This window comes from Nicotiana tabacum, chromosome 18 (genome assembly GCF_000715075.1).
Source record: "Nicotiana tabacum cultivar K326 chromosome 18, ASM71507v2, whole genome shotgun sequence".
Classification (NCBI taxonomy): domain Eukaryota; kingdom Viridiplantae; phylum Streptophyta; class Magnoliopsida; order Solanales; family Solanaceae; genus Nicotiana; species Nicotiana tabacum.
In genome coordinates this window covers 4,973,716-5,117,894 of record NC_134097.1, presented here as the reverse complement: position 1 = coordinate 5,117,894, position 144,179 = coordinate 4,973,716, and the positions used below count along the sequence as shown (strand labels likewise).

The following is a 144,179-nucleotide window of genomic DNA, read 5'->3' as shown; positions in this document are numbered from 1 at the left end:
ATGTGATAATTTTAATGTGATGAAAGTCGTGTACAAGAGGTGACGAGTGTGTACACGGGCTAAATGTGGAAGATTATGTCTTTTAATTTTTGTAGATCACTATTTCAAATTAAATAAATTATTTTATCTTGTATATTGTTCATCATTGATCTAATTTTTATACTTTAAACTTGCTTGACCTTTTCCTGCTAATTGTTTTACCTGTTTAGTTGAAACTTGATTTTTTTTATTCTGTGCATTATTTGAAGGTTGAATTTCTTAAATTTAAATATTATCAAAATGATGTATTTGATATTCTAAATTTGGTATGGAGGCAACGTATTAAAAATTTTGAAATACTATTTTTGTTGAGTTATTTATTCCCTAATATTTTTGTGAGACTGTTGTACTCATTATGATTGAGCCGTGAGCACCCTGTTGTGGAAAATATTATTGATATTATTTATTTTAGCAAATTCAAATATTTGAGCACTTGAGGTACAGATTGTGATATATTATGATATTGATACGCATGCGGTGGTATAAGGTCTGGGTATTGAAACATGTGCGGTGAGATAAGGGTGGCTTGATACTCGATGGCTAGTAGGAGCACTATTAGAAGTCATGCGGTGTGATAAGGGTGGCTAAAACGCGAAATGCTATTTCGGGAAAAATATTTTCTTTAAAATTAAATGTGAAGGCTCCCGCGGTGATATAAGAAAATGAGTTATTGTGAATTTATTTATGATTGGGACTACGAGAAAGTACCTCGGGAGTGCCCTTGTTGATATTTATTTATGGCCGCAGTTGCCTTTGATTATTGTCATGATTTTTCTTAAAGTTGTAAATTTCTGTTTCCATTGCACGAAATATTATTTGCCCTTATTCTGTGCAATTTAATGGTGACATATTACTTACTTGATTCACTTCCATTTTTATTTATTGTTATTATATTGTTAAACATGTTATCATGTTTATTTTTTATTATTCCAGTAGGGCCTGAACTGACCTCGTCACTACTCTACCGAGGATAGGCTTTACACTTACTGGGTACCGTTGTGGTGTACTCATACTACGCTTCTGCATATATTTGGTGCAGATCCAGGTACATCCTACCAGTCCAGACATCAGTGAGCTACCTGTGTACGGAGATTTCGAGATATATCTGCCAGCGTCCGCATACTCCGGAGTCCCTTTCTATCATTATTATGTTGCTTCCTTATTTTTCTTAGACCCTAATATATAGATACATTGAGGATAAATTCTTAGAAGCTTGTGACTTATTTCTACCGGGTTTTGGGAGTTATAATTATGTGAGTTTGCAAATTTATTTATTTCATATTTCTATTATTATTCTGCATTGATAGGCTTACCTAATCTTAGAGACTAAGTGCCATCATGACATCATATGGAGGGAAATTTAGGGTTGTGACAAGTTGGTATCGGAGCTCTAGGTTCATAGGTGTTATGAGTCACAAGCAGGTTTAGTAGAGTCTCGCAGATCGGTACGGAGGCATCTGTACTTATCTTCGGGAAGCTATGGAATTGTTAGGAAAATATTCGCTTCTTTGATTACTTATCGTGCGCATTTATTGACTTCAAAAATTTAAACCATTGTATTTCTATTCTCTCACAGATGGTGAGGGCACACACAATCGGATCTGATGATCAGACACCCGTGCCCCCTGCTAGAGCCGCAAGAGACCGGGGTCGGGGCATAGGCCGAGCCAGAGACCGAGGAAGACCACGTGGTGCAGCCAGAGCACCCGCACAAACTTCTGCAGAGGAACAACAAGTAGCTCCAGTTGGAGAACATGCACTCGAGATGCCTGTTACTACTCCTGCACTTCAGGAGACTCTTGCCCAGGTTTTGAGCATGTTTGGCACTCTAGCTTATGCAGCGTTAATTCCACTTGCTCCTGCCACATCTCAGGCTGGGGGAGGAGCACAGACTCCCGTCACCCGTACCCTAGAGCCATGGGCCCAAGTTAACCATGCCCTAGAGGTTATACCAGTGCAGCCAATTGTCCAAGTTCGGCCCGAGGTTAGGGCAGCAGTTTCAGAGGGGGAGCAGCTCAGGCTCGAGAGGTACAAAAAGTACCACCCTCCTACATTCAGCGATTCATCTTCAGATGATGCTCAGGGTTTTCTTGAGGAATGTCATTGTATCCTCTGTACCATGGGTATTGTGGATTCCATTGAGGTTTCTTTCACGGCATTCCAGCTTAGACGAACGGCCTACCAGTGGTGGCGGGCATATGAGTTGGATAGTCCGGCTGAGGCAGCTTCACTCACTTGGACTCAATTTTCAGATATATTCTTGAGGGAGTATGTTCCTCAGAGTCTTAGAGATGCATGGCGTGCAGAGTTTGAGTAGCTGCGCCAGGGTTCTATGACCGTGTCAGAATATGCGGTCTGATTCAGTGATTTGGCTATGAACCAACCTTAGTTGCTACTGTTCGAGAGCGGGTTCGCAAATTTATTGAGGGTCTCCACCCTAGTATCGGATTCAGTATGGCCCGAGAGCTAGAAATGGACATCACATACCAACAGGTGGTGTCAATTGCTAGGAGATTGGAAGGTATGCAGACTCGGGAGAGAGAAGAGAGGGAAGCTAAGAGACCCCGAGACTCTGGCAAGTATAATAATTCTTGTGCTCTAGCTGCAGCCCATCATGGTAGAGGTTATGTGAGCCGTCCTACTCATTCAGCACTTTCAACTTCCAGTGATATTCCGGCTACTCGCAGACCTCAAGTTCCATATTATGTACCGCCAGTGTCTTCTGTACCTCCTGTACAGGGTGCCTTCAGCGGGCAGTCTAGTCGATCAGGCCTGAGCCAGTCCAAGCAGCCACGTCCTCCGAGAGCTTGTTTTGAGTGTGGTGACACTTATCATATCATGAGGGATTGCCCCAAACTTAGGAGGGGTGCACCTCCATAGATTTCTCAGGCCCCACCTATTTCACAGGACCCTCAGGCTTCTCATGCCATGATTACTGCACCAGTTTCCACTCCACCTGCACAGCCATCTAGAGATGGAGGTCGGGCAGGTAGAAGTTGCCCTAGAGGGGGAGGCCAAGCTAGATATTATGCCCTTCCTGCTAGGACAGAGCTTATTGAATCGGATTATGTTATATCACAGGTATTATTCCGGTCAGTCATAGAGATGCATCAGTCTTATTTGATCTAGGCTCCACTTATTCTTATGTGTCATCTTATTTTTCCCCGTATTTAGGCGTATCCCGTGATTCCTTGAGTTATTATGTTTATGTATCTACACTCTTGGGTGAATCTATTATTGTGGACCGCGTGTATCGGTCGTGTTTAATTGTTATCAGTGGTTTTGGGACCAGAGCTGATTTATTATTGCTCAGTATGGTGGATTTAGATATTATTTTGGGTATGGACTGGTTGTCGCCCTATCACGCTATTCTTGATTGTTATACCAAGATGGTGACATTGGCTATTCCAGGTCTACCGCAGCTAGAGTGGATAGGTACCTCGGATTATGTTCCTAGCAGGGTTGTTTCAGTTCTTAAGGCTCAACTGATGGTTGAGAAGGGGTCTGATGCATATCTGGCCTATGTGAGAGATATTAGTGTTGATACTCCTACCGTGGAGTCAGTTCCTATAGTAAGGGATTTTCCTAATGTATTTCCAGTGGATCTACCGGGTATGCCACCCGACAGGGATATTGACTTTGGCATTGATTTTTTACCGGGCACTCAGCCTATTTCTATTCCACCATATCGTATGGCCCCAGTAGAGTTGAAAGAATTAAAAGAACAGTTACAGGAGTTGCTTGATAAGGGCTTCATTCGGTCCAATGTATCGCCTTGGGGTGCTCCTGTCTTATTTGTGAAGAAGAAGAAGGATAGTTCTATTCGGATGTACATTAATTACCGCCAGCTGAACAAGGTTACAGTGAAGAACAAGTATCCATTGCCACGTATTGATGATCTATTTGATTAGCTTCAGGGTGCCAGAGTGTTCTCTAAGATCTACTTGCATTCAGGCTATCATCAGTTGAAGATTCGGGAGCCAGATATCTCGAAGACTACTTTTAGGACTCGGTATGGTCATTATGAGTTTCTTGTAATGTCATTTAGGCTGACAAATGACCCAGCAGTATTTATGCATTTGATGTACAATGTATTTCAACCCTATCTTGACTCCTTCGTCATTGTATTTATTGACGACATTCTGGTGTATTCCCGGAGTCAGGAGGATCATGAGCAGCACTTGAGAACTGTGCTTCAGACTTTGAGAGAAAAGAAGTTATATGCAAAATTTTCTGAGTGTGAATTCTGGTTTGATTCAGTGGGATTTTTGGGTCATATAGTTTCGTGCGAGGGGATCAAGGTAGATCCGAAGAAGATTGAGGCAGTGCAGAGTTGGTCCAGACCATCCTCAGCTACAGAGATCCGGAGTTTCCTTGGTTTGGCAGGGTATTATCACCGATTTGTAGAGGGTTTCTCTTCTATTGCTGCACCTATGACCAACTTGACCCAGAAGTGTGCTCCGTTCAGGTGGACCGAGGAATGTGAGGAGAGCTTCCAAAAGCTCAAGACAGCTTTAACTACAGCCCCAGTGTTGGTATTACCTATGGATTCAGGGTCTTATACTGTGTATTGTGATGCGTCGCGTATTGGTCTCGGTGCAGTGTTGATGCAAGACGGTAGGGTGATTGACTACGCGTCCAGACAGTTAAAGGTACATGAGAAGAATTATCCGGTCCACGACCTTGAGTTAGCAGCTATTGTTCATGCCTTGAAGATTTGGCGGCATTATTTGTACGGTGTCCATTGTGAGGTCTACACCGATTACCGGAGTCTACAACATCTGTTTAAACAGAAAGATCTTAATTTGCGGTAACGGAGATGGTTGGAGTTGCTTAAGGATTATGATATCACCATTCTCTATTATTCCGAAAAGGCCAATATAGTGGTCGATGTCTTGAGTCGTAAGGTGGAGAGTTTGGGCAGCTCAGCATATCTACCAGTAGCATAGAGGCCTTTAGCCTTGGATGTTCAGGCCTTGGCCAACTAGTTTGTCAGATTGGATATTTTCGAGCCGAGCCGAGTTTTGGCTTGTGTGGTTTCTCAGTCTTCTCTATATGGTCGTATCAGAGAGCGTCAGTACGATGACCCTCATCTGCTTGTCCTTAAGGACACAATTCAGCACGGTGATGCCAAGGAAGTCACTATTGGAGATGACGGTGTATTACGGATGTAGGGCAGGCTATGTGTGCCTAATATAGATGGTTTACGTGAGTTGATTCTCCAAGAGGCTCACAGATTGCGGTACTCCATTCATCCGGATGCTGCAAAGATGTATCAGGACTTGAGACAACACTATTGGTAGAGGTGAATGAAGAAAGACATAGTGGAGTATGTAGCTCGGTGCCTAAATTGCCAGCAGGTGAAATATGAGCATCAGCGACCAAGTGGGTTACTTCAGAAGTTAGAGATTCCGGAGTGAAAATGGGAGCGAATCACTACAAATTTTGTTGTGGGACACCCACGGACTCAGCGGAGGTTTGATGTAGTCTGGGTGATTGTGGATAGATTGACCAAGTTAGCTCATTTCATTCCTGTAGTTACTACTTACTCTTCAGAATGGCTGGCTCAAGTCTATATTCGAGAGATTGTCAGGCTTCATGGCGTACCGGTATTTATCATCTCTGATCGGGGTACGCAGTTTACATCACGGTTCTGGAGGGCAGTACAACGTGAGTTGGGTACTCGGGTAGAGTTGAGTACAGCATTTCACCCTCAGATGGACGGGCAGTCCGAACGTACTATTTAGATATTGGAGGATATGCTTCATGCGTGTGTGATAGAGTTTGGGGGTGCTTGAGATCGATTCTTACCACTTGCGGAGTTTGCTTACAACAACAGCTACCAGTCGAGCATTCAGATGGCTCTGTGTGAGGCCTTATTGTCACGACTCGAAATTCCCACCTTCGGACCGTGATAGCGCCTAACATTTCACTTGCTAGGCAAGCCAACGTTAGAATAATATTATCCATTTAAAACAATTTTTAAACTTATTAATAACAAAGGAACAAATACGGAAGTAAGGTCTGAAATATAGTGAATAATCCATAAGAATAACAGTGTCTAAATACCATCCCAGAATTGGTGTCACAAGTGCACGACCTTATAGAATAATACAAATAAGGGCCTGAATAAAATAAAGCTATCTACAAATAAGCACACAACTAAAGTAAAGTAGACGGGGACTTCAGAACTGCGGACGTCATGCAGTTATACCTCAAGTCTCCTCTGAGTAGCTGAAATCCGAGCAAGTCTAGGGTGCGCCGCTGGGACCAACTCCGAAATCTACACAAGAAGTGCAGAGTGTAGTATCCGTACAACCGACCCCATGTACTGGTAAGTGTTGAGCCTAACCTCGACGAAGTAGTGACGAGGCTAAGGCGGGTCACTTACATTAAGTTGTACGCCATATTAGTAACAACAAATAATAGAAATAAATCGGGTAACTCATTGATAATAATTGAAGCCAATTCAACAGTCATAACCAATTATCATTTCCATCAATTCTGTTGCAGCGTGCAACCCGCTCTCACAATATATTCACATTCAATTCTGTTGCAGCGTACAACCCGCTCTCACAATATATTCACATTCAATTCTGTTGCAGCGTGCAACCCGCTCTCACAATATATTCATTTTCAATCCTCTCATATAATTATTTTTAATCAAGTATATATATTGACTTTTAAATAAGTCTATTGCGGCGTGCAATCCGATCCCCCAAATATTAACTTTTAATAAGTCTGTTGCGGCGTGCAACCCGATCCTCCAATATGGACTTTTTAATAAGTCTGTGGCGGCGTGCAACTCGATCCTCCAATATGGACTTTTAATAAGTCTGTTGCGGCGTGCAACCCGATCCTCCAATATATCCATTTTAATCAATTCTGTTTCAGCGTGCAACCCGATCCTCCTATATATCCATTTACCAATTCTTATAGAAGAAATTTCCCCAATAAATGCAATAATTAATATAAAATTATAAGACAAAAAACATACAATAATTATGATTTAATTATGAAACAAACAATGACAAATAGCAAATTATTATGAAAATCAGGGAGAAAATAGGCAGTTTAATATTTAATATGCTAAATGTCAAATAATAATTAAGACACATAATTCAAATAGCATGTAACAATTAATGCAAGAATTCAAGAATTAATATTTGACAAAGAATATGAGAGAAATAATTATTATAATAATTAATTCATGATTTAAAACGATTTATGATTTTTCAAGTAATTATGCAAATAATTAATTTGACAACGTATAGACACTCGTCACCTTGCCTATACGTCGTTCACATGCATTTCTCATTAAAAATAGTTTAAGGGTTCTATTTCCTCAAGTCAAGGTTAACCACGACACTTACCTCGCTTTACAAATTCCAATCAATTACTCGACCACAGCCTTTCCTTTTAAATTTGTCTCCAAAAGCTTCAAATCTATTCATAAACAATTCAATATACTCAATACGAATCATAGGAATTAATTCCATATGAATTTACTAATTTTCCGGATAAAAATCCGAAATTCGTTTAAATATTTGACAGTGGGACTCACGTCTCAAATCTCGGAAAAACTTATGAAATTCGAACATCCGTTCAGATACGAGTCCAACCATACAAAATTTATCAAATTCCGATGTCAAATGGACCTTCAAATCTTAAATTTTCGATTTTGGAAGATTTTATAAAAATCTGATTTTTCTTCCATAAATTCATGGATTCATGATATAAATGAGTATGAAATCATAAAATATAATCAATATAGGATAACGAATACTTACCTCAATGTTTTCCCGGGAAAATCGCCCAAGAATCACCTTACCCGAGCTCAAAAATTGGAAATGGTTGAAAATGGGTCGAAACACCATTTCTAGAACTTAAGTTCTGTTTTTCAGATTTTTATTCATTGCGATCGCGAAAATTCGTTCGCGATCTCGTAAAACAAAATTTGCCCAGGTTTGTTTAACACTACGCGATCGCGTATAAGGCCATGCGATCGCAGAGAACAATTTCTCAGCCTTACGCGATCGCGTAAAGGTTTATGCAATTGCGTAGCACAATTTCGGTGCTTCAGCTTCTGCCTCATTCCTTCTTTGCTATCGCAGCTTTGAGCTCGCGTTCGCAGTGCACTGGGAGCTAGCCTTTCACGTTCGAGTGTCTATCTTTGCGAACGCGAAGAGTAAAACTCACGGCTTAAAATTTTCTCTTCGCGATCGTGAAGCACAATGCACCAGATGATAGTAGAAGCTCAAAAACCAGATTTTCTAAGTTTAAAATCATCCCGTAGCATATCCGAAACTCACCCGAACCCTCGGGGCTCCAAATCAAACATGCACCCAAGTCCTAAATCATCATACGAACTTGTTCACACGATCAAATCGCCAAAATAACACCTAGAACTATGAATCAGATATCAAATCAAAGAAAGTTATTAAGAAAACTTTAAAACTTATATTTTCACAACCGGACGTTCGAATCACGTCAAATCAACTCCGATTCTCACCAAATTTGGCAGACAAGTCATAAATATTATAGTGGACCTATACTGGGCTCCAGAATCAAAATACGAACCCGGGGTAAATAAATCCAACATCAGTAATTTCTTAAAAATCATTAAGCTTTCAAGCTTTTAATGTTTCATCAAAATTCCATATCTCGAGCTAGGGACCTCAGAATTCGATTCCGGGTATGCGCTCAAGTCCCAAATCATGATACAGACCTACCGAAATTGTTAAAATACTGATCCGGGTCCGTTTGCTCAAAATATTGACCAAAGTCAACTCAGTGAAGTTTTAAAGCTCTATTTCACATTTTAATCCATTTTTCACATAAAAACTTTTTGAAAAATTATATGGACTGTGCACGCAAGTCGAGGAATGATAAATGGTGTTTTTCGAGGTCTTAGAACACAGAATTACTTATCAAATTTAAAGATGACATTTTGGGTCATCACATTCTCCACCTCTAAAACAAACGTTCGCCCTCGAACGGAGTTAGAAAAAGTACTTGAGCTGGTGGATATTTACTCCGCATGTCTGACTCGGACTCCCAGGTAGATGCCTCTACCGGCTGACCTCTCCATTGCACCCGAACTGAAGGATAACTCTTAGACCTCAACTGTCGGACCTGCCGGGCTAGGCACATGGAACACCTCGTAAGTCAAATCGTTGTCCAATTGGACTGAGCTGAAATCTAACACATGGGACGGATCACCATGATATTTCTGGAGCATAGACATATGGAACACCGGATGAATCGCTGATAAACTAGGTGGTAATGCAAGCATGTAGGCCACTTCACCCACTCTTTCAAGAATTTCAAAGGGTCCGATATACCTAGGGCTCAACTTGCCCTTCTTACCGAACCTCATTACACCTTTCATAGGTGAAACTCGGAGCAATATTCTTTCTCCAACCATGAATGCAATATCACGAACTTTACGGTTGGCATAACTCTTTTGCCTAGACTGAGCTGTGCGAAGTCGATCCTGAATAATCTTGACCTTATCCAAGGCATCTTGTACCAAATCGGTACCCAATAACCGAGCCTCTCCCGGTTCAAACTGGCCAATTAGCGAACGGCATCGCCTTCCGTATAATGCCTCATATAGAGCCATATGAATGCTCAATTGGTAGCTATTATTATAAGCAAACTCCGCAAGTGGCAATAAATTATCCCAAGAACCTCCAAAGTCTATAACACAAGCGCGAAGCATATCTTCCAATATCTGAATAGTGCGCTCTGACTGTCCGTCTGTCTGTGGATGAAATATTGTACTCAACTCCACCCGCGTGCCTAACTCACGTTGTACAGCTCTCCAGAAATGTGAGGTAAACTACATACCTCAATCTGAAATAATAGACACGGGCACACCGTGAAGGCGGACAATCTCACGAATGTAAATTTCAGCTAACCTTTCTGAAGAATAGGTAACTGCCACTGGAATGAAATGTGCTGATTTGGTTAACCTGTCCACAATGACCCAAACTGCGTCAAATTTTCTCTGAGTCCGTGGGAGTCCACTACTAAAAAATCAGGTTTTAGCGACGGACAAATTTTGTAGCTAAACAGAAAAATCCATCACTAATCTCATTTAGCGACGGATTAGCAACGGATTATCAAGAAATTTTGCTAGCTACGAGCGTTTTAGCGACAGATTAGCGACGATGCTCGTAACTAATTCCATTTTTTTTTTGTAGTGGTCCAACAACAAAATTCATAGTGATACGCTCCCATTTCCATTCGGAAATTTCTAACTTCTGAAGCAAACCACCAGGTCTCTGATGCTCGTACTTAACTTGCTGAAAATTCAGACACCGAGCTACATATGCAACTATATCCTTTTTCATTCTCCTCCACAAATAATATTGCCGCAAATATTGATACATTTTGGCGGTACCTGGATGAATAGAATACTTGGAACCGTGTGCCTCTTCAAGAATTAATTCATGAAGCCCATCCACATTAGGCACACAAATACGACCCTGCATTCGCATAACTCCATCTTCCCCCACAGCAACCTGTTTGGCATCACCGTGTCGCACCGTGTCCTTAAGGACAAGTAAATGAGGATCATCATACTGCCTCTCTCTGATGCGCTCATATAATGAAGACCGAGCGACTGTGCAAGCTAGAACCCGACTGGGTTCTGAAACATCTAACCTCACGAACTGATTAGCCAAAGTCTGAACATCTGCAGCTAATGGCCTCTCACCAACCGAAATATACGCAAGACTGCCCATACTCACAGCCTTTCTACTCAAAGCATCGGCCACCACATTGGCCTTTCCGAGGTGATACAAAATGGTGATATCATAGTCCTTCAACAACTCCAACCATATTCTCTGCCTCGAATTAAGATCTTTTTGTTTGAACAGGTACTGAAGGCTACGATGATTAGTAAACACCTCACACGAGACACCGTAGAGGTAATGACTCCAAATCTTTAGCGCATAAACAATGGCTGCCAGTTCTAAGTCATGAACAAGATAATTCTTCTCATGAACCTTCAACTGCCGCGACGCATATGCAATTACCCTGCCATCTTGCATTAATACTGCACCAAGCCCAATGTGAGATGCATCACAATATACTGTATACGATTCTGAACCTGTGGGTAATACCAACATTGGCACCGTAGTCAAAGCAGTCTTGAGTTTCTGAAAACTCAACTCACACTCGTCTGACCATCTTAATAGGACACCTTTCTGGGTCAGTCTAGTCAATGGGCTTGCTATAGATGAAAATCCTTCCACGAACCGACGATAATAACCTGCTAAACCTAGGAAACTCCGGATTTTTGTAACTGAAGTAGGTCTAGGCCAATTCTGAACAGCCTCAATCTTCTTAGGATCCATATTTATGCCTTCTGCCGATACAACATACCCCAAAAAGGCAACTGAGTCTAACCAAAACTCATATTTTGAAAACTTGGCATATAACTGATTATTCTTCAAAGTGTGAAGCACACTTCGAAGATGTTACTCATGCTCCTCACGACTGCTGGAGTAAATCAAGATATCATCAATGAATATAACCACAAAAGAATCCAAATAAGGCTTGAACACCTGATTCATCAAATCCATAAATGTTGTTGGGGCATTTGTCAACCCAAATGACATCACTAGGAATTCGTAATGCCCATACCGAGTCCGAAAAGCTGTTTTAGGGACATCAGATGCCCTAATCTTCAACTGATGGTAACCAGACCTCAAATCGATCTTCGAAAATACCTTGGCACCCTGAAACTGATCAAATAACTCATCAATTCTTGGTAGCGGATATTTGTTTTTGATAGTGGCCTTGTTCAACTGCCGATAATCTATACACATCTGCATAGAGACATCTTTCTTCTTTACAAATAATACTGGTGCACCCCAGGGCGAGACACTGGGTCTAATGAATCCCTGATCAAGTAAGTCTTGTAACTGCTCTTTAAATTCTTTCAACTATGGCGGGGCCATACGGTATGGTGGAATAGAAATGGGCTGAGTGCACGGAGCCAAATCAATACAAAAGTCATTATCTCTATCGGGTGGCATCCCCGGTAAATCTACAGGAAATACTTTTGGAAATTCACGAACAACTGGTACTGAGTCCGTAGAAGGAACATCCGCACTGGGATCGCGAATATAAGCCAAATAGGCTAGACACCCTTTCTTTACCATACGCCGAGCTTTCATATAAGAAATAACCCTACTGACAGAATGACCAGGAGTTCCTTTCCACTCTAACCGAGGTAACCCCGACATAGTTAGGGCCACTGTCTTGGCATGGCAATCCAATATAGCATGATAAGGGAACAACCAATCCATACCCAAGATGACATTAAAATCTACCATATTAAGAAGTAGAAGATCCACACTAGTTTCAAGATTAATAATAGTAACCACACACGAACTATAGACATGATCTACTACAACAGAGTCTCCCACCGGTGTAGATACATATACAGAAGCACTCAGAGAATCATAAGGCACAACCAAATATGAAGCAAAATAGGAGGACACATAGGAATAAGTAGGTCCTGTATCAAATAGAACTGAAGCATCTCTATGACAAACTGGAATAATACCTGTGATCACAGCATCAGATGACTCGGCCTCATGCCTAGCTGGAAAAGCATAAAATTGGGGCTGGGCCCCACCACTCTGAACTGTGTCCCTGGGACGGCCTCTAACTAGTTGGCCTCCACCTCTAACGGTCTAACCTCCACCTCTAATGGCCTGATCAGACTTTAGATGGCCAAGGAGACCGGAAGTGAGATTTCTTTTCAGGTGACTGCTAATGTCGCAAGGAGGATCAAGATGGTTCTTGCACAGGAGAGAGGGTAGAGGTCTGATAAGAGGCCTCGTCAGTTCGGTGGTTTCAGTGGTGCCTCGTCTGGAGGCAGGGGTAATTTTGGTAGGGGTCATCCTCTCAGACCGTTTTATTCAGCACTTCATGCATCTCCCGGTGCTTCAGGGAGTCAAGGTCCTATTATGCCTTACTATGGACAACCAACATTTAGTGCACATTCAGCTCCTATCAGTGCACCGCCACTCCAGAGTTACTACAGCGGTTATCCGGCCCATTTGGGTTAGCTTCAGCTTTAGCAGCCACGACATTAGGATGTGTGTTTTGGGAACATTGAGTCCCTCAATAAACCTCCTCACTCTCTCTTCCTCCGTAGGTAGTAAAAGGAGAGCATGATGGTCCAAATCCACAAAACGGGACTCATACTAAGTAACAGTCATACTGCCCTGCTATAGACGCTCAAATTGCTTGCGGAATTCCTCTCTCAGTGTGATAGGGAGGAACTTCTCCAGAAATTGCTGAGAGAACTGCTCCCAGGTAAGTGCAGCCGATCCGACTGGTTGGGTCAATGTATAATCTCTCCACCACCTATTGGCAGAACCCGTCATCTGAAATACAACAAAATCAACCCTATTGGTCTCAACTATACCCATGTTCCGCAGCACCTCGTGGCAGCGTTCAAGATAATCCTGTGGGTCCTCAGAAGGTGTACCACTGAAGTGAACTGGAAAGAGCTTAGTAAACTTATCCAGTATCAATAAGGACTCAAAAGACATGGCGGGCCTATCATCGGTCTGTGCCGTAACAACTGGCTGAACTACCCCAACTGGCGGTGCTACTTGAGCCAGATTCTGGGGAGCCATCTGCTCCAGAGCAGGAGTAGTAGGAGTTTGTGCTCCTACCCCAGCCTGTGAGACGACTGGTGCCACTGGAAATGTATCATTCTGGGCCACACCCTCCATAAGACTTACCAAACGGACTAGAGCGTCATGAAGTACTGGAGTGGCTATGAATCCTTCCGGGACCTGAACTGGTCCAACTGGTACATTCTGAATTGGAACTTCCTCCTGAAGATCCACTTGAGGTTCTATAACAGGTGCATCTGCTCGACCTCTGGACCGAGCTCTACCATTGCCTCTGCCTCGGCCTCTAGCACGACCTCGGCCTCGACCTCGACCCCTGGCCATAGTTGCCACCGGGGGCTCTGGTCCTTGTCCATCGGTAGAGGTATTATGTGTTCTCACCATCTGCGAGAGAATAAGAGTAGAATGATTCAATCATCGATGATAGAATAAATTCGCACGACAGAATAAGAAAGAAGTGATATTATTCCTAAACTTTATAGCCTCTTAGAGATAAGTACAGACGTCTCCGTACCAATCCTTCAGACTCTACTAATCTTGCTCATGACTCGTGAGACCTATGTAACCTAGTGCTCTGATACCAACTATCACGACCCAAAATTACCACCTTCGGACCGTGATGGCACCTACATTTCACTTGCTAGGAAAGCCAACGTTAGAATAATATTATCCATTTTAAAATAATTTTTAAATTTATTAATAACAAAGGAACAAATGCGGAAGTAAAGTCTGAAATATAGTAAATAATCCAAAAGAACAACAGTGTCTAAATACCATCCCAGAATTGGTGTCACAAGTGCACGAGCTTCTAGAATAATACAAATAAGAGCCTGAATAAAATAAAGTTGTCTGAAAATAAACACACAGTTAAAGTAAAGTAGACGGGGACTTCAGAACTGCGGACGTCGTGCAGTTATACCTCAAGTCTCCTCTGAGTAGCTGAAATCCGAGCAAGTCTATGGTGCACCGATGGGACCAACTCCAAAATTTGTACAAGAAGTGCAGAGTGTAGTATTAGTACAACCGACCCCATGTACTGGTAAGTACTGAGCCTAACCTCGACGAAGTAGTGACGAGGCTAAGGCGGGTCACTTACATTAACCTGTATGCCATATTAGTAAAAACAAATAATAGAAATAAATCGGGTAACTCATTTATAATAATTGAAGCCAATTCAACAGTCATAACCAATTATCATTTCCATCAATTCTGTTGCAGCGTGCAACCCGCTCTCACAATATATTCACATTCAATTCTGTTGCAGCATGCAACCCGCTCTCACAATATATTCACATTCAATTCTGTTGCAGCGTGCAACCCGCTCTCACAATATATTCATTTTCAATCCTCTCATATAATTATTTTTAATCAAGTATATATATTGACTTTTAAATAAGTCTATTACGGCGTGAAATCTGATCCCCCAAATATTGACTTTTAATAAGTCTGTTGCGGCGTGCAACCCGATCCCCCAATATGGACTTTTTAATAAGTATGTTGCGGCGTGCAACCCGATCCCTACAACCCGATCCTCCAATATATCCATTTCAATCAATTCTGCTGCGGCGTGCAACCCGATTCTCCAATATATCCATTTACCAATTCTTATAGAAGAAATTTCCCCAATAAATGCAACAATTAATATAAAAGTATAAGACAACAAGCATACAATAATTATGATTTAATTATGAAACAAACAATGACAAATAGCAAATTATTATGGAAATCAGGGAGAAAATAGGCAGTTTAATATTTAATATGTTAAATGTCAAATAACAATTAAGACACATAATTCAAATAGCATGTAATAATTAATGAAGGAATTCAAGTATTAATATTTGACAAAGAATAGGAGAGAAACAATTATTATAATAATTAATTCATGATTTAAAACGATTTATGATTTTTCAAGTAATTATGCAAACAATTAATTTGACGATGTATAGACACTCGTCACCTCGCCTATACGTCGTTCACATGCATTTCACATTACAAATAGTTTAAGGGTTCTATTCCCTCAAGTCAAGGTTAACCACGACACTTACCTCGCTTTGCAAATTCCAATCAATTACTCGAACACGTCCTTTCCTTTTAAATTTGTCTTCAAAAGTTTCAAGTCTATTTATAAACAATTCAATATACTCAATACGATTCATAGGAATTAATTCCATATGAATTTACTAATTTTCCGGAAAAATTTGAAATTCATTTAAATATTTGACAGTGGGACCCATGTCTCAAATCTCGAAAAAACTTACGAAATCTGAACACCCGTTCCGATACGAGTCCAACCATACAAAATTTATCAAATTCTGATGTCAAATGGACCTTCCAATCTTAAATTTTCGTTTTGGAAGATTTTATAAAAATCTAATTTTTCTTCCATAAATTCACGGATTCATGATATAAATGAGTATGAAATCATGAAATATAATAAATATAGGATAAGGAGCACTTACTCCAATGATTTTCCGTAAAAATCGTCCAAGAATCGCCTTACCCGAGCTCAAAAATTGGAAATGGTTGAAAATGGGTCGAACCCTCATTTCCAGAACTTATATTCTATTTTTCAAATTTTTATTCATCGAGATTGCGGAAATTCGTTCGTGATCGCGTAAAACAAAATTTGCCCAGGTTTGTTTAACACTGCGCGATCGCGTATAAGGCCATGCGATCGCAGAGAATAATTTCTCAGCCTTGCGCGATCGCGTACAGGTTGATACAATCGCGTAGCACAATTTCGGTGCTTCAGCTTCTGCCTCATTCCTTCTTCGCTATCGCAGCTTTGAGCTTCCGTTTGCAGTGCACTGGGAGCTAGCCTTTCACATTCGCATGCCTATCTTTGCGAACGCGAAGAGTAAAACTCACGGCTTAAAATTTTCTCTTCACGATCGCGAAGCACAATGCACCAGATGATAGTAGAAGCTCAAAAACCAGATTTTCTAAGTTCAAAATCATCCCGTAGCATATCTGAAACTCACCCGAGCCATCGGGTCTCCAAACCAAACATGCACCCAAGTCCTAAATTATCATACGAACTTGCTTGCGCGATAAAATCGCCAAAATAACACCTAGAACTACGAATCGGACATCAAATCAAAGGAAGTTTTCAAGAAAACTTTAAAACTTATATTTTCACAACCGGACGTCCGAATCATGTCAAATCAACTCCGATTCTCACCAAATTTGGCAGACAAGTCATAAATATTATAGTGGACCTATACCAGGCTCCAGAACCAAAATACGGACCCGGGGTCAATAAATCAAACATCAGTAATTTCTTAAAAATCATTAAGCTTTCAAGCTTTTAATGTTTCATCAAAATTTCATATCTCGGGATAGGGACCTCAGAATTCGATTCCGAGCATATGCCCAAGTCCCAAATCATGATACGGACCTACCGGAATTGTCAAAACACTGATTCAAGTCCATTTGCTCAAAATATTGACCAAAGTCAACTCAGTTGAGTTTTAAAGCTCTATTTCACATTTTAATCCATGTTTTACATAAAAACTTTCTGGAAAATTGTACGGGCTGCGCACGCAAGTCGAGAAATGATAAATTATATTTTTTGAGGTCTTAGAACACAGAATTACTTATCAAATTTAAAGATGACATTTTGGGTCATCACACTTATATGGTAGGCGGTGCTTGTCTCTAGTGGGGTGGTCCTAACCGGGCGAGGCTAGGCTCTTGGGTACAGACTTGGTTGAGGATGCCTTGGAAAAGGTTAAATTGATTCAGGATCGAATTTGTACATCCCAATCTATCAGAAGAGTTATGCGGATTGGAAGGTTCGTGATGTTGCATTCATGGTTGGTGAGCGGGTCTTGCTCCGGGTTTCGCCTATGAAGGGTGTGATGAGGTTCAGGAAGAATGGCAAGTTGAGCCCTAGGTATATTAGGCCTTTTGAGATTCTTGAGAGAGTTGGAGAGGTGGCTTACAGACTTGTACTACCACCTAGTCTCTCTGCAGTTCATCTAGTGTTCCATATTTTCATGCTCAGGAAGTATTACGGCGATCCGTCTCATATGTTAGACTTCAGTTCAGTTCAGTTGGACAAGGATCTATCTTATGTTGAGGAACCAGTAGCTGTTTTGGACAGGCAGGTTCAAAAGCTAAGGTCAAAGAACATTGCTTCCGTGAAGGTTCAGTGGAGGAGTCATCCGATCGAGGAGGCGACTTGGGAGACCAAGCAGGATATGCGCAGCCGTTATCCTCATCTTTTCACCACTTCAGGTATGTCTCTATGCTCGTTCGAGGACGAACGATTATTTTAAGAGGGGGAGGATGTAACGACCCTGCCAGTTGTTTTAAAATTTATAGCCACATTCCCTTATTTACTGCTTATTTTGTGCTTTATAACTGTTATGTGACTTTCCGGGGTAGTCGGTTCAGGTCCGGTGAGATTTTAGAATGAATTGGAACGCTTAGTTCCAAAGTTTTAAAGTTTAAGTTCAAATAGTGACCGGATATCGACTTATGTGTAAACAACCCCTGAAATAGAATTTTGATGATTCCAACAGCTCCGTATGGTGATTTTGGACTTAGGAGCGTGATCGAAATTTTATTTGGAAGTCCGTAGTGAAATTAGGATTGAAATGGCTAAAATAATAATTTAAGTTTAGAAGTTTGATCGGGGAGTTGACTTTTTGATATCGGGGTTAGAGTCTAGTTTTGAAAATTTTTATAGCTCTGTTATGTCATTTATGACTTGTGTGCAAAATTTGAGGTCAATCGGACTTGATTTGTTAGGTTTCGGCATCGAATGTAGAAGTTAAAAATTCTTAAGTTTCATTAAGCTTGAATTCGGGTGTGATTTGTGATTTTAGCATTATTGGATGTGATTTGAGGCTTCAACTAAGTCCATATGATGTTTTAGGACTTGTTGGTGTATTTGGTTGAGGTCCTGAGGGCCTCAGGTGAGTTTCGGATGGTTAACGGATCAAAAATTGGACTAAACCAGCTGCTGCAATTTTCTTCTGCTGGAAATTCGAGTGGCAAAAATCGAGCCGAGGATCGAAGCCCAGAAATCGAGCCCAGGATCGAAGACCAGAAATCGAGCCCCAGGATCGAGGGCCAGGGTCGAGGGCCAGGATCGAAGCCAGGGTCGAGGGCCAGGATCGAAGCCATGATCGAGGGCCAGGATCGAAGCCATGATCGAGGGCCAGGATTGAAGCCATGATCGAGGTCCAGGATCGAGGTAGGGCCGAGGGCTGCCTGAGCAGAATTATAAAGCAGGGGACTTCGACCCATTTGCCATTTTTGACAAATTGGAGCTTGAGGAGAGGCGATTTTTGATAGATTTTCAAGGAAAAACATTGGGGTAAGTGATTCTATCTCGGATTTAGTCAGTATACACGAATATATCATTGTTTTCACCATTTAATTAGTGTTTTGAAATTGAAATTTGGAAAAAAAATTAGAAATCTCATAGAAACAATTTTTTGAGATTTCGATATCGATTCAGAGTCGGATTTGAGTGAAACTGGTATGGTTGGACTCGTAATTGAATGGGTTGTCAAATTTTGTGAGTTTCGCCGGATTCCGAGATGTGGGCCCCACGGGCGATTTTTGAGTTAATTTCAGATTTTATTGAAAAATATAGTATTTTCTTATGAAATTGATTCCTATAATTTTTGTTGACTATATCGAATTATTTTGTCTAGATTCGAGTCATTCAGAGTTGAATAATCGAAGAAAAGGCATACTAGTGGATTAAATCGGAGCAAGTCGAGGTAAGTGACTTGTCTAACCTTGTGTGGGGAAATTTCTCCTAGGATTGATATAGATGTGATAATTGTAATGTGATAAAAGTCGTGTAAACGAGGTGATGAGTATGTACACGGGCTAAATGTGAAAGATTATGTCTTTAAAATTTTGTGGATCACCGTTTCAAATTAATTAAATTATTTTATCTTGTATATTTTTCATCATTGATCTAATTTTTATACTTTAAACTTTCTTGACCTTTTCCTGCTAATTGTTTTACCTATTTAGTTGAAACTTGATTTTTTTTATTCTGTGCATTATTTGAAGGTTGAATTTCTTAAATTTAAATATTATTAATATGATATATTTGGTATTCTAAATTTGGTATGGAGGCAACTTATTAACAATTTTACAATATTATTTTTGTTGAGTTATTTATTCCTGAATATTTTTGTGAGATTGTTGTACTCATTGTGATTGAGTCGTGAGCTCTCTGTTGTGGAAAATATTGTTGATATTTTTTATTTTGGCAAATTAAAATATTTGAGCACTTGAGGTGCAGATTATGATATATTGTGATATTGATACGCATGCAATGGTATAAGGTCTGGGTGTTGAAACGCGTGCGGTGAGATAAGGGTGGCTTGATACGCGTAGCTAGTAGGGGCACAACTAGAAGTCATGCGGTGTGATAAGGGTGGCTAAAACGCGGGATGCTATTTCGGAAAAAATATTTTCTTTAAAATTAAATGTGAAGGCTCCCGCGGTGATATAAGAAAATGAGTTATTGTGAATTTATTTATGATTTGGGACTACGAGGCAGTACCTCGGGAGTGTCCTTGTTGATATTTATTTATGGCCGCAGTTGCCTTTGATTATTGTCGTGATTTTTCTTAAAGTTGTAAATTTCTATTTTCATTCCACGAGATATTATTTGCCCTTATTCTGTGCAATTTAATGGTGACATACTACTTACTTGATTCACTTCCATTGTCATTTATTGTTATTGTATTGTTAAACATGTCACCATACTTTTTTATTATTATTCCAGTAGGGCCTGACCTGACCTCGTCGCTACTCTACCGAGGTTAGGCTTGGCACTTACTGGGTACCGCTGTGGTGTACTCATATTATGCTTCTGCACATCTTTTGTGCAGATCCGGGTACATCCTACCAGTCCAGACATCAGTGAGCTACCTGTGTACGGAGACTTCGATGTATATCTGCCAGCGTCCGCAAACTCCGGAGTCCCCTTCTATCATTATTATGTTACTTTCTTATTTTTCTTAGACCCTGATATATAGATACATTGAGGATAAATTCTTAAAAATTTGTGACTTATTTCTACCGGATTTTGGGAGTTATAATTATGTGAGTTTGCAAATTTATTTATTTCATATTTCTATTATTATTCCGCATTGATAGACTTACCTAGTCTTAGAGACTAGGTGCCATCACGACATCCTACGGAAAAAAATTTGGGGTCGTGACAGAATCCCAAACGGATATCGATAACATCAAAATTTACTTCAACCCAAACTTAGGAAATTCTTAAACTTTAAAAATGCCAACCTTCAGTAATAGGCGTCGAAATACTCCAGGGCCACCCGATACTCGACCCAAATATACGCCTAAGTTCGAAATCATCATACGGACCTATTGGAATCTTCAAATCCCGATTCCGAAGTCGTTTAATAAAAGTCCAAACCTTAGTCAATTCTTCCAACTTAAAGCTTCTGAATTTAGAAATTTCTACCCAAATTAACTCCAAACCTCCCGAAATTCGATTTCGACCACACGTATAAGTCATAATACCTGAAGTGAAGATGCTCATGGCCTCAAACTGCCGAACAACGCGCTAGAGCTCAAAACGACCGGTCGGGTCGTTACAACTATAAACTGATTAAAAATAGATAACATATCTGATTTGCGAAACAAAGGGCAACACCACGTATAACCAAAATCAAACCTCTCTGTAACAGTCCAATCGTCTGTTCCGATATTGTTTTGCTGTTATAATGAAGTGTTGTTATAAAGAATATATATTTCAATATAACATAAAAAATTAGTTCCAAATAAAACTTGGTTGTTATAGTGAATTGATATCATAAAGGATAACTGTCATAGAGAGGTCTCCCTATATAAGTTTTAAGTGGTATTATAAGAACACTGACATGCTTTTAAGTATACTATTTTAGTAATTTTGTTTTTTTGGTATACTATTAAATTTTAATTGGAATACAATCAGGATTATTTAGCTGAAGGTTTTCTTTTCAGTTTTCATAAAAATAAAATTGAAGAAGAAACATAAAAAAATAAATCTGTAATTCGACAGGAAAAAAATGGCAGACATGGCTAAGTTCCACATTAAACGGGATTTCTAATTTTAGAGACTTTCCCCTTCCCCTTACACTATTCTTCTTTTCCTTTTCTCCCGTTCTTTTCTTACTCATTTCTTCCTTTGATTCTCTCGTTCTTATTGGACCCCTTATTATTGTACTCCAGATATTTAAAATTTGTTATTCATTCTAAAATAATCAAATATATTCTTCTTTTTTCTCCTGCTAATTTTTCGTAAAATCTAAAAGATACATTTCTTTCTTCAAATAGTTTTCGCTTTCTATTTTATACTCTCTTCATTATTTCATATATAGTCATCTTTGCTCCCATCAATTCTCGCCAATAATGACCTCCTTTGTTTTAATTGTAGAACCCAGCAAGTAAAAGATATTGTGAATCAGAATCCATAAGTTAAAAATTCAGGCACTATATCTCAATACAAACAAAACAAAATTTTGTTGGATAAATATTATACAAATAGTAGTTTTTTATAAAATTGCACTATGAATTACGAATATGTATAAGTAAGAGGTCAGAATATGCATGATAAAATGTACTTCAGATTCATTATGTACTACAAAGAATGAGAAACGTTTCTTCAAAAAGGCACAACCAAATTGACCAAATTTCATAGCAATGAAATTGTTCAAACAAAAATTATCCTAAACTACGCCTTGCATAAAATTTTATTTTATAGAGACAGATACTTCATCCACTATTTGAAAACCAAAGGAGAAAGAGAAGGAAAAAGGGGGGAAAGGAGGAGATAGTTGAAAAAAGTTTTTTATACTTAAATCCTTATGTAGTTTAGGTGTAAATAAGAGAATTAATAAAAACAAAATCATAAAAATATAAAACTAATTGACCTTCATTTCTTTTTCACACAAAATTAAATTTGTAGGCGAAGACTTTATTTTGATCAACCAAAACTTCAGACAAAAGATAATGATGCATTAATTACTATTCTCATGATAGACTTGAAATCCTCTAAATCGCAATTGTTCCAGAAAATGCACATTAGACAACGATTTAGCAATGTCCTTAAAAATTACAAAATTATCTAAATGCAGCAACTAAACACAATAGTATTAATCAACTTGCAGAAAACACAAAACTAAAATCAATAAAATTAAAAAGGAGAAAGAAAACATTACAAGCAAAAGGAAATAAAGCATCAATTACCACTCCTCATGATAGACTTAAACGTCCTCTGAATTGCCAGTGTAAATGCTGCAGAAAATACAATTTAAAAAATGACTTAACTATATCCCTGAAACAAAATAATCCAAATGCAGCAACTACACACAATATTAATCAACCTACAAAAAAATACAAACACAAAATCAATAAAATTAAAAAAGGAGAAAGAAAACATCAGGATCTTATAATACAGTAAACACAATAATATTCCAATTTTCTTCAATTAAAGCAGGAAAAGTCTTCAAACATAGTTCAAAATCACAATTATTTTCAACTAAAAATTAAGAAAAGTAGAAGAAATAAAAAAGCAAAGATGAATAGTAACAATTAAGATTACAAATTTCAACCTTTTCGACTGAAAAGGTGTAAAAGATACACACAAAAGAACAACTTATAATTCTTCTGCAATGGAAAAAGTAGGAAAGAAGAAGGAAAAAGGGTAAGAAATTAAGAAGGAAGAGGAGGAATTGTAGGAGAAGAAATAAATAGTAGTAGTAATGAGGAAAGATATAAATAAGTTCATTATGTTAGTAACGGTAGTGACTGAAGACATGGGAGAAAGAAGAGTGAAAACACTTAATGTTTGGATTTTTTAATTAAGTGACTGTTGGAATTTGTTAAAGAAGAATACGATTTTTTAAATAGCACATAAATAGGAAAAAAAGGATAAAAGCCAAAAAAATGGAGAAAATAGATAAATAGGATTCTTGGTCAAAGGGAGGTGCCAAGTCATCCCTATTTTCCCTACTTTATATATTTATATATATAGATAGATAGATATATTTTAATGCATGTGCATAGTCGCATAAGTGTAAAAAGATTATTGAAAATCTAGCTTATTCTTAAAGGAATTTCAGTACCTTCTGCTAATAAATTCAAAATAAATAGTAGTAGAATGATCATAGGAGCTGCAAATTGACCGTTACTTAAGAGTGCTAGAAATAACGCATGCAAGTAAAAATAATCATGTGCTTTGCTGCATAGTTAATGTGGAAGCGCATTCACATCATTTTCTCTCTTCTTCTTCTTCATCTTTTTTTTTTTAATCTTCTATTTAATCAGTATTTTAATATTAATTTTGTATTCGTTTTCTTCATTTTAATTTTAATCAGTATTTTCTAGTATGTGTTATTACTCGTTGTATTACTTGCTTCATTATCTTATTACCTTGTTGTTGCTATAGTGTTTTTTGGTCGAACGAACCACATTTTATTAATACTCCAACAAAAACCTCCAATTACAACTTTAGTTCAAACATCCTACAAAAAAACATTCCAAGAAATTAAATAAAGAAATAAAAACAAATTAGTGTCTATATTCTACTATCCTCTTTGTATCTATACACCCTATACCTCATTTCCTTCTAATAGCTAGCTGATCTATCCAATTTCTTTCTTTCTTTCCCCTCCTGTTCTGCATGAACTCGTTCATTCTGTATTTAATCTCCGTCTTTATTATTTGGTGCACTGTTTGTGGCCTTAAGGGAGTGATAAGTAATGACCCTTTAAGTAAAATTTCCTTTCGAAACTTGATTAATGCAAAAAAATTTCTTAGCCAAACAAGTACACCAAACTAAGGGCAAATCGTCAAATGAGTAAAAAATCTAGTGATGAATCTTCTAAAATTTGAGTCCGGACCGAAACTCGATTGTATCTCGTGAGGCCGTTGGGACTTTCTGATTCCATAATGCATATCATTTCTTGCTAACCATATGTGGTAGATTGCTGTTGCTATCACTGCCCAGATTATGTACGTACGTACCTGCTCATATTTCCTTTTGCTCTTCTCGCTACTCTTGTCCAGATACTTTCTATATCTAAATGTTGTAATTTAATCTTCATCCATAGCAGCACTGATGTGAGGCATGTTTTTGAGAATGCACATTCAAAGAATAGGTGTTTCATAGTTTCTCTATGCTCTCCACATATATAGTAGACATGTCTCGTCATGACATATCCCCATTGTTGCCAGCCTCTCCCTAGTCAGCAGGCTATTGTGCATTGCCAACCAACACATAGAACTATGTTTTGGTACATTCTCACTCTATTCCACACCCCCCTCCAGTATCTCCAGTCTTCTCCATTTCCTCTTCTCCAAAAATAACCACTCTTAGTAGTATTGTTTCTCTATTGCTTCATTTTTATTGTTCTTGAGCTGAGGATTTTTTGAAAATATCCTCAAAGATAAGGTCTGCGTACACGCTATCCTCCCCAGACCCTACTTGTGAGATTTTACTGGGTTTGTTGCTGTTGTTGTTTTCTTCGGAAGATTGTCTCGAATAATGATTGAAGAAGTCAGTTAATAGAAAGAGCAAACTCAGCGGAGAGCTAGGATCTCTCCCCGGATATATTCAACATAAGTACGTAACTACTTACCCGAAAAACACATGATAGTTAACTATGGTTTTGTAGTAATCAGGGGCGGATTTAGGAGGCGGAAGAAAAATTCCTTTATAATTCTCTTGATATTCTGTTTATATATATATATATATATATATATATATATATTTGTATACAGTCGAAATGGATTTCAGCCTTGGCATGTCCGGTACGGTTCGATGGGTGGTATATCGAAGTAAGATCCCGAAGGGGGGAACGAACTAACCTAGAGCCCGGGGAGGCCGGTCCGTGTTGAGATCGATATTCGAGGGCTCGAACCAGGATCGGGCTCGAACCAAGATCACGAGTTCGAGCCGAAATCAAGCTCGAACGAAAATCGAGGATTCTAAGCAAGATCGAGCTCGCATACAAAAGCCGTTGTAATCCCACTAGAGGGAATCTTGGCAGAAATTATGGAAAAGCTGATTTATCATGGGTCTCCCACTAAATGTTTATTTTATTATACTTGTAGCCAAACCCCTTCACTATAAAAGGGCTTGTTTTATCATTCTTGGAGCGATCCTTTTTTTTTTTTGAGACGGAGACTATCAAAAACTGTATTATTTCCTCTATAAGCAAAGAGTGATCTTTCTAGTTTCTTAGATTGATTCTATTTTGTAAAATCCTAAATTCACTGTTCATAATTGATTTGCCTGGATTACGTTTCCTCCAACCTATATTCATCCTTTAATTTATCCTAGCATTCTGTATTAAGTTGTACCACATATCTTCGGAACTGCGTATAAATTCAACTCTATCCATTTTTCGAGAAAACAGTTTGGCGCCCACCGTGGGGCCGAGGATAACAGTGGTCACTTATTTCCGAAAACACCTTCAATTCAGGTTCGGCTACGAATAGCCACCGACTGAATGGCTTCACCGACCGATTACGAAGCTGGCCTTTAAGATGAAACCAACAACTTGGCACTACCCGAGATTCGAGCCGAAACACCACTAGATGTCAATTCACAAATTGCTTTGGAAGCAAACCAGCATTCCGAACCGGAAAGAAGCATTCAGGGCGGTGCTCGATCCGTAGCCCAAGACACCCAAAACCCAGAGGAGATCGGGGCCAGCTTACGCATGATCTTCGATATGTTGCAAGCCCAACAATTAGCGATAGCTCGGCTACAGAGCCAAACTCAAGCACAAAGCAGGCCAGTTTCCAATCCACTTCGAGAGGTCCGGCAAGGGTTACTTCGAGAGGTCACCCCCAGAACAGAGCTTGCCATAGTAAAATCTAACGAGCAGGGATCGGGGACTACTCCCGGAATTACTAAATTGCTCGAGGAACACACAAAACGAGTCAAAGCCAACGACAAGAGGGTGGAAACGTATAATGCCAGGGTCGATCAAATCCCGGGGGCTCCACCAATGGTAAAAGGGCTTGATTCAAAAGAATTCATACTAAAGCCTTTTCCATCGAATGCGGTACCGAAGCCAATCCCCAAAAAGTTCCGTATGCCCGAAATTCCCAAATATAACTGTACGACCGATCCTAATGAACATGTCACCTCTTACACGTGTGCCATAAAAGGCAACGATTTGGAAGATGATGAGATCGAATCCGTGCTATTGAAAAAGTTCGGGGAGACCCTCTCGAAAGGAGCTATGATTTGGTACCACAATTTACCACTAAATTCCATCGATTCTTTTGCCATGTTAGCAGATTCGTTCGTAAAAGCGCATTCTAGAGCCATAAAGGTTGCAACGAGAAAATCAGAGCTCTTCAAAGTAAAGCAAAGGCAGGGAGAGATGCTGAGGGAATTCGTATCCCGATTTCAAATGGAACGCATGGAATTACCCCCGATCACCGACGACTGGGCCATACAAGCTTTCACCCAAGGGTTGAACGAGCTAAGTTCGACAGCATCACATCGGCTGAAGCAAAATTTGATCGAGTATCCGGCGGTAACTTGGGCAGATGTGGACAACCGATATCAATCGAAAATTAGGGTCGAGGATGATCAGTCGGGGACCCCGTATGGACCTGTTCATCAGAACAGGGCAGTTATTAATCAAAAGCAGATCGACAGAGAGCAAAGGTCAAACAGAGACCGATATCGACCGTACGTCACCGATCGAGTAAACAACGGTTCAACACGCAACGCAGTTCAGAACAGTCAAAGAATTGATCGGGGACACAATTCTCGGGGGCTTATGAGTAAGAGCGGCTTCGACAAATATGCCGAGCCTATAGAAGCACCTCGATTATCAGAATATAACTTTAGTGTTGGCGCATCCGCTCTCGTGTCGGCCATCGGACACATCGAAGACACTAAATGGCCTCGACCAATGCAAACCAATCCTGCCCGGAGAAATCCCAATCAAACGTGCGAATATCATGGTACCCATGGCCACAGAACAGAAGATTGCAAGCAACTAAGAGAGGAAATAGCTCGCCTATTTAACAAAGGGCATCTTCGGGAGTTTCTGAGTGATAGGGCAAAGAGCCATTTTAGAAGTAGGGATTTCAGCAAGCAGAACGAGCAAGAAGAACCACAGCACGTTATCCACATGATCATCGGTGGCACCGATACCCCCCGAGGACCGATGCTTAAGCGCACAAAAACATCGATGGTGAGGGAAAAGCGATCTCGGACTCAAGATTACGCACCCATGGGGACTTTGTCCTTCGGTGATGAAGATGCAGAGGGGGTCATCCAACCTCACAACGACGCACTGGTAATATCCGTACTCATAAATAAAACTAAAATTAAGCGTGTGTTGATCGATCCAGGTAGCTCGGCCAATATCATCCGATTGAAGGTAGTAGAGCAGCTCGGCCTGCAGGATCGGATCGTACCTGCAACTCTGGTCCTGAACGGGTTCAATATGGCATGCAAAACCACCAAAGGGGAGATAGCCTTAACAATAAACGTGGCCGGAACTATCCAAGAAACAAAGTTTCACGTGATCGAAGGTGATATGAGGTATAACGCCCTTTTTGGAAGGCCATGGATCCACAACATGAGAGCCGTGCCTTCGACCCTACACCAGGTCCTCAAATTTCCGGCATCGGGAGATGTCAAAACGGTATACGGAGAGCAACCAGCCGCAAAAGAAATATTCGCCGTCGACAAAGCCAAACCAATGTCCTCACTTTCGCCGATAAAAGGATCGGGCCCGGAAGGAGAACGGAACACCAAATAGCAATCAGTGATAGCGACTTCAACCCAACCAGACAATCAGAAAGTCGAAGAGGAGGGGGACCAAAGGGTCCCTCGATCTTTCGTAATTCCCGATGACTACGATGCCACAAAATCAACGATCAAGGAGCTAGAGCAAGTCATATTAATCGAGCGCCGGCCCGAGCAAAAGGTATACTTGGGAACGGGGTTAAGCCCTGAACTCAGGAAGAAACTCGTTCAATTTCTTATCAATAACATCGATTGTTTCGCCTGGTCCCATTTAGATATAACAGGGATCCCGATGGACATAGCGATGTATCAGCTAAGTTTGGACCATAGGTTCAGACCGGTGAAGCAAAAAAGAAGACCCCAGTCCGATAGAAAGAACGCCTTCATAAAGAACGAGGTAACCAAACTTCTCAAAATAGGGTCCATTTGGGAGGTAAAATATCCCGAATAGTTAGCCAACATAGTTGTAGTCCCTAAAAAAGGGGACAAACTTAGAATGTACGTGGACTATAAGGATTTGAACAAAGCATGCCCCAAAGATTCTTTTCTATTGCCCAACATCGATCGCATGATCGATGCCACGGCCGGCCACTAGATCCTCACTTTTTTCGATGCCTATTCCGGGTATAATCAAATACAGATGAACCCGGAGGACCAGGAAAAAACCTCATTTGGCACCAAATATGGAACGTATTGTTATAATGTGATGCCCTTCGGGCTAAAAAATGCAGGGGCCACTTACTAACGCCTAGTAAATAAAATGTTCGAAGAAAAAATAGGAAAATCAACGGAGGTTTATATTGATGACATGTTAGTCAAATCCCTGCGCGCAGAAGACCATTTAATTCATGTGCAGGAAACGTTCGAGATTCTGAGGAAATACAAAATGAAGCTCAACCCCGAAAAATGTGCCTTCGGGGTCGGTTCGGGCAAGTTCCTCGGCTTCATGGTATGATATCGGGGAATAGAGATTAACCCCGATAAAATCAGGGCTGTCGAAGACATCACCGTCGTAGACAGCGTGAAGGCCATGCAAAGACTAACGGGTCGGATCGCCGCCCTAAGCCAATTCATATCGAGATCGTCCGATCGAAGTCATAATTTTTATTCTCTACTCAAAAAGAAGAACGATTTTTCCTGGACCCCAGAGTGCCAACAAGCATTAGAAGGACTAAAACGATATCTATCAAGCGCACCACTGCTTCACACTCCAAAAACCGATGAGAAACTTTGTTTGTACTTGGCAGTATCGGAAGTCGCCGTAAGCGGTGTCCTAGTTCGAGAAGAGCAAGGTACGCAATTCCCAGTTTATTATACAAGTCGAACCTTAGGAGAGGCGGAAACTAGATATCCGCTCCTAGAAAGGTTGGCGCTTGCACTGATAAGCGCCTCAAGGAAGTTAAGGCCATACTTCCAATGTCACCCCATATGCGTATTGTCTACTTACCCGCTTCGTAATATTTTGCACAAACCCGAGTTATCAGGCCGACTGGCCAAATGGGCCGTCGAACTCAGTGGGTACGATATAGAATATCGACCCCGCACAGCCATCAAGTATCAAGTCCTAGCAGACTTCGTGGCCGATTTCACACCAGCCCTCGTACTCGAAGCCGAAAAAGAACTGTTGAAATCAGGTATATCATCGGGGGTATGGATCCTTTTTACGGATGGGGCTTCAAACGTAAAGGGGTCCGGGCTGGGCATAGTTTTGAAACCACCCACGGGTGGCATTATTAGACAATCTATTAAAACTATCAGGTTGACTAACAACGAGGCCGAGTACGAAGCCATAATTGCAGGTCTCGAGCTAGCTAGAAATTTGGGAGCAGAAATCATTGAAGCCAACTGCAACTCCTTGCTGGTGGTAAGTCAAGTAAACAAAACTTTCGAAGTTTGAGAAGGTAGAATGCAGAGGTATTTAGATAAACTGCTTATCACTTTGCGCCATTTCAAACAATGGACTTTACGACATGTGCCATGGGAACAGAATAATGAGGCCGACGCACTGGCAAATTTGGGGTCATCGATCAAGGTAGTTGATACGGGCTCGGGGAATGTAGTTCAACTTTCGAGATCGGTAATCGAAGAAGGACACGCCGAAATAAATTCTACAAGCTTAACCTGGGATTGGAGAAACAAGTATATCGAATATTTGAAAAACGAAAAACTCCCATTGGACCCTAAAGACTCCAGAACCCTACGGACCAAGCTTGCTCGATTCACTCTGGCATCAGATGGAATACTGTACCGAAGAACGTTCGACGGACCATTGGCGGTATGCTTAGGTCCGGGGGATGTCGATTATGTCCTACGGGAAGTGCATAAGGGTACTTGCGGGAATCACTCTGGAGCCGACACATTAGCCCAAAAATAATCAGAGCAGGGTATTATTGGATCGATATGGGCAAAGATACGAAGGAATTCGTTCGTAAATGTGATAAATGTCAAAGGTTCGCACCAATGATCCACCAGCCTGGAGAACAACTCCACTCGGTCCTATCCCCGTGGCCTTTCATGAAATGGGGAATGGATATCGTCGGCCCTCTGCCATCGACCCCAGGTAAAGCCAAATTCATTTTGTTTATGACTAACTATTTTTCTAAATGGGTTGAAGCACAGGCATTCGAGAAAATAAGAGAAAAAGAAGTTATAGACTTTATTTGGGATCATATCATATGCCAGTTCGGGATACCCGCCGAAATAGTATGTGATAATGGAAAGCAATTCATTGGCGGCAAAGTAACAACATTCCTCGAAGACCACAAGATAAGAAGGATACTGTCGATGCCGTACCACCCCAGTGGGAACGGGCAGGCCGAATCAACGAATAAAATCGTCATTCAAAACTTAAAGAAGAGATTGGACGATGCTAAAGGGAGATGGAGAGAAATCCTACCCGAAGTTCTTTGGGCATATCAGACAACATCAAAATCCAGTATGGGGGCGACCCCGTTCTCCTTAGTATATGGATCTGAAGCATTGATACCAGTCGAGGTTGGTGAACCCAGTGCCAGATTTCAATTCTCGATGGAAGAATCAAATAACGAGGCTATGAACACAAGCCTCGAACTATCGGACGAAAGGCGAGAAACTGCCCTCGTCCGAATGGCCGCCCAAAAGCAGCGAATCGAAAGGTATTATAATCGAAGAACCAAGCTCCGCCATTTCAAGCCTGGGGACTTAGTGTTGAGAAAAATTACCATCAATACCCGGAATCCGAATGAAGGGAAGCTAGGACCGAATTGGGAAGGACCATATCAGGTACTCGAGGACATCGGAAAGGGGTCGTACAGGATCGGCGTTATAAACGGCAAACAGTTATCAAGAAACTGGAATGTATCACATCTAAAACGGTACTATTGCTAAGGTACAACCTTTCCATATTCGTTTATATCTCAAAACTGACCCCTGCAGAAGTCCAAACAAGGGACGGATCTCTCGCTAGAAAGCACGCGTTGCACTCTTTTTCCCTTAGATCGGTTTTATCCCAAATGAATTTTTTCGGCAAGGTTTTTAATGAGGCAATCACTGGTCGTGCAGCATTTATAATGATATCCGAGGCCCCGTAAGAGAGTTACTTCACAGCAACAGGGTCCCGATAGGAAAATTGTAAAGAGCCAAATGGCCGAAGCGAGCCATGCTCGTATAAATTGGCCCGAACCCGGGCGTGTAATAACATACGAAGAATTAAGATATAACGCGACCATCAAGCCTACAGGCTATTTTCTCATTTCGAGTTCGAGCAAACACTCACTCGGCCAATTAAGCCTACGGGCTGCATCAATTCGAGTTCGAATCATTCACTCGACCAGGCCTACGGGCTATTTTTCATTTCGAGTTCGAGAAAATACTCACTCGACCAAATAGCCTACGGGCTGCATCAATTCGAGTTCGAATCATTCACTCGACCAGGCCTACAGGCTATTTTTCATTTCGAGTTCGAGCAAACACTCACTCGACCAAATAGCCTACGGGCTGCATCAATTCGAGTTCGAATCATTCACTCGACCAGGCCTACGGGCTATTTCTCATTTCGAGTTCGAGCAAACACTCACTCGACCAAATAGCCTACGGGCTGCATCAATTCAAGTTCGAATCATTCACTCGACCAGGCCTACGGGCTATTTTTCATTTCGAGTTCGAGCAAACACTCACTCGACCAAATAGCCTACGGGCTGCATCAATTCGAGTTCGAATCATTCACTCGACCAGGCCTACGGGCTATTTTTTCATTTCGAGTTCAAGCAAACACTCACTCGACCAAATAGCCTACGGGCTGCATCAATTCGAGTTCGAATCATTTACTCGACCAGGCCTACGGGCTATTTCTCATTTCGAGTTCGAGCAAATACTCACTCGACCAAATAGCCTATGGGCCGCATCAATTCGAGTTCTAATCATTCACTCGACCAAACCTACGGTCTATTTTTTATTTCGAGTTCGAGCAAACTCTCATTTCGACCAAATAGCCTACGGGCTACATCAATTCGAGCACAAGCAAACACTCGCTCGATCATCACGCCCACAGGCTATATTCTCTTCAAAATCGAATCGTTGACAATTAATAAGTCTAAAGGGCTACATTGCCCCAAGTTTGAATAAACGCTCGCTCGGTTGCAGAGACCACGAGTTTCAAGTTTGATTAAGTGGTTTAATACATAGAGATATGCCTATATACAAAATTTATCTACATAGGTGGCTGTTCAAAAAAAGAAAAAAAAATTTAAACGGGAGCGGTCTCTTCTTTATCAGGTTCCCCCCCCCCCCGGTTCTCGGATCCGCTTTTGCTCCCATCGTCGTCGTCATCATCATCGTAAACCAGAGCTTCAACATCAGCTTCGAGTTCTTTTGCCCTTTTTATCTCTTCCGTGAGATCAAAGCCACGAGCATGAATATCCTCGAGAGTTTCTCTCCTAGATCGGTACTTAGCAAGTTTGGCGACCCAATGCGCCCGACCATTGGCAGATTCGGCTGCCTCTCTTGCCTGAACTTGGGCAGCTTCAGCATCAGCCCGATAGATGGCCACGAGCGCATCCGCATAAGTCTTTGCCATTTCAGCATCGGATTCAGCCTTGGCGAGTACTGAGGCCAACCGAGCCTCGAGCTCCTCAATTTTTCTTGCTTGAACCAGGCCTTTTTCCTTCATTTTCTGAAGTTGGGTTTCAGACGATGATAACTGGGCTCGAGCAGTCTCTTTTTCTGCAGCAAAGCGGTCCATACCTTCTTTCCACCGCAAGGATTCCATCCTTATCACATCGACCTCCTCACGCAGCTTCCCTATCATCTCGATTGTTTGCTGCAGCTGTGAGACCGAAATGTTAGCTACCGTTCTGGTATCGAACCAATAGGTTTTCAAAAGCATCATTGCCTGCTCAGACAAATCATCCTGGTCTCGATAAGCCTTGGACAGCTCGGCCCGGAGATCTTTTATTTCCTCCTCTCTCTGCCCTAAGGAAAGTTTGAGAGAGTTCCTTTCATCGGTAGCACATTTCAGGTCGGTCGCGTATCGATGCAGCTCATTCTAAGAACGAGAACATTGTTCTCGATGGACCGCCGTAGCCTACAAAGGAACAAGAAATGAAGTTGACGAAAGACAAACATAAAGGCAATACCAACAAAAAGATTTTTAAAAGACTCACCTGGTTCAAAGCCTGCCGCAAACTGTGAAAAAATTTCAATTCATCACCGGCACCAGCAACATCCTCGATACCAGTAAATAGGTCACGAAACGGATCCTCTTCATCGTGAGGCCTACCTAGATCGAGGATCCCCAGAGCTTGAGCTTCCCGAATCACCCTTGCGAAAAAAGCGGGAAAGGTAGGCGAGTCCTCGATCGCTGCTACCCCAAGTGACTCGCTCGGAGCATTCCCCTCGGCTTGGAGGGGTTCGAAGGGCTCTTCGAGTGTAACCCCTGCCGGTTGATTTCGATGAGAGGCATCTTCGACATTCGATAGTTTGGGGACTCTACCAGAACCTCTCTCCGATATATTTTCAGTTCGAGACGGAGCCCATAGGGCATCATTGATCCAGCCGGCGTTGAAGCATCGGTGGCTCTCTTCGTCCGGACCGCCAGCGTGGACTCATTATCCTCTTCCTCTTCTTCCTCTTCATCCCTTAGGCGCAAAACGGATTCTACAGTCAAAGGAATAATATTCTTGTTCGGCTTACGAGCCGTCCTCTTCTTCAATTTTGGATAGTCGGGCAACGAAGCTCTCCTCCTTTTATTTTCCTTCGCCGGCTTTAGAACGAAGGTCGAGACATCCTCCTTATTAGACAGAGGTCTCAAGACCGCGTCCTTACCCAAACCTGCATATGGGAAACCTTATAAAAAATATCGAGAAATGCCTCGTCAGAGTCCGAGAAATGAGCTTACCGTGATTTTTTGCCTCCCACCGACCCTTAGACAAATCACGCCATGAGAGTTCTCCGTATGTGGAAGTCGAAACAAGATCCCATACCCAATTCTTGAGGTCGGGAACAGCTCCGGGCATCCAGGGAATCGCTACATCACGAAAAGAGGAGTGTCGATAAGAGAACAAATGAAAGAACAAAATAGAAGCAACAGCAAAATCACACTTACGTTTCAAATTCCACTCCTCAGGAAAGGGCATCTTTTCAGTCGGGATCAGGTCCGAAGTCCTTACTCGAACGAACTTTCTCATCCAACCCCGGTCCCTGTCCTCGTCAATACTCGAGAACAAAGCCTTGGTAGCCCGACGCTGGAGTTTTATTAACCCTCCCCGAAAAAGTCGGGGACGGTACAGCCGGATTAGATGATCGAGGGTGAACGACATCCCCTCGATTTTGCTCACGAAATATCGGATCAGAATAACCATCCGCCACAAAGAAGGATGGACCTGGCCTAAGGTTACCTGATACTGTCGACAGAAGTCGATAACGACGGAATCGAGGGGACCCAAAGTGAAAGGGTAAGTATATACGTTCAAAAACCCTTTCACATGAGAAGTAATGTCTTCGTCAGGGGTAGGTATTATCACTTCTTTTTTCCCCCAATTGCAGTCCTTCTTTAACAGATCGAGGTGCTTCTCAATAATCGAACACATATACCTCGATACCGGCTCACACCGGCCAGGGACCGATGAACCTTTATCAACTTTAAAATCTGAAGTAAGGACGCACGCCTCGAGGACACACTCCTCTAGCCGTGGCTCCGCCGGTGTCTCATCGGCGATATAATGTGAAGATGAAGCTTTTTCTTTTTGAGGAACGATTTGTGATATTTTTGCCATTTTTGAATTCAAAAATAAGGAGTAGAAGAAAATAATAGAGATTTGGTAGAATTGAGGGGTCTTTTCGGAAAGAAATCACAGCTTTCTTGGTAGGCTGGAGAGTATAAAGAAGAAATTGAGAAATTTTAGAAGATAGAAGATGCAAAATGGTAAAAGATAAAGGTGATAATTATTTATAGGTTCAAAGCGACGTCGGTTCATTATCAGCAGTGGCCGACCACTGCCTGATATGCATTAAATGCCTTGAAAGACTAAATCGACAGGACAGCTATCATGTGCGTCATAGTCGAACTTGATGGAATCGACAAGATATAATCCGATCGAGCCGTTGAAAATCATATCGTTTCTCGTCATATTTCTTTCTGAGAAACGAGGGGACTATCTGTATACGGTCGAAATGGATTTCAGCCTTGGCATGTCCGGTACGGTTCGATGGGTGGTATATCGAAGTAAGATCCCGAAGAAAGGCACGAACTAACCTAGAGCCCGGGGAGGCCGGTCCATATTGAGATCGATATCATAATCAAACTCGAACAAGAATCGAACCATGGCGCGGGTAGATCTATCGTACTGATAATTCAAAAACCAACCTACATCGACCTGGAATCCATCCGAGGGCTCGAACCAGGATCGGGCTCGAACCAAGATCACGAGTTCGAGCCGAAATCAAGCTTGAACCAAAATCGAGGATTCTAAGCAAGATCGAGCTCGCATACAAAAGCCGTTGTTAATCCCACTAGAGGGAATCTTGGCAGAAATTATGGAAAAGCTGATTTATCATGGGTCTCCCACTAAATGTTTATTTTATTATACTTGTAGCCAAACTCTTTCACTATAAAAGGGCTTGTTTATCATTCTTGGAGCGATCCTTTTTTTTTTTTTGGAGACGGAAACTATCAAAATGTATTATTTCCTCTATAAGCAAAGAGTGATCTTTCTAGTTTCTTAGATTGATTCTATTTTGTAAAATTCTAAATTCACTGTTCATAATTGATTTGCCTGGATTACGTTTCCTCCAACCTATATTCATCCTTTAATTTATCCTAGCATTCTGTATTAAGTTGTACCACATATCTTCGGAACTGCGTATAAATTCAACTCTATCCATTTTTTGGAAAAACAATATTAAGTTTTGAATCCCGTTGACATAGCCCAAAATTGTTAGCTTAGTGGTTAGGGGTTCAAAATCTTTGTAAGGTCATAGGTTCAATTCCCACTAGCTACAATTGTTTTTAACTTTTTTCTTTTTGAAACCCCTAACACTAAGTGCTAAACTCTCTTCTAAGTTTTTGATATTATACTCCTTTAGTGAGGATCGTCCCAAAACCGTTCTCTCACCGCCTTTCACGTAACAATAGCAATAACTACGCCTCAGTCTTAATCGTTCATCGCGTAATTATTCCCAATAGCCAAAACCGTTCTCTCACGGTCTCACGTAACAACAGAAATAACTACGCATTCGGTTCCTCACATAATTACTCCCAATAGCCAAGTTATGTTTTCAAAGGAAGAACAAGCCAATAATTAAGCCCTCCAATGGACTAAACAATGGTGAAAATTTTCAAGGTACATGTCTACTCATTCTTGCTTCTGTTTCATGTGGATAGATTTAGTTTATTTTCTTTATGCATGGGAAACACCTGTCGAAAAATCTTATCCCAAATTTTTCATTGAAGCAATCACAGCTTCTAATATTAATATTTCCTCCTCATTGCCGGATTCATCATCCCTAATTTCCGTTCAAAACTTGACTATCAATTTCGTCGTTGAAAACCCTAGTTCCCGTCACGTTAAGTACAAAAACGTAATGGTCTCAATTTCCTATGGAAGAAATATTATTTGGGTGAATATATTAGACATTTATCGTCAGCAGTTGATACAAGTAACTTTTGGTAATTTTCCCATCAAGATAAGGGATGATGAGGTTATTAATGCCATCACTAAGGAAAATAGAACAAGTGGTTTGAGAGTTTTTACAGTGCAGATCAAGGGTATTATTTATGGACGGGAATGCTTACAAGTTTCATGTGGAAATGTGAAACTCCAATTTTCGTCAAGTACAAATGAGACAAGATTGCTACAAAAATGTTCAACCTGGATATACTACGAAAAATATATTTGTGATGATTGATTGGCTTGGTTTTCAATTATTAGATTATATATAAGAAGTTGAATTTTTAGCTTTATAATTCTCTCTTGATCATTTTTAGCCTTGTTTTCACTAGACACATGTACGTTCTTTCTATTTCAATCTTGTAACAGCAAAAGACATTTCTTTTGAGAATATGAATTGAGATTGCTGTTGGAATGAAAATATTTCTTCCAATGATTTTAAATGATAATTACTTAATAGTGTGTTAATTTTCACAACACTTTTTTGGTGAAGAAAAAATTTATTAATCTCCACGACCATTACAGTATTCTCAGCTACTTACAATCTGCCTTTCCTATTTTCGTTCTAAACACACTACAACTATGTAGTAGATTAGCAAAACTCATTACAACTATGCAGTAGGTTAGCAAAACTCATATATGTAGATCTATAAAAAAAAATGTGATTTGTAACGGTTATTTTTGAGTGTAACGGCAGTTTAAAACCGCCAGAATACTCAATTACGACAGCTTAAGAAAGCGTCATAATCCCGTCCGCCACAAGTATATTACAGCGGTTCCCAAAAATCCGCCATTATAGAATATCAAAATCGTCGTAATATGCAATGGTGCGGCCTTTTTTGTTGTTAATAGTAACCGCCGCAACTGACACAAGATTGCTCAACACAACTCTTTTTATTATTGCGGTTACAACCGCATTGCTCAACTAATTGCATTTTTTATTATTCCACTAGTAGTTTTCTCGCTAAGATTGGTACTCCAAGATATCTGAAAGGCAGAGTGCCTTTTGCATAGCTAGTCTGCTCTAGCAAGTCTGCCTCACATTGGTATTGCATGCTCACACTGAAGATATTTGATTTTGCTGCATTTGTGCATAATCCAGAGGCATTGGAGAATGTCTTTAGTCCCCTCAGCATAAGGAGAACAGTCTGGAAATCCCCTCTACTAAATAATAACATATCATCTGCAAAGCATAGATGATTCAGCCTAAGACTTTTGCACTTTGCATGAAACCCAAACTCATGATGTTTTGCCACCTGATTCATTATTATTGTAAAGTATTCCATGCATATGACAAATAGAAGAGGAGAGATAGGGTCCCCTTGCTCAGCCCTCGTCTACCTGCTATATTTTCATACAGCCTCCATTAATAGCAATACAGTATTTGGCAGTTGTGATATAATTCATAATTCATTGGATGAAATGGTGTGGGAAATCCCGTGCATGCAACATCTCTTCCACAAACTCCCATTCAATAGTGTCATATGCTTTTTTCAAGTCAATCTTTATCAGGCAGTTGCTGTTGGTATGCTTTCTGTTATACAGCCTAACCAAATTCTGTCAGATAAATACATTCTGGGCAATAGACTTCCCTGCTACAAATGCACTCTGATTAACTGAAATGATTTCTGGCAATACCTTCTTCAATCTATTAGATAGCATTGAAGTTGTTCACAACACTTGTCTTGTAAAAGTTGTTCATTTATAATTACTCGATACTTATACTGATTGGAAATAATAAGTATAGAACGAAATAATCGTGTGTAAGGGAACTCAAACTCCACAATTATAAAACAGTTAAATGTTATAACAATTTTTTGAGAAAGGTTAGAAATATAACTGCAGAAGATAGTATTGATAAGCACAAGGAAAGAGCATAAAGGATTAAGCATTCCCTTTCTAATTGTAAATATGCCTATCAATTTGCCGAAAATGATTTTTAAGAACTTTTCAAAAACTAAAAAAGTTGGAAACCGAAGACATCAAAGGTAGATTTTCACAAAACTAACAAAAATATTCCCAAAAATATTTTCTCGACTAACTCAAATACACAATTTTTTTCTCGAAATTATTTTTTAAGAACTCTTTGAACAATGTAATATGTTTTTAAAAAGAAAATTAAAATTGTATTGTAATGCCCATAATTACTTTCCGTGTGTTTATCCGGAGATTAAGAGCCCGTTTGGACATAAGAACTTTTTTACTTTTTTTCGAAAAAATTTTACTTTTTTCGTAATCAGTGTTTCGCCATCAAATTTCCAATTTTCACTTGAAGATGAATTTTGGAATTTTTCGAAAATTTGAAAAACTCCAAAAAGCTGTTTTTCAAAATTTTCTCTCAAATTACTCCCAAAAATTCAAAAATAACCCAAAATTATATTCATGTCCAAACACAACTCTAATTTTCAAATATCACTTTCACTTGAAAAAAATATTATTATTTTTTTGAAATCTTACAATTCTTATGTCCAAACGCCCACTAAGACGTCTGAAATTGAGTATATTATTAAGATGTTGTCTCTAAATATGAAATTTGAATAAGTAGAACTATTTGTTTTTATCAGCATATGAATGTGCATTATTTATTTATTTATATTAAAGAGCTAATAAGCACAAATCAAATAAACTTAAAACTAAGTATTTTATAAAGTTAAGGCCGGAGGGATCTCATCTATCTACCACATCCTTGATAGTTGATATTCCCTGTTACTTGTAGATTAAGTAGACGTTTGGCCATAGATACCAAAATAAATTTTGAAACAGAACTTTTGAAGTTGAGTTGAAAAATTACATTTGAAAATTAAAGTTGTATTTGGACATATATTTTACTTGAAAAAAGTTGAAGTTTTGTGAACGGGAAAAAAAATTCCGAAAAGGTGAAAAGGTGCTTTTTGGTTTTTGAAAACTCAATTCCAAAAAATCGCCAAAACTTAGCTAGCGTTTGGACATAGATTTGGTTGAAACTTGAAAAGATGAGTTTTTAAAGATGAGATGAAAACTGATTTTTGAAAGTTGAAATTGTGTTTGGACATGTATTCTACTTGAAAAGAATTTGAAATTTTGTGAGTAGAAAACTTCAAAAACTATTTTAGAGCTATGTTTTGGGATTTGAAGTTTTTGTTTTCATAATCAGCCAAAAAATGCTAAAATCTATAAACAAACGGATATTTGAAAATAAAATTTGAAAAAAAGCTCCCAAATTTTATGTCGAAATGGGAGCTTACAAATTTTCATGAACAAATACGTTTTAGAAAGAAAAAAAAAATCCGGAAAAGGCAAAAAATATGTATGTCCAAACGCCTCCAAAGTAACCTAAGTTTTAATTTTCCTTCAGTTTTTCTCTTAGTTTTTAGGGTTTTGTTATTTCTTGGCCTAAAGTAACCTATTTGTGTAATCTTTCCCTAATTAAGGGAGTAATTAATTAGAATCATTTTCTCACTATAACTATAATTCCTCAATAAATAGGAAAACGCAGCCACCCTACCCCCTACCCCCTACCCCCCCCCCCCAAAATAAATAAATAAATGATGATACAATATATATTCTCTCTATAATAATTGTTAATTAAACCCTAATTAGAATCATTCCCTCTCTAAACTTTGTGAAATTAGCCCCCACGTTATGTGTTTAAACATAGAAAGAACCAATCCCTCTACTGTTATTCATGTTTCATCCAATGAACAAAACCAAGATGAATGTTGTGGAAACAAACGTTGTGGTCTCCTATTCAAAAGGTATCCTATTTCTATACTAATAATATTTCTTATAATGCTTCTCCTTATTTTCTAATTTTTTGGTTTAACGTTTTTTAGTGTTATGTCTACTAAGAAATCTTTTCCCAAATTTTCTATTGAAGCAATCACAGCTTCTAATATTACTATTTCACCTTGCCCTTATTCCACCCTTTCTGCTCAAAACTTGACTATTAATTTTGTCGTCGAAAATCGTGATGATGGTGAAGTTGAGTATAAAGATATGCAGGCTTCAATTTCCTACAGGGAAATACCGTTTGGTTAAATATATTAGACCTTTATCGTCAGCAGAAAGGAGAGCGTTCGTCGATACAAGTAATTTTTGGTAATTTTTCCTTCAAGATAATGGATGATTATGATATTTATAACATGATTATGATATTTATAACATCGCTAAGGAAAATAGGACAAGTGGATTTGGAGTTTTTAAAGTGGAGGTAAAGGGCGCTGTTACCTCTTTTTTCCCATCTTGCCATTTCTTATTATTTATTAAATAATCATATTTTATTCTTTATTTTATTTTTTTATATAATATGCTTATGTCGTTTCCTATTTTTCTTAGTAATATTGCAAGTTTATTTTTCATATTGTTGATACGTGATGGTGGCAAACGATACAATCTATTCAAACGTTGTATTCACCAAACAATACAATACAATGCAGCACTCTAAACTACAATACAATACAATACAATACATTATGAAATGATACGTAACAACCATCCAAACAAGTTAATTCAACATCTAATATATTGTCCATCAAAAGTTTGGTAAATGGAAAAAATATTACCTATCCTTTTTCACCGGCTTCTTGAGAAGGGAAAAACAATTAGAGTTACTAGGAAGTTGAGGAGTTAAATCTGTAAATATAGCAGAATAAAAGCATAAACCTGTATTACTTTATTGATCAAGTCCTATACCTATAGTCCGTTTTTAGGATCAACTGATAATCTTTTTGATGAACCTTCCAAGAATTATATGTAACCTAAGCTTTATTGTGTTGTTATTTCTGGAACAAAAGTGACATATTTTTGTAAACTTGCCTCTATATTTAGGTCGTTTTTTGTTTAATCATTCGGTATCCGAAATCTACTGGCATGATTAATTCAAATTCGTGTGAGCACAAAGATGCAATGGAATAGGTTTGTATTTTCTAAATAGGTCTTTAGTCAGATTCATATTGGAATATGTTTTCTATTTTCTATTCAAAGTTGGTTTTGTACGCAGATCTGTATATATATGTACCCTCTTTAACCCTTAAATTTAGCTCTCTTTAAACCTTAGAAATATATACTATCGTGAATTCTTAATCCTCTTTCCTTCAATGAGGATCGACCCAGAACCATTCCCTCACAAAACTTGTGACAAAAATAGCCAAATTATGGGTTTAAAGAAAGAACAAAGCAACAATAAGTCATCCAATGGACAAAAAATAATTGAAGATTCTGATGATTTATTAGTAGTAATACTTGTATTTTCTGTGATCGTCTTGGTTGGTATGGTGGTTGGTTTTCCTCATCATCTTTAACCCCTTATTATTTATCCCTTTCTGCTCAAAACTTGACTATCAATTTCGTCGTCGAGAATCGTGCCCCACATGAAGTTGAGTACAAAAGTATAGTGGCTTCAGTTTCCTACAAGGGAGATATTCTTTGGGTGAATACGTTAGATCTTTATCATCAACAGAAAGGAGAACGTACGTCAATACAAGTGACTTTCAGTAATTTGCCTGTCAAAATAAAGGGCGATGAGGTTGCTAAGGAGATGAGTACTAAAACAAGTGGATATGGAGTTTTTAAAGTGGATTTAAATGGGAAATACAATTCGAAGAAATTAGAAATTCATTGTGGAGATGTGAAGATCCACCAATTGTCGTCCTCAACTACACAAGAGATCACAACAAGATTTCCAAAGAGATGCTCCAATTAACGTTATATATAAATCTTGATTTTTTTTTTTTTACTAGACATTATATGTTCATGTTCTCTAGATTTAAATCTTATAATAACAGCTAGCAAGACATTTTTTTCAGAATATGAATTGAGATTGCAAGTTGGAAACCTTTTTTAATTTTCTTCCTAGAATTTTTATATGAGAATGCTTACTATTTTAATATTGGTTTCTAGGTAAAACTTTTCTTGTACTTGTCCAATTTGTCCTATAGTTTGTTTTGGTTTGTTCAATATTTAAGTGATTGAATGGGAGATTTGGAGCAACAGTGAAGTTAACTCCGTGTTACCTATAGTTCACGGGTTCGACCCTAGCATTCGAGTATGTTTCCTACATCACATCTCTTGGGGTACGGCCTTTCTCGAACCCTACGTGAAACACGAGATGCTTCGTGCACTGAACTTGCCTTTTTACTATTTAAGTGATTGAAATCGACTAAAATTTTGCACTTAAAATTTGAATTTGAACTCATAAGATTTAAATCCTGAATCAGCCTCTGGTATCTGAAATCAACTGGTAATGCAAATTCTAAATAGTTTTTTTGTCAAAAATATTGGAAAAGGTTTTTATTTTCTACTGAAAGTAGGTTTTGTACTATGCAGAACCCTATATATGTACGTACCCTCTTTAAAGAATAATATTTAAAAAATTACATACAAAAATATTAAACTGAGGTGAACACGATATATATAGTATACCCTAACCCTTAGATTTTAGTTCTTATTCTCACCGCCTTAAACCCTAGATATATCATCTTAAATTGTGTGATCATTTTTTTCAATGACGATAGTCCCAGAAGCATTTCCTCACAAAACTTGTGACAAAAATAGTCAATTTATGGTTTTAAAGAAAGAACAAAGCAACAATAAGCAATCCAATGGACAAAAAAATGTTGAAAATTCTGATGATGTGTTAGGAGTAGTTGTATCGGTTGCAGCCCTCTTGATCGGTTTGATATTTGCTTTATTTATTTGGACAATCAAATCCCATAAAACTTCCCTTGAATATCCACAATTTTCAATTGAAGGAATCACAGCTTCTAACATTGATATTTCCTCATCATCTTTAACCCCTTATTATTCATCCCTTTCTGCTCAAAACTTGACTATCAATTTCGTCGTCGAGAATCGTGCACCACGTGAAGTTGAGTACAAAAGCATGGTGGTTTCAGTTTCCTACGAGGGAAATATTCTCTGGGTAAATACGTTAGGCCTTTATCATCAACAGAAAGGAGAGTGTATGCCAATACAAGTGACTTTTAGTAATTTGCCCGTCAACATAAAGGGCAATCAGGTTGCTAAGGAGATGAGTACTTCTACACGTGGATATGGAGTTTTCAAAGTGGATTTAAAAGGGAAATACAATTCGAAGAAATTAGAAGTTAATTGTAGAGATGTGAATATCCACCAATTGTCGTCGTTATTTACACAAGAGATCACACCAAGATTTCCAAAGAGATGCTCCAATTAAAGTTATATTTTTTATCTTGTTAATTTATTTTTATTTTTTTCAGAATATGAATTGAGATTGAAGTTGGAAACTATTTTAGTTTTCTTTCTAGAATTTTGATATGAGAATGTTTACTATTTTAATATTAGTTTCTAGGTAAAACTTCTTTCTTGTACTTGTCCAATTTGTCCTATAGTTTGTTTTGATTTGTTCGATATTTAAGTGATTGAAGGGGAAACTAGAAGCAATAGTAAAGTTAGTTCTGTGTGACCTATAGGTCACGGGTTCAAGCTATGGAATCAGTCATTTTTGCTTATATCCAAGTAGGTTGCATACATCACATTCATTGGGGTGCAGCATTTCTCGAACCCTACCTGAAACACGAGATGATTACACGTTTCGCACAATTTTTATCCAACACCAAATTTTATAAGCTAAATTTTAGTTGATTTCAATAACTTAAATAGTAAGTAGAACTTGAATAGAATAAACTAAGTAGAACGTGTAATATTGGTCTATAAAAATTGCGTTCAAGCATATAAAAGAACGAGGCATGAGTTTTCAGAGCCTACATCGTGAAGGTTAAGAATTTGAATTAGTCGAACTAGTGCTTTTCGATTATCCTATGGTCAAACAAAAAAAAAGATAGAAAGCATCATAACTTTGGTTCCTAATGAAATAATAGGAAGGTAGCTCATGCTTGCATTAGATAAACCTTGATAAACTCTTACAACTTAGAAACGTATTGACGAGTGAGTTTTTACAATATATCGAGCAGGTAGCTGCAGTCGATGTAACAATTGTTTTTTGCTCATCTAGATATAGCTTTCTCCAGCTCGAGATAAACAAGCATCATCTCGGAAAAAAGAAAAGACAGAACTAAGAGTCACTAATTAGTTCCAAGCTAGGCATTGATGATCCTGCTAAGAATGACTTGACGAGAGTGAGAGCTTGTTTCGGTCTATGCAGAGCAACTTCATGGCCAGCACCTCTTACAGTAACAAATGTCAGCCCTTTGTATTCTTGTGTCCATCCTCCGACCTGTTTTATGCATTAATCTTAGTATGATAGTAGTTTGACGCGATCAGAATTGATACTACAACAACAACATACCCAGTCTTATCCCCACACCGTGGGGCGATCAGAATTGATACTAAATCAAGAAACAAGTGCTTGAGCTATAGACAGATCTAATTTGAGGTACTTCTAGAAGACTCAAAATGGAAAGGACAACAAGATTGAGCAAAAAGAATACCTGTCCATCATCATACCATGCGCGCCAGGGAGCAACTGTTGGCAGTTTTAGAGCATCAATGCTGTAACGGGTTGATGTAACTGGGATCACAGCATCTGTGTCACCACTACCAAAAAATAAAATAATAAGACATCCTTACATTATCAGCATTTTGTCAGTTTTGGTTAGCGGAAAAAGAGTCTACAAGATGCCGAAAAAACATTTTGAGGTGCATGATTGAAGAGTCTTCACAAGTAAAAGAAATTCAGGCAATGATGTTTGCGAGCAGTCTCGAGTATATAACAAAGCTTTTGAATTCTCTAGTCTTTTTTTTTTATAACCGTGGTGTCCGCGGTACCTTGTACTCACCTCGACTAATTCCACTGCTACCTCCCACCAGCAACAGGTACACTAGGTAACCCTGTCCACCAATGCTTAGACAGATACGAAGAAATCACTTAATTTCTATGTTTCAAGTGACACCAAGTTTAGCTTTCTAATCATACTTTACCCCCTAACATCCTTAACACTAGTACTTGTCAACTTTGTTTGTACCACTACATAAAAGAAGAATTTGGAGCTTCAAAGTTGCCTTTCTCCTTCTCTCTCAAATAGTAGGCAATGAAACAACCTGATGGATTAAGGCTTTAATACTATGAGACAAGAAGAGACCGAGTAAGATTCCCCTTCTACTCTTCCGCCTCAGTTCTAAACAAGTTGGGATCAGCTATATGACTACTCACTGGCCATGTTTCTCGTTTTCTCCATTTTAAGCTCTAACTCATGACATCGTCATACCCAAAAAAAAAAAGCACAAGGGAAACAAACCAACATTTCATTTTTTTTCTTTTTCCTTGGGGGTAACCATGGACGTGTTTCTTTAGAGGGACGACATATTATATCCACCTCCCTCCCCTGCCAAAAAACTATAAGAAAAAAAACATTTCCCCCTCGCATCTGTGTTTATGGCTACTCCGGAGTAGTATTTTCTTTCAATCTATTTACATTTTATTAAAGGTAATTTTCTTTCAATCAACTCATGAATTTCAAAAATCATTTCCTCTTCTAAATAATTGTTAAGTTCTTTTGTAAAAGTTTCATAATAGTGAAAGTCAACGATAATAATTGGCATATATGGAGAATGTAATCTTGTAATTTTAAGACAGGATTAGCATTAAAATAAATGAATACTATCAGAATTGTGAATGCACTCCCTATTGTAGGTTCCTATATTAATCATTGGAATGCGTCCAACATGCTATTTTAAGTTTTATACCCTTTTTTAATCTAATTCAAATCATAATCAAGAACCAGAAAAGCATATGGTACAAAAAAATAGAACAGTTTCTATTGTTTTTTGGCAGTCTTATCTGATCCCCCCCCCCCCTCCCAATTATGGTTACTTTGTGATTGTGAATTTTTCTAATTGACAACCTTCTTTTTCTTACACGTACGGCTTCAGAGTGGATAGTCAAATTGTGAAACTAAATATTGGCCCATTCAACGCATTCACTGGTTTTTTACATCCTAAAATCTCAATGCTTGCCAACTTAACAAGTAAACATGAGAAGAGAAAGAAAAGCTTAGTATACGGATTAAAGCACACCTGAAAACCCAAATACGAAGGCCTGATTGTATCAGTTCACGATAGACGTCCAGCACTGTCTTGGGAGAATCCTTCCAACCACTGGATACTTCGTCACTGCAAGTAAGGCAAATGAGTAAATATATGGCGCTACCTAGTATAAATTAAGACATTACAATTGAAAAACAATGGAGCTCACTGAGTAAATTAACCTACAGAATAATGCATTTTTGACTCTTATACAACAAGCAAATAGCACGAGACACCTTTAACATCTTTTTTGCCCCATAGACTTTCAGCTTTTTCTTTCTTTTAGAAGGCAACCACACCCTCAACTTTTGAAACCACTTTAAACCGTGTTCATTCGTTCCAAATACCAACTTTCGGGTAGCTACTGCGACTAGGAATCCCCCTAGATCTTGAGGAGATATCCACTAAATGAACAAAATGAAAATACCTGCAAGCGACCCATTTGAATGATGAGTTTCTCTTATGAACATGAAGAGCCTCCTGAACTTCAGGAAGATTGAAGTAAATCACGGAGTGCTGCTCTGTACATGGATCATAGCTTCTTCTGAGATGGCCCACCCTCTATTTAACGGCATGAAATTTTATCAGTGATCAAAATAGTGCTGGTTAAATCTTTTTCAACATTTTAATCTCCTGTTCTATTCAGCATGGTATCCAAGTTCAACAATTACATTGTCATCATTTAAGAGGTCTATACTAAAAAGATAGCATACTGATAACATCTCAATCATCATCCAGGAAAATGGAAATAAATAGAAGAAAGTATGATTTAATGATAGTTTACTATTCCAGTCCATCGCCTTCACAATTATAGGCCGGCAATGACCTCTAAAAGCTAGGAAAATGAGTATCAAATCCCAAAAATATCGTGCATTAGCAGTTTGGAACGCCAATTTTAAGTAAACCATTTGTCTTCCCCCATTAGGATATTCCATAAAAGACAAATCTAACTCTTGCCAAAGTCATCTCGCTCTTCTGCGATTCCATATTAATTATACTGACGTCAAACTTTTTTGAGTTAAGCCATTAACAGTATTCACATGGTTATCACTTTTCTACAACATCTGTAAGAACTAAGAAGTGTCTCTCACTTCTTACCATGCCATACACTCTTTTTCTAATCGAATACACTGACAACATTTGACAATGAGATAAAAGAACAGACCAACAAAAAGCAAGTACAGTGCTTTGAAATTTGATAGAGGTGAGTTGAATATGTCCTCCAAAGATATTCACCTCATCACTGTAATCTGTCATTTACTTGCACTACGTCCAAAATTCATTCCTTTGAAAAATATTAATTGATACTTAGGCTTCCCTGATACTAGGATTCATTAACATTAGCACTCCAAAACAACCATGACAACAAACAGTAAGTGAGTAGAGTTAAACCTTTATCATTGAACTTAAAGCGAGAGTAAAGTTCTAGTCACTTACATTGCTCCTTTTGAGCAAGTGGTTAAGTATACTAAACTTGGCTGTGCATGTTTGAGTGAAGATGCTGTAGAAATCAATATTTCCAACTTCTTCATTAGCCTGATCCAGAATCTTATCACACTGCTCTGAGGGTCTTATAAATGATTGGTAGTCGCACAAAGCATTCGCCTGCTTGAATGTTTGGTCGGAAATCATTCCAGCTGACCACATGAACTGAAATAGTCCTAAGTGGTCATGATAGTCATCGGTCAAAGCATTTCCAACCTGCAATTCTCATTACCTAGTGTTAGTATTAAACTACACAAATGCAAATGCTTCATCTTTGATAATCTTATGCATCGGGTTGAAAAACAGGTGTGCATACCATGAAACCTTTTAAGTTGATTACTTGCTTCTTTACACCCTTATTGTACCTCACAATAGCTTGACTTAGCTGAGGAACATAATGCCCTGGTCCACAATCAGGAATAAGTAAAACCAAAGTTGTTTCAGTAATAGAATTTAGCTACCAACAGAAAAGAACTAGAATATATCAAGGAAACATATTTGCTTGCATAAAGTACAATCAAATGTTAAGAGACTAGATCGTTGCTGTCATCCCGGCATCTTTGAATATTGAAAAATATTGGCCGCAGTAAATCATATGAAGAAAGATATTTATCAAAAACAGACAACAACAATAACACTACCTAGTATAAGATTAGTGGCAGTGTGGTGAATAGTCAACGAACAACTTGAAATCAATCAACTCAAAAGGATGCTTCTGCCCAAGATTTGGCGTAATGTAAATTATATTCTACTTAGTTGTTTGAAATAGGGATTTATAAACTTTCTGTCAACCCTTTAGGCAAGTGAGACAAACCAGTGCTTGAATCTGTAGTACTGTCAATCAGGGCATCGAGCAAATGACGTCAATTAGTGAGTTATTAGCTAGTAAAGGATCTTTACGACTCCATCAACATACTAATATATACAAGCAATCGAATTCCTGAAATATTTAAGAATTTCCTGTGTAAGAATAAGAGACATGTAATATCATCTTGATGACTAGCTACTTGTTTTGCTGCAGTGAACCCGATAAATTTGGTCACCATCAATCGACTAGGGTATCTAACCATATTGCACCAAGTACAGCTAACCAGAAAATGATTCGAAATAGAAATTTTACAGGAAGCTTGGAAAATTAATTTTACCAGCATAGCTCTCTCCTGTAATATAAAAGTCTCTTCCTTTGTATTCTGGAAATCGTTCAAGCCACTTCAGTAAAAATGCAAGGGAATCCGCAGCTGTAATGCAACAATTGAAGGAAATTTAATACATTTATACAGAAATATATGATTAACAACCTCAGGGAAATAACTTAAAAAGTCAATTTATTACCTGTCCGAGCGTCACCATTGTTAAGATGATCCGATGAAGTGTTTGAATAGGAATAACCAACTCCAACAGGAGAGTCAAGAAATAACAGGTTTGCAGCTGCAGAAACAGATACCGAGTCAGACTCCGTCCTGATGAGTTCCTAAAACGCTGCTTCCCAGAATTATATCAAAATTATATATACTTCAGAAGCTATGTGTCTCAGACAAAAACTGCAGCAGCACTATAGAGTGATTGACTTAATCCTGCTTGTGATCATGCAAATTTAGTTTTTTGCTATCCTTTTAAAATTGTTTGGAGAAACACCGGTTGCCAGTAACTACTCAAGTCAGGCCAGGTAAAATCTTTAGGTCAAAGAATCTGTATATTATAAACTAATCAAACTCAAAATCCAAATCATGCTTCATCTATGCCTAGTGGCATCACTGATTTACCCGTACAATAAGAGTAAAATCCATTACAAGAGAATCGTACAGACAGCATTACTTGGCTCAACAAAGTTGGTATCCAGTCGATACCCCCCCCCCCCAGAAAATAAAAGGAAACAAAACAGCTAGTCATTTCCCTTGAAGTTACAAATATAACCATTGAAGATTCTGTTTAGTCATTTCCATTAAAACAGAACAAGCCTTGATGATCCAGCAACGTAAATTTAAGCTTCCTTGATAATCCAAAAAACCAAATCCATGAGAGAGAATCCTTATTTATTAGATTGGACCATTTACAACCACATGTGAAATCTGAGAACTATAAGGTTCTGCCTGTCACTATATTCTATGTTTCCAAATTGCTAAAGTTTTTCTATTAAAGTCGAAAGCGCTGAGGTGAATGGCATGAAAAGGCCTCATATGTATATTATATATCTCATAATTGATATTTTGACGAGAGAACTTAGAAATGCAAAAAACCTCAGAAGCTGGCATAACTTTTTATAGCAAGAAAGAAGAGGTATTGAGAAACATACCTAAGTTCCAAGAGTAAGGATTCCAATAAAGGGTCTTCCCATCTTTCTCAATATGAAATGGCCCAAGTTCCTCAGCTAACCCATAGGCAATTGACGAACATCCAGGTCCTGCAAGAATCCATAACCAATATGAGAACAAATCATTGGCACAATCAACCACATTGAGCAACCAAGAAATATTCATTTAATAAATCTTTGTAAGAGGAAAATGATCGTTCAACTTCAAGCATATGGGAATTGATGACTACTTAACACTGGCGGAGCCAGGAATTTATACAAGGGAATTCAAGAGTAGCAATTTTTTAACTCCTTTGCCACTTCACTAGAATTTTTTCTAATGACAAGGGGATTCAACAACTTAAATCTAAACAAATAAATTTGTTTTTGCCCTATTTGCCCAGTATAATTTTTCAACGAATCCCCTCTTTCTTCAACCTAGCTCCGTCACTGCTCTTCAATAGTTGTCATATACAGCAAAAGAATCAAATAAAACAACCAAAACCAACCTAACATGAGCTAAAAGAAAATAAGAAAATGTAACAAGAATGCAAAAGCAGCAATTTTTTATCTTTGCCACTTCACTAGCATTTTCTCTTATGTCAACAGATTCAACAATATAACCAAACACAAATTAATTATTACCCTATTTGCACGGTATATTTTTCCAAGAAGAATTAACCCAAATAACCGCCCAACCGCTTAAACTAAAAATAGCCAGGTGTAATATGCATAATTTATGTAATACGTGTGGATAATTGTGTATAATAATCGTATAATCTATGTATATTGCTAGAAAAAAAGTAAATAATGAATATGGCCGTCTATTCGTTTAAATATCCCTTTTTCCAACAAATCCCCTCTTTCTTCAACCTAGCTCCACCACTGCTCTTCAATTTTTGTTATATAGTACAACATAAGCATCAACAAAACAACCAAAACCAACCTAACACAAGCTAAAATAGTACAAGCAAATATAACAAGAATGCAACAAAACAAAAAAAGAGCAAAACTTGGGGATGAGTTATTAATCAAACCTCCACTAAGCCAAAGAACAAGAGAGTTATATACAAACAAAGAATCAAGAAAACAACCAAAACCAGCATAACACAAGCTAAAAAAAACAAGAAAATGTAACAAGAATTTAATCAAACCTAAAAAAGGGCAAAACTTTGGGATAAGTTAACAACCTCCATTCAGCCAAAGAACAAGAGGTTTTGAAGAAGGATCATCAACAGCTTCAAAGAACCAATAAAAGAGAGCTCTTTCTGATTCTTCATTTACAGTAACATAACCAGCATAATTTTCAAAATTCACATTAAACCCTTGACCAGGAAGCTTACTAACTTTATCTAATTGCTTTTGTACTACATTTGAGTCTACAAAACAACTACCCAAATGAACCTCAGTAATGAAAAATAGAGCAAAAACAAGAAAACCCCACTTGAGATTTGACATTTCTTGGTAGGATTTTTAGTGAAATGGAGTGTAAGGGAATATATAAAGAATGTATTTTTTCCACTGTTTTTGTTTAATTCTTGAAAATAGAGGCCTTATTGGCCAAGAAGATGGGTGTCAATTATGATTTGTTAACGTAAGGGGTACTGTTGTTTGTGTCCAGTATTGTGCACATGATTCATGTTTTCGTTTGTTGTGCTGATAGAAAGCTGCAATCATTGTTGATATGATGGAAACGTGTACATGGTGCAATTGGTTGGTTAAAAGAAAGGTATACGGATTTTTGTTTATTTATAATCGCTTAAATTAAAAATATTTAGACAGATATATATTATATGTGTAGTCATGTATATTATGTGTATAACGACGCGTAATCAATACATAATCTATATATATATATCAGTTAAAAAAGGTAAACAGTGAGTTTGGCCGGCTATTTATATAAAGATCTTTTTTTTTATATTTCTCACTCAGTTCTTATAATTTTTTGGATCCAATTAATTCGAATTCGCGTCAAGAAATCCCAATTTAGAATAAATCCTTCTTATCAAAGATGGCTTTGTTTTCACGATCGAACGTAAGATCTCTGGTTAAAGATTTTAAGCTATTTAGCGTGCCATCATAATCTTTGGTGTTGTTCTATCCATTTTAATTTATGTGATATTCCTTAGTTTAATTAGCATAAGTTTCGAAAAAGAAAGAAATATTTTGAAAACTTATACCATTATGTGTTAGATTTATGTGGCTTCTAATTCTGAATCGTTATTAGAATTAAAACATAAAAAATTTAAAGTTAATTGCTTTCAAAGATATAAATATTTAATTCTTTTTAAAACGGAAATGTACAGAGCGTTTCAATTGTCCATTTATAAAGGTTTAAAGGGTATTGGGTCCAGAGGCGAAGCCAGAATTTAAAGTTTATAGGTTCTGAATTTACCTTGGAACACATAGATCGTCTTAGTTACTCGATTCGCAATTAAATATTTATACATATTTAATAAATTTTTGCATATAAATACAGTGTTTAAGCAAAAGTGAATGGGTTCGACCGAACCCGCACCTATAAGGCTAGCTCCGCCTCTGATTGGATCACTCAACCCATTGCTTTAAAACTCTGAGTTGGATGTCCAAATTCTTTCCCAACCTTCTCCTTATGTTAATATATTGTTCATCTTTAAAGTTTAGATACATGATACGTTTAATAAAATTAATCATAAGAATTTTTATCTCTCTCTTAAACTTTCATTTAATTAGCATTTCACTAATTGGAGCAGCAAGGATGAATTTGAAAGGGGAAAAAAGTATTAAATGTAAACTTATTTTCTCTAATAGAAATACATTTGCATTTTTTATGAGTTTTAAGATGGAACAATCATCAAGAAAAAACTGAAACAAAGTGGATAATAACGTATTCATCCTACCAGTTGGAAAGTTAGATTTAGCGCGTCTAGTTTTACAAAATTTAAGGGGGCGTTTGGACATAAGAACTGTGAAATTCCAAAAAAAAAAATGCTAAGTAAAAATAGTATTTAAAAATTAGTGTTGGGACATGAATATAATTTGGAGTTGTTTTTGAATTTTTGTGAGTGATTTGAAGTGAAAATTTTAAAAAATAATTTTTTAGAATTTTTTAAATTTTTAAAAATTCCGAAATTCAACTTCAAATAAAATTTGAAATTTTCGTTGCCAAACACTAATTTCAGAAGAAGAAAAACAAAAAAATTGAAACAAAACTGAAAATTTTCATATGGCCAAACGGGCCCTAAATATCAAAAGAGAAAAAGAAACAATCAAAACTAAAAAATAATAACAAAAGAAGAGGATAATATGAAAAGAGTTTTATGGCCATCGAATGTTTGATGTGGACTGAGAGTTGGTGTCGCAAAATTCGAAACTTGGTGTATAGTGAGCTAGTCCGTGTGCCATTATTCAAACTACTTTTTTTTTCCTCATCAATTGAATAAAGCACAGGCAAAATCAAGTCTTAACACTAAAGACATTTATCAACTTTCACTTGCCTAAAGCAAAGAGCATATATCACTCAAATCATGCACATAAACAGCTCGAATATAGGTTGTGGACTCTTCTTTGGTAGAAGTAATTTTTTCTTGTAAAAAATATATATTTCGGTGCTTAAGGTCGGCTGATAATCCATAGTGGAAGGCGTTCTACCCAATAAGGACGATTACATCGGACGAACCGAAAAATATTGTCAATAAATAGAAGTATGTCATGTTTATTAATATCTCATAAATATTCCGTAGTAGTTATAGCAGTCAAACCAATTCTCTCACACAAGCTTCTCGCGGTTCATTCATCTAACCGTAAATTAGGTGAACAAGTCACTTGTTCTAGAGTGCTATGAGAGGAAGTACTTGTATATCGTAGAAGAGTAGAATAGGCAGGAATGAGAGCGACATTGTTCACAAGACTATAATGTAGTACATGTTAAAGAGTTATAGGCTAGTTGCTTAGACATCAATATGTGTCTTCTCCCTTAAATGGTAAAGATGTAGCATAGAGAAATAGAAAACTTAAGTAGAGAGGTTTGAGCTTGAAGAGTCTGCAAATGGGACATATAAAACACAATGACAATACAATTTATATATCGCAATCCGATAATGCGACTTATAGTCGCAGTTTGAAAACGCAACTTATAAATTGCAATCCCATAATGGGACTTATAAATGGCAATTTCGCAAATACGACTTATAAATACCCAGCACAACTTATAAATCACAATTTCTCAAATGCTGCCTTATAAACACAAATGCGACTTAAGAATCTCAGTACCCAATGCGACTTATAAATCGCAATACTTAAATGCGAGTTATAAAGTTGTATAGGATAAAATATATTTATATTAAATGATCGCATGAGAAAGTGGTATGTGAGCCGAAGACAGAAGATAATTGAATCTGAAGGTAATAATCCTGTCTGTTAACAGAGAGAATGATACTCATAAAAATGAAATAAATGCCTACCACCCGGTAGCATTTAATGAGGAATATTCTACAGCATTAAGTACACGATCTGTTACAAAGAATATGGCATTCACTGCATGTCGTTACACATTCTTCAATGGTCCTCATAATTGACATTAAAGAAGGCTTGATCCTAGGACTTTGTTCACTAGGTGCAGCTATAAATAGTGAGCTTTATTATCATTGTAAAGGACACAAATTTTCTGGCAAACACATGCTACACTCTATTCAAAGCTCAATATAATTTTATCTTCTTATTTATTGATATCGTTGCTATTATCGCCGGAAGCCCTTCTCCCGCAATTACTATTTCTACTATTTTATCTCCATCTCAAGGCTAAGTATTATATTGTTGTCTAATTCATCTATTACTTTAGGATTAAATTAATTCGTTTGTCTATAAACCACGTATAAATTTAACTGTGTCATTTTATGGGTAAACAGTTTGGCGCCTACCGTGGGGTTTAGACATTTGTGTAATTAAGTTGGTCCTTGCCTCTTTTACCAACGTGTTTGATTATTTATTCTTAGCAAAAAAATCATAGAAAATGGCAGATAATGGTGTTAACAACACACACAACCTTGAGGCCCAAGGAAATCAGCCTCAGCACGATGATTCAATCAGTGATATCCCGTAGGGATGTTCATAAAATCCCGAAAAACTGAACCAAATCGAAAACCGAACCAGCCCGACTAAACAAATCGATACTTTTTCGGTTTGGTTTGGTTACGATTTTTAATATTAAAAACCGACCAATTTTGATTTGGTTTTGGTTATAATAAAAAAAATAACCGATAAAAATCAAACCAAACCGAGTATAGAAATAGTTATTTAAAATTTATTATTATACTTATATATGTGTATATTTTATACAAAGTTTTTAAAAATTTATGTTACATTTTAATAGTTTGTATTTTTAGTCTAGTTTTTTCTATTATAATAACCTAGTTCTTTGCCTTGACAATCTAGTTTCATTAATAATTTTCTTTTGCTAAGTACAAGAATTTATTTCATGTTAAAAATAATCTATTTTTAATTGGGTCCTAAAATTATTCATTACTATTTGGTTCAATTATCATCAATATATCTTGGTAAATGATAGATTTCTCAAAGAGCAATTGGTTTGATATTGAAAATGTATGTTGAAAATGTAGTCGATGGAATATGTGTTTGGTAGCATATGTCACATATTTAAAAAAAAAATGATAAATAACCGAAAAAACCAAAAAACTGACAAAACCCGAATCAATAAAAAACTGACTTAACCCCCTTCTTCAACTGCAAGGCCGAGATGTTCTCGGCTGCCATCTTCATGGGAATGCACGGAATAATGCAGGGCTTGGCCCCATTTGCTCCCATCATCAGTAGCATGTCTGCATACGGTGCGGGCATGGTATTGGTCTGTCTCAGGAATTCCAACCCCACTATTAGCTCAAAGTCATCTATGATTACTACGCGCAGGTTGAACTTTCCTTCATAAGGGCCAAGCTTCACTGGTACTTCTTTGGCTATTCCACCCACTGGTTGAGGTGGTGAGTTGATAGCCTTCACATGACCTTTGCCCTTTCCTACAACTAGTCCAAGACGCTCCACCTGAGTCGAGGCTAAGTAGTTGTGGGTGGCACCCGTGCCCGAATGGGTTTGCCATTTACCTTCATGTCAACGAACATTAAGGTCCTCTCTTGATGAGGAGGAGTCCTCAAATTCGCCTTCTTATTTCCTTTCCTGGCAATTGGACAGGGGTCCATCTTCTTGCGGATACCGGCACTGGTTCCCGCTAAGGGCTCAGAAATGGAGCCAACAATTGCATTGAATGCACCTACTGGCTCGGTCTAGTTCGCATCATCGGCGTCGTCATCCGTCCCATCCTCAAAATCTTGATGGGCGTTCATCTGTGCATGTGGGCATTCATTATTCCAATGTGGTCTGCCGCAATGATGACATCATGAGGGGGGCTTCTTCCCCTGATCATTGTTGTTAGATGCAACACTAGTACTACCGGAAGAGGGAGCCTTGGATTTGGGTGCACTCTGGTCTCCTCCACTTCTGTTAGGGCCACCAGTGTTTGGCTGGCCCCCTTTGTATCCTCCTCGGATAGGCTGTTGAGGCCTATCCTTCCGGGCTTCCACTTGGTAATCCCCAAGGCACTCTACTGCTTGGATTGCCTTAGGCAACGTGTCTACCTTTTGTCTATGCAACTCCATCCGGGCATAAGGTTTCAACCCTTCTAGGAAGGTGAAGAGTTTGTCTTTGTCCCCCATGTCACGGATGTTCAGCATGAGCGCAGAGAATTCCCGCACATAATCTCACACGGATTTGGTCTGGCGCAGCTCCCGTAACTTTCTCCTGGCATTGTACTCAATATTTTCGGGGAAGAACTGTAGGCGTATGGCTGCCTTCAGTTCTGCCCATGTGTCGAGGGCATCTTCACCAGCCTTGATGGCTTCGTACTTCACCCGCCACCAGAGTTTGGCATCACCCTGAAGATACATGGCAGCAGTTGCTATCTTCTTAGCTTCTTCTAGGCCTCCCACGGCATCGAAGTATTGCTCGATGTCAAAAATGAAGTTTTCCACTTCTGTGGCATTCCGAGCTCCACTGTATGGCTTTGGCTCAGGAATTTTCAGCTTTTGTGCAATAGGGGCGAGGTTCACACCACCCCCAAATTGGTTTCCGCCTCCTCGAAGTAGGCCTTGTAAAGCAGCATTGACAACGTTGAGCTGGCCTGTCAAGTTGTATATAGTTTGTTGCATGGCAGTCACCCTGTCTGCTTCTTGTTCCCTGTTGGCTAAATCCTCGGCACGCTCCTGCTGGAGGACCTCAAATTTACCAAAAATTTCAGCTGCCTCTGTGGCTGCCGTTTGCCGGTCACCTTCAGAGTCGCGACTGATGTTTTCTATGTCAACTTCAGCCTGGATCAGTCTGCGGTCCAGGTCGTCCAACCTTTGCACTAGGCTGGTCTTTAGGTCGGGCACCATTTCCATAATGGGCCGTAATGCGTCAACCGTTCCCTCAAGGGTCGCGATGCGATCCCCATAACTCACCATGGTCAGAAATGGTAGTAATTACAATGTAATCCCTCGTCCGATATCGAGCCTAGGCTCTGATACCAACTGTTACGCGGCGCCTTCCTGAAATTTCTTAGAAGGGCGACGTAAGGCTAAGCAACTGATGTCAGTACGGTTGTTGTCCGCCAACTGAGGTCCCCTCCGTACGCTAGACTAGATTGTCAGTGCCGTACGAAAAAACCAATGTCATGAGCAAGTGAAAGAGAGCAGAAAAGAGAATTGAGAATGAAAGAAAGCTTGATTGCATTGAATGAAAGCTATTACAGAAAAACAAGACGGTGTCGGGGGGGGAGACACCAGTACAGAGAATTGTTTGCTTGCTTGAAAGTTTTGATTGCTTGGTCTCCGTTTATAATGCTTAAAAAAAATAAACCAAAGTTACATGACTAGACCTATGAAAGCTGAAAAATCACACTTAAAGAAAATGCAGCAAAACTACTCTATATTTACAATGAAAAGGACTTAGTCTTCTACAAAGCAGAAACAAGTCCGTTGGCAGCAACTTTATCTTTAGCATTAGGGTATGCGCCGCGGCGCCGTTGGTATCTGCCTGTGGCTGGGCGATGGCGATGGCTATCGGTGGGGCGGTAGAGGCACATGCGCGCTTGTCACTTGGAGCTGCCGAGACCACGGGGCCGACCGTGGCGACGGGCGTTGGGAGGCTGGCCAGGACATCACGGGGCGCGTCCAAGGGGTCATGGGGCATGGTTGGAAAGCCGTGTCTTACTTCTTCTTCTTTTTCATTTCTTATCCGATTTTCGATATCCGTATCAGAGCCCGACTATATCTGAATTCGCACCAAATAGGGCCCCATTTGGAGGGAAGCGTTTCCTACCAAGAATTTTTCTGACTATATTAGTGCCTTACAATTAGAGGTGTCAATGATTCGGTTCGGACGGTTATTTTATAAAATTTGTACCATACCAATTTTTCGGTTATTCTCTTATGTATAACCAAAATTAGACTTTTCAAAATGATCCCAATCATGTCGGTTTCTCTTCATTATCGGTACGGTTTGGTTAATTTTCGGTAATTATTTTAAATATCATGTAAAAGTCATTAGTAGAAGTAGAATGTAATAACATACGTACTTTTATAAGACTTAGCAAAACTCTCTAGACATTTTTACAATTTAACAGGTGATGAATTAAGAAAATATAAAAGATGGCTAGAGTATAGATCCATTAACTATTCTACAACATCGTAAAAAAAGCTAAGCAATTACAAAAAAAATATTAATCACACAAGTGCAAAGATATTAATCAAGTTGGGATTCAAGAATAAAGTCTATAGAAGATTGATTCAAAAAGATAAATCTAAATCATACGAAAGAAAACATATTTAATACACTGTAGTTGCTACACATAATCGCTACAATACCTTGTGTGTTGCTAGTGAATATGCTAGAAATAATTTAGTTTCAATAGAAGTAGCATAATAGGTTTAGGAATTAGTATTTTGAGTTTAATTACTTGTTGGCTTGTAATTGTTTCATAATTCCAAGGCCCAAGAAAAAATTTAATGCTTTACTATTTTTAAACTTAATATATAAATATATTTTTCACATAATTTTATTCGGTACGATTCGGTATATTTTTGGTTTATTTTCATAAAATAAAAAATTTACCTTAATTATTGGTACAATTATAGATTTATATAAAAACCTAAAGTTTTATTTAAAAATACCTAAAAATCGGTACGGTACGGTACGATTCAGTTGATTTAGTCTTTTTTTAAATATCCATTGACACCCTACTTATCATCATAGACAAGAGAATCAAAATACGTTATATTTGTTTTTTAAAGTTACAATTTAATTTCTTTTCCGGTGAGTTACTTTATGTTTATTTTCCTTTAATTTCCTTTTCCTCTACGTTTGTTTCTATATATTTACTTTTACCCTAACCAATTTGCTTGTGTGGTGTACATACAACAACTTTCACTTCTAAGATTGGCCAGGTGGCCTTAATGCAAGGCTAAGTTAATTGATTAGTTGTGGTTGTTGCTTTTAAGAGACAAATTTATTGCTTCAAAAATCTTTGGAGTGATCCTTGTTTTGCTTCTCTTTGAAATTTGGAGATAAATAAATAAACGTCTCCCCTAATAATAAAATATTCTCCCAATGATTTTGAAAATACTTCCATATATTTGTTTATAAGATCTTAACAAAACAATTAAACGATTTTAGAGCAAGTTTTACTATAAAAAAAAAAAAGATTTTATTAATAGGTACGATTCTGTTTTAACTCTAATGAGATCTTTTAAATTATTTACTTTATTATATATTTCGAGTTGTATTACTTCGAATGATGCTCTAAGGCATCTTAACTTAAGTAATAGCCAGCAAAGGACTTTTTTGGATGATTTGCCAACCAATTCTAGGCAAAAGCCAGCAAAGTACTCTTTTTTAATTTTTAAAAAAAAAAGTAACTAAGGAAACTCAATTAATAGTCAAACTCAAAATTACTCAAGAAAATAAATATATTTTTTAAATTTTAACCACAGACATTTTACCGAAGAATAAAAAATGAACCCATCACTCATACTCCATTTCTCACCTTCCCCCAACTCTGAAATTTCATTCTTGTTTACTACTACTATTTTTAATTTTTTAATTTTTATTTACCACTCAACAACAAAATGGGTACTCACAAAAAGAAACAGAAAATTTTACAAGGAAGTTGTTTAAGTGTGTTCTTGCAACTAAACTTGTTTTCTTTATTATAAGATTTTTGACAAATATGTTTTGTTTTTGAGTAGAAGCAAAAGCTGGTTTTTGAGAAGCTAAAAAAATATAGTTTTTTTCCAAAAATACTTTTTAAAAAGTACTTTTGATAAAACACACTTAAAAATACTTTTTAAAAGTTTGGCGAAACTTTACTTGTTGCTCAAGAGTGTTTTTCAAATTGATTACCCAAACGCAAACTGTTTTTCACCAAACGTATATTTTTTAAAAGTACTTTTAAGAAAAATACATTTTAAAATAAGTTAATTTTAGAAGATTAGTAAAACAGAATATAAGGCAAGAAGATATTACTTTTGCTACTTCAAGTTAATGTGTTGTAGAATCGATTCTAAATTTATCTCTAATGATTAGTCAACAATTTGAAGTGATTTTCATGCATATTGAAGTGAAGGGTTAAGATAAAATGGATGAGCCAAATAATTATAAGCAAGACTATCTCCAAATATTTATCCTGTTATAAACATTCATGATTCATATAATTGAAAAAGACAATATGCAAATAAACTATGCTCATTATTGAATTCTAGATTCTTAAGATTTAGTTTAATAAATTGAAAGATACACTGTGAAAAAATTAATATAGAATAAAATCACCTATTTACTTGCTATATATTCATAGACAAAGTGTAAATTTGGTAAGTAGTTTCACTAATTTCACTAACTTATAATTAAAAATCACTGCAAATATCTACTATATTAGGAAATAAATTTTTGTTAAAACTAAATTATATAAACTAGGAGTATATAAAAGGTACTTACACGATTAATAAAGTTTAACTTATTATAGCAAATCAATTATTATTTTCGTCATGTTATCCATTAATATTTAACATAAAGATTTACCTGTAAGTATTTTATAAGTAATCTTTATGTTGTAAGATATTTTTAACATCATCAGTACATAAAACATAAAACATAAATTTCATTTTTGTTTATACGTGAGTAGAACTTAAACCCATGCATTATAACGTGTTAGTTGTCATTAAGTTTTTTGCACTAAATTTGTAAAATATATTGGTCTTTTATGTGATAATTATAATAGATATCTTAATAAGCATTAATCTGATTAAAGTAGTAATTAAGTCATTATTTGTTTAAATCTTTCTTTTATGTTTATATTCTTCTTTTATGTTGTGGTCAATTAAGACCTATAATGGTAAATTTACTCCAACAAAATCAATGGCATTTACATGTGTCTCTCTTGTATTAGTCAAAAACACCCTGGAAAACCAAAAGAACAATTCAACTAATCCAAAAATTAATTAAAAGATCAATTATTTTTCTCATTCTTTTTCAGGAATTACACTGCATTTTTTAGAATCCCTTCAAACTATTAAAGTCCCTTAAAAAACTATAATTAAAATAATAATTAGAGGCCGCACGTCGTTTACTACTATAAATATTTATGTGCATCGGCCAACTTTCAACTAGCTTCGCATCATTGGTAACAGTTAGATATATTAGAATTCTTTCAAACACATTCATTCAACGTTTTCCGGCGAAACTTCGCCGGAAACTGAGATCGACGAAGTCGGAGAAATTGAGATAACATGAAACGGAGAGGAGGAAAGAAGATCTCGAAACTCAGCAATGGCGAACGAGTTGACTCAGGAGATCGAATCAATAACGTAACAAAAAATGGTCAAAAATTGGATCGAAGAAAATTGGTGAAATACGAGGCATTACCTGAATATCTTCAAGATAATGAATTTATCAGAGATTATTATCGTTGCGAATGGCCTCTTAAGGATATTGCTCTCAGCGTCTTCTCTTGGCACAATGAAACTCTCAATATTTGGACGTGAGATTTTTTTTTTTTTTTTTTTAAAAAAAAAGTCAATTTTGAGTTTCAATTTGTTGCATTTGCATTTGGATTTCGCTGAGTATTCTTCTTTTTCTTTTTTTTAATTTAAAAAATGTCAGGCATTTGGGAGGTTTTGTGATATTTGTAACGTTAACGGCGATGAGCTTAACGGAGAAGACGACGGTGGAAAGTTTGTTTTCCGGCATTTTCAGGTTCGGTTGAAGTAATTTGCAGACTGTTTTGTGGCTAGTTTTGTAATATCAGCTGTTTAAAATGGTTAAATAATGATAAACAGACCGGCGGGTGACGGACAGTTGATAACAATGAAGAAAAATGGATCCTCTGATTCTTTTCCGGTGAGTTTTCCGATCTTCTTTAAGGTGTGTCATTGTTTGATTATATACTTAATTTAAGAAAGAAATGATTTTTTAAATATATTTTGTGATCTCTACAATGTTTCTGTAACTATAAAAATATGCCATTAAGTGTAAAATTAAAAACTTAAATGTCATTATGTATATTATATACACGGACTGAAGTTTATATAGTAAAACAATTCTTATACTATCAGTAATTTTTAACTTATGATACTGTAATAGGTTATTTACTTGCCATTTTTATCAGATTATTTATTCCTCCATTCTCTCAAATTATCCGTTAGTGGTTTCTAAAAATTATTGTCCCAAATTATTTGTTATTTTAGAAGTTCAAGAGTAAATTAATTATTTTTTTTTCTATTCTATCCTTAATATTAATTTTTTTGAAGAATACAAATAAATACCCTAATTATGAGTACATTCGGACATCTCTATAACAGCAACTCTGTATAACAATATTTCACTATAAAAGCCAAGCTTTTTCGAAACCAATTTTCATGTTATGTTATAATATATGTTCTCTATAACAACATTTCGCTATAACATCCAAAAATATTCAGAACAAACGAGACTGTTATAACTGTAGTATTAAATGAAGAGAGATTATATTTTAAGATATAAATAAAGGTAAAATAGTCAAAAACTTTTCCTATTTAATATTTTCTTAAGTGTCATATAAAAGAGAAACATTGACATATAATTTGAGACGGGGAGAGTAATACTTACTAAAAAATTTACCTATAATGACATAATAAGTGAGTATTTATTTGTGTAAATATTTTTTCTTAGTGGGGTATTTTGTTTTTCCAAAGTTTAGAGACAGTATCGGACGTGAGAGGTACAACGGTCAGCGAAAAGTTAGGAGTGTTGTAGGTCCAACGTTTTATTAGAATTTTTAGTTGAAATATAGGTATCTAAATTAATTTTTATTACTGATTTCCTTTTGTACTTAATTATAATTAATTTCCTTTAGTAGGATTATTTTTAGCTGTATCTCACATGCATGGTTCGCTTTTCTTTATTTTTCCTTTTGGTGCTTTGTTGTTCTTTTTTGTTTTTCTATAAGGACTTACGTGAATAGTGGAGAAAAATAAACAAGGATTTTGATGAATCAAAACCTTATTTAATATCCACATGGTGTAAGATGAAGCTTCTGCTTTTGTTGCCTGTTTTATGATTTTAAAAAAAAAAATGAATTACATCTTGTTTACGAGGAAAAATGATTGTACCTGGTCTGATACTATAATAAAAAAAAACGAACTTTGGGACTAACTCAACCCCAAAAACGAACTCATTAGGATTATCGAAGGACATATACGGAAACAAATAAACTCCCACGCCTATTGACGTGGGAATCAACACGAGTGGGATTTGATTGGAACAACTACTCCTTTGAGCTTGAAACGACAATTCGATAAAAGACACTGACATTTTAAAATGTTGATGCTCTTTAAAAGAAAAGGAAAGAATAAATTAAAATTTTGTCCGTCATGATAACAGATTTTCCTCTAATGAGGAGTCTAATTATGGGGGAGAATAATGGAACGCCACCCTATAAAATTGATATAATTATTGTTTTGTTTAGTACATTAAAACTAAGTGGAGTAATTAGCTTTAAATAAATAGACGAAGTACAGATATGATCTTGCTAAATTTAAGGAAGCAATTCGGTCAGCCACGGGACATGGCAAGGAGTAGCAATAGGAAAAGAGGTAAGTCCTTCAATCAATGTAATAGGTAGGCGGAGGCAGGATTTGAAGGTCGTGGCACTTTTCGATTCAACTAAAATTTGCTTTGTATATAGGGTGTCCACTACCAATATATCACTATTTTCTAAAGAACGTGTATATACGAAATTTTTGCCGTAAAGTACGGGTGCCGGTAACCCCTCTCGTTGTAGCGTAGGTCCGCCTCTGGCTTCTTAAGTAGAGACAAAGCAAAGATCTAGATTCGGTGGGTTCAAAATGAGTACTAGAATCCTTAGGTATATATTTTAATTTTTGTTGGTATATTTATACATAGTTCAAGTCAAAAGTAATTAATTTAGTTGAACTCAGGCAACTCGCCCTAAATCTATCTCGGCTCTTAAGAAGTCTTTTGATTGAGTAAAGCCAAGATTTTTATTTCATAGATTAATGGAATGGAAAGAGGGTGCTAGTTGATGTATTAGTATTTGACCTCTAAGTTTTGTATTGCTTAAGTAAAGATCTTAAGCTGCAACAAAAGAACAAGACATCATCTAGTTTGATATTTGACTGCAGGATTCTTATGCCAAGCATATCTCAGAATCAATTTTAGACGTAAGTGGAGATGGTTATGAAGTTGCCATATGGCCTTGGTTTGTTTTCTTAGGAGGGGCAATGAGTTGTTTAATCTGCAGCACTCTCTCCCACCTATTTGCTTGTCACTCACTTAGATTTAGCCTCTTCTTCTGGCGTCTAGATTATGCTGGCATTTCTATTATGATAGTCTGCTCTTTCTTTTGCCCCATTTACTATATATTCTGCTCTCAACCATATTGGTGTCTCTTTTACCTAACTACCATTACTATATTTGGCATACTTGCCATTATCACCCTTCTTTCCCCGGCTCTTTTCTCCGGTCGTTTCAGATCATTTAGGGCTACTCTCTTTCTTGCTATGGGTTTCTCAGGATTGATTCCAGCTACACATGCCCTTTTCCTCCATTTTAATCATCCACAAGTACTTGTAGCTCTAGGATATGAGATAGTCATGGGACTTTTATATGCTACTGGAGCAGTATTTTACATGACGAGGTTTCCAGAAAGATGCAAACCTGGTGCATTTGACCTAGTAGGACACAGCCATCAAATCTTCCATGTGTTCGTCGTTGCAGCAGCTTTAGCACATTGTGTAGCTTCCCTTCTTATTATGGATTGGCGTCGAGGATGGCCAACCTACAATGCAGGTATGCAGTGATAGACATGGCTACAAAAGTGCATTTGAGCTTCAACAATGTTCTAACATGACTAGGATTTTAGGAAGAATACCATTCTTGTTGGTTTTAATGCATATACTCCAGCATTTGTATATAATTTAATATTTGTACCTTGTGATGTTATTAAAACTTTCAGTTATCCAGTATGCCAATGACTCTCTTGAAGTGCTGACATTCATGAAATGAAATTCAAGTTTACATATTTATTGCTTATTATCTTGTCAAACTCCATAGAGGGGAGAAAAGTTACAAAATCAAGTACTGTATTGGATTATGAAATTCATACTTGATTATCTAAACAAGAGGGGAGAAATGCAGGGTAAGGCTGCGTACAATAGACTCTTGTAGTCCGGCCCTTCCCCGGACTCCGCGCATAGCGGAAACTTAGTGCACCGGGCTACCCTTTTATCTAAACAAGTGATTGTCAAATAATTCCTAGCAACAATTAGATATTACCTCTAGAATATCTCTTTTATGCAACAATGGCCTTATTTTTAATAAATAGTACAAATCAAATCAGGTAAAATATTTGTGAAAGTAATAAGGCATATGGAAAGCTCAGAAAATCAAGTTAAGAGTAGATTTCGAGAAGCCAAAGAGTTGCACTCAAGGAGGATGGTAAGATAAATTACAAAATCCATGAAGCTGTCTTTACTATACAAAAAGTTCTAGACTAAAACTATAAAGCATCACTTATTAGAGGACAGTAATCAGCATTCAAACCTGGTTATTGCAAAAGCATGTGAGGAGAAAACAAACAATCTTGAACTCAATTTTAGAAGAGGATTTGCTTCTCATGCACCATTGTTCATCTCAAGTGTATCACCTGACAAACTCGAAACAGTTGCAAATCTTTTGCTTCTTCTGTTCGAGCCCACAAAATTGAAGAGAAAAATGGAACTTAACACATACATGGAAAGACTCAGTTCCTTTAGGATTCGATATAAATCTCCGTGCAGCAACCTATGGTTGAGCTAATAAAAATTTCCACCAAGCTTGCTTCAACCAACTCAAACTGTACCAGGAAGTCAGCGCATTACCGGACTTTGAACTTCACCGTGTGTCCTAAGCAGGAAAGTAACTCTCAATTCAATTCCTGTCCTTAAGTGGTTCCCCAGTCTGCTGTAAAGTAAAGAGACAAAACTAACATGAATGTAGTAACTCTTCAACTTGGTACCTCAACAACCTCATTTTCACCATCACTATAATCTCCCCAACGCTTGGTTGCTTTCTCCTCAGGGGAAACAGAATTGCATGTTTCTTTTGAAGCAGCAATCTCATCAGATGGTGCAGCTGTATCTCCAGACTTTTCTCCATTTTCACATTGTGATTTGTCATCATCTTTAGGCATGTCAGATTGCAGTTTTTCCTCATCTTCTTCCTGATCCTGAGTGATCTGCTGACTTCCTGTGTCGGCTGTTACCAAACTACTGGAGGGTTCCATGTCGGTCCCATCAGCCTCTGCCATCTCGTGGTTTTCAGCAGCACCTTCCACAATTACAGCTGAAGGGGATTCTCCTGCCTCAACCGGAGAAACTGGAAGGTCATTTTGAGTCATTGGCATACCGTTCAAAGATGCTGGAGAACCATCTGGCGACACTGGTATGCTATTTGGTGATATGGCATATCCATTTGGTGAAACGGGCATACCATTTGGTGAAGCCATGTAACCATTTGGAGCGACCGGAAAGCCATTTGGAACCCATGGTTGACCAGGGACAAACTCGGCTGCATGTGGGTTCATGATTCGAAGAGTAGTGAAATGACTCGCATCTCCATTATGTTCACCATTGAGAAAAACAGGCTTGTTTCGTGGAACTCGATTTCCAGACCTACCATAGCCACCTGACAAGCGTGGGCCATACGGAACTCTTGCTGTTGCTGACTGATGTGGTGATCTACGAACAGGATTCACAGTAAGCAGAGGAGGGATATTCACAGGAGGGGGTAATATTCCTCCATGCTCCTTGAAACCTGCTGCTGGGATAGTGCCAAAAACTGGAACAGTAGATGGATTAAATGGAGGTGCAGCTGCCGAAAGTTTCTTGGCTGTTTCTTTTGCAGTCTCAGAATCACCTTGCTTGTCTGATTCAGTAGGCACAGTACTAGCATTTTCGGTAGGTTCATCATCATTCCTCTCTTCCATTGCAGCTTCTGCATTTGTAAGACTAGCATCCTTCTCTGTTGCAGAATCAGCAGCAGGTTCACAATCAGAAGAGGTGTCGGGGATTTTATCAGCTTTGCTTTCTGGCATATCGACTTTGGGAGTTACATTTGCATCAGTGGAAGAACCATCATTTTGGATCCCCGTAACCGAGCTATTTGCTGAGTCTACTCCTTTGTTTTTAGCAGTAGTCTTTACTTCTGAAGCTGTGACGACATCTCCTTCCTTCTCTCCAGAAGCATCAGTTTTTGTACTCTCCGAAGATTTGGCTGATACAAGTCCTTCTTCTTTACTTTGTTGAGGGTCATTGACTGCTTGATAGGTTTGTCCACCAGAATCATTATGTTGCTTCTCTTCACCGACTTTCTGAGCCTGCTCTCCATCACTGTTTCTCGCTGTTGTCGGCAGAGTTGAATCTGTTGCCACAGTCTCCTTGTTTTGTTCTGAACTATTGTCCTTTGGCAATTGCTCTGCCACTGCTTTTACAATTGTACCGGGTGGTGCTAAAGCAACTTCTTTGTAAGAGAATAGTTTTCCAGCTGCCTGAACGCTGATTGAGCTAACAATCGAATTGGTTTTGACAATTTGTTCTGTTGGAGAAGGGCTGATGGGTGCCGATTTGGGATTGGAAGCAGCTGGTGAAGAAGCACTGTTTAGCTTAGGGCTGAAACCAGCACTTTTCACAAACTTCTTTGAAGCAGGAGATGGTGTAGACGATGTTGTAGATTCATTTGGACTCGATCTTGGAGATGTAAAATTAGTGGCTTTACCTCGAGCTCTTGGTAAATGGGAAGCGTTCGTGAAGTTGGTGTTAAGTTTTGCAAGGTTAGGTCTCCTAGAACTAGAAAGCTTACGCGCCATCATTGAACGGCCTTTGGGTAAAGCCTCTTGCCATCCTTCCTCAGACGTATCCTCTTGTATCACGTCATCATTTTTCTCCACTAGTGTCTGTTCTACCAAAATGTGATCAGATTGCTTAGGTGTGGAGTCTGCAATCTGTAGTTCCTGTTTGTTGTCTAATTCAGACTTGTTCTCTTTATCACTGGAGTTCTCCACAACCGGAGTAGTTGGAGAAAGAAGTTCATCCTTCTCAAATTCATCCGTCGCTATTCCCCCATTTTGCCCTGCTTTGCCTTTAACCTGTACGATAGATGAGGAAATGTGGAGAAGATACTTCAGTTAAGTGAACTAAAAAAGAAAATGGTTGTGTATATTAGGGAATGCAGACGACAGAAGTCGAAACTCAAACCTTTGCACGAGCTTGCTTCTTTTGGGCTTCTCTAGCCTTCATCTCTGCATCTGGAGCAATGTAATCCAACAAGTCCGAGACACTACTTATATCAATGAGGAAAACAAAATTTTGATTAGCATATATAAGATGTCACACATTTCTTTTGTCTGGTTCTTCCCAAGAGTAACTAGAAAAAGAATGAAAGTATGGAATAGGAAAAAAGAACCCTAACAAATTTTTGCAAGATTACTTAAAAAAAATACTAATACTAATATAGTGAGTTTTTTCCTCCAACTATAACGAAATAATAAATGTAAAATTAGGAAAAGAAGAAAAAGAAAGAAAGGAGGATAAGAATATTACCTTAGATGGCCTTTGCTAGAGATAGAGGCATCGGGCTTTGGGGTACCATTTCGTGCAGCTTCTTGCTGCTCGAGAGCTTTGGACTCGAAATACTCAAGCCATGCAGCAGCATCCTGCAGAAAATTCTGAATAAGATTGACACGAGGATCATCATCGGGAACAAACTGAATGACCAGACTTACAAACTAACTTTTTACCTGAGTACGTAAATCATCAGGTCCAAGTTTAGCTTGTAGTATCTGAAGCGTAGTTTGTTCATGCTGAACACTTAAGGAATATGCTTCCATTAAAGAAAGAGCGATTGCAATAGCATGATAGCTGGCAGCAGTCTGGAGGAAACAAACATTTCGGTTAAAAATAAGATGCCAACGGGTTGATTTTCTAGACACTCAAAACATAATAATAGATAGAGAAGAGAAAGAAATTACTTGAATGTGGTCCGCTCCAAGAAGTCTCTGGTTACACTTAAGAGCCTCGTGAAGGTACCTAAGTGCAACATGGACATTTCCGAGACCTTCTTCCATCATTGCTACGTTTATGTATGTTGCAGCAGTATTTGGATGTGAAGGTCCACAAGTAAGATGCAAAAGATAGAGGGCACGATTGACATACCTGAATAGAGAAAAACAGGTATCAGTTTTTGTCATTAAACATAACGATGTGTTCTCATACAAGATGATGCAATGTCCTAGTTGTAAATGGCAGCCCGGTGCACTAAGCTCCCGCTATGCGCGGGGTCCGGGGAAGGGCCGGACCACAAGGGTCTATTGTAAGCAGCCTTACTCTGCATTTCTGCAAGAGGCTGTTTCCACGGCTCCAACCCGTGACCTCCTGGTCACATAGCAGCAACTTTACCAGTAACGTCAAGGCTCCCTTCAAGATGATGCAATGTCCTAATCGTAAAAAAATAATCACATGACTTTGAACACCAGAGTTTTCTGTGTGGGAGATAAGAGTCCACATACTTTAATGCCAACTCTGTGTGTTGAAGTCGGTAGTAGAAAACTGCTAAATCTCCATAACTCTTCATTGTATCTGGGTGGTCAAGTCCAAGTTCTCTTTCATTAATATCCAAAGCTTTTTGTTGATAAATAGTAGCCTGTTACGAGGAAACATTACAGATATAAGAGAGAAAATCACGATGCATACATGTTAAAGGAAACTAGTATAAGAAAATTAGTGTTGCATCCAGCGAAATAAATATAGTCAGACAATGCGACATGCTGAATTTCTGTAACAACGTTTTTTCCTGAAATAGAACACTCTGCTTCTAAAGCCAATTCAGAATCTAATTATAAACTAATACCTGATTAAAATCTCCGGTGTGGTAGAGTACCACAGCTAAGAGACTGTATGCACCAGCTGTCATTCGATGGTAAGGACCACAGACAGACACGAGTTTTGAGAGTGCCTTCACAATTAAAACAAATATCAGTTCGAGACCTTGAATGATATATCAAGACGTGCCATTCAACCACAACGAGTGTTACCTTAGTTCCATAGTTTACAGCATCCTCCAGTTTGCCTTTGTCGAGGGAAGTTTTTGATGATTCCAGCAGCGTACGCCCATCCGCTGACGAGCACGCAACATGCTGTTAAGGAAACATATACCATTGTTAAAACTTCCTGAAGTCCTCCTAATAATTCACATTCCACATCTAAAAATTGGAAACTAGTGTGTATACCTTGTACACGGGGACCATGCTTATGATATCCGACTTCTTGAAAGGAAATGGAGAGTCCACATCATAGTCTTTGGGAACAAGCTCAAGTCCTACCTGTAATAGTATTTGTTAGTACGGATAAGGAGAGTAAGACTTACTAAAGACAGGACACCGATTTCTTAGCATTCGAATTTGCATACCTTATGGCAAAGACCTCGAAGAATGGCAAATTTTCTAAGATCCTGCCGACTTTCATCCTTCCACTGCCACCCAAACCTCTTCGACAGAAAAGTTTCTATCCATTTCCATTTCAATTCATCATCTGAATCACCATTTTCGGCAGATGGCGTCCCGAGCAATAGATTTAAACAAGAAGCTATTGATGCAGCGACATTAGCAATATTATCAACTGCTGCCACGACAGCCTGCAGTATGTGTTTGTAAGCTCTAACGACCATCTCGTGAATACAAAGAGATTGCACATGAGGAAGCTTGTCTGCAAGTTCCACCTAACATCAGAAGCAAAAAAGGTTAGTAAAAGAAAGTAATGCTAAATATCAACCTTAGAAATTAAAATAAAACTTAGAAGTTGGAACAATATTTCTACCAAGAAGACATCAAAGAGAATAACAGTTCCCACTTTCCCTTCCCTCAACTCCTCTGTCGCTGTTCAATATTCTATAGAACAGGATTCTCAAAGAGCCTATTTACTGATTTAAAATAAGCCAATAGAAAAGAATTTAAGCTGTAACATGGAGTAAAGAAACTTGGTAAAATCTCTTTTTCGAGGAAAACTTGGTTTCTCTTGAAGCCAATTCTTATTCACATAAGACTCTCCAAAAGGATAAAAGCTAGAAAGGTCAGAGTTTCTGACTCTGCTAACGAGAGAGTTTTAAGGTATTGCTATTGCTGTTATGAGGCAGGTTAATCATATGGAGGGAAGTTGTCTCAAAAGACCAATCAAATCGGCGAACTTTGAGAAAGACAAAATATAATGAAAGGAAAGGATCCATATAGGTGATATCAACTTGCTGGGAATAAGGCGTAGTACTGTTGCTGCACTATTATTAGATCCTGATATAGCTAGGGTCCTTTCTAGTCTAATTCAATACTTGTTTGTCAATGCAAGAATAAGTGTCCGATTTAGAGCTATGTTGTGCGAACTCTTCAAATGCTGCCACACCCGTGTCGGATCCTCTAAAAATACAGTACATTTGGAAGATCCTACACGCACCCGGCGACATTTTTGGAGAGTCCGAGTAACATAGATTTAGAGAACTCCTAAGTTGTAGTTAATAGAAACCTATACTTCCCTTACTATAGAATATAGGAAAAATTAGGGGCTGGGGACTGCACTAATAAAGTTGGAAAGGACATTCTTTCATAGATTTATTGCACTAAATGTAAGGCCTGAAGCAATTACCACGCGCCCCAAGGAGCACATTTGCAAACCCCTGGTGTGCATGAAATCTGTCAGTGTCCTTCCATCGACAGGTGAAAGCTCCAGCGACCCGAAATCAGCAACCTTTCAGAAGTTCAAATATTGCAACCAGCAAGCGTTAGTTCAATTTTGAAGCAGGATAGACATGCAAAGTATATAGAGGCACACTAACCAGTTTTGGAAGGGCAGTATCAGCGTAGTATTTATGTGCCATATCGATCAACTCATCAGGTGACTGACAAAATAAACAGAACCAGAACTTAGTTTTAAGAACTGGATATGATCACCTCTTGCAAAAGTTACTTGTAACAACAAAAATTGCTACACACCTTAAGGTGAAGACCAGTTTCTGATTCCTTTAGGCGCAAATATGCTGCTTCAGGTAGCACCTTTTTCCAAAGAATCTCTGTTTCCTCATCTTGTTTCTCTAGTTCTTTCTTGTTAGTGTCACTTGAAGAAACTTCCTTTCCTGAAATCTTGTCATCCGATTTCTTCTTAATATCCTTCAGCAGGCCACCATGCTTCCCAAGACCCTTTACCGCTGGCTCTACTTTAGCTTCTTCAGCTTTTTTTGACTCAGCTTTCCCGGAGGCCTGATTTTGCAAATGTTGCACCCAACATGCACCCAACTCCCATCTAATAGATTTCAGTTGTTTGCTTTCTTCTTCCTGTAATTTGTGCAAGCTTTCACCGAGCACCTGGCTTACTAAAGACTTAGCAGCCACAACGTCTTCGACATCTGCACCGTGTAATTTATGGACTTGGCTAGATGACTGAGGTGTTGATGACTTGTGCAATAGCATTCTCAAGCTGCACCAAAATGAAGAATACAGTTAGGAAAATATTTCATGAAAATCAGAAACAATTGGCTGAAGTACATACATTAATCTGATGACTTCTTTCATTTTTGGCCCGGGGCCCAAAATAAATACAGGCAGTAGCCCTACAACAACAACAACATACTCAGTACAATCACACAAGTGGGGTTTGGGGAGGGTAGTGTGTATGCAGACCTTACCCCTACCTGGAGAGGTAGAGAGGTTGTTTCCGATAGACCCTCGGCTCAAGAAAAGGTGAAAAGAGAGGGAAAGGAAGAAGACGAAGAAGAAAGAAAGAATAGGGGGACAAATGACGATAAGGAAAAGGGGGAAAAGACAACTACAGCAACAACAATAACAACAACAACAAAACAAGAAGTAAAAGAAAAAGTAGCATCAAATAGTAACAAACAGGAAAATACGAAACACGGAGTGAACGAAACAATAAGCAAATACTAGAGGTCAAAGAATACGAAAAAAAAACAAGAGAGCTACTAATACTACTAAAAAGAACGGGGAACTCTCGACTACCTACTAGCCTACAACCCTAATCTTCGACCTCCACATCCTTCTATCCCGAGTCATGTCCTCGATGAGCTGAAGTAGCGTCATGTCCTGCCTAATCACCTCTCCCCAATACTTCCCCGACCTACCTCTACCCCTTCTTAGCCCTGCCACGGTCAACCTCTCACACCTCCTAACAGGAGCATCCGTACTCCTACCCTGCACATGCCCGAACCATCTCAGCCTCAACTCCCGCATCTTGTCCTCCACGGGGGCCACTCCTACTTTGTCCCGAATAACTTCGGTCCTAATCTTATCTCTCCTTGTATGCCCACACATGCATCTCAACATCCTCATTTCTGCTACTTTCATATGTTTGAACATGGGAGTTCTTTACTGGCCAACACTCAGCCCCATACAACATAGTAGGTCTAACCAGCACTCTGTAGAACTTACCCATAAGTCTTGGTAGCACCTTCTTATCACACAAAACACTGGATGAGAGCCTCCATTTCATCCACCCCGCACCGATACGGTGGGAGACCTCATCATCAATCTCCCCGTTACCTTGAAATATAGACCCGAGATACTTGAAACTACCCCTCCTCGGGATGACTTGGGTATCAAGTTTCACATCCACGTGCGCTTCATAAGTCTCGTCACTGAACTTACACTCCAAGTATTCTGTTTTGGTCCAACTTAACTTGAAACCTTTAGACTCTAGGGTCTGTCTCCAGACCTCCAGCCTCGCGTTAACCCCGCTTCTCGTCTCATCAATCAGCACTATGTCATCGGCAAATAACATGCACCATGACACCTCCCCTTGAATGTGCCGAGTCAGCACATCCATCGCCAGAGCAAATAAGAACGGGCTAAGAGTCGATCCCTGGTGCAACCCCATCACTACTGGAAAGAGATTCGAGTCACCTCTCATTGTCCTCACCCAAGTCTTAGCACCATCATACATGTCCTTGATTATCCTAGTGTATGCTACCGGAACGCCGCTAACCTCCAAATATCTCCGCAAAACCTCACTCGGGACTTTATCATACGCCTTTTCTAGGTCTATAAACACCATGTATAGGTCCTTCTTTCTCTCCCTATACTGCTCTACCAATCTCCTCACCAGATGAATGGCTTCCATAATCGATCGCCCCGCCATGAATCCAAACTGATTCAAATACAGGCAGTAGCCCAAATATCCAAAATATATGCACTGACTATGTATATGATATGTATATTATATGTACATTTATGTATATTTATCTATATTATATGTATATTTAAACGTAATATACAAAACATATACATTTGCCAGCTATTATTGTTTTGGGCGGCCCAAGAAATTATCCCTTAATCTTATTGGTATCTGATTCTGGTTAACTCAACTGACCTGTTAACATTTAATGCATTGGCACCTCCCTCCGCCTGGTCATCAATTTCAATGTCCTGAGGAATGGGATTAGACCCCCAGTTCACCTCAGCTGCAACTTTTACAATAGCTGTGTAGCCACAGTGTCTAACAACCACTACACCCAAGGTACAAGTATCCTACAAATAAAAACGAAAAAATAACATCATAAGATAAACAAAATCTACTTGCAGATAAATGACGAAAGAGAAAACAAATTTATATTCAAACTGACATGAACTGTAGCACTCTCATCTGCAGTTATGCCTTTTAACAAATTTCTCTTTGCAAGCTCCTCCGCGGACATGCTCAGGACCTGATTCCCATCATTTTTGTTGTCCAATTTCTTGCTTGCATCTGAGATGTCTTTTGTCACACTGATTAGAAGATCTCCAATTCTTTCCTCGTATGAACTGGACTGATTTGTTCCATTTTGGCTGTTGTCCGCTAGATGCTTTATGGCAGCAACAGCTTTGAGAACTGACACATCGACGAATAGACTGTGAAGTAAAAACGCTTTCCTATCTCGTATTTGCCTTTCTTCCGCCGTTTTACAAGGCATAGCTGCAAGAATAGCAAATTCCTTTGCCCATGGCCTATGATCATGTTTGCCATCTCTTCCTTGTCCACCTCCATTTCCTCCCCAATTCTCATCTTCCATCGGAAGTGGAGGAAAAGTAGCTGGATTGTCAGTAACAAACGGAGGGACAACCCATGTGTTCGCTCGAAAACCATAAGGAAGGTTCCCAAACTGTAAGAAAAGATAACCATTCTTGAGCATTCATTGTTTTTTACATTCTTGAAACCAAGATAATCTCAAATGTTACTAACCTTATTGTGCTCGGTGAAAGCTTTCATGAGAGCCTTGTATGCCTGGAACAAACAAACAGTTAACAATGAAATGGAATATATAGTCATTGCCACTAGGTGAAATCTAGATCTCAAAAATGGAATAAAATGAGCTAATTTCGAAATCCTCTATTTTTACCCACCTGCAGATACCGCAATTGCGAACTCTTGTTCGCAATTGTGCAGCTCGCAAATGTAAACCGCATGGCCGCGAATGCAAAATGGCCTTGGAGCCTCAGATGTCGCAAAGCGACACATACATGTATATATATGCTATATATTGACTCTTCTTGGCTTCTTTATAGGTTTACTTCTTTATATTTTAACCTCTTTTAGTGAAAATTCTAGCTCCGCCACTGGCCACTACATACTGAACCTTTGTAGGTTCGATAGACGATAAAAGTTTTAAGAAAACACATTCTTACTCACAGCATCAAAAACTCGACTTAATTGTTGCAATAATCCAACCAAAGAGTGACACAAAAGAGCGCGTTTTCCAGCAGGATAGAAACCCGTCTGAGAAGCAACAATGGTTGTTGGCTTGCCACTGCAAATCCGGACCTGTAATATATTTCAAGAATCATTATTCAAAACAATGACTCCATATAGATAGAGTTCTAAAATTTAAGAACCCTCACTATTTGCAAACCTTGCCACATTATATTTAAAACAAAGAAAGCTCACATCTATTTGGAAAAAATCATCTTCTGTTTTATCCTCAAGGAATGGTCGACTTGATCTCCTAATATCTGCATAAATCAAACAACAAATTACCAACAACAACAACAAACCCAGTGTAATCCCGCAAGTGGGCCTGAGAAGGGTAATGTGTACGCACACCTTACCCCTACCTAGAAGGTAGAGAGACTCTCCCGTGCATTTCCAGATCCAATAAATTGAACTATTTATTTCTTTGCACCCCATTTTAAAAACAATAGAAAGGGTATTCTTCTCAACTTTTTAATAACTTGAAGATGTAACCTTTAACTCTACATTTTCACTAATTTCACAAATTAAAAAAACTGAAACGAAAAGTTGAAGACTTTTTTGTTAATCAAATAATAAAAAAAACACTCCCTTCATTCTAGTTTATATCACACTATTTTTTTATTTCTCCATTCAACAAAGAATAACATATTTTTATAATTAAAAAATAATTTAACTTCAAATTTTTCATTTTATCCAAAACAAAGAGATGACGTATTTAATATTACAAGTTTCAAAAATCTTTCCTTTCAATCTTATATACAGCATTGAGTCAAAGTATGTCACATGAACTGAAAAACGGATGAAGCATATATAGCATAAACCCAATAATGAAAATTAGTAAACTTAGTTACATATTACAAAAAAAATATAGAATTAAAATTTAAAACTCACATTGGATTGGAGGGGTGAGATGAGCAAAGGAGAAAAAGTCATAAAACTGTCCCAACCGGGGTGGGGGACACATCATTGCTGGGTCGCCTTTCTCCGCCGAGTCGCCGGCGTCTTCGCCGCCGCATACGGCGGTGGCATCTGGTTTCGACGGCTTGGCCTTAGGTGAACCGGCCGCCTTTTTCGGTTCCTGGCTTTTGGGCTTGCTTGATTTTGATTCGGCATTTTCTGGACCGGGTTCGGTTGAACCGGTTCGGCCGGTCGGTTTGGGTGAAGAAGATGAACCGCCGAAAGAAGTGGTGCAGGCCACTATGTCCAGAAGTCTTCTAATATGAGCCACTGATTGTTCTTCTGTATAATCCTCTGCACAATAAATAAAATAAAAGAAAATTTAATTAGATTTTAATACTTTGAAAGTTATGAAAATTATATTTATATTGAAATATGAATAGTGTCATACTAAGTATAAAAAGAAATGTCATATAAAATAAGAAAGTTACATTATGTTAATTAATGCTAGCATATTTTTTGTATTTAATTAGATTTTAATACTTTGAAAGTTATGAAAATTATATTTATATTAAAATATGAATAGTGTCATACTAAGTATAAAAAGAAATGTCATATAAAATAAGAAAGTTACATTATGTTAATTAATGCTAGCATATTTTTTGTGTAACACTAATGCAAGCCAAAGGCGGACCTATGAGTAATATTTAGGGGTTATCGAATGTCATAAACTTCGGCAGAAATCTTGCATATATATATTAGTATCTATGAACGTGCGTTGCACATTAATAATGACACGTGATAATTTAAATATTTATTTATAAGAAGGAACAATACAATTTCATTAATGAGAGAAATTTTATGTATAATAAAACAACAATCATTTAAATGCCGAAAAATATTATTACATTAGCATAATACATGAATTTAAAATAAAAAGGACATCATCAAAACTTACACAAAACGATCAATTTTGTCAAGTTAGTTAGATAACTATATATTATAGTTTAAAAGTATTTAATATGATGGTATCTTAACGAACACTTCTTTGTGGATAATAATTATTTGTGTATGTTTCCTCGTAATGCGTTGGTTGCTCTGTCTTAACCAGAACTCTTGTTGTCGATCTTGATATCCCTCTTGAAAGTGTAACATACAGTTGTTCATGCAAGAAAACATATTGCGGTAAATATAGTCCAATATTTATGATGTTTGTCCTTATGCTTTATTTATTAGTGCAAAACATAAACATACTAAAAATTATTTTCACACAAATTTAAAATGATATTCCTTAGTTTCGTAAGACGGAAGTTTAATTGAGGGATACGAATATACTTAGTAGCACATTAGCCAATATCATAATTTTTGCATCTATGACGTTATTGTCAAAACTTCTATATACCATATGTGTGCTATTACATAAGTTATTTAGCGTATCTAAGTTTTTCAGTAGCATGTCGGACATATGTTTTCTTCAAAATTAACCTATATACAATGAAAGATCAATTTTAACTTAGTATATTATATATACCGTGACTCTAACATACGTAAGAAATAAGAAATTTGACAACAAACATGTATGGTAGAATACCATTTGGTATTAAAGTATTTAAGTATTCTTCTTTGTAGTAATTATTGGTATCATTTTCTGCTGAGTCAAAAATTAAAAAATATTTTATTTTTACTATAAAATTTTGCAATCAACCTTTTATTTAGTTGATCGAAATATTCATTTCTGCTAGTTAAGATTCTTTTTTAATTCTATCATGCAATTTGCACAAAATCTAATGATAGAAATATTTCTCTTATTAAATGCACTACTATTACCATTGGGATTGATAATCAAATGTTCAGGAAGAACCAAATCATATTTTATTGGATGCTCTTCTTCATTTCCGACACGAAGCAAAAAGATACTGGATACTGGATCTATTCTTACTTTATATTTCTTGTCAGTTGAATCTTTTTTGTTTGATGCCAGAGTATAACTTTGGCAAGCTAGCTTTTAAAGTCTCGGCTTTTGTCGATTTTGAAACTACTGGTATTACTTGACAAAAATCACATTCCAAACCATTAATTTTTCACAAATGATTCATTAATATCCAATATATTTCTAGAACTCCGGGCAATTATTTCGATCGTTTGACACTTAGCTATAAGTGCTTCATCCCATATTATCGATTTTGCTTTCCTTATAAATTTAGCACAATTGCTCTGATTTGATATATTTGTGATAGTTATTTAAGTTGTTTGAAGATGTATATCAAATCTAAAGTGGGTGGCCTCACAATAAAATCGTTGTTGGTACACCACTTGCTATTATTGCTAACAATGTCATGTCTCTTGATATGATACTTGCAAGTAATTCATGACATTGAAATATTATTTCGATTCCGCTGGAGGCATCTACAAAGAATAATTTCGTTATACCAGAGTCGACTCTTTATAATATAGTTTTGAAAGCTTGTTCTTGTTTAGGATATAGCCTTGATTGTGCTTCCTCATATACTTGTATAGCATTTTGATTCTTAATAATATACTACATTTTTACTTTGTGTTCTAATGCTCTTTTTATGGAATAAATTTATATACCCTAAGATTTTTTTTAACTTGAATAAGAATTTTACTCATATGATGAATTTAAGAAATAATTGAATTGGATTCTTTTGCTAAATAATTAATTAAAAGATTTAATTATTTGATTTTAACATAAAAAATAATTTATTCTATGTTGATTCAGATCTTAATATTTGTTCATCTCTTGTTTTGAATATTTAATCTTAATTATAATTTTATCCACCATAAATTTTATTTTCAAAGAGTAAAAGATTGATAAGATATTTCACTTTTAGATCTTTATGATTGTAGAATCATTAGTGGTATTGACTCTTACCAACCTTTTTTTTCTCTTTCTCGCACATTTATATTCTTAAATATTTTCTTAGTTGTTGTTTAGTAATTGAGTATTTTTCAATATTACACGAAAAATTGATTAAAAAATATTATTTGAGTAGAAAAATAGTTCAGATATAAAATAAAATATATTATTGTGGGGATATTATTTTCTCAATTTCAACTCTTTATGCAGTCTATTTAATATTACTTTTATTTTTTCTTTGTATTGGACATTATGTAGTGGTAATGTATTGCCAATACGAAGGATTCTTATGAAATTAATTTTATTAAAACTTCCTACATATTTGTAATGAGAATTTAATAGACAAAGTTTTATTAATTTAAAATCTTAAATATTAAAAATTGGCATAGAAGGTATTATAGTCCAAAAAATAGGTTATTGCAGTAATGTCTTTTCCCTATGAGTTCTTTTGTTTCATATTTTAGGGCTATTTTGATGTATTAATATTATATTTATGATTTTATAATAATATATGCTCTCATTTTTTCTAAATGGATTTGGACAATATAATACATTCTCAAATTAAATTAGTAATTGGACATTATAATACGTTTTTAAATTAAATTAGTAATAGAAATTTTTAAGAAGTATATCCTAAGCCCGAGAGTAATTATATTAATAGGATTCCTAAAGGTAATCATGTATGATTCCTAATGTGTAGTATTATATCCTAAAACTAATAGTATTATAAGGCTAATATCTACAATTCCGGTTATATCCTTTTATCATTAATTATTATGCTTAATATTATAAGGTTATTTTTGTAAACCAACATTGTATTTATACTTTTATAATAATATAGATATATACTGAATATCATTATATAAATAACTTGGCATCCTGAACATTAAAAACTTTTATGAGGCATTGGTTGAGGTGAATAGTGATGCCTCTGTCACGTTAAAATTCTACGTGCTCGTTGCCACAAATTATGACATAAACTCAATCACTTGGGCCATCTTAGGTTTGGACTTACATTCTTGACTGCAATGCTCCACTACAAACTCATGCAGTTAGTTATTTTAGAAAATATATGAGTATTCACATTTATTTTTTACGAAAAATTATTAGTGACCGCAACATTATCTTTCATGACTTTAGGTAACATTGTTTTGAAAATTTCAAAATTTAACAAAAAAGAAGCGGCAAAAGATCTTTAGACTCAACACATTAATCCTTCAAGAAATTAAAAACTAACTTTGAGTTTGCACATTTGGCTTTCGAAAACTTCAAAGTATAGTTTTCAAAAATATATGCCGCCCAAAAATTTTGAACCTAAAATTGTTATAAAGATTTCAAAAGGATCGTTTGGTTGGAAACAAGTTATCCTAGGACTAATTATCTCGGATTTAGTTATTTGGGGATTGCTATTTCATCATTCTATATGGATAAAATTAATACCACAATATCGGAATAACTAATCTCCGGATTAGTTATACCGTGATTTTATTTCAATCAAACGTGGGATAAATTCATCTCAAATTTAATCTCGGGATTAGTTATCTATTATCCCTCGTACCAAACGAGCCCTAAAGGTGTAGCTATTACTTTTTTTGACAAATTATACTGCATATATAAATTAAATATTACTCTTTATATATATATATTTTCGCATTTTGTTAGTACTGCATATCAGGTGGGACCGAAAGCATAGAGAATAGTACCTTCGACCAGGCTGAGGTGGCACGGTTTGAGCGAAACAATCTCCACTGTATCTTTTAGCCTTGTTCCTCGCACCTGTCCCTTTCCAAAATGGCACCATTATTTTCTATTTATCTATATAAAAAAGAGTTTAACCATTTAAATTTTTAAAATTTATCATATTAAGTAAAACTTAATTACAGATATAATTATTTACATTAATAAAGTTTTGATTACTTAGAAAGTATGATAATAAACTTACTATAATGTTAATCAACATTGATTCGTATAAATTAATTTTATTACTGATATTTGATAGTATAATATAATTCCTTACCAGGAAACGAGAGAACTCTGAGAATAAAAAGTGAAAGATATAATTTTTAAAATAAATAACATTTGATATTCTGCACTTCAATATAGTATGAGAGTAGTAGGAGTTTAAAAATGCTTCAAAATATTTTAACATTTATAATTTAAAAATTTAGAAACATTTGAAATATAATCAAATACTAACCATTTAGGTTGAAAAACCATAGTGTTGTCGTGTTGATACCTAACGCAGTAAAACAGATACCTTGCCTTTTTATTTGGATAAAATTATGGTTTAATAAACACAATTATATTTTAACCACTTAATTTTCATAAAGCTCTTTACATCAATCATTTTCTTTAATATTAATTTGTAACAAATTGAACCTAATTATACAATTTTTTATTATTATTTTACTCTAGCAAACTTGTTTCTACAATTAAATGGCTCAGTGCCACATGATAAAGCAAATTTTTTTGGTTGCATTTTTTCCAAAAAATGAATTATTTTCTGAATGGAAGATGAAAATGACATGCAATATCTAATTTAAGAGTAAAATATCCAAAAGAAAAGAAAATAAATTATAAAATGTTACCTCATGTGACAAGGAGTAATTGGTCACGTGACATGTCTCCACATTGACGGCTAAGAGCTTTCTCACATCTAAGATCTTGTCCGTTGATATTCCCTAAAGTCAACGATTGTAATTTTGACAAAAGTCATATACGTGCACCATATTATTCTCTTCCAACTACCGTTAATTTTCTTTTCCTTTTTTCAACGAACTACCGTTAAAAATTAACTGTCATTGTAACTTTACCTTAAGCAACACTTGCGAATCTTCAGGTGTTCCCACCGTTATCTCTATAACGTTTGGCAAAACTGTAATTCAAGAATTAACACCGGCAAAGTTATAAAAGAAAATACAGTAGAAAAGCCAAATAAATAAATAAATATATTAATATATATAGTCGTTGCATGAACAATGATTTCGTTTCGAGATTTAAATTATATACCCTGACAATAGAGAATTTTTTACTACTAATATAGTTTAACAAGTAATAACAATTGAGTTAGTCTAGAGTGTTCATAACAGTAGTATTGACATGTAGTCTTGCTTTCTGTTGGTAGTAGGTTTTTATGACTAACCGTTGTTTTCTTTCATTGTTGATCACCTTACTATCTTGTTATTTTTATTCTGCTTGTATACGGCTTTTTGGTACTGTCCCTTCTTATCTATATTTTTATTAATGTAGTGCTTATGCTTTCTTGAGCCGATGGTCTATTGAAAACATTCTCTTTATCCCTACAAGGTAGGGATAAGGTCTGCGTACACACTACCCTACCCAGACCCTACAGTGTGGGATAATACTGGGTATGTTATTGTTGTTGATTTTATGATTGTAACTAATTAATATTTATTATAAATATTTTGTTTACCTTATCAAAAACTTATTTCTTTTCATATTTTTACACAATCAGTGTATATAACCTAAACACTTATAAAAAGTTGGCATGTGGTAGGTGAATTTTTGAAGTGATGAGATAGCTTGAACCGCGAAGTAATATTTTAATATAACGTGGTGGACTTGAGAAGAAATAATTTTAAAAATTATTTTATTCATAAATTAGGAGTTCAAGTGTAATTGAATTAAAAAAAAATATTGCAATTTTACTGCAAACTACATTGGTTTAGAAAAAGAAGACATAAAAAGTTAGAAACATGACTAATTTGGAAACTTACTAAACATGAAGAAAAATGTAAAAGATGGTAAAACTCCATAGTAAAACAATTTATTCAAGTCATTGATTAAAATTTTGATAAATAGGAAAAGACAAAGGGAAAAAGCCATGAAAATCTATTCAAGATAATAAGATAAGGTAGATAGCACAAATACCTTTCTCTTCTTTCTTCTTCTTCTCCCCCTTAACTTTGTGTGGCTTATTTTTTCCAGTTTTAGGAGCCATTATTTCTCTTCCTCAAACTTCCCAGTAAAACGCGGCGTGTTCGAATTCTTTTCCAATAAAATCTTACACAAATGAATAACACTAGCAATACACAAAGAATTTCAAATTCCCATATATTCACATGAGGAATAAGAATAATGAAAATCCATTTTCATATATATCAAGAAAATGCAAATGGAAGCTTTTTATTAGTAGAAGAGAACTTAAAAGAAGCAAGATAAGAAGAATATTATGAATGAAAAATTAAGGTAAGGGAAAGAATAAGACTATGATTTTTTTTTTTGTTTTGTTTTTTCACTTTGTTGTTCTTGAGAGTATAACTAAGAGGATATAGGAAAAGAGAGAAATAGGAGAAAAATAAAGAGGGGTTTTATTTTTTTGGAGATAGGATAAGGTAATACACAATCCAACCCATAGCCTAAGAGCTTTTAGCATTTTTCTTGTTTGTACATGGTATGTATATCAGAAGAATGTAAGGCTGGCAATTTCAGACCTCTCATTTCTCTTCCATTCTTCTTCTCTTTCTTTCTTTCTTTTCCATTTGTGAGTTTTATTTTTTGTCATTAAGTGGACTAGAAGCAACTATATTACTCAAGAAAATGTTAAAAATCTTGTTATCATCTTCAAACTTTTTGACCAATCACTTAAAAAACTGAAATAAGGTACAAATTTAATTAATCTAAATAGCCACACACCTAATCTCTTAAACTAAAAATAGCCGATGCATATATAATATATGTATAATATATGTATAACTATGTATAATCTATGTTTACCGGCTAGAAAAAGTAAATAGTGAATCTGGCCAGCTATTTGTGTAACAAGCTCGTAGCTAACAATATTTTTAGATAATGTGTCGCTAATTGAATTTTTTCTGTTTAGCTGCAGAATTTGTCAGTCGTTAATTTCTATTTTTGTAGTAGTGAATTTTTTTCCACATAGGTTTCGGGAGTTGGAAGTGTGTGAGATCATTTTATTTAAAAGTCGTAACCTGTTATAAAGAGTTAACTTTTATTTACTTAACTATTTTCCATAATACACCCATTCACTCGGACTTGATTCTTTTTTATGAGTCAAATATGCGTAAAACTTTTTTTATTTTATAATAAGTAACGGTAAGACTTAAACTCAGGACTTCTGTCTTCTCTCAATCTACTATATTGAAAGGCGTGACCTTATCATTTAAACAATATATAAGCTATTTGATAGAGCATATTCTTATTTACTTAATTATTTCTTAAAAAAGAAGTTGAAAAAAAAACAGTTCAATTTGGCTTTGGTTTAGAGTATAAGAGGTTTATTTTGAAATAGTAGATTTTAAGGGTTTAATCTAATGCCACGTTATATAGATAATTTGGTTCTGAAGACACATTTACGTGTAAGCACCAACATTTCTTCCCTTTTTTTTCCTTCGTTTCTTTTAATTGAATAAGTTATACTAATAAATACTAGCAATGTAATAAAATTTTTATGTTATTACGTATTCGTATAGTTGAACTAGCTATAACATATTATTATTCTCCTTCTTGGTATCAAAAATAACTCTTAACTTAAGTTGATAGTGTAAAAATTATTACTATTATTAGTGCACAGAATTGAACTAATTAATTCATTGGTCATAGTTAAGAAATGAGAAAGGGTTCGCTTTTAATACAAATTGTTCCATTTGAGCATAAGTGGCAAATTTGAGTGCCAAATAGGATTTGAATTAACATTCAATTAAGTAACATAATTAACGTGGCCAACCCTATGTAAGCTGTGTTTTCCCTCTTTTTGTCAGACCTATAGTTTTTCTCATTCTCGGTATTTTTAAAGTGAGAAAATAGATATGTAATGATAGGCTCTTTTTTTTTGACTTATAGCTTGTTTGGCCAAGCTTCTATCCCAAAAGTATTTTTTTTTCTTCTTAAAAGCACTTTTTTTCTCCTAACTTGAGGTGTTTGGCCAAGTTTTTTTGCGGAAAAAAAGTGCTTTTGGGAAGAAGCAGAAACATTTTTTGAGAAGTAGAAAAAAATAGTTTCTTCCTAAAAACAGAAGCAGAAGCAGTTTTGACTTTTCTTCTTACCAAAAATACTCTTAACAAAATATAATATATATCAAAATAACCGTTAAACCTAATACTTAGGATATTAATGTATAAATATTTTTTATTATTTTTAGGATACCTTTCTAATATATAGTGATTTTAGGGGTGAATGATTTTATATTTGTTAAATAATTTTTAATATATTTAACTTATATTAAAATAATTAAGTACTTTTAAATTTTATTTTCGTATTTTACTTAAATAAAATAAAAAGATTTAATTATTTCCTGTAATAACAAATTTTAAAGATTATTTATTTACTTAAAATATTAACTATTAAGTAAATCTATTCATGTCCTTATTCGTAATTTGATACTTAAAAGCACTTTCTGAAAAGTTTGGCCAAACATAAATTATTGCTCAAAAGTGCTTTTCAGAGTGATTAGCCAAACACAAACTGCTTCTCTCCAAAAGTACATATATCAAAAGCACTTTTGAAAAGAGCACTTCTCAAAATAAACTGATTTCTCCATCTTGGCCAAACATGCTATTAATCTAATTTCAGATCAATTATAACTTAGAGGATTATATTTCAAATAGTTATCGGATTTGGTAGAATTATGCAGTCAAAGGAACCAATAAATCTAATTCTTCAAATAGTAAATGGTTGAGGCTAATAGCGTGTTTGGCCAAACTGAAAAAAGTAATTTATTTTGAGAAGTATTTTTTTTCAAAAATAGTTTTTAATAAAAGTATTTTTGGTGAGAAATAAATTATGTGCGGCTAATTAATTTAAAAAGCACTTCTAAGCATCAATTAGCATTTCCAAGCTTTTAAAAAGTGTTTCTAAGTGTATTTTTCTCAAAAGTGTTTCTAAAAAAAAAATGCTTCTAGAAAAAAACTACTTTTTTTCTACTTCTCCAAAATTGCTTCTGCTTATACTCAAAAATATTTTTTTTTCTTCTTCTAAATGCTTGGCCAAACACTTCAACTTTCAAAAAAAAGATACTTTTTGAAAAAGAAGAAGAAGTGTTTTTCAACTTGAAGAAACTTGGTCAAACTGGCTATAACTGATATCAAAAGTGATGGATAAAAAAAGTTATAATAAATGGATCATAAGAAATTAAATTGATAGATAATCTATCTCTTGACTTTTCTTTTCATTTTTTGGATGTTAAGGGAAGAATAAGCCAATGAGTCCTTGCTCTACGGAGTCAAACGAATTTGAATTGATGACTGAAAATCCCATTTGGGGATATAGCATTTCATACCAAATGCAACTTCATATATAATGCTCGAATTCTAAACCTTTAATTAAGGATGAATGTGTCACGATCCAATTTTACCTATAAGTCGTGATGACGCCCAACACTACAGTTAGGCAAGCCCAGTTAATAAATTAAGCATATATTGACAAAATTTAAAACCAAAAAAAATAATAAAAGCCCAAATTCTACCAATGTGTGTGCCAAGACCTGGTGTCACAAGTGTATGAGCATCTAGTAGGTTATACAAAACCTCAATTACTGTCTGAAATAAAATAGACAGAATAAAAAGATACAAGAAGAGACACTAGTAGCTGCAGAACGGCTCAGAAAGGCAGCTCACCACTATGCCCCTGGATAGCGTAGGTGTAAGACGATAGGTCCCCCACTAGTACTTGCCTCAGGTCCTGCACAAAAAGTGCAGCAACTGTAGTATGAGTACATAAACAATGTGTACCCAGTAAGTATCAAGCCTAATCTCAAAGTGGTAGAGACGAGATGGCCGACTTTGATACTCACTATGGGTCAATAATAATTATAATAGAAATACGACTAAAATATTTAAATCAACATGATTTACAAAATTTACAATAAATTATTTAACCAGCAAAAATAATCAAATTTCTTTAATTGCAACAATTCTCAATATATTAATTAAATCTCATTTACATGAATAACAATTAATTTATTAACAAGCAGGCATAATAATTCATTAAATTTTAAGGATTTTTAATTTTATCAATTAGCTACGCAAGCTGAAATAAGCTATTAAGGTATCGTGTGATTATTATTATTAAGCATGATTTCTGCCGAGGACGTACGACCCGATCCAGAGTGTCGTGTACACTGTCGAGGGACATGCGGCGCGATCCATAGATGCATTTATCCTGCCGAGGCGTTCGGCCCGCTCCACAAGAAAGGAGGACATTTTCTTATGTACCTCCGGAAAGAGAGTATATTTATTATAAGATAAATTTGGGAGGAAGAACAATTTCTCTTAACAATTAATTAATTTAAACAGAAAATCAAGTATATGAGATTTTCATCCTTTAATATTTTTATCTAATAATTCACAATATATGTATATATCAAATAATATTAATTAAACAAAGAATACAATTTACACAAGTAATTCATACTTTGAGTTCTAAACTACCCGGACTTTAGCATTAATAGTAGCTACGCACAGACTCTCGTCACTTCGTGCGTACGTAGCCCCCACAATTAGCAATAATTATTTAATTTTAATCACCTATGAGGTAATTTTTCTCTCACAAGATTAGACAAGAGACTTACCTCGTCTTTCTCCAATTTAATCCACTATAAGGCCTTTTCCACGATTATCCAACTATGTCTGGCTCGAATCTAGCCAAAAGTAATCGATACAATCACTAAAAATTATAGGAATCAATTCTATAAGAAAATACTACATTTGCAAAAAAAATTCTGAAATTAATTAAAAATTCGTCTGTGGGACCCACGTCTCGGAATCCGGTGAAAGTTATAAAATATGAACACACATTCAACCACGAGTCTACCCATACCAAAATCATTAAATTTCGATAACAATTCGGCCCTCAAATCCTCAAATATATCCAAGAGGGTTTTCAAACTTTTCCAACTCAATTCACCAATTAAATAATAAAAATAGTGATGGATTCGAGTAATTTAACCAATATTGAGTTAGGAACACTTACCCCGTTGTTTTCTCTGAAAATATCCCAAAAATTGCCTAAATCCGAGCTCCAAATCGTTAAAAATGAAAAATGGGACGAAGTCCCATTTTCAGAACTTAAACTCGCTGCCCAGTGATTTCTTCTACGCGATCGCGAACTTCCTCACGCGATCGCGAACTTCCTCACGCGATCGCGTAGCACAAATTTTCTGCCCAAACATTAACCCTACCCGATCGCATCCCTCTTCACGCGATCGCGTAGCACAAACGCATGGCCCAGCTTCCTTTCAAATTTCCCCTACGCGATCGCAAACAATAACACGCGATCGCGATACACACACTGGCCAATCTTACGCGATCGCGGACGTATCCACGCGATCACAGTGAACAAATTTCCAGCTGCCTAAATTAACCTTACGCGATCGCAACCCCATTCAAACGATCGGGTAGAACAAATCCACCTCTGCCTAAATTACTCTACGCGATCGCAGACCAACTTACGCGATCGCGTATAAGGATACCAGAAGAAAATACCAGCAGCTATCAGCAGTGTTCCAAAGGCCAAAAGTGATCCGTTAGTCGTCCAAAATTTACCAGAGACCCTCGGGACCTCAACCAATTATACCAACAAGTCCCAAAATATCATACGAATTTAGTCGAACCCTCAAATCACACCAAACAACGCTAAAACCACGAATCATCTCTCAATTCAAGTTTAATGAAACTTAAGATTTCCAACTTCTACATTATGTACCGAAACCTATCAATTCAAGTCCGATCTCAAATTTTGCACACAAGTCATAAATCACATAACAAACCTATGACAATTTTCAGAAATGGATTACGACTCCGATATCAAAAAGTCAACTCCCCGATCAAACTTCCAAACTTAAATTCCTATTTTAGCCATTTAAAACCTAATTTAACTATGGACTTCCAAATAAAATTCCGAACACGCTCCTAAGTCCAAAATCACCATACGGAGCTGTTGGAATTGTCAAAATTCTATTCCGGGGTTGTTTTCTCAAAATGTTGATCGAAGTCAAATTTAGCACTTTAAGGCCAACTTAAGGAACCAAGTATTTCGGTTTCAACCCAAACACTTCCAAATCCCGAACCAACCATCCCCACAAGTCATAATTCATTAAAAGCACATACGGAAAGTTTTATTTTAGGGAACATGATTCTAAAAGTTAAAATGACCGGTTGGATCATTACAGAATGAATACTTATCATTCCGCCACAATGTTTAATAGTGGCAAATGTCTAAATTCAATAGCATTTAGGTTTGTTCTTGTTAACCACAATATATAACTAGTGATTTTAGCAACTCTTCAAATATGAATATTATGTTATTTCTCATTCCTATCTCATTACTTTATATATAATTGTTTATCTTTGTAATAACTTTAGAACTAGATCCCATAAAAAGAACAAGTAGGAGATGTGGCACTCATAACGAAGGGCGGGCTGATAAGAGCAGTTCGAAAAGAAGAATTTAAAAACTTCTAAGTTAGCAAGCTTTTGAATAAGGGCGACAAATATGCCACCCTAAGCAAATCACATATCGAAAAATGAGAGAAAAGGGAAATGCTATATAACACAAAACATAAGCTCATATAGTACGCACGCTTTAGACTCAATCATGGCATAGCCCAAGGGATACATTTGTGAGGTCTGTTGGGTCAAGAGAACAATGACAACTCAAACCCATGACATATATTGTTTGCTCGACCCAATAGACCTTGCAGATTTATTCTTTGGTCTACGCTATTATAATGTTCGAAGTGCGACGTACCATGCGCCTAAGATATCTTATAGTTTGCCAGTCTAGAAACTTGTCAGACTTTCACCTTAACTCTGTAAGGGCATCACATGTGCTACAACTGATAATTTCTAGTAGTGAAAATCATGTGGTTTATCATAATACTGAACTAGGTGAGAACCACACAGATTCACGTTCATATTTGTCTTGGTTCTTATAACTTGTAGTATTTTCATTTTATTCAAGTACAAAGTACCTCAATAAAATTGACAAAGCTATGTGTCTAATATATATACCGTCAATCCTTTATCCCTTGGCCCCATTATTTTGACTTGTTAATTTGAACTTATTTTAAGGCAAAAGGTGGTGAAGGTTCTCAAACTATTTAAAAGTCTGAATTAATTCGTTATATTATTGTTAATCACCTCCAACTGCTTAAGTTTTTCTTTAAATTTAGTAAAGTTGGATATATATGAGAATAAAAATTTAGAAGGATATTTGTTGTTCATCCAACTCTAACTAACTTTCTAACCCCTATGGTAGGGGTAAGATATGCGTACACACCATCCTCCCCAGACTTCACTTGTGGGATTATACTGGGTTGTTGTTATTTTTGCTATGCTTGTCAATCGAGTAGGTAATTTTGGATTAGCTCCTGTTGTTGTTATTATTGTTGTTGATAGTATATAATCAATTCTTGAAAATATGTGATTTCTTTAAGGAAAACTTCATATGACAAGTAAACTTTAGCTGTTTTATGTGGACATAATTCCAGATCGATTGGCACATGAGTGACTATTTTTTTTCTCTTGTAAAAGTATATTGATATGTTTGAGTAGAGCAACCTTTTACTATTTTAATTTATTTTTAATGATATTGTTGAACCTTTAGTTATGTCTTCTTGCTAATGTATTGCATTTCTTAAAATAAACTAAAATTCTCTACGTATTTTATATTGCATTTATTAAAACAATTGAAGATATTTTGCTATAGTTCTCTACATATAAAAAGCATTGATTCTTAGCTACATTATATAAATTTGTGTGGCTATCAATGTTTGTGGCAAATTCTTTAATTTGTAGCTATGAAATTTTTGAATTTGTAGCTAAACATATATAAAATTGCCACCAAAAAGAATATGGCTATACATTTTTACTTTTTGTAGCAAATAATGAAAATCTTTTGCTACAATTCTATATATCTCATGGCAAAAAACGTGAAATCTTAGCTACAAAAAAGATGTTTGTGGCAAAAACTTCAGCTCATACCTATGGACTTTTGAATTTGTAGCTAAACAAACCTATTATTTCCACGAAATTAAACCATCAAAGTAGCCACAAAATCTGAATTTGTGTGGCGAAGAAGTTATATCTTTTGCTACAAGATAATACCTCGCTGCTACAATATAAAGATAGCAACATATGTTGTTCGTCGTGGCAAAAGAATAAAATTGTCACGACCCGAGATTTTCCACCGACGGAACCGTGATGGCTCCTAACATTTCACTTGATAGGCAAGCCAATGTTAGGGAATCATTAAACCAATTCTTTATTTTCATTCAGTAATTAACAATAATTAACTAAGATAAAATATAATAAGTACGGAATATCATAGAACTACATTAATTACTACCACCCGGATCTGGAGTCACAATTCACGAGCATTCTAGAATTTACTACAAGTAATAATCTGAAGAAATACAATTGTCTGAATGAAAGAAACAGTAGAACAGAAAAGATAGACGGGGACTTCAAGGTCTGTGAATGCCGACAGATCTACCTTGAGTCTCCGGACAATGGACAAATAGCAAAAATCTCGATCAACGTGAGCCGGTATCAAAATCTACACAGAAAGTGTAGAGTGCAGTATCAGTACAACCGACCCCATGTACTGGTAAGTGTCGAGCCTAACCTTGATGAAGTAGTGACGAGGCTAAGGCAAGACACCTATAATTCAACCTGTACAATTTAACAGTGTATTTACAAATAACAGAAATAAAGAACTAAACAGAAAATGTCGGGAGGGGAACATACTGAGGGGAATACAAGATAAAGAACTACAACAAAATGATCACCGGAGCAGTCAATATACCATGAATCAACAGGAATAGCGAATATAGTAAGGAAAATGCACGGCATCACCCTTCGTACTTTTACTCTCAATCTCACCATAAAATAAATAGAAACGACACGGCATCACCCTTCGTGCATTAACTCTCATATCATGGCACGACATCACCCTTCATGTATTAACACTCACAATATGGCACGACATCACCCTTCGTGCATTAACACTCACAATATGGCACGACATCACCCTTCGTGCATTAATACTCACAATATGGCACGACATCACCCTTCGTGCATTAATACTCTCCCTTACCATAATGCAATGCATAAATATCAACAAGGAGATAGAATAATATGTACAAACCTTACTTCAACATTTGGTTCCATAATATCATTCTCAACTTTGAAATAAAAACTCAATTATCATTGGAAAATCTGTAAACATGATAAGAACGATAAATTGAACAACACTAGTATAACACGTAGCAATTTGGCATAGGAATGAGATAATATAAGAAAAACAGAGAAACATGAAAAACAGGTAAATTGACGGCGCATAAGTACTCGTCACCTCACATATACGCCGCTCACATGAATTTCACTTAGCAAGTAATCTAAGGTTCCTAATTCCCTCAAGTCAGGGTTAGACACAACACTTACCTCGCTCTGAATGCCGCTTAATTCTCAATCATAGCTTTCCCTTTGGAATTCACTCCAAATCACTCGTATCTATTCAAAAATGACTCGATAATATCAAATATTTCTAAATGAATCAATTATATTGCATAAATTAAATTTCTCAAATTTTCCTCCAAAAAGTCAAAAAATCGACCCCGGGCCCGCTTGGTTATAATCCGAGGTTCGGACCAAAATCCTTTTACCCATTTACCCCCAAGCCCGAATATGTATTTAGTTTTGGAATCCGACCTCAAATTGAGGTCTAAATCTCCAAATTCCCGAAATCTCTAGTTTCTACCCTAACCCCTAATTCTACCATGAAAACTCTAGATTTTAGGTTGAAAATTCAAGAAATGTAATGGTTAATTGAAAGAAAATGGTTTAGAATCACTTACCAACACCATCGTTTTATTTTTGAGAAAAATGAATTTTGGCTAAAATCCCGTTTTTGGATTCTGTTAAGGGCTGGGCGACAGTGTTCATCGCGTTCGCCAAAGCACTGTCGCATTCGCGAAGGGTACTGGCTGCCAAGCCTTCACGTTCGTGAGAATCATCTCGCGTTCGCGATGATTTCTCCCCCTGGCCTTTGCGTTCGCGAGGCATGGCTCGCGTTCGCGATGAAGGAACGACCAACCCTCCCCCCCAGGTCCCCACATGCTTAGCGTTCGCATTCGCGAAGGGTAAGTCCCCCATTCCTTCGCGTTCACGAAGAAGAAGTCTCAGCCTCATCAGGTTACTCTTTGCGTTCGCGAGAGGACCTTCGCGAACGCGAAGAAGGATATGCCAGATACCAGAATCTGCAGAAAACCAGATTTTTCAAAGTCCAAAACATCCCGTGACCTATCTGAAACTCACCCGAGCCCTCGGGGCTCCAAACCAAACATGCACACAAGTCTAAAAATATCATACGAACTTGCTCACGCGATCAAATCGCTAAAATAACACCTAGAACTACGAATTTAACACCAAATCAAATGAGACTCTCAAGAATACTTTAAAATTATCATTTTCTCAACTGGACGTCCGAATCACGTCAAATCAACTCCGTTCTCACCAAATTTTACAGACAGGTCTTAAATATCATAATGAACCTGTAACGGGCTCCGGAACCAAAATACGGACCGGTACTAACAGTCCCAAACATCAATCAATTCTTAAAAATAATTAATTTTAAGACTTTTAATTTTCATCAAAAATTCATAACTTGAGCTAGGGACCTCCGAATTCGATTCTGGGCTACGCTCAGGTCCCATAATTTGATACGGACCCACCTGGACCGTCAAATCAGGGATCCGGGACCGTTTACCAAAAATGTTGACCGAAGTCAACTAAAATCAACTTTTAAGGCAAATATTCTTATTTCCATTAGTTTTCAACATTAAAGCTTTCTGAAAACCTGCCCGGACTGCGCACGCTAATCGAGGAGGGTAAAAATAATGAGATTTTTAAGGCTTAAGAGCGCAGATTCGAGTTCTAAATCATAAGATGACCTTTTGGGTCTTCACAATCTCCACATTTAAAACAACCGTTCGTCCTCGAACGGACATAGAAAAGTACCTGGGCTGGTGAAAAGGTGGGGATATCTACTCCGCATATCGGACTCGGACTCCCAAGTAGCGGCCTCAATAGGCTGACCTCTCCACTGCACTCAAACTGAAGGGTAACTCTTTGACCTCAACTTACGAACCTGCCGGTCTAGAATGGTCACCGGCTCCTCTTCGTAAGTCAAATCCTTGTCCAACTGGACAGAGCTGAAATCTAACACGTGGGACGGGTCACCATGATATTTCCGGACGATAGACACATGGAATGCCGGATGAACTGAGGATATCCCTGGAGGAAATGCAAGTCTATAAGCTACCTTACCCACTCTCTCGAGGATCTCAAATGGCCCGATATACCTAGGGCTCAACTTGCCCTTCTTCCCAAATCTCATAACACCCTTCATGGGCGATACCCGAAGCAATATTCTTTCTCCAACCATGAATGCAATATCACGAACTTAACGGGCGGCATAACTCTTTTGCCTGGACTGAGCTGTACGAAATCGATCTTGTATAATCTTGACCTTGTCCAAGGCCTCCTAAACTAAATCTGTACCCAATAACTGAGCCTCCCCCAGTTCAAACCACCCAACTAGCGACCTACACTGTCTACCATATAATGCCTCATAGGGAGCCATCTGAATGCTCGACTGGTAGCTGTTATTGTAGGCAAACTTCGCTAACGGCAAAAACTGATCCCAAGAATCTCCAAAGTCAATAACACAGGCGCAGAGCATATCCTCCAAGATCTGAATAGTATGCTCGGACTGCCCGTCCGTCTGAGGATGAAATGTTGTGCTAAACTCAACCCGCGTACCCAACTCATGTTGAACTGCCCTCCAAAGTGCGAGGTAAACTGCGTACCTCGATCAGAAATGATAGACACGGGTACCCCGTGAAGACGGACGGTCTTACGAATGTAAATCTCTGCCAACCGCTCTGAGGAATAGGTAACTGCCACATGAATGAAATGCGCTGACTTAGTCATCCTGTCCACAATGACCCAAACTGCATCGAACTTCCTTTGAGTCCGTGGGAGTCTAACAACAAAGTCCATAGTGATACGCTCCCACTTCCACTTAGGAATATCTAACCTCTGAAGTAAACCACCAGGTCTCTGATGCTCACACTTTACCTGCTGGCAATTTAGGCACCGATCTACATAGGCAACTATGTCCTTCTTCATTTGCCTCCACCAATAATGTTGCCTCAAGTCCTGATACATTTTGGCGGTGCCCGGATGAATAAAATATCGGGAATTGTGGGCCTCCTCAAGAATCAACTCACGAATTCCATCCACATTAGCACACAAATACGACCTTGCATCCTCAAAACTCCATCATCTCCAACAGTAACCTGCTTGGCACCACCGTGCCGCACTGTGTAAGATAGAACCCGACTGGGTTCTGAAATATCTAACCTCACGAACTGATTAGCCAAAGTCTGAACATCTGCAGCTAATGGCCTCTCACCAACTGGAATATACACAACACTGCCCATACTCACAGCCTTTCTACTCAAAGCATCAGCCACCACATTGGCCTTTTCGGGGTGATACAAAATGGTGATATCATAGTCTTTCAACAACTCCAACTATCTTCTCTGCCTCAAATTAAGATCTTTTTGTTTGAACAGATACTGAAGGCTGCGATGATCAGTAAATACCTCACACGAGACACCGTAGAGGTAATGCCTCCAAATATTCAGCGTATGAACAATGGCTGTCAATTCTAAGTCATGAACAGGATAATTCTTCTCGTGAACTTTCAACTGCCGCGACGCATAGGCAATTACCTTGCCATCTTACATTAATACTGCACCAAGCCCAATGTGAGATGCGTCACAATATACTGTATACGATCCTGAACCTGTGGGTAATACCAACACTGGCGTCGTAGTCAAAGCGGTCTTGAGCTTCTGAAAGCTCAACTTACACTTGTCTGACCATCTGAATGGGACACCTTTCTGGGTTAATCTGGTCAATGGGCTTGCTATAGATGAAAACCCTTCCACGGGCCGACGATAATAACCTGCTAAACCCAGGAAACTTCGGATCTCTGTAACTGAAGTAGGTCTAGGCCAATTTTGAACAGCCTTAATCTTCTTAGGATCCACCTTTATGCCTTCTGCCGATACAACATGCCCCAAAAAGGCAACTGAGTCTAACCAAAACTCACATTTTGAAAACTTGGCATATAACTGATTATTCTTCAAGGTGTGAAGCACACTTCGAAGATGCTGCTCATGTTCCTCTCGACTGCTGGAGTAAATCAAGATATCATCAATGAATATAACCACAAAAGAACCCAAATAGGGCTTGAACTCCCGATTCATCAAATTCATTAGTGTTGCTGGGGCGTTGGTAAGCCCAAATAATATTACTAGGGATTCGTAATGCCCATACCAAATCCGAAAAGCTGTCTTAGGGACATCAGATGCCCTAATATTCAACTGATGGTAAACAGACCTCATAATTATTTACCCAAATTAACGAGTCATATTTAACATCACCTGGGCGGGCACCTATCTCGTAGGTTAAAACTCAATAATTACAACACGAATTTGGCAAGTATGCACAGAGAATTTCATACAATTTGTTTTTTCAAATAAGCATAGTAGGCATGACTCCCTATTAGTACTATAGTACAAATTTATTTGTTCACACGGGAGAATTTAAACACAAGAATTTTTATCACAAGGATCTCGTCCTTATATAACTTCCACCGCAGCTCATAGCCCGGTTTAAACATATCAATTTATTTTAAAATACGAGGACCTCGACCTCAGTTCTGAATCACAAGTAATATGCACATCTTGCCAATCGAAACTTTCCACTTTCTCCTTTTAAATAACTTTCGTTAAATAAAAGCACAACACCTAATGAACCCCATACCGGTAGGGCATATAATTCACAATTGGTAATTAATTATCCGGGAATACATCAAAACATACCGAAATAAGTACCAGAAAGGCACCTTTAGCCTCACAGATCTTATTAGAGTCCATCATGGAATGATAGCTGTAGTTATCTCCATAAAACCTCCCAACAGAAGTAAACACATAAGTAGATTACAGAATTACGAAGCTCATTCATAAGTGGAGCACAATAGGAGGACTCGTCTTGATACTCAGAACCGAATCAAGTTAAGGAAATTATTCCTTTATTTTAAATCGAGGTCGTACCTATAATGACACCATCTGATGTAACGACCTCCACCATACCATAAAACAAATATAACAACAGCTGGGTCTCCACTACTAGGACGCCTTCTACCCACCTATCCTCCACCCTTAACTGATCGTGTGGGTGGTGTAGTAATTGCAATGGGGAACATAGCCTGAGTGCTTTGATAAAATATGCCTCTTCCAAGCTTGGGACAATTTTCTCATGATGTGCCTAGTATCGCCGTATTCATAACACCCCCTTGCAGGTTTGGCTGCTCATATTGAGTCTGTGTTAGATAACTGGAATAACCATTGTAGGAAACTCATGCCGGTGGTGCATTAAAAGAACTTACTGGAGCACCCGGGTAATCCGATGTGTGGACTGGGCTGGCCGACTGCCCGAGCCCCTGCCATAATGATTTTTACCTGTAGAGTAGAATCCACTGAATCCCCCAGAACTTCGAAACGTCTTGGTCTCCTTATCTTGGCAATTTCTACCCCTAGCAGAAATGAAGTATTAGCCCGTAGCTCCCGAGTCGTACAAATTTTACGATTATAATTGGGTCCTTCAATGAGTTTGTGGACTCGCTCTCTAGATATAGGAAGCAAAGTAGGAATATGACGGGCTAACTTATTGAACCTGATGGCATATTATGACACCGTCATGGTGACTTGACGCAACCGTTCAAACACTATGCGTCACGCATTACGGAGAGTCCGTGAATAAACTTTTTCAAAAGCGTTTATGAGCCCCAAAAGTAAACCTTACCCCTATTTATACACAACGATCACAAAAGTAGAGCTCCATACACACAAATCTTGGCACGAGCCACATTGTCCAGAATCTTGTCAACCATTGTACTTCCTCCGAAGCACCCCAAAATCCGCAACCATGGCGTCCACGCTGAGTAGACCTTCTGTAAATTTAAAGTTGTGTCTCTAACTCCTTGGGTACTGAAGTATAGGATTATTAAGTAGGCAGACATACCACAAGTCCCAACCTTATCCTCTACAATATCTCAGGCCTCAAACATATGTAAATTTTGGGAGAACCTTTCAGTACCACATATATACATTTCATGCCAAAACTGATATAACACATGACTCGCAATCCATTCATTGATAGTGGACTCCCTCACTCGGCGTGAATTCATAGTTCACCACGTCCGATGGTCCACAATATTAACCTTCACAACTTGTATAAATCAACCAGATGCCAAGGTACGTTGCACCCCCCCTCCACACATTATTCACTGGGTGGTCTCTTTATATGTCCGCATCTTCAGTCGAAAACCACACGTTGAGGCAATGTTTGAGCATCTCTGGCTCCCTCGTAGTTCATCTGTGGCATCACGAATCGTCGACGTACAATTGATACCGAGTGCGCAATGTCATACACGAGTAGATACAAAGGAATGTGAGATATAGGTTTCAAGCAAAATCATTGCCGCATGATAAGGAATGAAAGAGTTGATATTTTTCCTAAACTTCATAGCCTCTGAGACATAAGTGCATATGTCTATGTACCGATCCTTCAGACTCTACTAAGCTTGCTCGTGACTCGTGAGACCTAGGCAACTTAGTGCTCTGATATCAACTGTCACGACCCGAAATTTTCCACCGACGGGACCGTGATAGCGCCTAACATTTCACTTGCTAGGCAAGCCAATGTTAGAGAATCATTAAACCAATTCTTTATGTCCATTCAGTAATTAACAATAATTAACTAAGATAAAATATAATAAGTACGGAATATCATAGAACTACATTAATTACTACCACCCGGATCTGGAATCACAATTCACGAGCATTCTAGAATTACTACAAGTAATAGTCTGAAGAAATACAATTGTCTGAATGAAAGAAACAATAGAACATAAAAGATAGACGGGGACTTCAAGGTCTGTGAATGTCGACAGATCTACCTTGAGCCTTCGGACAACGGACCAATAGAAAAAAATCTCGATCAACCTGAGCCGGTATCAAAATCTGCACAGAAAGTGCAGAGTGCAGCATCAGTACAACCGACCCCATGTACTGGTAAGTGTCGAGCCTAACCTCGATGAAGTAGTGACGAGACTAAGTCAAGGCACCTATAATTCAACCTGTACAATTTAACAGTGTATATACAAATAACAGAAATAAAGAACTAAACATGAAATGTCGGGAGGGGAACATACTGAGGGGAATACAAGATAAAAAACTACAACAGAATGATCACCGGAGCAATCAATATACCATGAATCAACAGGAATAGTGAATACAGTAAGGAAAATGCATGGCATCACCCTTCGTGCTTTTACTCTCAATCTCACCATAAAATAAATAGAAATAGCACGACATCGCCCTTCATGCATTAACTCTCATATCATGGCACGACATCACACTTCGTGTATTATCACTCACAATATGGCACGACATCATCCTTCATGCATTAACACTCACAATATGGCAAGACATCACCCTTCGTGCATTAACACTCACAATATGGCACGGCATCACCCTTCGTGCATTAACACTCACAATATGGTACGGCATCACCCTTCGTGCATTAACACTCACAATATGGCACGACATCACCCTTCGTGCATTAACACTCTCCCTTACCATAATGCAATGCATAAATATCAACAGGGAGATAGAATAACAAGTACAAACCTTACTTCAACATTTGGTTCCATAACATCAATCTCAACTTTGAAATAAAAACTCAATTATCACCAGAAAATCCGTAAACATGATAAGAACGATAAATTGAACAACACTAGTTTAACACATAGTAATTAGGCATAGGAATGAGACAATATAAGAAAAACAGAGAAACATGAAAAACAGGTAAATTGATGGCGCATAAGTACTCGTCACCTCACATATACAAAGCTCACATGAATTTCACTTAGCAAGTAATCTAAGGTTCCTAATTCCCTCAAGTCAGGGTTAGACACAACACTTACCTCGCTCCGAAGGCCGCTTAATTCTCAATCACAGCTTTCCCTTTGGAATTCACTCCAAATCACTCGTATCTATTCAAAAATAACTTGATATTATCAAATATTACTAAGGGAATCAATTATATTGTATAAATTAAATTTCTCAAATTTTCCTCCAAAAAGTCAAAAAATCGACCCCGGGCCCGCTTGGTCAAAACCGGAGGTTCGGACCAAAATTCTTTTACCCATTCACCCCCGAGCCCGAATATGTAATTAGTTTTGGAATCCGACCTCAAATTGAGGTCTAAATCCCCAAATTCCCGAAATCCCTAGTTTCTACTTTAACCCCTAATTCTACCATGAAAACTCTAGATTTTATGTTGCAAATTCAAGAAATGTAATGGGTAATTGAAAGAAAATGGTTTAGAATCACTTACCAACAATTTGGGAAAGAAATGGCTCTTGAAAAATCGCCTCTCACCGTTTGGTTTTTGAGAAAATAAATTTTTGGCTAAAATTCCGTTTTTGGATTCTGTTAAGTGCTGCGCCAGCTGTTCATCGCGTTCGCGAGAGCATTGTCGCATTCGCGAAGGGTACTACCTTCCAAGCCTTCGCGTTCGCGAGAACCATCTCGCGTTCGCGATGATTACTCCCCCTGGCCTTCGCATTCACGAGGCATGGCTCGCGTTCGCGATGAAGGAACGATCAACCCCCCCATGTCCCCACATGCTTTGCGTTCGCGTTGAGCCAGTCACGTTCGCGAAGGGTAAGTACCCCATCACTTCGCGTTCGCGACCAAGCCTTCGCGTTCGCGAAGAAGAAGTCTCAGCCTCATCAGGTTACTCTTCGCATTCGCGAGAGGACCTTCACGAATGCGAAGAAGGATATGTCAGACACCAGAATCTGTAGAAAACCAGATTTTCAAAGTCAAAAACATCCCGTGGCCTATCCGAAACTAACCCGAGCCCTCGGGGCTCCAAACCAAACATGCACACAAGTCTAAAAATATCATACGAACTTGCTCGCTCGATCAAATCGCCAAGATAACACCTAGAACTACGAATTTAACACCAAATAAAATGAGACTCTCAAGAATACTTTAAAATTACCATTTTTTCAACTGGACGTCCGAATCACGTCAAATCTCGTCAAATCAACTCCGTTTCTCACCAAATTTCACAGACAGGTCTTAAATATCATAATGAATCTGTACCTGACTCCGAAACCAAAATACGGACTCGGTACTAACAATGCCAAACATCAATCAATTCTTAAAAATAATTAATTTTCAGACTTTTAATTTTCATCAAAAACTCATAACTTGAGCTAGGGACCTCAGAATTCGATTCCGGGCATACGTCCAGGTTCCATAATTTGATACGGACCCATAGGGACCGTCAAAAATACGGATCCGGTCCCGTTTACTTAAAATGTTGACCGAAGTCAACTAAAATCAACTTTAAAGGCAAATATTTTTATTTTCATTAGTTTTCAACATAAAAGCTTTCCGAAAACCTGCCCGGACTGCGCATGCAAATCGAGGAGGGTAAAAAAAATGAGATTTTAAGGCTTAAAAGTGCAGATTCGAGTTCTAAATCATAAGATGACCTTTTGGGTCATCACAAAATAATTTGCTATGAGTATATTTTTTCTTGGCAAAAGACTTTTGTCATTATAGCTACAACACCAAAATTATTGTAGCAATAAGTACTAGTCCTTAGCCACGGACCATGTAAAGTCCGAAGCTAACTTTTAGCTACGCTACATTTTGCTACGAATACTACGGAAAAGTTTTTTGTGGCTAAAGTGTTTAGCCACAAAAATTTTCATATTTAGCTAGGATGTATTTCATAGCTGTATATGCATAATCTTGTAGTGTTGCATAAGAAAAGTTTTGGTTTCACTTTGTGGTGTTAGTTCTATTTTCTGGTGCATTTACAAGCAAAATGCAGAAGTTGCAAAAATCTGTGACTGAAAATATTTTCACATTATCTATATTATATTAAAAGCACGAAGGTCCTTAGTGAAATGTCATTCATCTTTTTTACCTTTAAAAATATATTTCAAATTGGATGAAATAGTAATTTAAGTTATTTTCGAACTATTTAGAATTTTGAAATCAACTAAAATTTTTGTTATATTCTTTTTCCTTATTTGAATATGTAGGAAATCCTAATATTTAATGTCACGACCCGAAATTTCAACCTTCAGGATCGTGATGGCACCTAACATTTCACTTGCTATGCAAGCCAATATTAAAATAATCTTAACTATTTTTATGCAAATTTAATTAAATAGAAGTCAAATTACTGAAATAAAGTGCGGAAGACCATAAATACCGAATTATAAAAATACATCCCAATCTCGTGTCACAAGTGCACGAACTACTAGGATAATACAAATACAAGTCTAAATAAAATTCAAGTTGTTTGAAAGATAAGACACATCTAAGATAAGATAGAAGGGGACTTCAGAACTACGGACGCTGTGCAGTTATACCTCAGGTCTCCTCTAGGTAGTTGAATCCGAGCAAGTCTATGGTACATCGTTAGGACCAACTCCAAAATCTGCACAATAAGTGCAGAGTGTAGTATCAGTACAACTGACCCCATGTACTGGTAAGTGCCGAGCCTAACCTCGACGAAGTAGTGACGAAGCTATGACAAGACACGTACGTAAACCACATGTACAAGTATATACAAATACAAAGTAACAATAATACAATAAATAACAATTTATAAATTGGGAGGGAACATGCGAAGGGGAATGATATAATAATTTCAGTAGGAGAAGTATCACTTAGTAGCCATTTAATTTATCAATAATAAAATGAGCAATTGATAATATGAAAAGGTGTGATGACCCAAAATGTCATCTTTAAATTTAATAAGAAATTCTATATTCTAAGACCTCGAAAAGCATCATTTATCGTTCCTCGACTTGCGTGCACAGTCCGTACAATTTTTCGAAAAGTTTTTATGTGAAAAATGGATTAAAATGTGAAATGGAGCTTTAAAATCCAATTGAGTTGACTTTACTCAACATTTTGAGCAAACGGACTCGGATCAGTATTTTGACAATTTCGGTAGGTCCGTATCGTGATTTGAGACTTAGGCATATGCCCAGAATCGAATTCCGAAGTCCCTAGCTCGAGATATGGAATTTTGATAAAAAATTAAAAGCTTGAAAGCTTAATGATTTTTAAGAAATTGCTGATGTTGGATTTATTGACCTCGGGTCCGTATTTTGGTTCCAAAGCCCGGTGTAGGTCCACTATAATATTTATGACTTGTCTGCCGAATTTGGTGAGAATCAGAGTTGATTTGACGTGATTCAGACGTCCGATTGTAAAAAATATAAGTTTTAAAGTTTTCTTGAAAACTTACTTTGATTTGGCGTACGATTCGTAGTTCTAGGTGTTATTTTGCCGATTTGATCATGCGAGCAAGTTCGTATTATGTTTTAGAACTTGTGTGCATGCTTAGTTTGGAGCCCTGAGGGCTCTGGTGAGTTTCGGATAGGCTACGGGATGATTTCGGACTTAGGAAATCTGGTTTTCTGCAGACTTCAGGCTTCTGTTGTGTTCTTCTTCGCGTTCGCGAAGGTACTCTCGCGAACGCGAAGAGCAAATTGGGGTTGGCACGTTTTGTGCTTCGTGTTCGCGACATAGAGACCGCGTTCGCGAAGGCTTGAGGTTCAAAGTTTCGCCTTCGCGATAGAAGCCTTGCGTTTGCGAAGGGAAAGAGACTGGCCAGGAAAAATTAGCCTTCACGTTCGCGAAGGGCATCTCGTGTTCGTGAAGGCCAAGCCAGGAAAGCATCGCGTTCGCGAGGTAGCCCTCACATTCACGAAGAGTAAAATTGGACAGCACAAATTTGTGCTTCGCGTTCGCGAGAGTACCTTCGCGAACGCGAAGGGTAAAAATCCCAGAAACAGAACTTTAGTTCTGGAAATGGGGTTTCGACCCATTTTCAATTCTTTCCCATTTTTTAGCTCGGGTAAGGCGATTTTTGGCGATTTTTACGAAAAAATATTGGGATAAGTGTTCCTTATCCTATATTGATTATATTTCACGATTTCATACTCATTTATATCATGAATCCGTGAATTTATGGAAGAAAAATTAGATTTTTATAAAATCTTCCAAAAACGAAAATTTAAGATTTGAAGGTCCATTTGACATCGAAATTGGATAATTGTTGTATGGTTGGACTCATCTCAGAATGGGTGTTCGGATTTCGTGAGATTTTCCGAGATTTGAGACGTGGGTCCCACTGTCGAATATTTTAATGAATTTTGGATTTTTATCCAAAAAATATGTAAATTCATATGGAATTAATTCTTATGATTAATATTGAATATATTGAATTATTTGTGAATATATTTGAAGCTTTCGGAGGAAAATTTAAAAGCAAAAATTGTGGTTGAATAATTGATTGGAATTTGCAAAGCGAGGTAAGTGTCGGGGTTAACCTTGACTTGAGGGAATAGAACCCTTAAATTATTTGTTATGTGAATTGAATGTGAACGACGTATAGGCGAGGTGACGAGTGTCTATACATCATCAAATTAATTATTTGCATGCTTACTTGAAAAATCATAAATTATTTTTAATTATAAATTAATTATCATAATAATTATTTCTCTCTTATTCTTTGTCAAATATTAATTCTTGAATTCCTGCATTAATTGTTACATGCTATTTGAATTATGTGTTTTAATTGTTATTTGACATATAGCATATTAAATATTAAACTACCTATTTTCTCCCTGATTTCTATAATAATTTGCTATTTGTCATTGTTTGTTTTATAATTAAATCATAATTATTGTATGCTTGTTGTCTTATGATTTTATATTAACTGTTGCATTTATTGGGAAAATTTCTTCTATAAGAATTGATTGAAATGGAAATATTAGAGGATCGGGTTGCACGCCGCAATAGACTTATTAAAAGTTAAAATTGGAGGATCGGGTTTCACACCGCAACAGACTTATTAAAAGTTAATATTGGAGGATCGGGTTGCATTCCACAACAGACTTATTAAAAGTTATTATTGGAGGATCGGGTTGCACGCCGCAATAGACTTAATAAAAAGTTAATATTGAAGGATCGGGTTGCACGCCGCAACAGACTTAATGAAAAGTCAATATTGGGGGATCAGATTGCATGCCGCAATAGACTTAATGAAAAGTCAATATTGGGGGATCGGATTGCATGCTGCAACAGACTTATTTATAAGTCTATATATATACTTGATTGAAATATATATATATATGACAGACTGGATTTAAAGGAAATTATTGGGAGAGCGAGTTGCACACTGCAACAGAATTGAATGTGAATATATTGTGAGAGCGGGTTGCACTATGCAACAGAATTGGTTGAAATAATAATGGATTATGACTGTTGGGTTGGCTTCAATTATTATAAATGATTTACCTAATTTATTTTTATTATTTGTGGTTGTTATTAATATTGCGTACATGTTAATGTAAGTGAACCGCCTTAGCCTCGTCACTACTTCATCGAGGTTAGGCTCAGCACTTACCAGTACATGGGTCGGTTGTACTGATACTACACTCTGCACTTCTTGTGCAAATTTAGGAGTTGGTCCCAGCGACGTACCATAGACTTGCTCGGATTTCAGCTACCAGAGGAGACTTAAGGTATAACTGCATGGCGTCCGCAATTCTGAAGTCCACGTCTATTTTACTTTAGCTGTGTGTTTATTTCCAGACAGCTTTATTTTATTCAGAACTTTATTTGTATTTATTCTAGAAGCTCGTACACTTGTGACACCAAGGATGGTATTTAGACACCGTTGTTTTTTTATGGATCATTCTCTATATTTCAAACTTTGCTTCCGCATTTGTTTCTTTGATTATTAATAATTTAAAAATATTTTAAAAATTGGTTAATATTATTCTAAGGTTGGCTTGCCTAGCAAGTGAAATATTAGGAGCCATCACGGTCCGAAGGTGGGAATTTCGGGTCGTGACAGTTGGTATCAGAGCACTAGGTTACATAGGTCTCACGAGTCACGAGCAAGATTAGTAGAGTCTGAAGGATCGATAGAGAGACGTCTGTACTTATCTCTCAGTGGCTATGAAGTTTAGGAACAATATCACTTCTTTCTTATTCTGTCGTGCAATTTTATTCTATCATCGATGATTGAACCATTCTACTCTTATTCTCTCGCAGATGGTGAGAACACGAAATACCTCTACCGATGGACAGGGACCAGAACCCCCGGTGGAAACTATGGCCAGGGGTAGAGGTCGAGGCCGAGGTAGAGCTCAGTCCAGAGCTCGAGCAGCTGCACCTGTTGTAGAACCTCAGGTAGACCTTTAGGAGGAGGTCCCAGTTCAGAATGTACCAGTTGGACCAGTTTAGGTCCCGGAAGGATTCATAGCCACTCCAGTGCTTCAGGACGCTCTAATCCGATTGGTGAGTCTTATGGAGGGTGTGGCCCAGAATGGTACGTTTCTAGTGGCACCAGCCATCTCACAGGCTGTGGGAGGAGCACAAACTCCCACTACTCCCGCCCCGGAGCAGATGACTCCCCAGAATCAGGCTTCAGCAGCCCTGCCAGTTGGGATAGTTCAGCCAGTTGTTGCGGCACAGACCAGTGATAGGCCTGCCATGTCTTTTGAGGCCTTATTAAGACTGGATAAGTTCACTAAGCTTTTTCTAGTTCACTTCAATGGTATACCTTCTGAGGACCCTCAGGATTATTTTGAACGCTGCCACGAGGTGATGCGGAACATGGGTATAGTTGAGACCAATGGGGTTGATTTTCTTGTATTTCAGATGACGGGTTCCGCCAAGAGGTGGTGGAGAAATTACACATTGACCCGACTAGTCAGACCGCCTGCACTTACCTGGGAGCAGTTCTCTCAACTATTTTTGGAGAAGTTCCTCCCTATCACACTGAGAGAGGAATTCTGCAAGCAATTTAAGCGTCTACAGTAGGGCAGTATGACTGTTACTCAGTATGAGTCCCGTTTTGTGGATTTGGCCCGTCACGCTCTCCTTTTACTACCTACGGAGGGAGAGAGAGTGAGGAGGTTTATTGAGGGACTCACTCACCCTATCAGGCTTCAGATGGCCAAGGAGACTGGAAGTGAGATTTCTTTTCAGGCGGCTGCTAATGTCGCAAGGAGGATCGAGATGGTTCTTGCACAGGAGAGAGGGCAGAAGTCTGATAAGAGGCCTTGTCAGTTCGGTGGTTTCAGTGGTGCCTCGTCTGGAGGCAGAGGTAATTTCGGTAGAGGTCATCTTCCCAGACCGTTTCATTCAGTACTTCATGTATCTCCCAGTGCTTCAGGGAGTCACGGTCCTATTATGCCTTACTCTGGGCAGCCAGTATTCAGTGCACATTCAGCTTCTATCGGTGCACCACCACTCCAGAGTTACTACAGTAGTTATCCGGCCCATATGGTTCAGCTTCAGCTTCAGCAACCACGACATCAGGATAGGTGTTATGAGTGTGAGAACATTGGTCACATCAGGAGGTAGTGCCCTAGATTGGCGAGTAACAGATCTCGACAAGATTCTCGTACCATCATACCGACACCGGTTGCTTCACTGCCTGCTCAGCCAGCTAGAGGTAGGGGTCAGACAGCTAGAGGTGGAGGTCATGCTATTAGAGGTGGAGGTCAGGCCATTAGAGGTGGAGGTTAAACTGTTAGAGTTGGAGGCCAGCCAGTCAGAGGCTGTCCCAGGTAGTTCAGAGTGGTGGGCCCCAGCCCTGATTTTATGCTTTTCCAGCTAGGCCTGAGGCCGAGTCATCTGATGCTGTGATCACAGGTATTATTCCAGTTTGCCATAGAGATGCTTCAGTTCTATTTAATCCAGGATCTACTTATTCCTATGTGTCCTCCTATTTTGCTTCATATTTGGTTGTGCCTTGTGATTCTCTAAGTGTTTCTGTGTGCGTATCTACACCGGTGGGAGACTCTGTTGTAGTAGATTATGTCTATCATTCGTGTGTGGTTACTATTGGTAATCTTGAGACTAGTGTGGATTTTCTACTTCTTGATATGGTAGATTTTGATGTCATATTGGGTATGGATTAGCTATCCCCTTATCATGCTTTATTGGATTGTCATGCCAAGACAGTGACCCTAGCTATGCCGGGGTTACCTCGGTTAGAGTGGAAAGGAACTCCTGGTCATTCTGCCAGCAGGGTTATTTCTTATATGAAAGCTCGGTGTATGGTAGAGAAATGGTGTCTAGCCTATTTGGCTTATATTCGCAATCCCAGTGCGGATGTTCCTTCTATGGACTCAGTACCAGTTGTTCATGAATTTCCAAAAGTATTTCCTGCAGATCTGCCGGGGATGCCACCCGACAGAGATATTGACTTCTGTATTGATTTGGCTCCGGGCACTCAGCCCATTTCTATTCCACCATACCATATGGCCCCGCCAGAGTTGAAAGAATTAAAAGAGCAGTTACAAGACTTGATTGATCAAGGATTCATTAGACCCAGTATCTCGCCCTGGGGTGCACCAGTATTATTTGTAAAGAAGAAAGATGGCTCTATGCGGATGTGTATAGACTATCGGCAGTTGAACAAGGCCACTATAAAAAACAAATATCCGCTGCCAAGAAATGATGACTTATTTGATCAACTTCAGTGTGCCAAGGTATTTTCGAATGTCGATTTGAGGTCTGGTTACCATCAGTTGAAGATTAGGGCCTCTGATATCCTTAAAGCAGCTTTTTGAACTCGGTATGGGCATTACGAATTCCTAGTGATGTCATTTGGGTTGACAAATGCCCTAACAACATTTATGGATTTGATGAATCGGGTGTTCAAGCCTTATTTGGATTCTTTTGTGGTTGTATTCATTGACGATACCTTGATTTACTCTAGCATTCGAGAAGAACATGAGCAGCATCTTCGAAGTGTGCTTCACACCTTGAAGAATAATCAGTCATATGCCAAATTTTCAAAATGTGAGTTTTGGTTAGACGCAGTTTCCATTTTGGGGCATGTTATATCAGCAGAAGGTATAAAAGTGGATCCTAAGAAGATTGAGGCTGTTCAGAATTGGCTAGACCTACTTCAGTTACAGAGATCCAGAGTTTCCTGGGTTTAGCAGACTATTATCGTCAGTTCATGGAAGGGTTTTCATCTATAGCAAGCCCATTGACCAGATTGACCCAGAAAGGTGTCCCATTCAGATGGTCAGACGAGTGTGAGTTGAGCTTTCAGAAGCTCAAGACCGTTTTGACTACGACGCCCATGTTGGTACTACCCACAGGTTCAGGATCGTATATGGTATATTGTGATGCATCTCACATTAGGCTTGGTGCAGTATTAATGCAAGATGGCAAGGTAATTGCATAAGCGTCGCGGCAGTTGAAAGTTCACGAGAAGAATTATCATGTTCATGACTTAGAATTGGCAGCCATTGTTCATGCGCTGAGGATTTGGAGGCATTACCTCTACGGTGTCTCGTGTGAGGTATTTACTGATCATCGTAGCCTTTAGTATATGTTCCAAGAAAAGGATCTTAATTTGAGGCAGAGAAGATGGTTGGAGTTGTTGAAAGACTATGATATCACCATTTTGTATCACCCCGGAAAGGCCAATGTGATGGCCGATGCTTTGAGTAGAAAGGTTGTGAGTATGGGAAGTCTTGCGTATATTCCGGTTGGTGAGAGGCCATTAGCTGTAGATGTTCAGACTTTGGCTAATCAGTTCGTGAGGTTAGATGTTTCAGAACCCAGTCGGGTTCTAGCTTGCACAGTCGCTCAGTCTTCTTTATATAAGCGCATCAGAGAGAGGCAGTATGATGATCCTCATTTACTTGTCCTTAAGGACACGGTGCGACACGGTGATGCCAAACAGGTTGTTGTGGGGGAAGATGGAGTTTTGCGAATGCAGGGTCGTATTTGTGTGCCTAATGTGGATGGGTTTCGTGAATTAATTCTTGAAGAGGCACACAGTTCCAGATATTCTATTCATCCAAGTACCGCTAAAATGTATCAAGATTTGCTGCAACATTATTGGTGGAGGAGAACGAATAAGGATATAATTACATATATAGCTCGGTGTTTGAATCGTCAGCAAGTTAAGTACGAGCATTAGAGACATGGTGGTTTGCTTCAAAAGTTAGAAATTCCTGAGTGGAAGTGAGAGCGTATCACTATGGATTTTGTTGTTGGGCTCCGACGGACTTAGAAAATTTGACGTAGTTTGGGTCATTGTGGACAGGTTGACCAAGTCAGCACATTTCATTCCAGTGGCAGTTACCTATTCTTTAGAGAGGTTAGCTGAAATTTACATTCGTGAGATTGTTCGCCTTCACGGTGTGCCCGTGTCTATTATTTTAGATCAAGGTACGCATTTTGCCTCACATTTCTGGAGGGCTATACAGCGTGATTTAGGCATGTGGGTGGATTTGAGTACAACATTCCATGCACAGACAGACGGACAGTCAGAGCACACTATTAAGAAATCGGAAGATATGCTTCGCGCTTGTGTTACAGACTTTGGAGGTTCTTGGGATCATTTCTTGCCACTTGCAGAGTTTGCTTATAATAATAGCTACCAGTCGAGCATTCAGATGGCTCCATATGAGGCATTATACAGAAGGCGATGTCGATTGCCAGTTGGTTGGTTTGAACCGGGATAGGCTCGGTTGTTGGGTACCGATTTGGTACAGGATGCCTTGGATAAGGTCAAGATTATTTAGGATCGACTTCGCACAGCTCAGTCTAGGCAAAAGAGTTATGCTGACCGTAAAGTTCGTGATATTGCATTCTTGGTTGGAGAAAGAATATTGCTCCGGGTTTCACCTATGAAAGGTGTAATGAGGTTCGGAAAGAAGGGCAAGTTGAGCCCTAGGTATATCAGACCCTTTGAAATTCTTGAAAGGGTGGGTAAAGTAGCCTACATGCTTGCATTACCACCTAATTTATCAGCGGTTCATCTGATGTTCCATTTGTCTATGCTCCGAAAATATTATGGTGATCCGTCCCATGTGTTAGATTTCAGCTCAGTCCAATTGGACAAAGATTTGACTTACGAGGAAGAGTCGGTGGCTATTCTAGCTCGGCAGGTCCGACAATTGAGGTCTAAGAGTTATCCTTCAGTTCGGGTGCAATAGAGAGGTTAGCCGGTAGAGGCATCTACCTGGGAGTCCGAGTCGGACATGCGGAGTAAATATCCACACCTTTTCTCCAGCTCAGGTACTTTTTCTAACTCCGTTCGAGGACGAACGTTTGTTTTAGAGGTGGAGAATGTGATGACCCAAAATGTCATCTTTAAATTTAATAAGAAATTCTGTGTTCTATGACCTCGAAAAGCACCATTTATCATTCCTCGACTTGCATGCACAGTCCGTACAATTTTTCGAAAAGTTTTTATGTGAAAAATGGATTAAAATGGGAAATATAGCTTTAAAAACTCAATTTATTTGACTTTAGTCAATATTTTGAGCAAACGGACCCGGATTAGTATTTTGACAATTCCGGTAGGTCCGTATCGTGATTTGGGACTTGGGCATATGCCCGGAATCGAATTTCGAGGTCCCTAGCTCGAGATATGGAATTTTGATAAAAAATTAAAAGCTTGAAAGCTTAATGATTTTTAAGAAATTGTTAATGTTGGATTTATTGACCTCGGGTCCGTATTTTAGTTCCGGAGCCCCTGTAGGTCCACTATAATATTTATGCCTTGTCTGCCGAATTTGGTGAGAATCGGAGTTGATTTGACGTGATTCGGACGTCCGGTTGTAAAATATATAAGTTTTAAAGTTTTCTTAAAAACTTCCTTTGATTTGGCGTCCGATTCGTAGTTCTAGGTGTTATTTTGGCGATTTGATCGTGCGAGCAAGTTCGTATTATGTTTTAGAACTTGTGTGCATGCTTGGTTTGGAGCCCTGAGGGCTCGGGTGAGTTTCGGATAGGCTACGGGATGATTTCGGACCTAGGAAATCTGGTTTTCTGCAGACTTCAGGCTTCTGGTGTGTTCTTCTTCACGTTCGCGAAGGTACTCTCGCGAACACGAAGAGAAAATTGGGCTGGCACATTTTGTGCTTTGTGTTTGTGACATAGCGACCGCGTTCGTGAAGGCTTGAGGTTCAAAGCGTCGCCTTTGCGATAGAAGCCTCGCATTCGCGAAGGGAAAGAGACTGGCCAGGAAACATTAGCCTTCGCGTTCGCGAAGGCCAAGCTAGGCAAGTATCGCGTTTGCGAGGTAGCCCTCGCGTTCGCAAAGAGTAAAGATTGGACAGCACAAATTTGTGCTTCGCGTTCGCGAGAGTACCTTCGCGAATGCGAAGGGTAAAAATCCCAGAAACAGAACTTAAGTTCTAGAAATGGAGTTTCGACCCATTTTCAATTCTTTCCCATTTTTGAGCTCGGGTAAGGCGAATTTTGGGCGATTTTTACGGGAAAATATTGGGGTTTCCTTATCCTATATTGATTATATTTCACGATTTCATACTCATTTATATCATGAATCAGTGAATTTATGGAAGAAAAATCAGATTTTTATAAAATCTTCCAAAAATAAAAATTTAAGATTTGAAGGTCCATTTGACATCGGAATTGGATAATTTTTGTATGGTTGGACTCGTCTCGGAATAGGTGTTCGAATTTCATGAGTTTTTTCGAGATTTGAGACGTGGGTCTCATTATCGAATATTTTAATAAATTTTGGATTTTTATCCGAAAAATGTGTAAATTTATATGGAATTAATTCTTATGATTAGTATTGAATATATTGAATTATTTGTGAATAGATTTGAAGCTTTCAGAGGAAAATTTAAAAGGAAAAGTTGTGGTTGAATAATTAATTGGAATTTGCAAAGCGAGGTAAGTGTCGGGGTTAACCTTGACTTGAGGAAATAGAACCCTTAAATTATTTGTTATGTGAATTGCATGTGAACGACGTATAGGCGAGGTGACGAGTGTCTATACGTCGTCAAATTAATTGTTTGCTTGCTTACTTGAAAAATCATAAATTATTTTTAATCATAAATTAATTATCATAATAATTGTTTCTCTCTTATTCTTTGTCAAATATTAATTCTTGAATTTCTGCATTAATTTTTACATGCTATTTAAATTATGTGTTTTAATTGTTATTTGACATTAAGCATATTAAATATTAAACTGCCTATTTTCTCCCTGATTTCTATAATAATTTGCTATTTGTCATTGTTTGTTTCATAATTAAATCATAATTATTGTATGCTTGTTGTGAATAACCCATAAAATAACGGTGTCTAAATACCATCCAAGAATTGGTGTCACAAGTGCACGAGCTTCTAGAATAATACAAATAAAGGTTTGAATAAAATAAGGCTGTCTCGAAGCAAACACACAGCTAAAGTAAAGTAGACGGGGACTTCAGACTGCGGACGCCGTGCAGTTATACCTCAAGTCTCCTCTAAGTAGCTGAAATTCGAGAAAGCCTATGGTACGCCGCTGGGACCAACTCCAAAATCTGCACAAGAAGTGCAGAGTGTAGTATCAGTACAACCGACCCCATGTACTGGTAAGTGCTGAGCCTAACCTCAACGAAGTAGTGACGAGGCTAAGGCGGGTCACTTACATTAACTTGTACACAATATTAATAACAACAACAACAAATAATAGAAATAAATCGGTTAACTCATTTACACTAATTGAAGATAACTTAGCAGTCATAACCCATTATTATTTCAACCAATTTCCGTTGCAGCGTACAAACCGCTCCCACAATATATTCATTTTTAATTCTGTTGCAGCGTGCAACCTGCTCTCCCAATATGTCCAAAACCAAAATCTCTCTCTAGAATTTTTCTCTCAAATTTCCGCCGTCACTGTAGCAGTGAACAATGTCAAACAGTACTGTGAACAGTGACTTCGTTATTGTTTATCGCAGACAAGCTGGAGCTTTAGGCTTCAATGGCCATAATGGCCGGCGACCAGCCATCTTTTCCGGCTGGTCTGCCCTCCCCCAGCGTTGCACAACAACATACAACAACTAACTCCAACCCAGCTCCTCTAGATTACTCTAAGATTTTGAAACCAAATTCTTTAAATCCTCCAGCGATGGCTACTGCTGCAGCTTCAATTCAACCCATTCCACTGCAGCGAGCAGTGTATTTGAATGGCCAACCAGTAGTTAAATTCACAGAGGCAGAAGTAGATCGAATGAACATGATTGAAGGCCTCCAATATGCTGTCGTTGGCAAGCTTTCATATGGATCTTTGGAGATTCACGAGCTTCGCCGAATAATTCCAACTCAATGTGGTATCAAAGGTGAGTGTAGTATCGAATTCCTTAGAGATCATCATGTGTTAATTAGATTAATTCTATGGCAAGACTTCCTCGATTTCACATCGAATAGTACGTACTACATCAAAGCCAAAGATGGGTACGAATACCAATTGCGTACTCTTATCTACGATGCAAAATTTAAGGCGGGTGAAGAAACTCCGATGTCGATGGCGTGGATTTCTTTTCCTGGACTGCTGCCTACCTTTTTTGTAAAGTAAACTCTATTTTCTTTGGCTACAGCAGTGGGAAGGCCAGTGTGTCATGACGCGGTAACTACAAACAAAACTAGGCCGAGTTGCGTAAGAGTAAAAGTTCTTGTCGATTTGTTGGCCGAACTACCTAAAAAGGTGCGATTGATATTGATGATAAAGCTTCTGGTGGTGTTCGAACAGAATGGGTGAGAATTCAATATGACATGCTACCAAAATATTGTAAGGAGTGTATACTACAAGGACATGATGAAATTGAATGTTGCCGTTTGCACCCCGAGCTTATTGAGAATCGAAGCAGTAAGAAAATGAATGATCTTGGTGAGTTGAACAACTGGAATACTGCTGCTGATGACCAAGGAAAAACCAAAAATCACGCTACCCCTTTAATGATTCTCACAAGTGGAAAAGTAGTCGGGAACGTAGGTGAACAGGGGAAGGAAGTTCGGGATAATCGGGGAACCAACAAAAATAACAAAACCCAGGTACAAGGGCAAACTGGCAATGCAATCGTGCCAGTGAATGCTGGTGTACAGAAGGTGCACAATAACCTTGCACTGGTGGAGGTTGAAGAAGATCAGACAAACAAGGTTCAAACAAGTAATAAATTTGCAGTATTAGAGGAGGAACAAAGTGATATAAATGAGAACAACCAACTAGTTTTTGTGGGGGGAAAACCAGTCTTCAGTTCTAAAGATGGTCCTACTCCTTCTAGGATTCAGTCCACAATCGACTGGGTTCATAGAAGGTTTGGGACTATCAAAGAGGAGCTAAAACAACTCAATGTGATCACAAACCAATCTTGTCATGCGATTCCATCTCAAACATTTAAAGATTTTGGGCAGATTGAGGATCTTGATGAGGTAAACTCTACAAAGGTCTTATGGAGCGATGCAGTTGAGGTTAAGGATGATCAGCTGGGCAAAACAAAGACAACATAAGACAAGGTGAATAAGGACAACAAGCCAAGCTCACCTGGCGATAGGCTGGCGATGCCAGGCATAAAGCCAGGCTCCCCAGGTGTTAGGCTGGCGATGCCAGGCCTAAATCCAGGTTCACCTGATGAGGCAGCTATAATAAACCCCAACCTTAGAGCCACTGGAGAGATTTTGGCCTATGTAGATGGTGTTCCGGCGTATGCATCAGAGAACAAACTTGATGGAGATGTTGATATGAAGATTATGGATGATATAGTGGGATCATACCAAATTTCAGGGAATGGGAAGTGTGGTGATCTCACTAGAATAGTGCTTTTAGAGCAGACTACTACAGTAACTCCTGGGCTAGGCAGTGTCTATGAGCTACAACTCAAGGAGTATGAACAGGCTGATGAGCGTGTAATTGTTCCAAGAGCATCTGGGGAAATAGAGGAAGTGCCTATGGAATATGGCACTTATCAAATTATGCAACTACATCTTAATGTTCCAATTAAGACTCCTCTACAACAGTTACATGATTTAGTTACACACAATATGACACCAATTGATGAAGACTTATTGAGACAAAATCCAATGGAGGATGAAGGAGAAGATGAATCAATTGCAGAAAACTTCAAACATGTGGCTAGGGAAGGGGGTTTATCACCCACAGCTAGTGCTAAAGGAGGTAAGAAAACTAAGAAGAATCAGAGTAAAGATCCACCACAACCTTCAAGAATATTGCCTAAGAGGGCAGCCTCTCTATCTAAATGACGATGATCAAAACATTAATATGGAATATAAGGTCTGTGAATACACAACAGGCCTTTCCTAGGGTGATCAACATGAATAAGGAGCATAATTTTTGTGTAGTTGCATTGATGGAGCCTTTTCAAAAGAAGGGACTCGTTGATAGATATAAAACGATGTTGAATATGGAGACTGCTTATGCAAATATTAATGGGCAAATATGGTTGTTCTTCGATGCAGTGGTGGAATGGGAATTAGTGGAGGATACTGACCAACAGGTGACTATGAGAGTGTTTCACCATGACCTGGGGCAGCATATGATGAAGACATTTGTTTATGCAAAATGTTCAGCAATTTAGAGGTTGGATTTGTGGGATCACTTGTATTATTTAGCAAGTGATATGGAATTACCATGGTTGGTAGGAGGGGATTTCAATGTGATATTGCATGAAGATGAGAAAATAGGGGGACTTCCAGTATACCCCCCTGAATATGAGGATTTTGCATTTTGTGTAAACTCTTGTGGTTTGTTTTAGCAAGAGTACAAAAGAAGTCCATTCACATGGTGGAATGGGAGATCCAATGCTGAGTGTATATTCAAGAGATTGGATAGGATTTTTATGAATTTGCCATTTCAGAACATGTTGCCAACTATTGAAGTTGAGCATCTAATCAGAGCTGGATCAGATCATGCACCATTGCTAATGACATGTGGGGTGCAGACAACCAATTTTGTCAAGCCTTTTAGATTCTTAAACTTTTGGACAAAGCATGCTACATTTATGGATGTGGTGAGGCAGAATTGGGAAGCTGATTTCATAGGGGATCCATTTTTGATGTTCAAGCAGAATATCAAGAGGGTGAAGGCAGCACTCTCAAAATGGAGTAGGGAAACATTTGGTGATATCTTCAAGCAATTGGCTATTTTGGTGGACATTGTTAGGGTGAAGGAGATGTTGTTTGAAGAAGAGCCTACAACTGAGAATAGGATTGTGCTTCAAAAGGCTCAATCTGAATTGAAGAAATACTTGAGTATTGAGGAGCAGTATTGGAAGAAAAAAGCTGGGATGACTTGGTTTGCTGAAGGAGATAGGAATACAAGTTTCTTTCACAATCATGTCAATGGCAAAAGAAAGAAATTGCAACTGAAGAGAATCAAATGTGGCAGTGGGGTATGGATTGAAGACCAGGAGCAATTGGCTACAGCTGCAGTGGACTTCTATCAAAAATAGTTCACAAATGAAAGTGATGCTTCTGAATTTTCCTTGCTCAATAATGTACCTTCAATGGTCACTATGGATCAGAATTTGGAACATAGCAGATTGCCAACAATTGAAGAAGTAAGGGCAGCAGTTTTTGAGCTTAGTGGGGAGAGTGCTAGTGGTCCTGATGGATTCACTAGCTTGTTTTATCACAACATGGTGCTACACTTCTATGGAGGAGCTGCATTGCCTAAATCCATCACTCACACCAATCTAGTGTTGCTGCCCAAGAAACCTAGAGTTGAGACCTTCTCTGACTTAAGACCTATTAGTTTGAGCAACTTCATTAACAAGGTCTTGTCTAGGGTGTTACATGACAGATTGGAGAGTTTTTTTCCATCTCTAATAGCTCCTAATCAATCGGGATTTGTAAAGGGTAGGAGTATATTTGAGAACATCTTATTGACTCAAGAAATTGTCACTGACATAAGGTTAAGGGGAAAGCCAGCTAATGTGGTGATCAAGCTTGATATGGCTAAGGCCTATGATAGGGTTTCATGAAAGTACTTATTGCATGTGCTAAGGAAGATGGGATTTTCTGAACACATCATCAACATGGTATAGAACTTGATGTCAAATAACTGGTATTCAGTATTGGTGAACGGGCAGTCCTCAGGGTTCTTTAAGTCGACAAGGGGTATGAAACAAGGGGATCCCCTATCTCCAGCATTGTTCATTTTGTCAGCTAAGGTACTTTTCAGGTCTTTGAATAAGCTCTTTGAAGAATAGTCATTTGTGGGATTTGGAATGCCTAAGTGGTCTGATCCTTTAAACCACTTGGCATATGCTGCTGATACGATAATCTTTGCATCTGCTCATCCTCCCTCTTTGAGCAAGATTATGGCAGTGTTGGGGAACTATGAGAATATATCAGGTCAGATGATCAACAAAGATAAGAGTTCATACTATATGCATTCAAAGGTTGCTAATGGATTGTTTCAGGCAGTTGGAGCTATTACAGGATTTGCAAGAGGTAAATTCCCCTTCACATATCTAGGGTGTCCTATTTTTTACACTAGAAGGAGGAAGGACTATTATGAGGATCTTATCAAGAAGGTGAAGGCTAAATTGCATTCATGGAAAGGAAAGCTGCTGTCATTTGGAGGAAAGGCAACACTCATCTCTAGTGTGTTGCAAAGTATGCCAGTTCACATGTTATCAGTCTTTGATCCACCAAACAGCATCCTGGGGCATCTATATAAGACTTTTTCTAGGTTCGTTTGGAGCACAAAAGAAGAAGGAAGAAGCAGACACTGGGCTTTATGGCAAAATCTTAGCCTTCCTAAAGAGGAATGAGGGCTAGGTTTTAGGTCCTTAAATGATGTCTCAAGGGCACTGTTTGCTAAACTATGGTGGAAGTTTAGGACCACAAAATATTTGTGGTCTAATTTCATGAGGAATAAGTATTGCAAGAAGGAGCTACCAAAAGTGGTGCATTTTAGGTGAGGGTCTCATGTTTGGAGACAAATGCTGAATGCTAGGGAAGAAGTAGAACATGAGATCGTATGGGAATTGAAGATTGGAACAACTAATATTTGGCATGAAAATTGGACTGAATTGGGTGCACTTTATCACGTATTACCTGAAGACTTTCCAATCAATGAAGGTCTTCAGGAGGTGGCAGAACTGCGGCAAGGGGAAGCATGGGATGATCAGCTGCTAGATCAAACTTTCAGTGAGGAAATTGCAGAACATATAAGGCTAAATGTACACTATGAAGGCAGTGAGGGATAGGCCATACTGGATGCCAACTCCTTCAGGCAAGTTTAGTGTTAGCAGTGCTTGGCAAATATTAAGGCATAGGGCTGATCCTAATCAGGAATTCAAGTTAATGTGGATTAAAGGTTTGCCATTCAAGATATCTTTTTTCTTGTGGAGATTATGGAGGCAGAAAATAGCCACCGATGACATGTGGAGGAGGCAAGGCAAATGGTGATGTCTAGGTGTTGGTGTTGTCAGCAGCCCCAAGAGGAATCCATTGAGCATATATTTGTCACAAGTCCTACTTCCTCTAAGGTATGGAACTTGTTCATGAGGGCTGCTGAAAATTTTGTGCAATTGATTCAATTGAAGCAGATTATAAGGCATTGGTGTTATGCTCAGTGTTGTCCAAAATTAAAGCCACTATTTCAAGCAGTACCAGCTATTCATCACTTGGGAGCTTTGGAAGAGAATAAATACAGGTAAACATGGAGGTTCAGTGTCCACAAATAGGGTGATTCATGAGATAAATAGGACATTGCATCAACTGGCAAGGGTGAGGTATGCTTGGATCCCTAATATTTCATTGTTATGGCCAGACATGATTCAATACTTTGAAGGATATAAACTTATATTGATCACTACAAGAGTAACATGGCAGCTTCCTTTTCATGGTTGGTACTAGGGGTGTTCAAAACCGAACCGAAACCGAAAACCGAACCGAAACCGAAGCTTAATAGCTTATTGGTATCGGGTTAACGGTTTAACGGACAGGGAACGGATTGAAATTTTTTTATTAACGGCTTATCGGTTTGGGGGCGGATTATTCAATTTTCTTAATGGATAATCCATTAACCCGTTAAGAATATATATATACACACATATTTTTATCTATATATATATATATATATATATATATATATATATATATTAAATATCAAAAACCCTTCCACTTCTTCCAGTACTCCATCTCTAAGTTCTAACGCCTAATTTCTAAATAATCAGAACCCTTACGTACTATGCATCAGAAGATCCCAGGCTTGGCTTAGCTTAGCTTATTCTCCCACCCTACAACAAGATTGTTTAAGCTGCTGTCTATGGTTCACCTCTGCTTTTGTTTTTTTAAAACTAATGCCTGATGTCTATGTTTAATAGAAGAACAATAGTGTTGTGCCACAACTTTTTTCACTCTACAACACATGACACACTACATCATTCTTATGTAGGCGTTAACAGACATGTATGTATGGACCTAATATGTAATTTCCTATTCTGAATTTATATGCTAGGCGGTCAACAAATAATTAATGAACGAAATATAGATTGAATTAGGCCGATAAACCGCCCGATAAGAGCTAAACCATTACCAATCCGCCCGATATCTTATCGGGTGGCTAGCGGATTAATACATTTAAAAGCTGATAACTGTTAAGCCAAACCGTTAAGAGTAATTAACCGCCCAATCCGCCCGATAAGCATCCCTAGTTGGTACAAATGTAATACTGATAGATCTTCAAAGGGAAATCCTGGACCTAGCTCCCTAGGCTTTTGTGTGAGGGATGATGAAGGTGATGTGGTGTATGCTAGGGAAGTAGACCTAGGAGTGACAACTAATGTAGTGGCTGAAGCTAAGGCTATTCTTCAAGGGTTGGAATATTGTGTGGAGCATGATCTTCACCCTCTCATACTGGAGACTGATTCATTGGTGATGAAGAAGGCGATAGAAGGGGAATGAGATCCTCCTTGGGTAATTGCACAGGATGTGAAGAAAATTATAGAGATGAAGGACAACTTTAATGTGATCTTTCAACATGTGTTCAGAGAAGGCAACTCAGTGGCAGATTTTATAGCTAACATTGTGTTCTCTTTTGCAGGTACATCTGAGTTTCATTTATTCTCTAAACTGCCTAGTGCAGGGAGGAGGTTGATCAATCTAGACAAATATCAATCACCTAACCTTAGGGTTAGGATAGCAAAGAGAAGAACCCCAGACTGATGGCTTCACAGGATTGGACTCTGCACAAACTGATATGTCCAAATGCTAAGGAAAAAGTTGAACCCATCATATGGTATTTTTGGAGATTGTTGAATCATTTCTCAGTGGTATTAGCATGCTTTAATGCTCAATCTAAGGATGGTTTAGCAATGTTTAGAATGATGTCTAAATTAAAGGTTCTAGTAGGGAAGGATCTGAGCTTACAAGATCACAAAAAGGCACAATTTCAAAGGCTTGCCTTTGCCTTACAAAGCCTGCTTAATTCCTGGCTTTTGCCTTGCAAAGCCAGCCTAAAGCTAGCTCATGCCTGGCTTTTGCCTTGTAAAGCCTGCCTAAAGCCAGCTCTAGCCTGGCTTTTACCCTGCAAAGCCTGCTTAAAGCCAGCTCAAGCCTGGCTTTTGCCTTGCAAAGTCTGCCTAAAGCCAGCTCATGCCTGACCTTTGCCTTGCAAAGCCTGCCTAAAGCCAGCTCAAGCCTGGATTTTGCCTTGCAAAGCCAGGCTCCTCTTCTACACATTAATTTTGATGAGTGAGCACTTGATTAATACTTGAACAAAATCAGTCTACTGCATATGGAGATCATATAGTAGCTACACTTGGAAGACTATGTTGGCTTCAACTCTATGGTGGATATGTTTGGAATTCATTTTAGCCTATGGACAATATACCCTGGCGCCTGGTGAGAGATTGATAGGTGTTGCTTGGTATTTGCCAATGACAATTGGATTCACATACACTAATAGGTGAAGGAAGCATTCAACTTATCATGTTGTAATAATTAGTTCATTAGATTTTAGCTTTTCTTTCTTTATAATAGCTAGTAGCTTCATGCAACTTCTATTTTGGTTTTGGACATCTTGTAAGCTTTGAACCTATTTTGGGATTTTATTTATATATTAGCCACTAGGCAAAAAGAAATGCGGTGATATGCACTTATCAATCAATTCAATACCAGAATACCGACTTCATCTTTCGAAATATTCAACAATAATTAAATGAATAATAATTTCACGAATAATGATCAAATAATTAATAATAAACTTAAACAAGAATGTCTTAATTAAATAGGCAATTATTCATAATAAACAAATTCCGCCCGTATGCTTTGACTCAACCACAACGCATAAGTACTTGTCACCTCACATATACGTTGTACCCGCACATTAAATCATGTAGCAAATAGACAAATAAGTCCTACTCCCTCAAGTCAAGGTTAACCACGACACTTACCTCGCTTTGCAACCAAATTCAAGAATCCAATACACCTTTGCCTCGCGAATTTGTGTCAGAAATCCTCAAATCTAGTCATAAACAATTCAATATACTCAATATAAATCGTAAGAATTAATTCCATATGAATTTACTAATTTTTCGGATTAAAATTTGAAATTCATCTAAACAATTGACAGTGAGGCCCACATCTCGAATCCCGAAAAAACTCACAAAATCTGAACACTCGTTCCGATACGAGTTCAACCATATAAAAATTATCAAATTCCGACATCAGATTGGCTTTCATATCTTCATTTTACATTTTTGGAAGATTTTATAAAAATCTGATTTTTTTTCCCCATAAATTCACAGATTCATGATGTAAATGAGTATGGAATTATGAAATATAATCAATATAGGATAAGAAACACTTAGCCCAATATTTTTCCGTGAAAATCGCCCAAAAAGCTTCTTACCCGAGCTCAAAATTGAAAATGGTGGAAAATGGGGTGAAATCCCATTTCCAGAACTTAAGTTCTGTTTGCCCAGATTTTTACTCATCACGATCGCGAGAATTCGTTTGCGATCGCGTAGAATAATTTCTGCCTAGGTCCATTTTACTCTTTGCGATCGCGGATAACTCTTTGCGATCGCGAAGCATATTTTGGCTGCCCAGATTATTAACTTTATGCGATCACGTAAACGGTCATTCGATCGCGAAGAATATTTTCTCAGCCTTACGCGATCGCGTACTGACTTGTGCGATCGCGTAGCACAAATGACGTGCCTAGCTTCTGCCTTCATTCCTTCTACGCGAACGCGGCTTGGCCCTCGCGTTCGCAGTGCATTGGAAGCTAACATTCCGCGATCGCGAGCCTATCTTTGCGAACGCGAAGGGTAAAACTCACGGCTCACAATTTTCTCTTCGTGATCGTGGGAATGGCTTTGTGATCGCGAAGCACAATGCACCAGATGACAGCTGAAGCTAAAAATCAATTTTTTTTCAAAGTTCAAAAGGTCCGTAGGCCATCCAAAACTCACCCGAGCCCTCGGAGCTCCAAACCAAACATGCACACAAGTCCAAAAACTTCATACGAACTCGCTCGCGTGAACAAAACACCAAAATAACACCTATAACAACGAATCGGACACCAAATCAAATAAAATTTTCAAGTAAACTTTAAAACTTCTATTTTCACAAACGAACGTCCGAATCATGTCAAATCAACTCCGTTTCTCACCAAATTCGACAGACAAGTCATAAATGACATAACAGACTTATAAAAATTTCCAGAACTCGAATCCGGCCCCGATATCAATAAATATTAATTTTTGGTCATACTTTAAAAATCTTTAGCCTTATAATTTTCTAGTTTTCGCCAACTGGCAATAATTCAAGCTAGGGGCCTCCAAATTAAATTTCGGGCATACACCCAAGTCCCAAATCATGATACTGATTTACTGAAACTGTCAAAACACTGATCCGACTTCATTTGCTCAAAATATTGACCAAAGTCAACTCAATTGAGTTTTAAGACTCTATTTCACATTTTAATCAATTTTTCACATAAAAACTTTCCGAAAAATTATACGGACTGTGCATACAAGTCGAGGAATGATAAATAATAATTTTTGAGGTCTTAGAATACAGAATTAATTATTAAATTTAAAGATGACATTTTAGGTCATCACAGTTAATATAGTGCATCTATTAAAGAACTTCAGCAATGATAACAATCTTGAATAACTTATTTAAGAGATCACTATTGCACGAGTTTCTCAATCGCTGCCAACTTCTCATTAGGTTTGATTTTTCGATTATAAAATGAGTTTCAGTTGGCCATCTTCTTATATGGTTGGTTTTCGATTTTAAATTGAGTTTCTCTTTTAGTTTTTGGCTTTCCTAGAGTTAAATTTCATTGTAATCATAAGTTTATTTTTGGTCTAAATTGTTGTTTTTCTGGTAATGAGTATGTATTCTCATGATTTATGGGTGAATAATCCATTTTGGTGTGATATCCTTGCTTACAGATACAATTATCGAAGTGGCGAAGTGACGGACAAGATTAGTTTCTGACACATAGTTGCCAAGATTAGGGGGTTCCAGTTTTTCAACTTTTAAATTTAATACTTTAAAAACATATGATGGGCCATAATATAATATAACATAAATATTATCAAATTTGTTTACTTATTATATCTGTTCGTATTTCAAATATTACGTATAAATGTAACTTTGTCGGTATTTAACCCTATGAAAACTAGATTGTTCCTTCAATATAAATGTAGTAAAAAAAACATAATAATATTTCATAAGAATCATAAAAATTTATATATTTGTCACCACTCACCTCTAATAACACTGCGGCGGCTCAGAGGCTTTGGCAAGTGAGGCCATTGCCTTAGGCCCCCAAATTTTGAAGCCCTCAAATTTATTTTAAATTTTTATTATTATTGTTACTATTATATATTATATAATTTATATAAATAATTAGAATAATAATTGAGGTTATTTTATACAATAAATTTATAAATTATGATAATTTTCTTCCCTCATTAATTAGTATATTTGACAATAGTGGGTTGCTCTAATGGTGAGCATCCTCAACTTCCAACCAAGAGGTTGTGAGTTCGAGTCACCCTAAGAGCAAGTTGGAGAGTTCTTGGAGGGAGGGAGCCGAAGGTCTATCGGAAATAGCCTCTCTACTCCAGGGTAGGGGTAAGGTCTGCGTACAAACTACTCTCCCAAGACCCCACCGGTGGGATTATACTGGGATTAAGGGCCTCCGAATATGGTTTCGCCTTAGGCCCCGAGATATGTTGAGCCGCCCCTGAACACTGCCCTAATAAATTGAAAGATCAATATAAATACTTCATACATAACAAATTGAATATCTATATGTGGTTTTGAAAGTTAATCTTCCTTAACTTTTAGTTACAACAGATTTAATTTAACTTTTATAGTAAAACTAAGAATATGAACGAACAGGGAATAGGCTCTTCACGTCTCCGTCCAAACTTTGAGTGGTGCTGTCTAAATAGCTGTGAAAATTAAACTGTTATCTAACAATCTATATTAGTTCATCCATAAGGATAAAAACATCTAAAAATTTATTAAAATTATATTAAAGGAATTTTATTTGATTTAATTATCTGGAAACATTTTAATATAGGTATATATTAGGGTTGAGAATCAATAAAATGATAGGCGTTTTAACTCTGTATTAGCAATACAACAATATCTTTCCTACAAATTGTTAGGTTTATATTATATATTATCTTTGTAATCATGATATATACTCTAAAATGTTAATTTAGAGAAAAGGAAAGGAAGATAGCAATACATTATCTTATTTTGAATGAATTTAGAATATTTCATATTTTATTGTTTGTTCCAAATCGAAAGTAACGGAAGGTAAAATGCGAAACATTGTTAGGATTGGCTACAAAGTAAAATGACTCCAAGATGACATGTTTTTATTTGTCCATTACATGCATCACAAGATATTATCTAAAGAAAATGGAATGCAAAGGAAAAAGGGGAAAAGGGAAAGAGAATGCAAAAATATAAATATTTTGAAGGTTAAATATATAGCTCTTTTCATTTTAAATTGAACATTTCGATCTTTAAAACGAGATACTACCATATCTTGGCTTTATTGTATTATATAATCATTTATATCTATTTATACTATATTAAAAGTACTAAACTCCTATCAAAATATAATTCAATTCTTTTAGCCTTTAAAAATAGATTTCATATTGGATAAAATTATAATTATTATTATAATTTAATTATGTTATGAATCTTAAATCAACTAAAATATTGATTAATAAATCGTTCTTTATTTGAATTATATAGAATTTTAATATTTAGGAACTTAATTTACCCAAGAATTTTATATTGTTAAAATTTATCCTAATTAAATAGATTATCCAAGAGTAGACGTTCGGTTTATGCATGCATTTTTATTCTTTCTTCCTAATTCTTCTTTTGATAATAAAAATGGTAGTAATAATTACTATTACTCTAATATTTGAAAAGTATACTGATCAATAATTAAAATAAATTACTAACAAAATATTTAAGAATCAAACGAATGAGAGAGAGGGGAAGAAAAGTGGTTGACAAAAATCAATGATACTAATGATTCTCCAAACACAAATCTCAAAAGTGAAAATATAACGACTCGGCCAGTCGTTTTAAAAGTTGTAGCCCCACTCCCATATTTACTGCTTATCCTGTACTTCATAACTGTTATGTAACTTATCGGGGTAGTCGGTTCGGATCCGGTGAGGTTTTGGAATGAATTGAAACACTTAGTTCCATGTTTTAAAGCTTAAGTTCAAAGAGTGACCGGATATTGACTTATGTGCAAACGACCCCAGAATAGAATTTTGATGATTCCAATAGCTCTGTATGGTGATTTTGGACTTAGGGGTGTGTTCGAAATTTTATTTGGAAGTCCGTAGTTAAAATAGTCTTGAAATGGCTAAAATAGGAATTTAAGTTTGGAAGTTTGACTGGGAAGTTGACTTTTTGATATCGGGGTTGGAATCCAGTTCTGAAAATTTTCATAACTCTGTTATGTCATGTGATGACCAAAAATGTCATCTTCATATTTATTAAGTAATTCTATGTTCTAAGACCTCGAAAAGTACTATTTATCATTCTTGGACTTGCGTACGCAGTCCGTAAAATTTTTCGAAAAGTTTTTATGTGAAAATGGATTAAAATGTAAAATAGAGCTTTAAAACTCGTTTGAGTTGACTTTGGTCAACATTTTGAGCAAACGGACTCGGATCAGTATTTTGACAATTTCGGTAGGTCTGTATCATGATTTGGGACTTGGGCGTATGCCCAGAATCGAATTCTGAGGTACCTAGCCCGAGATATGGAATTTTGATGAAACATTAAAAGTTTGAAAGCTTAATGATTTTTAAGAAGTTACTGATGTTGGATTTATTGACACCGGAATCGTATTTTGGTTTCGGAGCCCGGTATAGGTCCACTATAATATTTATGACTTGGATGCCAAATTTGGCGAGAAACAGAGTTGATTTGGCATGATTCGGACGTCCGGTTGTGAAAATATAAGTTTTAAAGTTTTCTTGAAAATTTCATTCGATTTGGGGTTCAATTCGTAGTTCTAGGTGTTATTTTGGCGATTTGATCACGCGAGCAAGTTCGTATGAGGTTTTTGGACTTGTGTGCATGATTGGTTTGAAACCCCGAGGGCTCGGGTGAGTTTCGGAGGGTTAACAGATCATTTTTGGACTTGGAAAAACTGCAGAAATTTATTTCTGGTGTCCTTCGCGTTCGCGAAGAAGAAACTGGAGACAGACGGAATTGTGCTTCGCGTTCGCGAAAGAGGGAACGCGTTCGCGAAAAGGGTCGAGGTGCAAAGCTTCGCGTTCGTGATCGAAGCCTCACGTTCGCGAAGGGAAAGGGGCTGGCCAGGAAAATTGCATTCGCGAAGGGCATCTTGCGTTCGCGAAGGCCAAGCCAAGCAAGCATCGCGTTCGTGAGGTAGCCCTCACATTCGCGGAGAGTAAAATTGGACAGCACAAATTTGTGCTTCGCGAACGCGAGGCTCTAACCGCGTTCGCGAAGGGTAAATGTTCCAGAAACAGAACTTATGTTCTGGAAAATGGGATTCGTCCCATTTTCAACCCTTTTTCATTTTTGAGCTCGGATAAGGCGATTTTGGGCGATTTTCACGGAAAAATATTAGGGTAAGTGTTCCTTATCCTATATTGATTATATTTCATGATTCCATACTCATTTACATCATAAATCCGTGAATTTAGGGAAGAAAAATCAGATTTTTATAAAATCTTCCAAAAATAAAAATTTAAGATTTGAAGGTCCATTTGACATCGGAATTGGATAAATTTTATATAGTTGAACTCGTATCGGAATGGGTATTTAGATTTCATAAGTTTTTTCGGGATTTGAGATGTGGGTCCCACTGTCAAATATTTAAATGAATTTCAGATTTTTATCCGAAAAATTAGTAAATTCATATAGAATTAATTCCTAAGATTCGTATTGAGTATATCGAATTGTTTGTGAATAGATTTGACACTTTTGGAGACAAATTCAAAAGAAAAAGCTATAATCGAATAAATTATTGGAATTTGCAAAGTGAGGTAAGTGTCGTGGTTAACCTTGACTTGAGGGAATAGATCCCTTAAATTATTTGTTATGTGAAATGCCTGTGAACGACGTATAGGCGACGTGACGAGTGTTTATACGTCGTCAAATTAATTATTTGCATAATTATTTGAAAATTCTAAATTTATTTTGATACACGAATTAATTGTTATGATAACTGTTTTTCTCCTATTCTTTGTTAAATATTAATTCTCGAATTCCTGCAATAATTGCTACATGCTTATTTGATTTATGTGCATTAATTGCTACTTGACATTTGGCATATTAAATATTAAACTGCCTATTTTCTCCCTGATTTCCATAATAAATTGATATTCTTCATTTTTTGTTTCATAATTAAATCATAATTATTGTATGCTTGTTGTCTTAAAAATTTTATATTAATTGTTGCATTTATTGGGCCAATTTCTTCTATAAGAATTGGTAAATGAATATATTGAAGGAGCGGGTTGCACACTGCAACAGAATTGATTGAAATGAATATATTATAGGATCGGGATGCGCGCCGCAACAGACTTATTAAAAATCCATATTGGAGGATCGGGTTGCACGCCGCAACTGACTTATTAAAAGTTCATATTGGAGGATCGAGTTGCACGCCACAACAAACTTATTAAAAGTCTATATTGGAGGATCGGGTTGCACGCCGCAACAGACTTATTAAAAAGTCGATATATATATATATATATATATATATATATATATATATATATATATATATATATATATATATATATATATATATATATTGGGGGATCGGATTGCACGCCGCAATAGACTTATTAAAATAAATATATTGGAGGAGCGGGTTGCACGCCGCAACGGAATTAAATATGAATATATTGGGGAAGCGGGTTGCACGCTACAACGGAAATTGGTGAAAATGATAATTAGTTATGAATGCTGAGTCGGCTTCAATTATTATAAATGAGTTACCCGATTTATTTCTATTATTTGTTGTTGTTACTAATATTGCGTATAGGTTAATGTAAGTGACCCGCCTTAGCCTCGTCACTAATTCGTCAAGGTTAGGCTTAGCACTTACCAGTACATGGGATCGGTTGTACTGATACTACACTTTGCACTTCTTATACAGATTTAGGAGTTGGTCCCAGCGGCGTACCATAGACTTGCTCGGATTTCAGCTACTCAAATGAGACTTGAGGTATAACTGCACGGCGTCCGCAGTTCTGAAGTCCCCGTCTACTTTACTTTAGTTGTGTGTTTGTTTCCAAACAGTTTTATTTTATTCAGACCTTTATTTGTATTATTATAGAAGTTCGTGCACTTGTGACACCAATTCTGGGATAGTATTTAGACCCCGTTATTTGTTTGGATTAATCACTATATTTTAGACTTTATCATATAGCCCGCAATCGCATCATCCTCATCATATAGCCATTCGACCGCTCATCGAGCCACATATTTTCCACTCATAGGGATATTACTTAGACATATGAGTCCAAATGTACAAGTCACAACTGAAGCTACCGAGCATAAGCTACGGTCCAAATCTGGCCTCAAGTCCTCCAGACTGGCCTATCACCAAAACACAAAATACACATCTCGCACATCATCCCTGAAATCACAAGTCGGTGATACAAAGCTGATTCTGAGCGCTCACACGTGCACACGAATGCGTGGAAGGAATTCAAAGAGTTATATTTCAATCTGAATCAATTCCGCACGATAAGGAAAGAAAGATGGGAAATTATCCTAAATGCCCTGTAGCTTCTCGAAGATAAGTATGGACGTCATCATACCGATCCGCAATACTCTACTAGACACCTGCTCATGACTTGTAAAACCTATGAACCTAGAGCTCTGATACCAACTTGTCACGACCCAAAATCCAACTAATCGTGATGGCACCTAACCCAACCCGTTAGGTAAGCAAACTATCCACTATTCAATTCTAATGTAACTTAACAAGACAATTAAGTAAAAGAAAATATCTAAATATTATACATTTCCCAAGGACTGGTAGTACAAATCATGTGCTTCTAAGAATAGAGTTTACAAAGCTAGTATGAAATAATACATCATCTGTTCGAAAATGTACATGAACAGATTGTTATAAATCTAAGGCTAGCATGAACAAGAGGCAGCTATAACCGGAACGCAGGTACATCTTCAGATCCAGCTCCCAACGAACACAGCAACATCAATATCCAATATATGCACGCAAGGTGCAGAAGTGTAGTATGAGTACAACCGACCACATGTACTCAATAAGTAACAAACCTAACCTTAGGTTGAAAGTAGTGACGAGCTGGAACACAAGTCGGGGTCCAACACCAATAGCCAACAACATTTCATAACAATATAATTTAAAGCAGCACAAGTAATAATTCAACAATAACATGCTCAACTTAATCATGATTTCTAAAAATAGCTCTGCTTTTCAAGTGTATCTGTGAAAACTCAAGTCTTTTACCGAAGTTGCCAAAAATATGAGTAAGTTTGAAAACAGTAATTTTTTCAAAATCTTTCTTCCACAACAGGAAATTTCATTTTTCAAATGGCATGAGGAAAATGCATCTCTATGCATGTATGTCAAGTGTGCATGTCAATGTGATGCAACTTAGTGATAAACCATATACATACTCTTAGAGTATTATTTCACTCAGTCCTTCCAGTCACTCAGTCCTCACAGTCACTCAATCCTCCCAATCGCTCGGCACTCGCACTCAGTAGGTACCTGCGCTCACTGGGGGTGTGTACAAACTCTGGAGGGGCTCCTTCAGCCCAAGCACTATAAACCGCACGGACAACTCATGTGTTGCACGGACAACTCACGTGCTATAGTATAAATATTTGGATACGCACGGACAACTCACGTGCTGCAAGGACAACTCATATGCTATAGTATCAATATCTGGATTTGCACGGATAACTCACGTGCTATAATATCAATATCTGGATCCGTATGGACAAATCACGTGTTGCAATAAGCCAATCTGTCCTGCTGCGACATGCAACCCGATCCCATAATTATCCTCACAATCAGGCCCTTGTCCTCACTCAGTCATCAATCTCTCCAGTCTCTCGGGCTCACAATGTCATGAAACTAGCCCAAAATGATGATATGATGAATCAATAAATAGCAACAGAGACTGAGAGATGAAGAGTAACTTACCTCGAGCAAGCCAAATCCAATACCATATAATTCAGGGTTTATACCCTCAGCTCCAAGATAAGAAGAGTAACTTACCTCGAGCAAGCCAAATCCAATACCGAGCAAAATGTACAATACTCCAGAAATTCCATTCCGCACGTATCAACCTCCATACGCCTTTCTATCTCCTCAATTCAAGCCAAACGACTCGTATCTATTCAAATAACGTGCAAATTAATCACAACTTACTCTAATGCTTACAATTTAACAATTTACAAAATTGTCCAACTCCGCTCGAAAAATCGACAATGGGGCCCACATCTCGGAATCCGATGAAACTCACAAAATCCGAACACTTATTCCGATACGAGTCCAACCATACAAAAATTATCAAATTCTGACATCGGATTGACCTTCAAATCTTCATTTTATATTTTTGGAAGATTTTATAAAAAAATTGATTTTTCTTACATAATTTCACGGATTCATGATGTAAATGAATATGGAATCATGAAATATAATCAATATAGGATAAGGAACACTTATCCCAATGTTTTCCCGTGAAAATCGCCCAAAAAGCGCCTTCACCAAGCTCCCCAACTTTGTTTTGTCAAAAATGGTTGAAAACCTTCGTTTTATGGGGTTTTTACGTTTGTGGCACCACGGGTGGAGTGGGGCGCTGCTTGTGGCCACCTTTCCAGTACTTCCAGCAGTCCCAGTGCCTGGGTTAGCGCCCCGCGCTACCCTTGGCGCTAATGGCGACGACAAATCGCTCCAAACACGGAAATGGACATAACTCTCTCATACGATGTCCGAATTCGACGATTCTTTTTGCTATGGCTCGATAATTTCAATACGGATCTAATGATTTAATCCAAACCAACTTTGTAGCTCATTTGATTAAGGTTATATCACGTATTCTTGAAGAATCGACGTTGAAACATCTTAGGTTCGATGCCGAAATATAGCAAATCAAGTTTGATTGACCTCAAATTTTCTGTACACGTCATAATACATCATATGAAGATATTCAAGACTTCAAATAGTAGATAGGAGAGTAATTACTCAAAATAAAAAGTCGGGTCGTTACATTAACGGATCAAAAGTTGAACTTAAATAGCTGCTGAAAAAGCTGTTGCAATTTTTATTATGCTAGAAATTCGGGGGCCGAAATCGAAGGCCGAGGGACGAGGGTCGAGGCCAGAGGCCGAAGCCAAGGATCGTGGCAGAGGATCGAGGGCCGAGGGTCGAGGGAAGCCTGGACAGAATTGTAAGCTATAAAGCAGGGGACTTCGTCCCATTTTCCATTTTTGACAAATTGGAGCTTGGGGAGAGGCGATATTTGGTTAGATTAACTCGGGGTAAGTGTTATTAACTCAATTATGGTTAGATTACCCGAATCCATCATTTGTTTTCACCATTTAATTAGTGTTTTGAGATTGAAATTTGGGAAAATTTTAGAAATTCATAAAAATAAAATTTTGAGATTTCGGTGTCAATTCAGAGTCGGATTTGGGTGAAACTGGTATGGTTAGACTCGTAATTGAATGGGTTGTCGGATTTTGTGAGTTTTGTGAGATTCTGAGACATGGTCACCACGGGCAATTTTTGAGTTAATTTCGGATTTTTATTGAAAAATGTAGTATTTTCTTATGAAATTGATTCATATAATTTTTGTTGACTGTATCGAATTATTTTGGCTAGATTCGAGCCATTCAGAGCCGGATATTCGTGGAAAAGGAATTCTTACCGATTGATTGAGCTTGGTTCGAGGTAAGTGGCTTGCCTAACTTTGTGTTGGGAAAATCCCCTTAGGATTTGGTACTGTTTTGATCTGTGAGCGCCGTGTACGTGGGGTGACGAGTACGTACACGGGCTAATTATTGTAAAAACCCGATTTCTACTAAGTAATAACTTTGTTTTTCCTTCTTATTTGAGTCTTATCAACATGTGTAGTATCGCGTTAGACTAAAATAGCATGCCTACTTGCCTTAATTGTTTATCTGAACTACGTGCAACACGTTTTAGTAAAATTCATGTTTTTCCTTGACTTGAACTTAGTCTCAATTGTAGTTTTTCCTGCTGTAACTGTTATTTCTGTTGGTTGATCTGCATATTTACTTTGGAACTACGGAACGGTATTCCGGGAGATCCCCCTATACTGCATATTTATTTTGGGACTACGGAACGGTATTCCGGGAGATCCCACGGTCTTGCATATTTACTTTGGGACTACGGAACGGTATTCTGGGAGATCCCTTTGTACTGTATATTTATTTTGGGACTACAAAACGGTATTTCGGGAGATCCCCCTGTCTTGCATATTTACTTTGGGACAACGGAACGGTATTCCTGGAGATCCCCATGCACATTTACGTTTGGGACTACGAGACGGTATCTCGGGAGATCCCTTGTTGTATTTCTGTGTACTGAGCTGTTACCTTCTATGAATTCTTTCTTGTTAAATTTCAGTCTTTATTGTACTACGATATTTCATTCTTGCCTTGCTTTATTATTATATATACCAGTAGGGTCCTAACCTGACCTCGTCACTACTCGACCGAGGTTAGGCTTGGCACTTACTAGGTACCGATTGTGGTGTACTCATGCTACTCTCTGCACATGTTTTTCGTGTGCAGATCCAGGTGCTCCTTATCAGCCGCACTGTCAGTGAGCTAAGACAGCTTTGGAGACTTCAAGGTATATCTGCCGCATCCGCAAACCTCGGAGTCCCCTTCTACTCTTTCACATGTCCATTATCTTCTGTATTTTTCTTTTGTTAGACTCTGATGTATAGAGACACTAGATTTTCCTTCTGTAGTTTGTGATTCACGATGTTCCAGGTTTTGGGATTACTGAGTATTTTATATTGAAATAGTTGGTTATTGTACATGTCAAGTGGCATGGTACCTAGTTATGTTGTTAAATTTATGTTTTCATTTCATTATTCTGCAAATGTTAGCCTTACCTAGTCGTAGAGACTAGGTGCTGTCACGACGTAATAAGGAGAGGAAATTGGGTCGTGACAAGTTGGTATTAAATCTCTAGGTTCGTAGGTGTCATGAGTCACAAGACGGTTTATTAGAGTCTCACGAATCGGTACAGAGACGTCTGTACTTATCTTCGAGAGGCTATGGAACTGTTAGGAAAATTTCACTACTTTGATTCCTTGTCGTGCAAAAATTTGTTGACTTCAAAAAAAACAAATTCTAAACTTCGGTATTCTATTCTCTCACAGATGGTGAGGACACGTACGGGCGGATATGATGACCAGGCACTCGCGCCCCCTGCTAGAGCCGCGAGAGGCCAGGGCCAGGGTAGAGGCCGAGGACATCCACGTGGTGTAGCCAGGGCACCCGCACGAGCTGCTACAGAGGAGCCCCCAGTAGCTCCAGTTGGAGGGCAAACACCTGAGGTTCCTATTTCTGCACCAGCCCTCCAGGAGACTATAGCCTAGTTTCTGAGCATGTTCAGCACCTTAGCTCAGGTTGGATTGATCCCACTTGCTCCTGCCATATCTCAGGCCGAGGGAGGAGCACAGACTCCCGTCAACGGTACTCCAGAGCATCAGGTTCAGGTCGACCAGGTTCCAGAGATTATACCAATGCAGCCGGTAGCTCCAGCTCAGGCCGAGGTTAGGGCAGCAGCTTCTGAGGTGGAGCAGCTCAGACTTGAGATGTACAAGAAGTACCACCCACCTACCTTCAGCGGATTAGATACAGATGATGCTCAGGGATTTTCGGATAAGTGTCATCGTATTCTTCGTACTATGGGCGTAGCGGAGACGAGTGGGGTTTCTTTCACTACATTCCAGCTTAGAGGAGCAGCCTATCAGTGGTGGTGTGCTTATGAGTTGAGTAGTCCGGTTGAGCCAGTTTCACTTACATGGACTCGGTTCTTAAACATGTTTTTGAGAGAGTATATCCCTCTGAGCCTCAGGGACTCATGGCGCGCGGAGTTTGAGCAGCTGCACCGTGCCAGGGTGCTATGACTGTGTCAGAGTATGCAGTTCTCTTTAGTGATTTGGCCAGACATGCATCGGCCTTGGTTGCCACAGTTCGAGAGAGGGTTCGATGGTTTATTGAGGGACTCCACCCCAGTATCCAGATTAGTATGTTCAGGGAGTTGGAGATGGAAATTTCTTATCTGTAGGTTGTGAGTATTGCCAGGAGATTAGAGGGCATGCTTTCCCGGGATAGAGAGGAGAGGGAGGCCAAGAGGTCTCGAGAGACTGGTTCTTATTCTGGTGCTCGTGCCCCAGCAACTTGCCATGATAGGGGTTATGTGAGCTACCCCATCCATTTAGCTCTTCTAGCTGCCAGCGGTGTTCCAGCCCCTTCTAGGCCCCATGAGCCTTATTATGCACCACTAGTATCTAGTGTGCCTCCTGCACGGGGTGTTCCTAGCGTCCAGTCCAACAGATCAGGCCCTAGCTAGCCACATCAGCCACGCCCTCCCAGAGCTTGTTTTGAGTGTGGCGACACTCTCCATATGGTGAGGGATTGCCCCATATTTATAAGGGCTGCACCTCCACAGACTTCTCAGGTACATCGTGCTCCACCGGGTCCTCAGGCTATGATTACAGCACCAGCTGCCATCCCACCTGCTCAGCCAGCTCGAGATAGAGGTCAGGGAGGTAGAGGCCACCCTACAAGGGGAGGCCTAGCCAAATATCATGCCCTTCTTGATCGTACAGAGGCAGTCGCTTCTGATTCTGTCATTACAGGTATTGTTTCAATCTGTCATAGAGATGCGTCGGTATTATTTGACCCATGCTCTACATATTCCAATGTGTCCTCTTATTTTTCCATGTATTTGGGCGTATCGTGGGATTCTTTGAGTTCCTTGTTTATGTGTCAACTCATGTGGGAGATTCTCTTATTGTGGACCGCGTGTATCGGTCGTGTTTGATTGCTCTTAGTAGTTTTGAGACCAGAGCATTTATTATTGCTCAGCATGGTGGACTTTGATATTATTTTGGGCATGGACTGGTTGTCACCCCATTATTCTATTCTTGATTGTCACGCTAAGACCATGATACTGGCTATGCCAGGTTTACCGTGATTAGAGTGGAGAGGTACCTTAGAGTATACTCCTAGCAGAGTTATTTCATTTCTTAAAGCTCAACGAATGGTTGAAAAGGGGTGTGACGCGTATCTAGCTTATGTGAGAGATGTCAATATTGATACCCCTACAGTTGAGTCATTTCCAGTAGTGGGGGACTTTCCAGATGTGTTTCCAGTTGATCTTCCGGGCATGCCGCCCGACAGAGATATTGATTTTGGCATTGATTTGTTGCCGGGCACTCAGCCCATCTCTATTCCTCCCTATCATATGGCTCATCCTGAATTGAAGAAGTTGAAGGAGCAGTTATAGGAGTTGCTTGATAAGGACTTCATTCGGCCTAGTGTGCCACCTTGGGGTGCTCCGGTCTTGTTTGTAAAGAAGGAGGATGGTTCTATGCATATGTGTATGTGTATTGATTATCGTCACCTGAACAAAGTTACAGTGAAGAACAGGTATCCATTGCCTCGTATTAATGACTTATTTGATCAGTTATAGGGTGCCAGAGTGTTCTCCAAGATTGACTTACGTTCAAGCTATCATCAGTTAAAGATTCGGGAGCCAGATATCCCGAAGACTGCTTCCGAAGAAGTGGAAGCAGTGCAGAGTTGGCCTAGACCGTCATCGGCTACGGAGATCCGTAGTTTTCTTGAATTGGTGGGGTATTACCGTCACTTTGTAGATGGATTCTTATCTGTTGCAGTACCTATGACCAGTCTGACCCAGAAGGGTGCTCCGTTCAGGTGGACAGAGGAGTGTGAGGAGAGCTTTCAGAATCTCAAGATAACTTTGACTACAACCCCAATTTTGGTATTGCCTACAGGTTCGGGGTCCTACCCTGTATATTGTGATGCGTTGCGGATTGGCCTTGGCGCGGTATTGATGCAGGACGGTAGGGTGATTGCCTACGTGTCCAAACAGATGAAGGTGCATGAGAAGAACTATATTGTCCACGACCTTGAGTTAGCATCTATTATTCATGCCCTGAAGATTTGGCGCCACTATTTGTATAGAGTTCCTTGTGAGATTTACACTGATCATCAGAGTTTATAGCATCTGTTCAAGCAAAAGGATTTTAATTTGCGTCAGCGGAGGTGGTTGGAGCTACTTAAGGATTATGATATCACCATTTTGTACCACTCGGGGAAGGCCAATGTGGTGGATGATGCTTTGAGTTTACAATCAAAGATTTTGGGAAGTTTAGCATATCTTCCAGCAATAGAGAGACCCTTAGCATTGGATGTTCATGCCTAAGCTAGCCAGTTTGTGAGATTGGATATTTCCGAGCCGAGTCGAGTATTGGCTTGTGTGGTCTCTCGGCCTTCTCTTTATGATCGCATCAGGGAGCATCAGTATGATGACCCCCACCTGTTTGTCCTTAAGGGCACGGTTCAACACGGTGATGCTAAGGAGGTCACTATTGGGGATGATGGTGTATTAAGGATGCAGGGCATGCTATGTGTGCCTAATGTAGATGGTTTGCGTGAGTTGATTCTTCAGGAGGCTCATAGCTCGCGGTACTCTATTCATCCGGGTGCCGCGAAGATGTATCAGGACTTGAGGCAGCATTACTGGTGGAGAAGGATGAATAAAGACATAGTGGAGTATGTGGCTTGGTGCCTAAATTGCTAGCATGTGAAGTATGAGCATCAGCGCCCATGTAGGTTGCTTCAGAAGTAAGAGATTCCGGAGTTGAAATGGGAGCGGATCACTATGGATTTCATTGTTGGACTCCTACGGACTCAGCAAAGGTTTGATACAGTTTGGGTGATTGTGGATAGGCTGACTAAGTCAGCTCATTTCATTCTTGTGATGACTACTTATTCTTCCGAGCAGCTGGCTCGAATTTACATCCGCGAGATCTTCAAACTTCATGGCGTACCGGTATCCATCATCTCTGATCGGGGTACGCAATTTACATCATGGTTCTGGAGAGTTGTACAACATGAGTTAGGTGCTCGGGTTGAGTTGAGCATAACATTTCACCCTCAAACGGATGGACAGTCCGAGCGCACGATTTAGATACTGAAGGATATGCTCTATGCGTGTGTGATAGATTTTGGGGGTGCTTGGGATCAGTTCTTGCCACTTGCGGAGTTTTCCTACAATAACAGCTATCAGTCGAGCATTCAGATGGCTCCGTATAAGGCCTTGTATGGTAGGCGGTGCCGGTATCTAGTGGGTTGGTTCGAACCGGGCGAGGCTAGGCTACTGGGTACATACTTGGTTCAGGACGCCTTAGAGAAGGTTAAGGTGATTCAGGATAGACTTCGCACAGCCCAGTCCAGACAGAAGAGTTATGCGGATCGGAAAGTTTGTGATGTTGCATTCATGGTTGGTGAGCGGATCTTGCTCCGGGTTTCGCCTATGAAGGGTGTTATGAGGTTCGGGAAGAAGGGAAAGTTGAGCCCTAGGTATATTAGGCCTTTTGAGATTCTTGAGAGAGTTGGGGAGGTGGCTTACAGACTTGCACTACCACTTAGTCTCTCTGCAGTTCATCCAGTGTTCCATGTTTCCATGCTCCGAAAGTATCACGGCGATCTGTCTCATGTGTTAGAATTCAGTTCAGTTCAGTTGGACAAAGATCTATCTTATGTTGAGGACCAGTGGCTATTTTGGATAGGCAGGTTCAAAATCTGAGGTCAAAGGACATTGCTTCTGAGAAAGTTCAGTGGAGGGGTCATCCGGTCGAGGAGGTGACTTGGGAGACCGAGCAGGATATGTGCAGCCGCTATCCTAATCTTTTCATCACTTCAGCTATGTCTCTATGATCGTCCAAGGACGAACGATTGTTTTAAGAGGGGGAGGATGTAACGACCAGGCCATTCGTTTTCAAATTTGCTAGCCCCACTCCCCTATTTACTGCTCATTATGTGCTTTATAACTGTTTTGTAACTTGTCAGGGTAGTCGGTTCGGGTCCGATGAGGTTTTGGAATGAATTGGAACACTTAGTTCCAAGTTTTAAAGCTTAAGTTCAAATAATGATCGGATATCGATTTATGTGCAAACGACCCCGGAATAGAATGTTGATGATTCCAATAGCTCCGTATGGTGATTTTGGACTTAGGAGCGTGTTCAGAATTTTATTTGGAAGTCCGTAGTTAAAATAGGCTTGAAATGACTAAAATAGGAATTTAAGTTTGGAAGTTTGACCGGGGAGTTGTCTTTTTGTTATCGGGGTCGGAATCTAGTTCTGAAAATTTTTATAGCTCCGCTATGTCATTTATGACTTGTGTGCAAAATTTGAGGTCAATCGGACTTGATTTGATAGGTTTCGACATCGAATGTAGAAGTTGGAAATTCTTAAGTTTCATTAAGCTTGAATTGGGGTGTGAATTGTGATTTTAGCATTGTTTGATGTGATTTGAGGTTTCAAATAAGTTCGTATGATGTTTTAGGACTTGTTGGTGTATTTGGTTGAGGTCCCGAGGGCCTCGGGTAAGTTTCGGATGGTTAACGGATCAAAAGTTGGACTTAAACAACTGCTGAAAAAGTTGTTGCAATTTTTATTCTGCTGGAAATTCGGGGGAAGAAATCGAAGGCCGAGGGCCGAAGGCTGAGGGTTAAAGCCAGAGGCCAAGTCCGAGGATCGAGGGCCGAGGGTCGAGGGCAACCTGGACAGAACAGTAAGTTATAAAGCAGGGGACTTCGTCCCATTTTTTATTTTTGACAAATTGGAGCTTGGAGAGAGGCGATTTTTGGGAGATATTTAGAGAAACCATCAGTGTAAGTATTCTTAACTCAATTATGGTTAGATTACCTGAATCCATCATTTGTTTTCACTATTTAATTAGTGTTTTGTGATTGAAATTTGAGAAAATTTTAGAAATTCATAAAAACGAATATTTGAGATTTCGGTGTCGATTCGGAGTCGGATTTGGGTGAAACTAATATGGTTGGACTCGTAATTGAATGGATTGTCGGATTTTTTGAGTTTCGCCAGATTCCGAGATGTGAGAAACACGGGCGATTTTTTATTTAATTTCAGATTTTTATTAAAAATGTAGTATTTTCTTATGAAATTGATGAGTATATTTTTTGTTGGCTGTATCGAATTATTTTGGCTAGATTCGAGCCATTCAGAGTCTGATATTCTGTCACGACCCAAAATCCAACTAGCCGTGATGGAACCTAACCCAACCCGTTAGGTAAGCCAATTTACAAATATCCGATTCAAATAATATTTAACTAACCTTATTAAACTCCCCAAGTACTTGTAGTACAAATTATGAGCTTCTAAGAATAGAATTTATAAAACTGGTATGAAATAATACATCATCTGTTCGAAATTTACATGAACAGATTGTTATAAATCTAAGGCTACCATGAACAAGAGACAGCTACAACTGGAACGCATGTACATCTTCAGATCTAGCTCCCAACGAACACAGCAACATCAACAGCCAACATCTGAACGCAAGGTGCGGAAGTGTAGTATGAATACAACTGACCTCATGTACTCAATAAGTAACAAACTTAATCTTAGGTTGAAAGTAGTGACGAGCTTGTACCAAGATCATAGTCCACTCTAATAACCAATAATATCTCATAACAATATAATTTAAAGCAGCACAAGAAATAACTCAATAATAGAATGCTCAGCTCGTATACAATTCCGGAAAATAAATATTTTCTTTTCAAGTATAACAGTAAAACTCAAATTCATTGCCGAAAATCACCAAAAATATGAGTAAGTCTCAAAACTATGATTTTTCCAAAAATTCCTTTCAACAATAAATAAGATGTTTCATTTTCTTTCCACATAGCCAGTGAAAAATGCATCACTATGCCCATATGCCAATATGTGTGAGAAGTCATGAATGACGTGATACCGTACAACAAGAGGAAAATGCATCTCTATGCATGTATGTCAAGTGTGCATGTCAATGCTGTCACAACCCAATT

At 38.0% G+C, this 144,179-nt stretch overlaps 4 protein-coding genes across 7 annotated transcripts; 2 read left to right on the top strand and 2 right to left on the bottom strand.

Annotated features, from left to right (window-relative positions):
* Nucleotides 1-45,431: 45,431 nt before the first annotated feature.
* On the bottom strand, nucleotides 45,432-53,077 carry LOC107815153 (serine carboxypeptidase II-2-like). The gene is made up of 10 exons (XM_016640670.2): nucleotides 52,584-53,077; nucleotides 51,397-51,504; nucleotides 50,436-50,531; nucleotides 50,249-50,341; nucleotides 49,420-49,505; nucleotides 49,056-49,319; nucleotides 48,046-48,179; nucleotides 47,610-47,705; nucleotides 46,025-46,130; nucleotides 45,432-45,810 (listed from the first exon to the last, which is right to left on the bottom strand). The coding sequence occupies exons 1-10, from the start codon at nucleotides 52,849-52,851 to the stop codon at nucleotides 45,649-45,651; spliced, it is 1,413 nt and encodes a 470-aa protein (XP_016496156.2). The 5' UTR covers nucleotides 52,852-53,077; the 3' UTR covers nucleotides 45,432-45,648.
* Nucleotides 53,078-63,065: 9,988 nt separating this feature from the next.
* LOC107776856 (heptahelical transmembrane protein 2) lies at nucleotides 63,066-66,991 on the top strand. The gene is made up of 4 exons (XM_016596798.2): nucleotides 63,066-63,451; nucleotides 63,574-63,666; nucleotides 63,750-63,810; nucleotides 66,093-66,991. Exons 1-4 carry the CDS (start codon nucleotides 63,201-63,203, stop codon nucleotides 66,768-66,770), a joined length of 1,083 nt encoding a protein of 360 aa, XP_016452284.1. The 5' UTR covers nucleotides 63,066-63,200; the 3' UTR covers nucleotides 66,771-66,991.
* Nucleotides 66,992-67,371: 380 nt separating this feature from the next.
* Nucleotides 67,372-86,003, bottom strand: LOC107776855 (protein REDUCED CHLOROPLAST COVERAGE 2). Of its 4 annotated transcripts, none has more exons than XM_075236550.1 (24): nucleotides 85,390-86,003; nucleotides 84,312-84,373; nucleotides 84,087-84,179; nucleotides 83,202-83,280; nucleotides 78,615-78,974; nucleotides 77,919-77,983; nucleotides 77,664-77,795; nucleotides 77,217-77,258; nucleotides 76,621-77,136; nucleotides 76,368-76,525; nucleotides 73,982-74,462; nucleotides 73,825-73,887; nucleotides 73,635-73,736; nucleotides 72,412-72,720; nucleotides 72,233-72,325; nucleotides 72,038-72,139; nucleotides 71,854-71,958; nucleotides 71,513-71,646; nucleotides 70,976-71,159; nucleotides 70,745-70,876; nucleotides 70,548-70,660; nucleotides 70,203-70,284; nucleotides 67,967-70,093; nucleotides 67,372-67,854 (listed from the first exon to the last, which is right to left on the bottom strand). In XM_075236550.1, the coding sequence occupies exons 1-24, from the start codon at nucleotides 85,457-85,459 to the stop codon at nucleotides 67,843-67,845; spliced, it is 5,616 nt and encodes a 1,871-aa protein (XP_075092651.1). In that variant the 5' UTR covers nucleotides 85,460-86,003; the 3' UTR covers nucleotides 67,372-67,842. The 4 variants fall into 4 exon arrangements, with proteins under 4 accessions (XP_075092651.1, XP_075092650.1, XP_075092652.1 ...); XM_075236549.1 differs by having other exon boundaries at nucleotides 70,548-70,672; nucleotides 83,202-83,274; nucleotides 85,390-85,981; XM_075236551.1 differs by having other exon boundaries at nucleotides 83,202-83,274; nucleotides 85,390-85,981.
* Nucleotides 86,004-118,763: 32,760 nt separating this feature from the next.
* LOC142173027 (uncharacterized) lies at nucleotides 118,764-119,975 on the top strand. The gene is made up of 2 exons (XM_075237613.1): nucleotides 118,764-119,021; nucleotides 119,280-119,975. Exons 1-2 carry the CDS (start codon nucleotides 118,764-118,766, stop codon nucleotides 119,973-119,975), a joined length of 954 nt encoding a protein of 317 aa, XP_075093714.1.
* The last annotated feature ends 24,204 nt before the right edge of the window (nucleotides 119,976-144,179 follow it).

What these genes read in the sequence shown, in the direction of transcription:
- LOC107815153 (XM_016640670.2), bottom strand. Translation starts at nt 52,851, where the DNA reads ATGTCAAATCTCAAGTGGGGTTTTCTTGTTTTTGCTCTATTTTTCATT. An exon ending in TCCTTACTCTTGGAACTTAG is followed by an intron (nt 50,532 to 51,396) that starts GTATGTTTCTCA and finishes CTGTTTCTGCAG; the next exon opens with CTGCAAACCTGTTATTTCTT. An exon ending in CTTCGTATTTGGGTTTTCAG is followed by an intron (nt 46,131 to 47,609) that starts GTGTGCTTTAAT and finishes ATTTTTTGGTAG; the next exon opens with TGGTGACACAGATGCTGTGA.
- LOC107776856 (XM_016596798.2), top strand. Translation starts at nt 63,201, where the DNA reads ATGAAACGGAGAGGAGGAAAGAAGATCTCGAAACTCAGCAATGGCGAA. An exon ending in GAAACTCTCAATATTTGGAC is followed by an intron (nt 63,452 to 63,573) that starts GTGAGATTTTTT and finishes AAAAAATGTCAG; the next exon opens with GCATTTGGGAGGTTTTGTGA. An exon ending in GATCCTCTGATTCTTTTCCG is followed by an intron (nt 63,811 to 66,092) that starts GTGAGTTTTCCG and finishes ATTTGACTGCAG; the next exon opens with GATTCTTATGCCAAGCATAT.
- LOC107776855 (XM_075236549.1), bottom strand. Translation starts at nt 85,459, where the DNA reads ATGGCTCCTAAAACTGGAAAAAATAAGCCACACAAAGTTAAGGGGGAG. An exon ending in TCTCACCCCTCCAATCCAAT is followed by an intron (nt 77,984 to 78,614) that starts GTGAGTTTTAAA and finishes TGATTTATGCAG; the next exon opens with ATATTAGGAGATCAAGTCGA. An exon ending in CTGATGATTTACGTACTCAG is followed by an intron (nt 70,673 to 70,744) that starts GTAAAAAGTTAG and finishes AATCTTATTCAG; the next exon opens with AATTTTCTGCAGGATGCTGC.
- LOC142173027 (XM_075237613.1), top strand. Translation starts at nt 118,764, where the DNA reads ATGACGATGATCAAAACATTAATATGGAATATAAGGTCTGTGAATACA. An exon ending in TGGAGGATACTGACCAACAG is followed by an intron (nt 119,022 to 119,279) that starts GTGACTATGAGA and finishes GGTTTGTTTTAG; the next exon opens with CAAGAGTACAAAAGAAGTCC.